The sequence below is a fragment of the Eublepharis macularius genome, chromosome 10 (genome assembly GCF_028583425.1).
Source record: "Eublepharis macularius isolate TG4126 chromosome 10, MPM_Emac_v1.0, whole genome shotgun sequence".
NCBI lineage: Eukaryota > Metazoa > Chordata > Lepidosauria > Squamata > Eublepharidae > Eublepharis > Eublepharis macularius.
This window is the reverse complement of record NC_072799.1, coordinates 15,652,585-15,795,531: the sequence shown is the minus strand read 5'-3', so window position 1 is coordinate 15,795,531 and position 142,947 is coordinate 15,652,585. Positions and strand designations below refer to the sequence as shown.

Below are 142,947 nucleotides of genomic sequence, written 5' to 3'. Positions count from 1 at the left end.
CCCGCCCCCAGGGCCCGAAGGAGCATAGGATGAGAACTATCCCAGGGACCAATCAGCGTGCGTGGCTGGCGTGGATGAGCCCCCCCTCCCCACACCCAATCATCTGCGACTGCACCCTATAAAACATCCGGCCAGCGGCACCCAAACCCCTCAGGTAAGTGAGCACTTGGCCGGAGGCTCTGTCCCTCTGTCCATGTGCTGCGTGGCGTTGCCTCTTTGAACACCGAACGGGGGTGAGGGCATTCATGGTGGCAGGCACGGAATGCACTCGGGGGACTTTGCGAAAAAGTGGGGAAACTTCCTGTAAAAGGGAAGGAGTGCAAATGTCTGGCTAACCCCCTTTTTACCCTGGCAGGAAGAACGACTCAACATCTAACTGGACTCATGCAAACTAGTTGCCTCCAACTAAGCACAAACAAATTAACCCTTCCGTGACAGAAGGGAATGACACTTGGCGAACTAACTGCAGCCTCTCCTGTTTTCTTGTAGGTATCCTAACTCTGGAGTTCCCGCCTGGCGATGAGTGACGGAGCGCTGACAGGTGAGGAGGAGGGGGGAGGAGGGGGGCCCATTCCACAGATTAATGCAAACTGCCCCTTCACCTGAACCCACCCGCTCACTTACCACTTCGGGTGAGGCCCAGCAGGGGTGGGGGGGCGATCATGGCCACCTCTCGCTGCCTCAGAGGCAGTCGCCCCAAAAACTGCTTGTGACCAGGTGTTTGTAATGACCAGCTCATTTCCTCCCATAAAGGTAAAGGCTTGCCAAGGTCGAGTGCATCCTCGCCAGACTGTTGTGCATCAGCTGGTCGCTGCTGCCCTCGACTATGTGCACCCTTCCAGGTGGCGGAGTGTGGGGCTTGCCACGCCAGTGGAATGAGGCAAAGCCCACATGTGTCTTTTTCTCCCACAGGCATGTCCAGGGCATGGCTGCTCTCCCAAGTTCTGCCCTCCCCAAACATCCATGACAGACGATTAGCTGCAGTCCAGGAAGCAGTTTCGCGCCGCGGCCTGCATCTCAGCCCTGCCCCTCTGAGCGGGAAGGAGGGCTGTGTGGAATGCTTTGGCTCCCTTGCTAGCCTAAAATCAAGCCCGCTTTTTCCAGTGCAATAAAACGAATTGTAAAACAACTACCTTCAGTGTCTGCGAGCCTGACTTTGTTCCCAGCCCCTCCCCCAACACTCCCGTCACATATCTCCACCTGCACATCATTACAAATGTATCTGACAGACCCCATTCTGCCTCCCCGCCTCCTCCTTCCCCTCACGGTAATGTCAGGCAGAAGGTTGGGGCAGGGCATGTCTGCGGGGAGGGGGGAGCCACCGAGGGCATTTAATCCCTGGTAGGACAAGCAGCTGGCATCTGATAAGCCAGGGAGAGGGTTGCCTGGGGGAGTGCTGCAAGGGAGCGGGAGATGGCAGGGGAAATGGTCTGCTCACTCGAATCCTAGCCCCATCAGTGAAGAAACTAGGGTAGTGGCAGGCGGATGCCATATCCCGGGCAGGAGGTCCCGCGCGCCCGGGGAGGGTCGCTCCCATTGCAGCCGCAGCCACAGCAACACAGTCCCATGAGCGGCCACCTCCTGGAGTGGGTTTGGCCCCTCGGGTGCCTGCGGCAGCCCCATTGGTCATTCCAACACCCTCCACCCTACGGCATCCCACCTCGCAGCCAATCCTGTGGGGCAGTTGCCAGGCTCCCGCGCCAACATGGCGTGGTTATTGGGGGGGAGGGGTGTGTCCGAGGCTGCGAGTGGCTCCACCCTGGCCCGGCGCCATTTCTTGCTTTCAGCATCTGGGGCCACTTGCGTTGCCCTACCGGGGCGTGGGAGCCACTCCTAGGCTGCCAGCCCCACCAATCCTGCAAGGGAGGCTGCAGGCCCCACCCACAGGGGCAGCGGAGGAGCACGCCATCCGCACAAAGTGGCCGAAACGCGGGAGCCCAAGGTCCCCCGGCTGGCAGCCACTGTGCGCCGCCCTGCCCAGGCCATGCAGGCTGGGTGGCCACCCAAGACCCCGGAAGGACTCCCCCCACTGGCAAGTTGAGCAAGCACCCCAGCTCAGGGCGGCATGCCTGGTGGGGCAGGTGTGTTAGGACGGTATGGAAGACATGCCAGAGCGGATCCTGGCCAGTCCTTGTGCATCCCCCCCTCTTGGAAGGGATGCGCTGTCAGCATGTGGCTGGTCATGTGCTCATGGTGCCAGACCACGGACGGCAGGATATGGCTGGCAGATATCTGAATTATTACAGGAAGACATGGGTCCATGGGCAGATGAACTTTATTCCCAGACCCGTGGCACACCATAGGGCCAGGCCCAAGGGTTGGCATGTGGCAAGGATGCACCTGAGTAGCACTCCTCCTACACGCCTCCCCTTTCTCACATCTGCTGGGGGGGGATGGTATAATAATAAAGACTGTTTTCTGTGCAATGGGTGTCTGTGGTCTTTGCCTTGGGATGGGGACACGGACCGCTATGTCTGCCTGTTGGTGGCAGCCTCAGGCTAACCCTCCCCTTCAGCGCCACTTGGTGGCTGTTCCCTGCTGCCAGGACCGTCTGCTGCCCTGGATTCCTCATGGCAGGGCGCCTGCCCGTCCCATGCCAACATCTCTGGACACAGCCACCATGGACTTGACACTGCATTGGGCAAACAGGGGAGAGGCTCCTCAGACCATGGCCACCCCTCTCCTTTCCAACTGTGAGCTCCGCTCAATGCACGAGCCGAGCCGAGGCAGTCTGCCGGCATGGGCGTGGTTTGCCTGCTGCTCTGGGGCCTGGCCGGGATCGTGTGCTGCCCATTGGCTGCGCCTTTCCTGGCCCCTCCCCCTGCCGCTTGTCAGGAACAGCACCCTTTGGCTGTGCCTGGTGGCGTCCGCACATTAGACCCGCCCACAACACTTTCTGGTTCTCCCAATTTGCATCTCTGTGCCGCTGCCAGCACCACTGCCACTGCACTTTGCTTGGCGCCGCCGCCACTCCGCCTGTGCAGCCATGCTGGCGTTGGGGCCAGCCATAGGATTGCGCAGTTAGAGAGATCTTGCCACTTTCTTGGGATCCATTTCTGAAAGGTTTTGAAAGTAGCAAGATCTGTCCAGAAAACCTCTCAGAGGAATGTCATGATATTCAACATAATAGCCAGGGTGCTTTGGTTGTACAGGGCTGGGTCCACTTTCTAGGACTCTTCTAAAGATTTTGCATGCTCAGGTGTCCCCAACACGGTGCCCATGAGCACAGTTGAGCCCAATGACATCTTTCCTTGTGCCTGCACCAAGTATTTTTAGAAAGTGGTTGGGGCCAGGTGGGGCTTTTGTCTAGCAAGGCTTCTGATTGGCCATTGGAGATTTGATACGCTGTGCAGATTTTAAAAAATATTACTTTGGTAGAAGCTGCTTCCACAGCAAAAGTCTTCACTGTGTGACTGAAGGTAAGCTGTAGCAGCATTTTATGTGGCTGGCTCCATCTTGCGCAGCAGCTATTTTGTGGTAACTATTTAGTTGTGTGCCCACCACACTTTGTTAGAATTCCAAATGTGCCCGCAGGCTCAGAAAAGTTGTGGAACCCTGCTTGAGCCAGATGTTGTCTTAGTGAGCTCAGACTCAACCATGTTGGGTAACTAGCCCCAGCCTCATATTCCTTTAACCTCATTTTTGCTCTGAGATTCTATAAAATATAGCAGACAATTCTGGATCTGGCAAAGGTAGTCTGCCACGTGCTAACGAAAAAGGGAGAGAGTGATGCCAACAAACTTTTTTGTACTGATAAGTCAAAGGTATATAGGTGGCTACACATAAGTTACCCCAACAGATCAAACAGGAACTGCCTGGAAGTGGTTTACGTTGAGTAAAATGTTGGAATATATGTTGCAAGGTCTGACATTCAGTCATTATGGGGTTACTGTATTTACTCACTGTGCTATTGTTTGTTTTGACCTGGAAGAGAACCTGGCACAGAGCCAATACCCTGGAAGCCTGGGGAAACTGAGATGTGTTTGTAAACTGTTATTGGTCAATAGGTCAGGTGATTTTCTTTCAGGGTCAAGAAGACCAAGGAAGAATCCCCATTGCTATTATCTCTTCTCTTTGTACTCGTGGTCAGCAAAATGTAGCTCATAGGATTTTTTATTTTGTAGCCATCCTGTGTACCTTTTTCCCTTTAGAAGTAAATGTTTTTTTAAAAGCAAACAGACGTTTGACTCTCTATTGAATCAAGATCTATTGCACCTCTGATTTTAAACTATTTTTAACCCTTTTCTCCCAACATAAAAAGCATGGTTGGAGCATAAGCCCCGACCATGTGCCCCACAGTCTCATTTCTAATAGCCCCCTGCTGCCGCCACAATGCAGTTTTAGCTCAAAATGCCCAGCATGCCTCTGACAGAGAGAGAGGACTTGGGGCTAGGGTTGCCAATGCCCCCCCCTTATCTCAGAAGAGGAGGATGGGCTGCTGCGAGGCAGGCAAGGGGAGTGCCTCTCATTGTAGTGGAAGGTTTGGAGAGCCTATTCTTAAAACAGGGAAGTACAAAGTCCTGGACTTAACTGTAGGGAAGCTGGAAGTACAATGTCCTGGACATAAGTCTCTGTCCTGCCCCCACACACTCTTATCCCAGGGCAAGCACAAAGCAGGAGCAAAGATCAAAGCAACCCCATCCCTCCAAGATATAACTAGGGATAGAAATGGTGTAATCCTGTGAAGACAAAAGAGAAGTGGAAGCACCTTTTTCGGTAACATGCCTTTTTCTTATTTTGATTAGCCTCTCATCTTCTCCTTTCTTCTCTCTGTGGAATCATATCACAATGCTATTTGAGTACCATGCCTTCAGATGAACACAATATTTAATGAACAGTTGCAGTGTGTTCTCCAACTGCAGTGAATTCAGCATAAAGTGCACTCTAACATCCTGTCCAACCTCAGTTTCTAACTGTGAGATTTCCTGCTGCTTGGGCAGTCAGAAAAAGGCTATTGCATTCCTTTCAAACATATTAAATATATACAAAAATTTGTATAAAGTTTGAGCTAAATATTTTTCTGCAGGAGAAGAAAAAAATCCTCACACCAGAGATACAGGATCGCCTGTAAGACAAAACAATTCAACATACCAAAATATTTCCAATTATTTCCATTTTTCATTGATTTCATTAACTTTGTCCATTCCATTACATGTATATAAACATGAATTTTGGTCAGATCTTAACATGCCATTCTTTTAATCTGGGGATTTCAGAAGATTCCAAGCATTTGACACAAGCCAGTCTTGTGGATACTAAGGGGCAGAACAGATTTCTTGTTTCATGAGAAACAAGTTTTTTAAATGTTAGAGGCCCAATTTTGGGATCCAAAGTAAGATTGGCTTTCAATTATTTGTTTACATTATCTGTATGCAGGGCTTTTTTTCTGGGGAAAGAGGTGGTGGAACTCAGTGGGTTGCCCTCGGAGAAAATGGTCATATGGCTGGTGGCCCCGCCCCCTGATCTCCAGACAGAGGGGAGTTTGGATTGCCCTCCGTGCCGCTCTGTGTCACTAAACTCCCCTCTGTCTGGAGATCAGGGGCAGGGCCACCAGCCATGTGACCATTTTCAAGAGGTTCCGGAACTCCGTTCCCCCGTGTTCCCCCTGAAAAAAAGCCCTGTCTGTATGTAGAGTTGATCAGACTTCTTTCACAACCACCAATAAATCAGAATTACTGTAAACCATGGCTCATCTTTGGGATAGATACAACTGAGTTAGCATTTGGTAGCATTTTGCTCTTAACATCATACATGTTTCCTAAATATTAATAAGTAGAGATGTACCTAAGTATTTTCACAGTTATAAAACATGAGTAGGTTTGTCCATTTTATTTTTTAAGAATAATTTGTTCTACAGAGTGTCTGGTGAGTATACCTCTAAACTAGGGATGCCAGACCCCTGGCGGTGGTGGGGAATCCTCTGCCTCCCCACACTCCACCCCCCAGTTACCTGGCCAGTGGGGAGGTGCACCTTCCCTGTGCGCTCTCCTGCGATGCTGCACACTCCTGTGTGCAGCAGCCTCCTGGATTGGGCCCGTTTTGGCCCAGATCAGGGCTGCTGCAGAGCGCAGGAGCACTTCTATGCTCCACAGCGGCCCAAAACGGGCCTGTTTAGGCCCAAATTTGGCTCATTTTGGGCCAATTTTTGCATGGATCAGGCCCGTTTGGGGCCACTGCAGAGCATGAGAGCACTCCCGCACAACACAGCAGCTCAAAATGGGACCGATCCACACCAAAACAGGTCCAAAACAAGCCCAATTTGGCCCAAAACATGCCCGTTTGGGGTCGCTGTGGAGCACAGGATCATTCCCCTGCTCCATAGCAGCCCCAATCCAAGCCCCTGCAGAGCATGGGCACACTCCCAGGAGCCATGTGATGCTGTCACTTCCTGGATGACGTCATCATGCACCCACCACCACAAGAGGTAAGTACAGTCCCCTGCAGGGAGGTTAAGAGAGACTGGCAACCCTACTCTAAACCAGTATGGTTTTGTTTTTCAAATTACATATAGTAGGCAGAACTCCTTAAAGGAAAACTTTTAAAGAAAGCTTGTAGGGGAAAGAGGCCAAATTGGGAGTAACTGGCTTAGCTCTCTGCCATGTCCTACATCCTCTTATCCTGGGGCAATGGCAAAAGTATTTGAACATACCTAGAGATGTAAATTGGGGCTGCAGAGAAAATAAAAGCAGAAGCAACTTACCTTCTTTTTGGGCTGATATTCTGTTTGCTTATTCTGATTGGCAGCTCATTTCTTCCTGCATGCAATCTGTGGGACAATATCACAGATAATGGTGTTCACACAATATGCCTTTATACAAACTTCCCACTCAAAAAGTACTTACAATGGATTGCCCAACTTGAATGAAGTCGACATAAAGAACTCTCTACTATCTTGTTTCAGCTTTTGTTTGAAGCAAAAAAAATCTCTCACTATTTGGGGAATCCAGACTAGACGGTTAGATTCCAAACATAACGGGACAAATGAAGTCTGTGAGTCTTACATATTTCACTTTAATTTCCTTTTACTTTAAATATCCTTTCCCACTCAGCACATGCTCAGCAGTAGAGCTTTACACAAAGGCTGTTTCCACACGGTTTACCTTGTTCTGGAAAACAGCGAAATCTCGCACAAAATTGCACGAGAAGACGCTGTTATTGCGCGAAATTGCGCCAGAAGACACTGTTACCGTGTGAGAAAACATGATACCAGTGTCTTCTTGTGAGATTTTGTGTGAAATTTCACTGTTTTCCAGAACAAGGTAAGCTGTGTGGAAATGGCTAAAGATGGAACCAGGTTTCATTTGGCCGTTTCATACTTGAAAGTATCTCAGGTTTCAGTTTGGGAAGGTTCTCGCTCTACTTGAGGACTGGGAGAACAGCTCCCAGTCAATGTTGACAGTAGCAGACCAGGTGGACCAGAGGTTTTTCTTATTACAAGGCATCTTTGTGTGAGTTGTGCTCTTTCTCCATCCTTTTGCAGGGGGAAGGAGGAGAAGTCTGTGGGTTGCCTTTGTGAGTCTCTAATCTGTGTCTTCCATAACAACTACATTAAAACAGGCCCTGCTGAGGTGCTGGGTAGAAATTAAAGCGCTTGGAAGTGGAAGCAATTCAAACTGCTTGCAGCGAGCCATGCGCCTTGAATCTGGCCGTAACACTTCTGCTTCCACCAGCGGCCTTGTGGCTGTATGAGGCTTCACATATGCTGCACTTTAATATTGGATCACAGAAGAAGTGGATTAGAAAATATTCAAAGCGAATTAGAAAAATGTTTGACTGATTTAGAAGATGAGAAATAAATCTTAGTTCAACATAATAAAGCTTAGATACAATACAGGAAATGCCTCTTTTACCTGTTTGATTGATTTGTATCAAATACACAGAAATCTTATATATGGAGGTTTCACTTTTAGAAAAGAATTACTGAGCATTTAAAAAACAGGCTGGAAGAGTTTTTCTCAATTTAATATCACACCTGGAATAAGCTTACAGGTGATTTAGGATGCAAAGCATTCATGAGAGAGATGATCATACATTTTGCAGCATATGAAAAAAGATTATGAAATGTAAATAAAGACAACTGGCTTAAGGCAATTAAGATGTTATAATCTAAACAAAGAAAATTTGAATGAAGATATCAGTTTAAAAATTATAAAATCAGTTGGAATTAATGAATACTCAAGAGGTGGATCCTTATATTTCAGCAAGCAGTATCTTTTTGAAAAAGATAATAAAGCTGATAGGATGTTGATGTTGAGTCACTATTTAGCTCAGAAAAAACATCAAATAATTCCCCCAGTATTTCCTGAGTCAGAGCAAAGGCTAAGTAAATATGACAAAGAAACAACTTTAGTAGTATGTGAATATTATCCAAAATCATACGAATCCAATAAACTTTGTCTGAGCAGTTTCTTTTGACCCTCCATGCATCTGACGAAAAGAACTGTGATTCTCGAAAGCTTATGCTACAACAAAATTGGTTAGTCTTAAAGGTGCTACTGGACTTTTTTTTACTTTGTCCTAACGAGATCCAAGATTTTATAAGGAAAATAAAATGATGGTTGTTGTGGGTTTTCCGGGCTGTATTGCCGTGGTCTTGGCATTGTAGTTCCTGACGTTTCGCCAGCAGCTATGGCTGGCGTTTCGCTGCTGGTGAAACGTCAGGAACTACAATGCCAAGACCACGGCGATACAGCCCGGAAAACCCACAACAACCATTGTTCTCCGGCCGTGAAAGCCTTCGACAATACATCGAAAATAAAATGTTATAAATCATCTGAAGAAGATAAAGAGAATATAATTACCATTCAATAAATACAGGAAATTATTAAAGATTTGAAAGAAAATAAATGTCCATGCCCAGAAGGTTTAAAAGCAGATAATTCAAATATTAGCAAAGCCTTTAACTGATACATTGAAAAGCTATTTATAAATTAGTATTCTACCTAACTCTTGTAATGATGCTACAATTATATATGTATATATAAACCAAAAAAAGAGAGTCTTGGGGCACCTTTCTTGCCATATCAAATTGTACTGATAGATCTAGCTGCTATTTTTAATATCTTTATATAATGCTTTTAATGTTTTATGATAATGTTTAATGAAATGTTTTAAATGTTTTTAATGCTGTTATCCTCCCTGAGCCTGCTTGCGGGGAGGGCGGAATATAAATATGATAAAATAAATAAATAAATAAATCAACAGCAATTGATCACCTTTATCCAGTTGTAGCCAGAGATCATCACATAAGGCAACTAGTGCCATTTCAATCCCATATCCAGGTCTGGAGCCACATGGAAACGGGACACTGGGTTTTGGGATAGGTAGGATCAAGATTAGAGGAACAGTTGAGAGCCCCGATAGCATACATAGGTCATAAATGGAGCAGGGTGAAACTAGTACCAAGACATGCATGCCAATTTCCGTAACCCTTCTCCAAAATTACAAAATGGAAAGAAATAAAAAATACCCCTGGCTGGCATTGCCGCTCTCGCATTCAGAGAGAGATGACCCAAACTTCTGAAGTCGAGGGACCTACTCTTCCACTGAGGTTCAGGAGAGGCAGAGCAAAAAGCTACCTCAATTCACAGTCCACAAGTATTTCAATATTTCACTAAAGGAGAAGTGCCCTAAGACTTTACCAATAACAAATTAAAACCCTGGAGGTGTAATTGATTTATAAAAACATTTCTGAAAAATGGATTTTTATATTGTTTGTCTGTGAAGAGTGCAAAGTGCCAAAGTGCTATGCGAGACTCATTTCCAGACCATTGAACATCTTTTAAGTATCAGTAAAGTTTGGGACCATTTATACAAACTAAAAGATTGAATTTCAGTTCCTCATTTGTTAACCCCAGATGTGCCCTCCGCCATTTTACCTGACCACAACTCTTCATACCTTGTGCAGCTGGAAGCATGGAGAGGCTCCATCTTGGATATCAAGCCTGAGAGTTATGATAGGATATGTACAGTCAAGAAGTGTGAGGAACTAGTGGATGAGGAAGAGTCCAGTAGCACCTATAAGACAAAACATTTGTGGTAGGGCAAGAGCTTTCGTGAGTCACAGTACCCGAAGAAATGAGCTGTGACTCATGAAAGCTCATATCCTACCACAAATTTTTGTTCGTCTCAGGGCTCATTTTGGCCAAGATTGGGGCTGAAGGCCCAGATCGGGTCGGTGCCGGCTGAGTGAAGCCGGCCCCACCCGACTCTGATGGGATCCGGGCTGTTTTGGCCCCGATCCGGGCTGAAACGGGTCCAAAATGGCCATTGTTGGCCATTTGGGGCCATTTCGGCCTGGGTTGGGGCTGAAATGGCCCGGATTGGGGCCGAAACAGCCCAGATTGGATCGGTGCTGGGTGAGGGAAGCCTTCCCCCACCCAGCACCAACCTGGTCCCGGCCGTTTCGGCCCCAATCCGGGGCGTTTTCGGCCATTTGGGGCCTGTTTCAGCCTGGATTGGCCCCCATCCTGGCCCCAAATGGGCACTTTTGGCCATTTGGGCCATTTTCTGCCGGGATTGGGGCCAGAACTGCAGGGATCTGGTCGGTGCCAGGGGGGACCCTCCCCTGCCCAGCACTGATCAGTCCAGGCTGTTTCGGCTGTGATCCATGTTGAAATGGGGCCAAAATTGCTATTTTTGGCCATTTGGAGCCCTTTTCGGCCGGGATCAGGACCAAAACTGCCATGATTGGGTCAGTGCCTGGTGGAGGACCCTCCCCTGCCCAGCACAGACCCAATCTGGGCTGTTTTGGGCCTGATCCAGGCTAAAACGAGCCCAAAATGGCTGTTTTGAGCCATTTTGGGCCTGTTTTGGCCTGGATTGGGGGCAAAACGGCCCTAATCGGGCCACTGCCAGGTGGGAGAACACTCCCCCATCTGGCAAGAGCCGAATCCTGGCCATTTTGGCCTGATCAAGGGGTGTGGCATATGCTAATGAGTTATGCTAATGAGTTCCTGCCCAATTATTTTTCTACATTAATCTTATCAGTGCTACTGGACTCTTGCTCTTTTCTACTGCTACAGACAGACTAACATGGCTATCCATCTTGATCTATCTCCAGTGCACCCAACTGTAAGGTATGGTATATCTTAGAAATGATCTTGAGTCTGACTAAGGAGTGAATGAAGAGAGTTTGTTTAGGAACTACAACTTTGATAGAAAGCAAAGAAACAGAATAGATACTACCTTGCTAAACTGGGAGAGTCTTCCAGGAAGAAGCAGGAAGTAGCGTAAGAATACCAATCTGGAGACCTGCAAGAAGAACGGAAGAGAGGAGGAAAGAAGGATCTTATTTTGCTATCTGTCAGATTTGCTGCCCCCTGCAGGTATTCTGTGTCTTCTGTCTTCTCTGCACACGAGACGTTGCATTTCCAACACGAGGAAGCTGACTGACTCCTATGGGAACTCTTGACACTCCTGTAACACAGCTTTTTTCTGTGACTTGCCAAATGTCCCACACACCCTGGCGGGGATTAACAACTAAATTTTGCAGGACAGTAACTAACCTCTTCAGACCATTTGAGAATCTCCCTTACAGGTGAGACATCTCTGGAGTGCTGGAGGGAGGGAGGCTTTCTGTGACTCTGCGGAAGATCTCATTTGGCAGATTCCCTTTGCAAACGCCAGCTTGGATTATAGGCGTCTTGTGTTGCTTGGGAAAATGAAAGTTGAAACACCCTTTCAAAGGAGCCTCTGGGCTGGAGGATCTCTGGGAGAGGGCCAGTTTGCAGGCATGGAGGGGACAACAGGGCATGGAAACATAGTGGCCATTTCCAGATGGTTTACCTGCACCCTGTACGTTGCACCACGTTGCGGGGAAAACGCGATATTTCGCGTTTTCCCCGCAACGTGGCGCGACGTACCGGGTGCAGGTAAGCCATCTGGAAATATAGGCCGTTTCCACACACGTTAAATAATCCACTTTCAATACGCTTTAGTGCACATTTGTAACTGATTTTCCATGTGTGGAACAAAAAATCCACTTCTAAAGGATAACTAAAGTGCATTGAAAGTGCATTATTCAATGTGTGTGGAAACGGCCAGTATATCGGAAGTGAAAATGTTAATGATGCTTTAATTGCCCTTGAAAAAGCCAGTGTGTGCAAAACAAACTCGGCCAACAGTTTGTCGGGCTGACTTGGAACTGTGAGCTTTTCATGGGAACCCATGAGATTTGAAGTTACAAGCCGCTGTGCTTTGTTAGAAGTCACTACACAACTGAGGAGAGTGAAGAGCCACGGGAGGAAAGACCTAATACCAACCTTGAAGATATAAACGGATTGCACTTTATACAGACTGAGCTTTGCCTGTATTTATTTATTGCTGGTTAATATTGTATTTTGGAAGTAATTGCTATTTATGGACTTGCATTTATTGTCATATGCAGTGAAGTGTAAAATAAGTATGAATGGATGTTGTTCTATTAACAATAAGCATTGAGCACTTTCTATAAATAGCACATTGTACACATGACAGGCTTAAAGAACCTAGTATGGGAACTTTGTTTTGTTAGCTGCTATAGCAAGACAAATATTTATGGACCTATCCAGAAGTAGGTGTGGTTCACACTTGTAGAAGAATTGAAGGGACAGAGGCCGGAGGTGGTAGAATGGAGTGCTCCACTTCATACTACAGATCTCAGCTTGCGAACAGAAAATGACCACAGCTGGAATGTGGTTCCAAATGTTATCTTCCACCTCTAGTCCAGTCCTCTTTCCTTGTAGGTGTTAAGGCTTCCAGCCCCTTTCCCTGAATTACTCTTCTGGAGAGAAGGAACAGCTATCAAAGTGGTTTTGAGTGAGTACCCACTGTACTGTTTGTGACAACTCTCTGCATTTCAGATTGCCCTGGGTTCACCACATGTGAATCCATTCCAGGATTTACAGTGGACTGGGAGGACTAGGAATAAGGCTGTTTTGAGGGCTAGGAAGAACCTAGACTCCCAAACACTGCACTGGCAATCCTAAGGGCCCATTCCTGAAAGTAACAGGATTGTTCCCTACATTGATTAAATCTGTGCTGTCTCTCTCTTCTCACACTGAAAAGCCTTTTGCTATTATGCCCTGCAATCCCAACAAGCCAATCTCATTACAGCACTTGTATAGCAAAATATATGCTCATGACGCAGTCAATCAGCGCAGGATCTATGTTTTATTCAATCAGTCACTCAGTCCAATTACTTAATGACTTCCATCAATCCTTACTTGCACTTGGTTTGCTGGTGACTGAATGCAGGGCTGGTCAGCAGCTCAGTTCCTTGGAGAATGTTTACTAGTTGGGTACCATTTCCAATTGTACCTTTTAATATGGTTTGGCCCACCTTTTCTGTGCTTCTGAACTTCTTTGTTTTAGGTGGTGGATTTCACAAAATAACTCCTTTTGCTGTGATTCTTTAAACTTGAATACTTAAACCTAAGTTCTTCTGTATTCTGTAGCATGAAACCAGAAATATCTCTGGAAAAACATGTGTGGAGGTGCTGGACAAAAATCCAAAAACGAACAATGTTAATATTATGCTCTGTTGCAAATATTTCTGTAGAGTGGGGAAATGTATTTTATCGTTTAGGCATCTCTTTATGGAATATACGTTTCCTTTGAAAAGGAATTGGGAGGGGCAGGGAAGGTCTTTTCCATCAAATCATTGCTGATTTATGGCAACCCCTGCTGGGACTTACAAGGCAAGAGAGTAACAGAGGTGGTTTGCCATTACCCGGATCTGCAACTTTGGTCTTCTTGGGCGGACAGGGCACAAGGAAGGCATAACTTGCAAAAATTAAAGTTGCCAAGGCTGCCAGTGTCAAGCAACCTAACAAAATGAATTGCTTACTAGAGAAGTCACATCTTGCCAGTTTTGTTGACAACAGTTCCTATAGATTTGATCTGAAATGACAATGACATAAAGGAAGTTGGCCAGATTGGTTATATATCCTCCCAAATCATTCTAATTATTTGTAGCACAGTGGTTAAGCGGTTGGGGTGCGAATCAACACTCCACTGGTTCGACTCCCACTACTGCCCTGAGCTCAGCAGGTGGCCTTGGGTGAGCCAATCCTCTCAGCCCCAGCTGTATTGTGGGGATAATAATAACACTGACTTTGTTCACCTGAGTGGGACACTAATCTGTGTAGAAGAGTGGTATATAAGTGCAGCTATGATGATTATTATTAATGAGATTCACAGCCCAAATTCTAGCCATATTTACTTTCAAGTAAGACCCACCTCACAAGAAGATAGATCAAGATGGGGGAGCCGTGTTAGTCTGTCTGTAGCAGTAGAAAAGAGCAAGAGTCCAGTAGCACCTATAAGACTAACAAAATTTGTGGTAGGGTATGAGCTTGCGTGAACCACAGCTCACTTCTATAGATACAGCTAGAACGTAAGTCCATCTGTCTTATATCTTGGAGAGTGGAGTGATTACAGAAGCTGAATGATAATAGCCAGTGAATGACAATGGCAGGCGTGATTGAGTAAGGTGGGGAATGCAGAGGAGTAGAGGGTGAAGAGAAATTAGCATTTGTAATGAGACAAGAAGCCTATGTCTCGATTCAGACCAGGTGGATGCATTGGCTTGAACTTTGTTATTAGTTGCAATTAGAATCATAAAATCATACAGTTGGAAGGTACATCTAGGGTCATCTAGTCCAACCCCCTGCACAATCAGGAAACTCAGTTACCTCCCTCCCCCGCCCACGCACACCCAGTGACCCTTTCTGCATGCCAAGAAGATGGCAAAACATTGTCAGGATCCCTCGCCAAACTGACCAAGGGAAAATTGCTGCCTGACCTCGAGGTTGTGATTGGCCTTACCCTGGGCATGTAATTCAGCAGTCTCTCTTTCTAGAGCGGGACCACAAGTGACGCCTGACACAGGTTGGACACTAGTCAGCTTCCCTCAAGTTCTGATGGGAAATGTAGGCATCCTGGTCTCGCAGCTTCGCTCTCTGTCTGCTGTCCAATGGACTTTTCAACTGTCACTTGTCCAACATTCCACCAAGCTGCCTACATTTCCCATCAAAACTTGAGGGAAGCTGGCAAGTGTCCAACCTGTGTCAGGCGTCACTTGTGGTCCCGCTCCTAGTCTCCCTTTGAAATTCCTCTGCAGGATAACTGCTACTTTTAGGTCAGCAACTGAATGTTCTGGAAGGTTAAAATGTCCCCCCGCTGGTTTTTGAATGTTTTTGTTTCTGATGTCAGACTTATGTCCATTCATTCTTTGTTGAAGGGACAAGCCAGTTTGTCCAACGTAGAGTGTGGAGGGGTTTCGATGACACAAAAAGCTGCCTTAAACTGAATCAGACTATCAAGGTCAGCATTGTCTACTCTGACCAGCAGCTGCTCTTTAGACTCTCAGCCTGTTTTTCACACCACCTCCTACCTGATGCTTTCACGCAGAGATGCTGAGACTCGAATGTGGGACCTTCTGCATGCAAACCAGAGGCTTTCCCACAGAATCACGCCAATGGAATTTATTCCCAAATAAGTACTCACAGAATTACAGCTTCATTGGTTAACATTCTGGCCAGCTAGCTCTTAATGCTTTTGCTCTAAAACCCTGCTCCCCACACCAAAAAAAAAACATTTTTACAGCCTTTATTGAATCATCTCTTAAATTGTAATCTAATACACGTTAACCTCTCATACAAAATTCATGTCCTACCAGGAGAGATTAAGGTTTATGAGACGAGTAAGCAAGGGATCAAACCTTAAACAGATTTATTGTATCTCATCAACAGATCTTATTTGATCACGTCAGCAGCCAGAGTGCAACTTTGGGGGAAGGGCAGGAAGCTGTTCAAAATCCCTCAGCTTAAGCGAGGAAATGCATGCTGTGATTTAGATGATTTCTGCCTCCGATGAGAGGTAGCTAGGAACATGATGGGAATTTTCGTTTTTCAAAAATGAAAGCTGAGGTTCTTAAGAAACGTATGTTGTACCAGCAGGCAGCCTAAGATCCCAGAAATGGGATGCTGAGCGCCAATTCTTTCAAAGCAGTCCTAAGCAGAGCTGCCCCATTCTTATTCCACCGAAGTCAACGAGCTTAAACGAGTGTAATTCCCTTTAGGACTGCGCTGAGTTTCTTCATCAGCAAACAGAGCAAGGCTGTAGTAACATTAACCTTTGTCCGTGACAATTTTATGTTGTAATAACTGGGTGAAAACAAAGTTTTCTGGTTTCACATTCCGCTTCTTTCTGCATAAATGTAAAACAAACAAACCCTCTTCCTCTGTTTGTCCTCCGCCACATCCATTTTTCAGAAGGGGGTTGGGGAGTGACAGGGAAGAGAAAAGCAACCATGGGTGAAGGTTGACTTTGTCACTTGGTGGAGCGTTAGGAAGCTTCTTGCTGCTTTGTGGCTCAAAAGCAGGGGTCATTTCGTAGAAAAAGAGCTGGAGGAACTCATTAGCATAACTCATTAGCTTATGCCACCCCTCTTGCCATCACCAGAAGTGTGTCATTAGCATGACTGATTTGCATATGCCACACCCCCTGACATCACCTGTTCTGGCTGTTTTGGACCCAATCCTGGCCATTCAGGGCCGAAATTGGGCCCAAAATGGCAAAAAGGGGCTGAAAATGGCTGAAAAGGGGGCCAAAATGGTCAGGATCGGGCTGCTGCTGAGTGGGAGAGTGATCCATCACCCGTCAGAGGCCCGATCCAGGCCGTTTTGACCTCAATCCAGGCCAAAATGGGCCCAAAATGGCCGAGAGTCAGGTGGGTGAGGCCACCTGTCATGTGACCTCTTTGGGGAACTGCTGGAACTGCGTTCCTGTGCGTTCCCCCTTGAAATAAGCCCTGCTCAAAAGCAAAACCCCCCTTTCCACCCAAACCCCTAGGGATGTGCAGAGGTGATGCCAGTATCCACACCTACTAATCTGGCCCCTACCAGTGAAAGAGGGGAATGAAGTTTGGGGTAGGGCTTGGATGTAAAGTACAGGGAAAGAAATGTTAGATAAGCATCTACCCTCTTGGTTTCCAGTTTGATGTAGGAAATACTCTGGCTGATCTGCCTCCTGGGCATGGCCTACTCTGCTCCCTGCAGCAAAAGAAGATAAGACAAAATCCTCCCCAAAGTGGCACAATATGGTAGATGGTGCTGTCCATGATTGGTGGTACAGTGAGCAATTGATGCTACGCTTACATAAGCACCCTGCTCTCTCTCCTAGAAATCACCTGCCTTATCACTTCACTTTTGTTGAGTAGCAAACCACGTTCTAAGACACAGATCCATCAGTACCATAGTCAGCATCCGTCAAGGATACCTTAGATGTTTTGTTGTTGGTACTAAATCTCATTTAAAGAATTTATGATTATCATCTTCTAGCAAATAGTGTCAGGTGGAGAGGTCTGCGGCAGAAGAGCAAGATTCGAGTCTGGTAGCACCTTAAAGACCAACTAGATTTCTAGAATCAATGGTCCCTTCTGCAGAAACAAGTTGGAATGCAGATATCTTCCTACTTGTATCTGACAAAGTTAGCTTGACTCTCAAAAGCTTATACTCTAAAAATCCTGTTGGTCTTTAAGGTGCTACCAGACTTGATTCTTGCTCTTATTCTAGCAGATATGTTCTTTAAACCTTTAATTCCATTTCTGCATGGAAAAACACACAGGGCTTGCTAAACAGATGGAAGGCATTTTGAGTTGTGCTGTGAGGAGGAAGTATCTCACTGATTTCTAGAGATTCTCTCTAAGCTGCAGCCCCTATAACAATTACAGAAGATCCCATGACCCCCAGAAGCAGCTTTGTATTGTTGTTATTGTTGTTGTTATTAATTCATTTATAGTCCACCTTTCTTGCCGAGATCCAAGGCAGATTACACAGGGCAAATGAGATACGATATAACCAACTGCTAGGACGTTAATTAACTGAGCAAGTACCATAATGAACAACAGATTCAATAGGGTACAGTAGCAGGAAATTTGAAAACAAGCATAAAGTTGAGCACAGAGATTAAATCTTCTGAAACAATGCATAACTAATTTACATGGCATGTAAATTGCGCAACAGGATTGTCGCTATGTTTTATTAACTGAAATTGTTTTTAATTACTCTCTTATCTTGTTTTATATTTTGATGTGATTTGCTCTGAGTAGAATACAAGTATAATAAATAAATAAATGAATAAATGAATATGTTAAGGAATGTGGAAACTCCATAGTGGTGCTTATCTGCATTAGCAAACAGTACCCAGTAGTGTAGCATATAGCCCCTATCCCTACAAAAGCATTGCTCTAAGCTATTTCTTATACACTGGACTAGGGTTTCCAGGTCCTGTTACAATTCCGGTGGGCGAGGGGAGCCAGCATTGCCCTTTCTAGACATTTCGTGCTCCCAGCATGGTGCAATAACATTATTTCCAGGAGTGATGGCATTGTGCTGTGCTGGAAGTGTGTCCACTGCAGTGGCCAGAAAGTTTTTTGCTCCCATTCCCTGGGTCTCCCCCACTCCTTGCTGGCCAGGCAAGTGGAGGAGGGGGGCAGAGGCTGGGAGTGAGGTTCCCCTGCCCCCACTGGGGGACTGGCAGCCTTACTGATTCCACCTCTCTTAAAGGGCCAGGACATCTTTTTTTCTCCAGGCACCTGCCAATCTTAACCTGAGACAAAGAATGTATGTGCCCTATGCTAAATGTTGTGAGGCAGTTGTGTCACATAAAATCAGGACAAAGATTTCTTTGAGTCTACAGGTACGTTCTACTGGTGGGAAGACTTCAAGCATATGTATGAAAAGATACTCATTCAGCTGTAGCATATCACGATTTGAATTAAGAAGTTTCATTGCCTATCAGTGTGTTGACTGCATTCTGCATGAGATTAGTAGTCTGTTTACAAATAGGACTAATGGAATTTCTTGCCATCCCTGTGAATTACTAGTCCATCATCGTCGTCGTCGTCATCAGCAGCAGCATCCCAGCTTTCTTACTGAGAATCAATGTGGATTACACAGTGCGAGTGAAAATACAATATAATCGACAGCTAGGACATTCGCTGAGCAAAGTAAAATAATGAACAACAGAACATTCAGTGAAAGAGATACAGTAGGGTACGAGCACAGAGATGAAGTCTATCTGAAAGAAAGCAGAACTAATTTCCATGGCATGTTTCGCAGCATGGAAACTTCCTCTAGTAGGTGCATATCTACATCAGCAGACAGTACCCAATAGTGTAGTTTTTTGGCCCTCTCCCTGCTGAGGCATCTCTCCAAGCTATTTCTTATGACACAGTCCTATAATCTGGGCTTCAGGCTTATGCAGGCAATTTTCCTCTTTTTAATGGAGTCATGGCAGCTAAGTCACTAAAACGGATTGCCTGGTCTTCATCGCCGGTACTGCCTGTATTTTACTTCCAGGTGCTTTCCCCTCAGTCACCAAAATGGAATCGTTTCTTTCTATGTACCACAATACAACACCATATGTATATAATGCATGCATATACTTCTTCAGTATGGTTTCTTTAAGGACATCTTCAGAATAATAAATTCCAGGGGTCATTTCATAGAAAAAGAGCGGTAGGAACTCATTAGCATAACTCATCAGCATATGCCATGCCCCTCGCCCTTGCCAGAAGTGTGTCATTAGCATAACTGATTTGCGTATGCCACACCCCCTGACCTCACCTATCCTGGCTGTTTTGGACCCAATCCTGGCCATTCAGGGACAAAATTGGGCCCAAAATGGCAAAAAGAGGCTGAAAATGGCTGAAAAGGGGCCCCAAATGGTCAGGATCGGGCTGCTGCTGAGCGGTAGAGTGATCCACCATCCATCAGAGGCCCGATCCGGGTGGGTTCAGTCCCAATCCAGACCAAAATGGGCCCAAAATGGCCAAAAATCAGGTGGGCGGGGGCACCTGACATGTGACCTCTTTGGAGAACTCCCGGAACTGAGCTTCTGCGTGTTCCCCCTCAAAATGAGCCCTGATAAATTCTATTATGAACATTGCATGACTGAGTTATTCTTTTGTGGAATTTGAATCAAACCTTGAATCCTTAGTTACTGCTCACCCAATGTTAGTTTTGGCCTAGATGTGTGGGGTTCATTTCCTTTCCAAGCAATATTTAAGTAGACCGAAGAGGTCACCAAAAGTTCGCTTTCTCAGTCAGGAAGCTGGCCATTCCAAAGAATTGCCTGATAACCATGTGCTCTAAATAAATTGGCTTCATTATTGGGTCTGTTGGCTCATAGTTTGCTATTTTACAAGGCACTTATCCAGTGAGCAAAGGGATATATATCCGGGGGTCTCAGAAAGATTAAAAAAGGATGTTCGGAATGATATTGCTCACTTTAACCCTGTGACTCATCATGAGAAACCATACTTGAGCCTGGAACAGGAGGAGTATGAGATTCCAGTTACGGGATGCTGAATGAATTGCATTCGCAACTTGCGATTCAGGTTTTCATGTAAATTGTGTGTCATCATTTTTAATTTTTAGTTGGCTACGGGCTCAAAGGTAGAAGTGTCCTGGGCCTCTCTGGACCTCTGAGGGGTCCTGGCATTGAAGATTGTTCAGAAGCTTCTACTGAGGGGAGAGCAATATCCACGGATATCATTCCAACCTCTAGATACCCCTCCCCCCAGGAAGGACCTTGAAGGGTGCGGGTTTTTAACATTGGGTCAGGATTCCCCAAACCCAACTTGGGTTCCACTCAGGGCCAAGCTACACATGACGAATGACACTTGAACGGCAAGTGTATTTCTCCCTGTTCACTTGCCCTCCACTCAATCCACTTGCCCTTCAAGTGTCATTCGTCATGTGTAGCTTGGCCCTCAGCCACACAGCAGCTGCAGGTAGGGCTGCCAGGTGCCCTGGTGGGGGCAGAGGATCACCCACTCCCACCCTCCACCACCACCCCACCATTCACCTGGCTGGTGAAGGTGGGGGAGGCGGAGGAACAGGCTTCCTGGGTGTGCTCCCAGGCTTTGTAGTGGGCTGATTTGGGCCCCCAAATAAAGGAAAGACGCAAACAATACTATACAGAAGAGATGGAAGGATGACGGATTCCTTCAAAGATGAATGTTATGACCAAGAACCAGAAATCAGAGAAAGTAAAGTGAAAGCAGCCCTCAAAGCAATTGAGAGAAACAACAAACATGCTGAGAAAGTTAAGTGCTGGGGGTCCCCCCCCACCCCCAACTGGGAGAGTAAAGGGGCCTGGCGACCCTAACTGCAGGGAATGGCTTTTAAAAATAAATGAGAGCTCAAACAGGCTTGGAACACTGCTGTGGGGGGAGGAAGGGCTCCTGCCTCCCCCCCCCAAAGCCATTTTCCTATGCCAAAATAACACTGAGGGAGTTTTATTACTCCATTTTCACTGCTACATGAGGAATATTCTGTGTATGTAGAGCAGCAAAAATGGAGAAATAACTTCCCCTCATCCAGCACTATTTCGACATGGGAAAATACTTCGGACAGGAGGCAGGAGCCTTTCCTCTCCCCACGGTAACATTCTGAGGCCAAATGGGTTCTTTTTATATTTTAAATAGCCATTACCCGCAGCTACTATGTGGCTGTGGGAAACCTGACTTGCGTCCTGGGAACTAAAACCCACACATCTAATTAGGCCCGAAGAGGTCAGATGAAGACTCTGGGCAATTTTACACACATAAACACAGCCACAGTTTGAGCTCACTTTTTTAATTTTAAAAAATGGTAGATGTTTTGTTTTAAAACGTTTTATAGCATTATATGCAGCCTAAGGTGACAATACTGGCAGAAAGACCGAGTGTGCTATTTACAATTAAAAACAAAAGTTTGACTTCTTCAGTGTAATGACAATGTGCTGACAGCGCTTAGCATTTTGTATAGCACTTTGAACCTGGGATATGCCTTTTTAAAATTAATGCTCCAAGTTTTAGCCGCCACTTCCCCAAATCTGTTGCTTGAGGCAAATTTTCCAACTTTTGATTCCCCTCACCTATGATCAGGGGTCATTTCATAGAAAAAGAGCTGCAGGGACTCATTAGCATAACTCATTAGCATATGCCACACCCTCTTGCCCTCACTGAAAGTGTGTCAGCATAACTAATTTGCATATGCCACACCCCCTGACCTCACCTATCCTGGCTGTTTTGGACCCAATCCTGGCCATTCAGGGCCAAAATTGGGCCCAAAATGGCAAAAAGAGGCTGAAAATGGCTGAAAAGGGGTCCAAAATGGTCGGAATTGGGCTGCTGCTGAGTGGGAGAGTGATCCACCACCCGTAAGAGGCCCGATCCTGCCCATTTTGGGACCAATCCTGGCTGTTTTAGGCCCAATCCTGGCCATTTTGGGCCCAATCCAGGCCAAAATGGGCCCAAAATGGCCCAAAATCAGGTGGGCGGGGCCACTTCACATGTGACCTCTTTGGAGAACTACCGTAACTGCGTTCCTGCGCGTTCCCCTTCAAAATGAGCCCTGCCTATGATTATCAGCACATCTTGTTTAGGTGTACGATCAATTTCTTTTTGGACACTTGCGTAAAAGTGTCCTCACCATCTGTAGTCGGGGCACAAACTTGAATGATGGTTATGTTAATAGGCCTTTCATGAAGTCTGATTAATATTGATCAGTCAGACTTTGCATTATAGCTCTTGACTGCTTGTGCTATGTGTCGCATACTATTTCTCTGAGTTTGTCATTTCCACAGTACAACAATTTGTCGTTTTCTGACTGAAAATGTTCTGAGTTGGTCCATATTAGTTCACCCAGGCTTGCAATGTTTAAATGTTCCATTTCTTGTTTTACTATTTCTAGTTTATCTGGCTTCATACTTCTCATGTTCCATGTTCCTGTTATGTGTGTTGCAAAGCTTTGGATGCTCCTTTTGCATCTATTCACATCAGCAACTGGATGTCCTTTCGGCTTTAATCTGGTCCCATTATTAAGAACAGCACCATCCGTACTTGTCCTCTGCTCTTCCCCAGTAGCCAACTGAGTGCCATCCAACCTGGAGGTCCTGTCTTCCAGCACTATGGTCGCATACACACATCTTAAACATTGTGTAAAATCACGCAAAACTCATGGAACGAGCCGTCTTCATGGTGTGATTTCTGACGTCATCGTGCCATGAAAACAGAATCGTGATGGAGTGATGTCAGAAATCACGCCATGAAGACGGCTCGTTCCGTGAGTTTTGTGTGATTTTCTGCGATGTTTAAGACGGCCTATATCTTATTTCATTTTGGATTGTCTCATCATAGGGTTTCAAGGTAAGAGATTAGCAGAAGTGGTTTACCATTGCCTTCTTCTGCTTTGCAGTACTAACCAGGGTTAGTTGAAGTGACACTGCCGTTGTCTGTGAAAGGTCCTCCAACAGTGTCACCTTCCACTACTGCTGCTGCCTTCAAGAATTTTTTCACTCCCATCATCATTGGAACAGTCAGTTCTGTTCATGTGACCATTGATTCCTGAAGGGAGTGAATGCATCTTAGGGCCAAGCTACACATGACGAATGACACTTGAACGGCAAGTGGATTGAGTGGAGGGCAAGTGAACAGGGAGAAATACACTTGCCGTTCAAGTGTCATTCGTCATGTGTAGCTTGGCCCTGAGTCTGGTGTCTCAGCTTTGACCATTTGGCCTTGAGTGACTCTTCCAGAAGTTTAGACTCTTGACCAATCCCGCACTCCTGACGGTATTGCTCTTGGCTTCACTGACACACTCAAGCCCCTTCACCATGTTAAGGTGTATATCCAAGAGGGGGGCTTTTAACAAAGGGAAGCACTTTTTTATATTACATATCTAACTTGCAAGCCCTTCCTCTCACTCCAGATACAAAAGATTGGCTAAGGTTCAACAGTGGTGGTGAACAGTATCCCTTTATAGTCAGAGGTACTCTGGTAATTCAAAAAGTTACAGTTATACATATTCAATATGAACACGTGTATCTTATTCTATGTATGTGTTTGGTGGACTGGCACAGAGGGCATGTAATAGTCATGTCATGTGGCTCTTTTGGTTGATGGTAATTGCAATTGTGGTTCTCTGTGAGCCATGGAGTGAGTAATGCTACATTAAAGCTTGGAGCTCTAACACTGAGACATAAAATGAAAACCAGATCTCAGCACTCAAACTACAATTCCCAGTGTTGTATCTATGAAAATGTAGGCACAGTTTCAGAAAGATGATTAAAACAACAGCCTCTCCATTCACAAAATATCTGTAGGTATTCTGGAAAAGGAGAAAGTTTTTGATTTCTTTTTGTTTCTAGGTTGCGAGGTTAGATTCTGGCAATCGTTGCTGGCATGGAATTCCGTAAGTATAGGGGATCTGTCCCCTCGGACCAATGGAACTTTTGAAACGCCATGTCTTTAAGCCAGGTTTCCCTAACAGATCAATAAATGTGGGTTGTACTCTCTATGCACAAAATACAGATGAAAATTTTTGTTAGACCCACAGATTTTATTGGTTCTCGCTCAGGTCAATTCACATACATCTCATCACCTTGCATAAGACAAATTTGCCTCTTCCCATTCTATACAGCCCAATAGTTAAGGGCTGCTTCCACATGAGGTTTTGCTCTGGCTTGGCACTCAGTCTGGAGTGAGGATTTTTGAAGCATCTGTATGACATGGTCCCTAAATCATCCACTTTCTGAGTTTTCTCTTGCTTTGCCACTACCTTTCCCAAACCTGATTTGATATCTTTTTGGAAGAACTGGCATCAGAGTATGTTTGCTATGCTATGTGGACAGGAAATTGTATTTTTGAAGGTTTCACCCACATCAGTTCTCTTTTCTTTGTCTCAGTCTTCTGTGGCTGCCATTTTCCCCCCAAGCCACCTGACAGGCTTTTTTTTTTGCTTAAAAAATTATTTGCTAAATTACTATAGCATTATAACAATGGCCATTTTCACACTGCTTACTGGCCATGGATCATTGCGCCGAGCTCCCAGAACAACAGTGTCTTCCTGGAGCGATTTCGCACGAGAACTACCGTTCTCACGCGAAATCGCACCAGGAAGATGCTGTCGTTCCGGGAGCTTGGCACAATGTTCCGTGGTCAGTAAGCAGTGTGAAAATGGCCAATGTATTATCATGATCTACTTGTCTCTCTGAATCCCTAGAGCCAGTTTGGTGTAGTGGTTAAGAGTGTGGGACTCTAATCTGGGGGGCCGAGTTTGATTCCCCACTCCTCCACTTGAAGCCACCTGGGTGACCTTGGGTCAGTCACAGCTCTCTCAGAGCTCTCTCAGCCTCACCCACCTCACAGGGTGTTTTGTTGTAGGGATAATGACATACTTTGTAAACCGCTCTGAGTGGGCATTAAGTTGTCCTGAAGGGCAGTATATAAATTGAATGTTGTTGTTGTTGTTATTTTGAAAGATAAGGCCTTTTATGTTGTGAAGGTGCAAGTGGAAATTCCCCAATTTTCATCTTATATCTCAGCAACTGAAAGACTGCAAATTTTAAAAAAGAAAAAGCATTCTAGTGGCATGATGGATTGTAGGGGTGGGGTGGGGAGCTGATAGGGAAAAGTATGTTCCAAACTCCCCGTGTGTATGCTCCGGAGCCAGTGCGAATGTCTTTTGTGTTCTCAGCAGTGATGATGCCAATGAAGAATCCTCTCTATGAGGATGAAGCCAATATCAACTTCCCAAGCCAGTGCTCTTGCATGCAAAGGGGAAGCAGGAGGTAAGTTGAGATGCTATTCTTTACATCACTGCTGAAATGCCCTCTCTCTTAGAGCCAAGCTACAAGTGATGAATGACACTTGAATGGCAAGTGAACAGACTCACGTGTATTCCTCCCTGTTCACTTGCCATTCACTTGCTCTCAGTGGAGCGCAAGTGAATGGCAAGTGAACAGGGAGGAAGACATGTGAGTCTGTTCACTTGCCAGGCAAGTGTCATTCATCACTTGTAGCTTGGCTCTAAGGGCTAAGCTACAAGTAAAGAATGACACTTGAACGGCAAGTGTATTTCTCCCTGTTCACTTGCCCTCCACTCAATCCACTTGCTGTTCAAGTGTCATTCATTGCTTGTAGCTTGGCCCTGAGTGTCAAGGGAGTGCAGAGCTTACTATCTTTTGTTTTATTTATTTATTTAAAACATTTCTAGACCACCTTTCTACCCAACTCAGGGACCCCAGTGTGGTGAACACTAAAACATTTCAAACTTTAGAGTGTTTGAACACACACACATACACACAATGTATATATGTGTGTATATGTATACATATACATATTTGGAGGTGGAAAGTGCCCTCAGGTCATAGCTGACTTATGGCAACCCCTCATGGGGTTTTCATGGCAACAGACCAACAGAGGTGGTTTGCCATTGCCTGCATTAAACCCAGCATAGTTTTATCTATGGTTTTACATGAAAATGATCAGATTTTTGCAGAAGATAACCTATTAAAAATGCCAATTCAGTTAGTATGTCAGTTTTGATTGGAAGAAATCTCATGAGGACATATGGGGAGAATTTTACCATTGCTATGGCAATCTTAATTCATTTTAATTCATTTAATTCATTTTAATTCATTTTAATTCATTTTAAACATAGAGTTCATTAGGAAATGTTAGCAAATTAATTCTTATCGCTTTTCTGTGTTCCGTCTTTGTAGGATTTATATTAATAATCCTATAACATAATTGTCTTAGCGGGTTTCAGATGACTCAAACTTATCCTGGAGTGTCTGCATGGGTGCACCAGGATAAAAAGTGAGCCCCGGAACACTGCCTCCGGAGGGCGCCACTGGCAGCGGACGGTCAAGCGAGTCTGCCTGGCCTTCTGCCACTGGGCTACGTAGCCCAGCTGGAGGAGGAGGGTGGCGCAGGAAGAGCGATGCACCTGCAAGCCCTGGCAGAGCTGGGACGGGGGTGAAGCGTCCACCGTCCTGTGAGCCCTGCCGGAGCTGGGCCACACCGCTCTTGGTGCAGCTGGGACGAGGGTGCAGGAGCAAAGCGCCTGCCGCCTTGTGAGCCCTGCCGGAGCTGGGCCATGCCACTACTGTCGCCACAGCTCTGCCAAGAGCGGCGTGCCACAGCTCCAGCGGGGCTCACAAGGCTGCAGGTGCATTCCCGCTGCGTCTCAGCCCTCCCCAAACCCCCCTTGCCCTTCCACTTGCCAGTCCTTCCCAGATCCCTCTTGCATCTCAGCCCTCCCCAGACCCCCCTTGCCCCTCTACCTGCCAGCCCTCCTCAGACCCCTCCTGCATCTTAGCCCTCTCCAGACCCACCTTGCCCCTCCACCTGCCAGCCTTCCCCAGACCCCTCCTGCCTCTCAGCCCTTCCCAGACACCCCTGCCTGCCCTCTAGCCCTTCCCAGACCCCCTGCCTGCCTGCCAGCCCTTCCCAGACACTCCTGCTTGCCTGCCAACCCTTCTCAGACCCTCTGTCTGCCTGTCAGCCCTTCTCAGACCCCCCGCACCTGCCCTCCCCAGCCCCAGCTTTCTAGAGCCCATTGTATTTATTTGCACAACGGGCTTTGTTTCTAGTCATATATATTTTGATATCTTGCTTCTTTTAAAAGATTAGAGTATATTTCAATAAAAATAAACTCTAGAAGGACTCTACATGTCTTGACGGAAAAAAGTTTTGCAAGAAGAGCCTTATAAATAATTTTGTACTGATAAGCATCACTGGTTAGAAAGCAAGTTCTGTTTTGCAGATCTTAGCTAAGTGCTGAAAGCTGTCCAAGAGTAAAGACAAACCTTTAGTCTGAGTTGGTGGAAGCCTTATTAAGACATGGATAAAAGTCTGTTACAGAGGGACCAAGCCAAATAAAGTTTCTTTTACCCAAGCTTTTAACTAAAAGGTGTTTTAACTTTTGTGATTGTTTTACTATCTTCTTCTAGCCTAAGGACTGTTTTTAGGTTGATCATTGGTGGTTTTATGCAGTTCTTTTGCTCCTGGCTTGTTATTAAATAGTTTGCTTTTACTAGCGATGATTTATGTTTTTATTTTTATGATTTTATGGTATAGTTTTTCCTTATGAACTGTCTAAAGGAGGTCTATATGGATAGGTGATATATAAGAGGTTAAGCGGTTGGGTTGCAAGTCAGCATTCTGCTGGTTTGAATCCCATGACTGCCATGAGCTCAGTAGACGGCCTTGGGTGAGCCATTCCTCTTAGAGTCGCTCTACATGAGACATCTGACATGTGAATAATAACATAATAACAACATTCAATTTATATACCGCCCTTCAGGACAACTTAATGCTCATTCAGAGCAGTTTATAAAGTGTGTTATTATTATCCTCACGACAATCCCCCTGTGAGCTGGGTGGGGCAGAGAGAGCTGTGACTGACCTAAGGTCACCCAGCTGGCTTCAAGCGGAGGAGTGAAGAACGCGTGCCGGCCGGGAGATGCAATGTTAACTGGGAAGGATAGTTTAAAAAGACAGAGCTGCCAGCAGAGCAAAGGCTTTGCTGTACACTGAAGCAGTGTGAAGGGGCTGTGAGATGCCAGAAGGGAAACTTCAGCCCATTATAACCTCTCCAGGTCTAAGCCCAGCTCTGGAAGGAAGCTCCAGCCCATTTCCATTCCTTGCTACTTGCAATACCCCACAGACTGAAGAGATGAAATTGACAGAGCTTCAGGAACGTGAAGATGAAATTAACAAACCCTCTGAGGGGTGATCTCTGCTGGCTCTGTCTTTTGTGTCTTCTTACACTTGACGAACACATGCCAAGGCATCTCATGTAAAGAGACTCTCAATCTCAGCTCCCCAGCTGTATGATGGAGACAATAACAATACTGACTTTGTTCAACACTCTGAGTGGCCGCTCATCTGCCCAGAAGGGTGGTATATAAGCGCAGTTATTATTATTACAAATTCTTAAATAAATATATTATTTATTTATTCAGTACATTTTTATCCCACCCTTCCTCCCGCAAGTTTAGGGCTGTGTACACAGTTCTCCCCTCATCCACTGTATCCTTACAACAGCCCTGTGAAGTAGTTGGTCAACCAGCTGTTGACTAAACTGCATGTGGTCTTGAACTTTTGTCTCGCTGGCAAGGACTGTTTCCCGTGATCAAGTGTGACTACGAAACAGAAACGTAACCAGAATTCTGTCAGGACACCATCAGGGATACTACTGATTCATGCATGGATTTTTCCATTCGACACTCTGGACTCTGAAAAGGTTTAACATTCGGCTTAGACCATCAGCATATAAATTGTAGCTCCAGCAAATTGTAAGGAGCACATTACATATTTCTTGTCTTGAAAGCTTCAGTTCCCAGTGGGGAGCCGTGTATTTATTTATATAATTTCTGCTTGTAAGCGCCAGTTCTCTGTAAGGAGCTACATACACAGCATACAGATTGTGAAGGTCTTAACAAACTGTTGTTGAATTATTTGAAGTTTGGTTAAAAACACTTCATAGTTTGTTATACGGGGACGTTGTCTTTGTCTGTGAAGTAGGTTAGGCTGACTGAAGGAACGATCCAAGATCACCGAGTAAATTTCATGAGAGTGTCGGTTTGAACCCAGACCCAGTCCAACATTCTGTCCACAGATTGCTGGACTGCTGGCAGAGGCATATGTGGCCTCTTTTTGTTCAAGTTTTGCTCTAATCAGTTGAAATCTGAACTATAATCTCTGGGAATAGTTTGGAGGTACATGAGGCAATGCATTTATTCTTCTATATTCATACCTTGCTTTTCTCCCCCAAGGGGGTCCAAAGTGGCGTATAGCATCAGTCTCCTATCTTCCATTTTGTCCTAGGGTTGCCAGCTTCTAGGTGGTAGCTTGAGATCTCCCGGAATTACAATTGATCTCCAGGCAACAGAGACCAGTTCCCCAGGAGAAAATCTGAAAAGCGAAGGTAAACACCCACAGGATGCAAAAAATCAATTCATGTGTATTTGTAAGATACTTCAATCAATTAGTTCCAAAGTGCAATGTGCTTATAACAATTCATACAAAAGGTATCTTATACAAATTTTCTACATGACAGTTTCACACAAGAAACTACTGGTACATAATTACAGTTAAATACGGTATCATTCCCAACTCTGCAGTCTATACATCAGTTCCGGGAAAATAACAGTAGCCCCCATATATGGGGCCGTTGCTTTCTTAATTTAGTTTCTTTCCAATCCGGTGGAGGTATGGTAATCACGAGGGAAACACTGGCGGGGTCCCACTCTCCCCTGGAGCAACGAGGAAAATCGTGCTCCCAAACAATGCTCAATCTGAGGCCGGCTGCAAGCAGATTTCGCGCCTGCTTCTTCAGGCGATGTAGAAAATGTAGAAAATTTGTATAAGATACCTTTTGTATGAATTGTTATAAGCACATTGCACTTTGGAACTAATTGATTGAAGTATCTTACAAATACACATGAATTGATTTTTTGCATCCTGTGGGTGTTTACCTTCGCTTTTCAGATTGCTGATTACAGGTGCAGCCAGTTTTCTCCATCACCTCCAGGAGAAAATGGCTGCTCTAAAGCATGAACTCGATGGCATTACACCACGACGAGGCTCCTCCCATCCCCAAATCCCGCCCTCTCCAGGCTCCACCCACAAAATCTCCAGGAATTTCGCAACCTGGATCTGGCAACCTTATCTTGTTATCACAATAACAACTCTGTGAGACAGGTTAGGCTGACTGGCCCAAGGAAGTTTATTCAGCAAGCTTCCGTGGGCACAGTGGTCTTGAAAGCTGGTATTTGGACATTCTAACCATTCTACGATGCTGGCTTTCTATTTAAGTGCTTTAAATACATACATGTGCAAAGAATAATAACATAATCAGAATAATCAAACCGCTTGTATTGCTTTGAAATTGGCAGGGCTTCTGCGTCTTACCTGCTTGTCAGTTTACAGAGGTCTACAAAGGACACACTTCTGGAGTTCCATGCTACAATAAAAAACTGCCTGTATAGTCGCCACAGTCAACTTCCTCACACTTGCTGAAGAGATTGTGAAACACTGCTAAGAAACAGACACACAAGTTACACAGGCAGCCAAGTCCAAATGGAGGCAGAAAAATAGCTGGCCATTGTTCACAGAATGTTGGGTTATGATTTCCCCCTTCTAGACTTCAGAGAAGAGGAAAATCCCTGGAGATACAAACAGAAAAAGCAAAGAAAAAAAAGAACACTTTGTGAAATCGGGGGGGGGGGGCTCATGATTGCACAAGAAAATGCTGGTTTTACTTAAACATGGTCTTAAGTGAGCAAATGACCCTCACTCTCTGGTTTAGCTTTTAGCTAAACATGTTTCCTTCATAAGTACTAACGGCTAGCAGATGCTTGCTCAGTGGCATATGATAACCAGCAGCTGAATAGAGAATTACAGCTGATACAGAATTTGGGTTGCCAATCAGTTTCCCCAGAATTACAACTGATCTCTAGCCTACAGAGATAAAATGGCATATTCAGAGGGAGGACTCTAAGGCATCACATCTCCACTCAGTTCCCCCCTCCCCAAAGTTCATTCTCCCCAGGCACCATCTCCAAACCTTCAGGAATTTTCCAGGCTGGAGTTGGCAACCCTATACAGAATACAGCCACCCAAAAGTGTGGGGCTTCTTACTTCTTTTATCCCCCACTTTTTTCTCCAGTGGGGACCCAAAGTGGCTTGCTTCATCATTCTCCCTTCCTCCATTTTATCCTTACAACAACCCTGTGAGGTAGGGTAGGCTGAAGATATGTGACTGGCCCAAGGTCACCCAGCAAGTAGGATCTGAATTTGTATCTCCCAGATCCTAGCTGATATTCTAACCACACTACAACACTCTTGTGTTGAGACCAATAAATTGCCTGTGTGGCTAAAGAGAAGCCATTCAGGTATTTTTGAAGCATGGCCAGCAGAGGAGATAGAAATCCTAAGATTTTGCTATTGATTTGGAACTTTTCTTTGTTATGGAGAGAAGGTGGCATGGCATAGCCCGATCTCGACAGATCTCAGAAGTCAGTACTTGTACAGCTGACCAGCAAGGAAGCTTCTACAGAGGAAGGCAATGGCAAACCATTTCTGCCTCTCACTTGCCTTGAAAGTCCCTTTTGGGGGCTTGTAGTAAGTCAGTTGTAACTTGATGGCACGTATGCACGCACATTTGTTATGGAGAGGCCTGCTCCTGCATTAAAAGTAACATCTTCTGTCTAGATACTTGCCTTCTGCCCATCCTCAGATCGTCTGTTGGCAATTGAACATATATCACACAAACACCATAAGCTTCACATACCCTTTCCTCACAAGGAAACTAATATCATGGAAAGCTGCTCCTTGAACTGCCTACCCCCTCAGGGAAATGGGAAGCTTTGAAAAATGTCTGTGACATCTCTCAACAAAGTTATCACTGGACTTGAAGCTATTTGTACAATTAAACGACCTTTGGAAAGGCTGAGGCAAAATTTTAAAGGTCGAACCAGTGGCCTTCATGTGCGCCATTAGGAAGCCTTGAAACATAAACTGAAGTTCAGAATTGCAGACCTTGGGCAATTCCCTCTTCAAGCAAGTGAACAAACAGCAAAATCTTTAACATACTAGTCTAAAGAAGGAACAGACTGCTGCTCAAAAACATGGCAAGATAAAAAAAAACGATTGGTCTCTGGATTAGAATAGCTGATCAGTGTTTAACCATAAAGAGCGGGGAGACAGTTTTGCAGTATACTGAGTCATTCTGGGATTGCCAGCCTCCAGGTGGGGGCTGGAGATCCCTGGGAATAACAACTGATTCCCAGACTACAAATATCAGCTCCCTGGAGAAAATGGCCACTTTGGAGGGTGGACTTCAAAAGGTGGAGGGAGAGTATCATACCCCGCTGAGTTCCCTCTGCTCCTCAAACCCCACATTGCACCCTCCAACCTTCAGGAATTTCCCAACCTAAAACTTTCAACCGTAAGTTGCACTGTTGATCTCGTAGAATCTTGCCAAAGTCTTTTTCATCTCTGCTACTTTAAACTAGACCTACCAGGTATTGCATCCCAGGCCTTCTGCATGCAAAGGATGTGTTCAGCTATGGGCCTTTCCAGGTCTGCATGCAAACCATGTCCTTTCTTATTAAGCTGTGCAGTCTACAAAGATTTCTGCTTAGATATACAGAAGATGTGTTCAGGTTGGGGGGAGTGGAACATGATAGAAAATGTGCAACAAACCTGACAAAACATTAGTAGTTGGTGGACATTTTTCTTTACAATTTGCAAAATATTTTTAAACCTGAAAACAGACACACATATGGCTGGGGGTGAACAATTCTGCACATAACGTGTGGATTCGTTTCAAAGAGGATGAAGAAATGTTTAGTCACTAAAGGTGGCTTTTGTATTAGCTGGCAATGTTGTGAAGTTGTTACAGCAGAGGATAGAAATCTGCTAGATCTTCTGGTGACAGATGCTGCTTCTCCCCTGCGCCCCCCCCCCCCAGCACCACATACTTTCTCTACGAATTTTGTGGACTTGTTTTTCTGGGAAGGAGCTTGGCCTGAGAGCCAATCTGAACAGAGCCGAAACAAAGCGTAAGTATTAACACAACTCATTAAACATTGCAACTATTACATAGTAGGACCTTACATGGTGGTGGTGGTGGTGAGTGCCTTCAAGTCATAGCTGACTTCTGGCGACCCCTAGTGGGGTTTTCATAGCAAGTGAAGAACAGAGGTGGTTTGCCATTGCCTGCCTCTGCAACCCTGGTCTTCGTTGGCGGTCTCCCATCTAATTACTAACCAAGGCCGCCCCTGCTTAGCTTCTGAGATCTGACAAGATCAGGCTCACCTGGGCTATCCAAGTCAGGGCATGACCTTACATACAACAGATATTACAAACTATACACAATAGTATAGGCCACAGTCCCTAACCCTTTACCCAAGTATCTTTCAGAACTGTTTTGTTACAACACACCCTGTTACCTATGTCGAAAAGCCCTCCTGAATAATTCAGTTTTCCACAGTTTGCTGAGAGCCAGGGCTGTGGGAACGTTTCTAATCTCATCAGGCAGGTCATTCCATAAAATGGGGGCCACAACAGGGAATGCATGTTATTATTGGACCTGGGTTATGCATGTCTTTTAGACATACCCTTGTTTTGACATTTCCTTGACTGTAAAGGATTTATTGGGTGTGTAGTGTTGCCAAAAGGCCTGGAGGAAAAAAATGTCATGTCTCTTTAAAAGATCCTTAATGAGGCATTATTTACCAGGAGGTATTCATTTGCCTCTATTCCTTGAAATGCTTCACCTGCTGATTTCCATATACTAAGCTTCAATTTAAGAGGGAAACGTTCCATGAGTTATTCTTCTCACCACTGTGTTTGCCACTGACTTATGACCTTTTCACTAGTCATTTAACTTCTTAGCGGTTCAGAATATTCAGATACTTAATATGTCAGAGCATCTCAGCCAATGACGAAGCACCATTTCCCCAGACTTCTGTGACGTCACAATAACCCAACCAATCATTATACATGTCTGAAGACTGCAGCTTCCACTGACCGTAGGTATTTTTCTTTGAGTTCCTCTGACCTTTGGAGACAAACTGGCAAAACCACTATTTATCAGCAAATCGACATGTTATGTACTTCAATAGGACCTCTCATTCATCTTTCTTTAACACCAGTAACTGGTGTTGTATGACAGCAGTAACTGAAGACTTATAATTGCCTCAAGTATTTCTGTGCAGAAACTGTGTCCCCCTCCGTTTTGTTGCTTATTACATACTCAACTAAAGAAAACGGTGTCATCTTGAAGAGGAACACATTTCCTCACTTCAGCTACTTGCCATAATGCAAAAAAGCCTGAAAGTGGAAATCCCCCAAATAATTCAGCTAATTCAGCTGAAATAACTGGTATTAGTGAAAGCTGAAAGCCACTATACTTTCCCTAGCTTAAGAAAAATACCTCAGAGAGACGTTTAGTAACACAACAGCTGGGTTCAATTGAAATACCAGGGTCAGGTCTTGTGGTTTGAGTCCCATGACTAGCTCCCTCAGGCATGCACACACATGAAGTCCAAAAGAGCTTAGGCTCAGGACCCAAAAGTGGGTCATCTCACAGATGAGGTACAGGCCAGGAAGGGGGATGAAGAATAGGGTGTGTTGGGAAAGGAAGACCGATGGCAAATTTGGGTTTGCATGGTGGGCAAAAGGGCCACAAAATACACCCTGTTGCCAGAGTTGCTTATAGCAACCACAGCTCCCCCCCCCCCCCGGCAAAGATTCCTTCTACAATCTCTTCATACCACTTGAAGTCAAGCCAAACTTCATATAATAGCCAATTACAGGATTTGTCCAGCTTCATGCGGCCCTGGGATGACCTGGACTCCTGGCCTTTGTCTCCCTAGCTTAGGGCTGCCCAAGGCTGGCAACCACCAGGAGACTAATGTAGGGGGAGATCATTGGCAACGCAGTGACATCACTTCCTGTACAACCTAGAAGTGACTTCGTGTTGCTGGCAAAGCTCTAGCATTCACGCCAAACTAATTTTCTCCTGCCAGCAAGTAGTGGCTGGCATAGTAGGTGAAGATCAGACTAAGTGTAAGTTTCCCTCCCTTAGCCTGTATCCCACCCTGACAACCTTGGCTGTTTTCTCAGTAATGCTATACATTTACAAACATGAAATAAAATAGAAATCTGTATCCTGTTAACCCATGTAAATAAATAAATAAACAAATAAAATATAAAATACCTGCTTTTTATGTTGGGAACAGGGAAAGCATAACTTTATTTTGAAAGAGGGTCCCCAAAGGTGGTTTGCCATTTCCTACATCTGTGTAGCAACCCTTGACTTCCTTGGTGGTCTCCTATCCAAGTACTAACCAGGGCCAACCCTGCTTACCTTATGAGTTCTGACGAGATTGAGCCAGTTAATAATACACGTAAAAAATTCAAAAAGCCCCACCTAGCCTCACCCACTTTCTTACAACACTTGGTGGGCACCATAAATGGTGTTGGCAGTTCCTGTGGTGCCCCATGGGCACCATGTTGGGGACCTCTGGCTCAGATGGTCCAAGACCAGTGCTAAGTCACTGCAATGTCATACACACCAAGGATTCATGGGTTGTGGAAGTTTCTTGAAGCAGCATTCTATGGAAGCTTTGCTAGAGGTGGGGATTCTATGGAACCGCAGCTGGAGGTCCAAGTAAAAGTTTGGACCACCATCTTTCAAGGATATTCTAGCTTTGATCAGAAGGTTATACTGGATAGCCTTTAAGGATCCTTTCAAGTCAGTGATGCTGTATGCATTTGATATATAGAAGAGATGGGAGATAAAGTACCGGAGTAAAGTCTGTGAAAACCAGTCCAGAGCTAAATTTCATTTATGCAGATGTGCGGATTGCGCCATTCTGAAGACTTGACACCAGTAACTCACATGCAGTAGTGAAACACCACTAATAAAATAGCATTTAAAAAATGAAAGTTCACAGTAAAATACCCAACAGCAAGATAAACAAAATACTTCTTAAATGCTTCCAGAATACTAATCTCAGGAAGTTGCCATGGACGATAAATTTAGATTTATTTATTTATTTACAGACCTCCTGTCTCGCTGACATGTCTCGCATGTTACACAGCATAAATCCATGTAATCAACAGCTGGAACATTCAATAAACAACACAACAGCATGTGTGTAGACATGGGCATGAAACGGAAAAAGCCCGAAATGAGAGTTTCATGTTTTGTCGTGATCCACAAATTGCAAATCATGGAACTTTACAAAGTTGACACATTTGCCAAAACAATTCGTTAGTTTCGTGATTCGTCAGAACCCGAGCCATTTCAATGGCCCCCTTCGTTCCCAGGGATGCCAAACCCACAGGGAGACTTCAGCAGGCTCTCCTCCACCCACCCTCCCAGTTTGCAATACGTTGATCTGGAAGGGTGGGAAGGGAAATGTTGCCAGAGTACATGACTGAAACGGGGACTGGGAGATGCTGGATCAGAGGAGGACGAAGGGCCAGCCGTGGTGGAGCTGGGCCGGGAAGACAGAGTGAGGGGTGGGGTGGAGGAAAAAAGACACCCTCGCCCAAAGACCTTCTCACAGCAAGGCTAAGGGCTGGAAATAAGAGGCTTCTTTCAGTCTCTTTAAAGCAGCAGCAGCCAAAAGCACAATCCTAAATCCTTCCACACACTCTCCCTCTCCAATCCCAGCAAAACGCTGACATAGATCAGAACAGGAGGTGTGTGGATGGCTGACAGACCTGCCTAACAGGGTTTGGGGGTGTAAGATTGGTATGCCCATGGCTACAGAAGGCTCACGTCCTTGGTTGCCTAGGGGATTGACCCCCAATTCCTGGCTGTATAGGGCAGAACGTAAGCTCTCCAGATGGCTAGGAGAGCTGCCAATCAGGGGTAACTGGGCTATAATTGGGGTTTCCAATGGCAACAAAAGGTCTGGGCCATTGTTGCCTAGGGAATTGGACTAGGTGACCCTAGAGATCCCTTCCAACCCTATGATTCTATGACTGTTATCTATGACAACTAAAGAGTCTCTGAATCTGATGCTGGGGGGGGGGACATAAAGCAGAGGAGGGCTGTTGCATTTATGGCTTACAAGAAACATCCGTGGGAAGATGGACCCTTGATCTAATCCAACCCACACTCCTTATGGTCTTAACTATGCAACTTCTGCTAAGAATACTACTCTTAGTGCCCTATCTGAATCACACTGGTTGATCTTGGATGGTTCAGAGAACCCTCTAAGTTTCAAAGATCTGTATGGTCATTCATTATTATAGAAGTGGTTGAGATGCGAATTAACACTCTGCTAGTTCAAATTCCATTGCTGCCTTGAGCTCTGGAGATAGCCTTGGGTGAGTCACTTCTCTCAGCCCCAGCTCTATTGTGTGGATAATAATGACATTAACTTTGTTCACCGCTCCGAGTGGGGCACTAATCTGCCTAGAAGAGCCATATATAAGCACTATTCAAGATGCGTTGACCTGTTAGTCTGTCTGTAGCAATAGAAAAGAGCAAGAGTCCAGCAGCACCTATAAGATTAACGAAATTTGTAGCAGGGTACGAGCTTTATTGAGTCACAGCTCACTTCTTCAGATACCCAAAAGAGTCCAGTAGCATGTATAAGACCAATAAAATTTGTGGTAGGGTATGAGCTTTTGTGAGCCACTTCTTCAGATACCCGCAAGAGTCCATTAGCACCTATAAGTCTAACAACATTTGTGGCAGGGTATGAGCTTTATTGAGTCACAGCTCACTTCTTCAGATACCCAAAAGAGTCCAGTAGCATGTATAAGACCAATAACATTTGTGGTAGGGTATGAGCTTTTGTGAGCCACTTCTTCAGATACCCGCAAGAGTCCATTAGCACCTATAAGTCTAACAACATTTGTGGCAGGGTATGAGCTTTATTGAGTCACAGCTCACTTCTTCAGATACCCAAAAGAGTCCAGTAGCATGTATAAGACCAATAACATTTGTGGTAGGGTATGAGCTTTCGTAAGTCACAGCTCACTTCTTCAGATATCCAGATACCTGCAAGAGTCCATTAACACCTATAAGTCTAACAAAACTTGCGGTAGGGTATGAGCTTTCGTGAGTCACAGCTCACCTCTTCAGATCTGAAGAGGTGAGCTGAGAGGTGAGCTGTGACTCACGAATGCTCATACCCTACCACAAATGTTGTCAGTCTTATACGTGCTACTGGACTCTTGTTCTTTTCTATAAGCACACTATTGTTGTTGTTGTTATTATTATCCTCAAATCTCCAGGAATTTCCCAACCTGGAGCTGCCCATCCTATCCAATCCTAACCAGGGCCAAACCTGCGCCCCGCGATGAAGAAGCCCCCTTTCGCCCCAGAATTGGCAAGGGCCCTGCGACGCCCACTTGCACGTGCCCAACCCCCAGATCGCAGCCCGGCCCCAGATCAGCGCCGGGAGCGCCGGGCACACTCCTAACCAGCGACACGCCCAAAGACAAAAGCGGGGGCGAGAACAATGCCGCTTCCTTCTCGCGCGGGGCAGGAAAGCCGGCGCGCTGCCCGAATGGCTGGCAAGGGACCGGGCCGGCTTCCAGCACAGCCCTCCTCGCCTTCCTCCTCCTCCCCTTCTGGCTCTGCCTAGCCAAGGAGGCTCGCTCGCTCAGCCGCCCGCCCCACCCCTTCCTATCAGGATCCAGCCCTTCTCGGGTGGGTCCGTCCCTCTCCCCCCTGCCTCTCCGCGCGGAAGGCAGCCGCGGCAGCTCTTTGTCTGCGGCCCCCGGGAGAGCTGCGAGCCGCCGTGCGCAAACCCCACCTCTTCCTCCGGGCAACAGCCTCCTGCCGCCAGGTCCTCCTGCCGCCGCCTCCTGCAGGTGCAACCCAGCCGGGGATCGGCGGGCCGGATCCCCCCACCCGCGCCGCGACAGTCGGTAGGTGGCCGCCCGAGGCGTCGCTGGGCTCCCCACGCCGCATTTCCCCTTTGCCACGAACGCCCGCGCAGGCGGAGGCAAACTGGGAAGCGCAACCGCTGCCTTTTGGGGGGGGGGGATTTGACTGGTGGTGGGGGGGCAAAGCGCCCTTCTTCAGATGCAAATGGAAAGCTTATCCCCCCTCCCCAGTCGTTGCTGGGATTGCTGGTTTTAGGAGGGTTGCATGTTGGTCTGCAGCAGCAGAGCAAGATTCTGGTCCTTAAATAGCACCTTAAAGCCCAACAGGATTTCCCAGGGTATGAGCTTCCGAGAGGCAAAGCTGCCTGCTTCAGATGCCAATGAAAGCAATAGCAGGATTTCAGCCCAGGGGCACCTTCGAGACCAGCAAGATTCCCAGGGTGGGAGCTTTCGAGAGGCAAAGCTCCCTTCTTCGGCTACCTTTAGCAGTGCAGGTATGTAGGCTTTTATCCAGCCAGGTGGGATGGGGTGTTTTACACCTTTACTATAAATACCAGCATTGACTCTTGAAAGCTCATGGTTGCTCTTTAAGGTGCTGCCGGGCTGGAACCTGGCTCTCCCGCTGTTTGTGCGCTGCCTGCTGCTTCTCCCCAGGTCCTTCCTCCCATTTTCTAATTTCTTGCCTTTGCCTTGATTGATGTATTCCTTTGCAAGCGCACATACATGTACACACACCCCAGAGGCGGCCTTATCTCGTTTGCTCAGGACTTGGAAAACCCCTGCCATCCTTCCTGCTTTATTGGCTGTTATTAAAACTCAGCAAACACCTCCCCCCCCCCTTTAAAGCAATGCAATGATTTGCAATCCACAGTCGAGAGCATGTGGACGGACGCCCATCCCCTCCCCGCATGGATCTCTCCACCACACTGCAGCAGTGTGGCTTAAGACAGCATCCGTCAGCCATGTGCCCTATTTTTGGTTTTTACCCGTTTGGGGGATGCTCTCTTGCCAAGATTTGAAAGCCTTGCCCATGACAGTGTGGCCAAATGTTCTCTAAGGGACACCCCCGCCCCGATTTTTGTGCCTTTATTTCAGCTCCCAGAGCAGAAGACGTGTTCCTTGTAGGAGCATCCATTCAGAAACACAGATGTTTCTGCAGTGTTCCTAATTTTACATCTGGCATCCCTAGGTGATGGTTATTTTAAAGAATCCTCTGTAATAATGCTATTTTTTCCTCATCGTTATTGAGGGGGAGGAGACGTGGGCTATGTGACAGAGACGAAGCCATGTGGTCTGTATTGTTTCACTGGCAAAATTCCCTTCGTGATAACAACCCGGTGGGATGTGTGTGTGTTACTTGTGTTGCAAGGAGGCAGGGAGCACACCCACACAGGCCTCCTGCCAATAAGAGAGGGACAGAATTTCCTCTTACTGCATCCCCAAGTGCCGTCCCCCCCCCATAGGAGAGGAGGAGCAGCCATTCCCTAGTAAACTTCCTGCCGAGTGGCCCCCACAGTTAAGAATCAAGAATATTCTCATGTATGTAGGATAGCTCCAGGTCTATAGGGCAGCATCTTTCAGCCCCCCAGCATTTTTCATCCCCCCAATCCACAGAATCATGTGCACGTCCTCTTAGACATCAAGAGAGGCCATGGCCACATGCATCTTTTCAGTCTTCTAGCCATAACAAAAATAGAACACATGAAAACAAAATGAGGCATCAAAAACAATGAGACAAGCTGCAGAACTTATCAAATGCCAAAAACTGTCTAAATTTGAGGCTTCTTTTGAGCTCGAGGACCTGACCAGATGGTCCTTCTCTTCCCCCCCCCCCTTCTGATTGGCTCTGCTCATGTGTAAAAATGTTAAGAAAGGGAACATAATATTTATTTGAAATTGCTATATTAAAAATCATAAAAGCAAATGATCCACCGTCTCCATCACACGGTGATTCTTATTTTGCCCCACCCCAGGCAGCACTGAGAATTTTTGTATGCCCTGTCCCTTCCAGATTAAGGGAACATCATGCGCGCGCACACTTTCCTCAACATCCTAGAGATCGCCTGCTATCCTGGTGTCAAAATGTGATAGATTGTTGGGGGAAGTGGTTTATACTGAAAGATGCTCTTTGCTTATATGAAGTGCCTGCCTTTTGCTTTCTGTTTATATTTTGAGTGAGTTGCCAAACTGCAGCATTTAACAGAGGAAAGAATCCTTCTTTTCCGTGCCCTTCAATTGCTCCCTGAATGTAACAGCTTTTTAAATATACATACAAGCACATCAAACCAACATTGTGCCGTGTATTGATTGCCGTCTTCTTGGAAAAGAGGTTTTTGCTTCTCTGTGCAACCTGTATAAGACTTATGTAACTCTTGGGTGCAGTTTTATATCCTGGTGGGGAGAGTAGAATAGTGGAAAGTCATTGTGAAAAGTCATTCCAGGAGGATTTGTCCTCTGGCTAAAGATATTATTCCAGGCTTCATTACCTGTTATAAAATGCAAGGTTTAAAATCCGCATTTTGTTTAGAGGTATAACCTAAGTTTCTAAACGTTCCTTGCTGTAAAAGATTGCCACTTAATTTATTTAGCATGTTTTGTCCTATCTGAAGTGGTGCTGTCAAGTCATAGCTGACATGGCGACCCCTGGTGGGGTTTTCATGGCAAGAGAAGAACAGAGGTGGTTTGTCATTGCCTGCCTCTGCAACCCTGATCTTCATTGGAGGTTTCCCATCCAATTAATAACCAACCGTGCTTAGCTTCCAAGATCTGACAAGATTGGGCTTGCTTGGGCTATCCAAGTCGGGTCACATTATATCATTAAACAATATGAAAATACGTCTTTGTTCCAAAGATTCATGAACTAAATAATGGGTGGTTCTCACGTATTTATCAGTATGGCTATAATAGCTAGTAATGACTTGTATATGTGAATAGGGCATTGTAGAGAACTTTGATTAGCCCTGCAAACACAATGCGTTCCATCAGTTCACACACTGAATTGCCAGTCACTGGGGGCTGGTTCACACTTGCTGGCAGATTGTGGGATTTCTCAGTACTTGGTGCCTAGCTGCTGAATGTATGAACTTGCTTACCATGGCTTTCGGACTCTAAGGGCGAAGCTACAAGTGACGAATGACACTTGAACGGCAAGTGTATTTCTCCCTGTTCACTTGCGCTCCACTCAGTCCACTTGCCGTTCAAGCGTCATTCGTCACTTGTAGCTTGGCCCTAAGTCAGGACAGGAAGCAAACATGGTTGCAACTCTCTCACAATGGGTTGTAAGGCTGGCAAGAAGGTGATGGAAGCAGGGCACTAGGAGGCTCAATGGCAAATTTGGGTTTTGTGCTGCATGATGTCCAAAATGAGCATGAAATACAGCCTGTTGTTCATTAATGCTATATATTTATAAATACTAAAAATGAAATCTGTTCTTTGTTAACTGATATGGGAGATTCTTGTGTTTTTTGTTGGGGAGGGGAAAAGTAGCGTGTGGTTACATCATGAAAAGTACAGAAAGTTTAGAAGTGGATCCCATTGCAAGAACTAAGTCAATTGAAAAAGCATGGTGTGCATATTAAATATGACAGTTGTGGTGGTGGTGGTGTATCTGTGATAACCCTTTTACATGTGCAAGTCATCATTGGACGCTGCATTCATCAAACTTTACAGCAGCTTTTAATATACAGCAATCAGTTGTACAAAAATTGTTATATATCTATATGTACAGTGCTTTTTTCTGGGAAAAGACATGGTGGAACTCTCAAGAGGGAAAATAGGGAGAAACACACGGAATAAAAGTGTTGCTGCTTTTAAATGCCCCATTTTTTTTCAGCTGAGGGGGAGGAGGAGGGGGTCCCTTCTCCCTTTCCCCTCTGCTGAAAAAGCTGCCGGCATTTTAAAACAGCTTTTTTCAGCTGACAGAAGGGTCCCTCCCCCCTCCCCTCAGATGGAATAAGCAAGTGGGCCTTTGAAATCAGTGTTGCTGCTTTCAAGGCCTGCAGCTTTTGTTCAGCTGATGGGGGATCCCCCTCCTATCAGCTGAAAAGCAGCAGGCTTTGAAAGCAACACTTTTCTTGTCACTTTGTCTGAAGCTAAAAAGTTGGACGCCTTGGGCTGTGCATGGGAGGAAATATGATCAGGGGGTGGGGCCACTGGACATGTGATTACTTTCAAGAGGTGCTGGAACTCCTTTCCACTGTGTTCCTGCTGAAAAAAAGCCCTGTGGATTGGCCCCAAAGCATAAAAAAGCCAAACGATGTATGAATCATCTTTGTTTGATGAGCCAAAAGATAACTCTTTCCTCTCTTGCAAACAGTCCATCCCTACCAATCCCAAATTATGTCTGCCCTTCTTTTACATCGTATAAAACTGGCCATCCGTCCATCTGTCCCTGTCCATTCCAGATTTCTCGTTTCTACCATTCCTCGGTTCTTGCCATGTTTTGAGAGCACCGTAATTATTTGATATGCCATAATGTCAAAAGTGGCCCATATCGGGGAACTATTGGCTTGGTAGTCCAAGGTATGGTTGAATGATAGAGTCAGTGCTTTAATGGCAATAAGTTGGCACATTTTCACTGGTTTATCATACATTTGGATAAAAAGTTTCCTGTAGGTATGCTGTTGCCCTAATCTGGATAGCCCAGGCAAGCCCGATGTCATCAGATCTGGGAAACTAAGCAGGGTTGGCCTTGGATAGTAATTGGATGGGAGACCTCCAATCAAATCCAGGGTTGCAGAGGTAGGCAATGGTAAGCCATCTCTGTTAGTCTCTTGCCATGAAAATCACATCAGGGGTTGTCAAAAATCAGCTATGACTTGATGGCTTTCTCCACAACCAAGTATGCTCATACTGGATAGTTCTACATCATGTAATATGTCACGTCAATCAGCTAATGTTTTGATTCAGCATTCTGTATCAGATTTCTACTTGTTTTCAAATGTATTCAATCCTTACCCTATTGTATTGTTTACTGATTGTCCCAGCAGTTGATTGTATTGTTCTACACTGTGTAATCCCCCTTGAGTCTCAGTAAGAAAGGCGGACTATAAATAACATTAATAAATAAAAATGCAAATGTCACAGGACAGTCATTCCCTCTTCCCTTCCGCCTCTCCTGTTATCACGTTCTAGTTAGCATCCTTTTTTCCCCTTAGGATTCTTTCGTACAGACTCTTTACTTTAAACACACTGTGCCTTCTGAAGGCAAACAGATTTTTTTTAAGGTTTCACACACCATAAGGATAAAGCATAACAACAATAACAAAATTGGGTTTTCGAAAACCCAAACTGGATTTTGGAAAGCCCAGATTATGGCTTTGCTGACTGCAGGAGGACGGCTTTTTATCCTCAAGGTGTGTGAAACTTTTAAGAAAATCTGTTTGCTTTCAGAAACCAAAGTTGATTAAAGAGCCCATATGAAAAGGACCTTAGAAGTAAATCCCACAAAATTCCAGGCAAGGGTACACAGCCTCGGGATCATGTAGCAGGAGAACAAGGTAGTTCAGGGGTCCTCAAGCATATTGAACCTGTTGGCACTTCAGAATTTTGAGACCCCTTGGGGGGCACTGCAGCAAAATGGCTGCCATTGGGGCATGGCTGGAGCATGGTTGGGACCAATCACAAAATGTTGATAGCTTCCAAGGCAAGCATCCTCCTCCAGAAGAGGCAGTGGTTTCCAAATGAATGCTCCCTACAGGCCCAAAGAACTCTGAGGTTCTTGGGCCTCTTTTGAAGCACCTCCTACTCCCATGCAGTGAAGAAAGCTGGGATTGGCTCTTTGGTGTGGGGGGAAAGGAGCAGGGTGCCAGGAAACACATCACAAACACTGTGTGGAGGATCATGCTGCTAGTGGTAACTTTCCCCTTTTGTTGACTATTAAAGTTACATAAGAGTACTGGAAAATAATAATAACAACAACGACAACAACAACAACATTTGATTTATATACCGCCCTTCAAGACAACCTAACACCCACTTAGAGCGGTTTACAAAGTATGTTATTATTGTCCCCACAACAAACACCCTGTGAGGTGGGTGGGGCTGAGAGAGCTCCAAGAAGCTGTAACTAACTCACGGTCACCCAGCTGGGAAATGGAAGGATTTATTTGACTACTTAGGCTAAAATTAAGATTATTTAAGGTAACTTGATATAAACATAAGAAGATAAAACACCGGGAAATGATTAACTAAAATAGTTCATATTAAAGTATGTATGTATAAGTAACCAAGGAGAGGGAAGGAGAGCTATTACATAATTAAGTTTTGTTATCATATATTCTGATTGTTTCTTTCTATTAATTTAATCTAATTTTAAATATAGTGCTTGTAAAAGTTTTTATGCAGTTTTTATTGCTATATCTTTTCTTTTTAAATAAAATTTCTGTATAAAATTAAAAGAGAATGTTTAGTTGATTAATCATTTGTCATTTGCTCAGTTACATTTTAATAAATGCGCATATCACCAAAAACTCAGTATCAGTGTGTGAAACAGCCATTGGGAATGGCATGGTGCCTTTTCTTATAGTTCAGGTGCAGGTATTCGTATGCATGTGCATTAGAGACAAGTTGTATCCTACCTTACTTGGAGATTTAGTTGCTAGAAACCTGGGGGGTGGGGGAAACCCGGAACAACCTCAACTGTAGCAATTCACATGAACAAAACTGGAAGAATCGGGTGACCTCCAAGGCAAAATTAGGGACAATAGCTAATTGGCAAATAGGTACCAATATCCAGGGCTTTGGGGGGGGGAGGTGGTGGAACTCCGTGGGTTGCCAGCATAGGGGGCAACTCTTGGCAGGAGGTAGTGCCCCCGGTACCACATGCACATGCGCAAAGTGCACGCACGCTCCCAGGACTGCACAATGATGTCACTTTGGGTCAGCTGGACCAAGGGGGGAGTTTTTAAAGTTTAAATTGCCCTCGGTAAAAATGGTCACATGGCTGGTGGCCCCGTCCCCTGATCTCCAGACAGAGGGGAGTTTAGATTGCCCTCCGCACAGCTTCGGCGCGGAGGGCAATCTGAACTCCCCTCTCTCTCTGGAGATCAGGGGGCAGGGCCATCAGCCATGTGACCATTTTCAAGAGGTGCCGGAACTCCATTCCACTGCGTTACAGCTGAAAATAAGCCTTGCCAATATCCCTAATAAATTGTCAGTTGAAGAGAATGAAGATGAATTTCAGATCCTTTTTATACGGTGCTTCATAATGAAGGCAAGAATAAGCTGTTGCAAGAATGGGGAATTTAAAAAAAAAGACAACATTTCCAGCAGCTCACTTGCCGTCTACTGAAAGCAAAATGGGAATTTAGTTTTGAAAGGTAGGGAAGAGCTGGAGAAAACTTCTGCTTGTTTGATTTTATTTGCAGTATTCTTGCCCCACCTTTCTGCTTCAAAGAAAGGCCCAAAGTGCCTTAATGTTGGCATCACACTACAATGCCCTAGTTATCACCTCTAGCACATGGTGTTGTGATAGCACATAGCATCGAGCAACGGAGGTGGTTTTGCTGCGTACCTCTTCAGGACTGCTGTTCTAGTTTTTCCTGAGATTGCTCGATCAAAGGAGAGGACTTCTCAACGCTGCATAGCTCTCCGGCTGCTCATTCTGTGTGTTCTGTGTTCTAAATTCCTCAGTCTGAATTGTATAGCTCAACTCCTCACACCGAGTTTGTTATATTGATTTATACCCAGGGCCGTCGCGCCCAAGGAGGCCAGGTAGGCGGTGGCCTCGGGCGTGAGGGAACTGGAGGGGCGCCAGAGGGGGTGTCAGGGGCTGAGGCGCGCGCAGCGAAGCTGGCATGACTGGGCTGCAGCTACTGCTGTAGTCAGCCAGCCCCGTGCTGCTGCTGCCACCACCGCCGCATGCTCCAGCCAGGCGCAGCCTCCGTGCGCCACCCCAGCAGCGGCTTGCGGCTTCTGTGCCCAGCTGGGGCGCATGGCAGCAGCAGCAGCATGGGGCTGGCTGGCTGCAGCTACTGCTGCAGCCAGCCATGCCAGCTCTGCTGTGCGCTCCTCCACCCTCACACGCCCCAGCCGGGCGCAGAAGCTGCGAACAGCTGCTGGGGCGGCGTGCGGAGCACGGAGAAGCTTCTGCACGCTGCCCCATCCATCTTGCGCTGCGTGATGACGTGACGTCATCATGCAGTCAGAGGTGTGCGCGTGCACAGTGTGCACGCTTGTGGCTGCGGGCGCCAGAAAGTCTGGCGCCGGCCCCATTTATACCCCACTTTTCTTCCCAACGGGGACCAAAACCTGCTTACGGCACTGTTCCCCATTTTAGCCTGTCAATAACAACTAGGGTTGCCATCTACACGCCCCCAGCAGGCATTTAAACCAAATTAAATAAATAATAAATTTGCCCACTTATCCACTCACTTGCCCGTTGATGCTGCTCGTTGTGGCAGGAGAAAGTCAGGGGCAGGGGAGGGGATTGTGTCCAAACCCAGCAGCAACAGATAACGCTCTAGTTATCCCTCCATATCTCTGCGGTCTTTGCCATAGAGATTTGAGGGATTCGTAGAGCGTTGCCCAGACATGATGTCACCTCCAGGTTCTGCCACAGCGCCCCCTCTGTTTTCTCTTGCCATGACAATCAGCAGCACTGGAAACCCAAGCCTTTGAGATAAGTTAAGGCTGAGAGAGTGAGAGAGAAAATGACTAGGTCAAGGCCATCCAGCTTTTGTGGCAGAATAGGGATAGAACCTGAGTCTCTCAGATCCTAGCCCAACACTCGAACCACTACACCGTACTGACTTTTGCAGAAAGTGCTCTGCCAGATCGACAGATGAACCCTTTAGAAGACATGCACAATTCTGGTAAATCTAAAATGGGTAGGTGGGTAGCTGACATCTAAGGTTTGGTACAGTCACCACCCTCACAGTTTAAAGTGTGGCAATGTTTAGTATTCAGTGAACGCTTGGAAGTGGGATCCAAATGAAGCCAAGGATACATTGGATGAGTAATAGGCACAGGGGCTGAAGGCTGTATCTCTCTCTTTTGGGATTTTTTAAAGCATCAACAAGTTTGAACGCATGCTGTGTAGTTTTGTTGGGGCATATCTCAGATACTGTAACTAACACCCTGTCCTCTCAACCAGGCTGGCAGTAGAGTGTTGACCCTTCGAAAAAGAACATATATGCTGCAGTGCTTGGATGCTTCAAGGTGAGTTTAGTCCTTCCCTTTGAACTTCCTCTTACTAATTAGGGTAACTTAAACACAAACTTGGCTCTCTGCAAAGTCTCCCAAGTGATTGCTTGGTGCTGGTGGCACAGCACGGATGGTGCAGATGTATCTCAATTCTGGCCATCAGGAGCACCGGAGGCATTACTTTGGGGACCTGTGCCGCCCCCAGGCCAGGTCACTGAAGAGAATTGGCTTGGATCTCTTCTGTGGCAGCACAGAAGAAGTGAACAGGTGGGGCCATAAGAGGGGGGCCATGGCTCACCAATAGAGCACCTGCTTGGCATGCAGAAGGTCCCAGGTTTGATCCCCGTCATCTCCAATTGAAAGAATCAGGTAGCAAGGGATGTGAAAGACCACCGCCTGAGACAACTGAGAGTTGTTGCCAGTCTGAGTAGACAGTACTGACCTTGATGGACCAATAAGTCTGATTCAGTATAAGGCAGCTTCATGTGTAGGGGCACCTTCCCTGGGGCCTGAAGATTTGGGAGCTCTTTCAATGAGATTGATCTAGATGGCATATTGAGTTAGAGAATTTCAGTGTAGGAAGCTGTTGGGAACAGGCGGAGACTCTGAGAGGCTGTGCTCCACTCTCATCCTGGAAGGTGTTTTCTCTGAGTGGCCAAACCCACGGCCCACAATAGCTCACTAGGCTACCTCCTTGACAGGGACCCAGTCTAAGCCCAAGAGGCCACACGCATGCTGTTTTGAGATCTTCATGAAACCCCCAGGAGAGCTCGCCTGGAGATTTGGAGTACGCCGTCATCAGTGTTTGAATGATGCTCAGTTCTGTTTCTCACTTCCCTCCAGTTCCAGGGAGACACTGGGTGTGCTAAAACAATGTCTGGAAATCGTGAAAGGCTGGATGAGAAACAATAAACTGAAACTGAATTCAGATAAAGCAGAACTGAAACTGAATTCAAATAAAGCAGAAGGGTTGTGGATTGGGTGTGAAACCAGTTTGGAAACAGGAATACAGCCAATTCTGAATGGGGTTGTATTCCCACAAAAACTGCAAGTTTGCAGTCTGGGAGCATTCCTAGGTTTGTCTGTGTTTATGAATATGCAAGTGGAAGAAGTGGCGGGGAGTGCTTTCTACCAGATTAAGTTGGTTCTCCAACTGTAACTGCTCTTGTGAAAACTGATCTGGCCCAGTAACACACACCTGGATACATCTAGGTTTGACTACTGTAAGGTGTTCTGTGTGGTGCTGCCTCTGAAGGTGGGCGAAACTTCACCTGGTTCAAGATGCAGCAGGCAAAATGTCAACTGGGGCCGGCAGTAATGAGCTTCTTAACCCAACCTGCTTAGACCATCTCTCCTGGCTTCCGCTGTGTTTCCAAGCTCAATTTGGACTTCCGTTTTTAACTTCAGATAGGGTCTAGGGCTCAAAACACACGAGACAAAATACCTAGATTCAACTCGTGTTCTCTTACCTAAAGGTTTGCTGGGAAGTGTAGGCGTCCTTGCAGCTTAAAGTTTAACATTTACAGTGCAGGCATCCTTGCAGCTTAAAGTTTAGCATTTACAGTGCAGCTGTCCTTGCAGCTTAAAGTTTAGCTCTTACAGTGCAGGCATCCTTGCAGCTTAAAGTTTAGCATTTACAGAGCAGCGAGGAGGGAAGTGCAGGCGTGGGGCGCCTTTCCTCCCACTCTCAAGGTACATCACGGCATTTTCCCTTCCCCTCACCCGGCCTGGCCCTGCAGAGTGACGCCTGGCTGCACTGGGAGACTTTAAGCTGCAAGGACCCCCGCACATCCCTCTCTGCTGCTCTGTAAATGCTAAACTTTAAGCTGCAAGGACGCCTACACTTCCTGACAAACCTTTAGGTAAGAGAACACGAGTTGAATCTAGGTATTTCATCTCGTGTGTTTCGACTGTCAGTTACCTGAAAAACTGAGGTTACCTGAGGATGCTCTTTTATTAGGACATGCATTGTCACTGAAGCATATTTGGTGAGGACCAATGTGAAAGTAGCAGCCCCTAAACTGTGGAACCCCCTTCCCATGAGATTCATTAGGTCACCTCACTATGGGTCTTCAAACAGTTTTTAAAGACTCATCTGCTCTTAGAGGCCTTGAATAGGATTTTACATCATATTTAATCTCCGTGCTGTAAGGGTTTTATGATTTTATGGATTATGTAGTGTTTTAAGAGTCCTTGACAAAGTCATTCTAATGTATATATTTCCTATTCTGTTTGGCAGAATGGGGAATTAATCGTCTTAGCATTCTCATTGTCTTTTCAAGGCCGATTTAAAAGGGACGGACTTGATAAACCTAATTATAATCTGAAGTGACCTATATTTTTGCATGGGCACAAAATCTGGCATTGAAAACAGGGCTTTTAAAATAGTCGGTATCCTGAGCGAGCTTTCATTTCGAACAGAAATTTACACATATTTGTTTATTTGTTTGGGGGCTGTTGCCCCTTACCTGGGTGCAGTTTTAAAAACCACACTGTGAAAGATGAAGCCTCACTTCTTCTCAAGCAAACATAACAAAAATGTATTGTGTAAAGACATACATGGGTTAGAACACTTGTTTGGTATAACATTTTCTAGTTGGATTGCAGGAAGGCTGTAGGGCAGGGATCCTCAACTTTTTTTAGCCTGGAATTCTGTCACAGTGTGATGGCCAGAGACACAAAATGGCTGCAGCAAAATGGTTACCACAAGAGGTGGAGCTTGTCACGTAAGGGATCCCTCAGTTTACCTTCAATCACACAGTGAACATCCTTGTGCTGTGGTGATGTCATTCCTGGAGCGACAGGAAGGAAAGGCCGCCGCGGGGGACTGATCTGATGAACACTTGATGAAAATCAAATCAACCCCCCCTCCCCCGTGGGGGCCTTCCTTCCCTTCCTTGTCATGCCATGCGCTCCGGAGCACCTGGGCCCATTCTCCATGCTTTCCCCCTTGCCAGCCTGGTGAATGGTAATGTCAAAAAGACAAGGCAATTTCCCGGTACAGACAAGGTATAAGAGAAGTGGACAACCACCCAGGGAAATTAAAAAAAATATTTCTATACATTAAGGCAAAAAGCTCAAAAGTTTATACAATAGGTGTGCTCAACAATTGTCATAAATATCGTGCATTCATATATACAGAACATTCATAGGTACATTAATACAAAATTCAACAGTCAAAGTCAAACAAGGGACTGCATGCCCTATTCCAAATCCTTTAAGGAACAGGGAAGGTACTCCAGGTTCAAAGAGAGAGGAAGGCAAGTATAATACAATGAAAGTAATTGTAACGGTTCTTATTCCTTTCTTGTAGGTGTCTTCCAAGATGTTACACTGAGGATGCAATACGGAGCTAGCCCTATGGCTCGGGCCAGCTGAACAGCAGATTTCGTCATAAAGATTTCCTCAGGGGCTTTACAGGATCTGCTGACTCTGTGCTTTCATTTCTTGGAACCCAGAGAATGACGCGGATACCTTCAATGATTGAAGGTATCTGCATCATGATTGAAGGTATCTGCGTCATTCTCTGGGTTCCAAGAAATGAAAGCACTGAGTCAGCAGATCCTGTAAAGCCCCTGAGGAAGTCTTTATGACGAAATCTGCCGTTCAGCCAGCCCGAGCCATAGGGCTAGCTCCGTGTTGCATCCTCAGTGTAACACCTTGGAAGACATCTACAAGAAAGGAATAAGAACTGTTACAATTACTTTCATTGTATTATGCTTGCCTTCTTCTCTCTTTGAACCTGGAGTACCTTCCATGTTCCTTAAAGGATTTGGAATAGGGCATGCAGTCCCTTGTTTGACTTTGACTGATGAATTTTGTATTAATGTACCTATGAATGTTTGGTATATATGAATGCACGATATTTATGACAATTGTTGAGCACACCTATTGTATAACCTTTGAGCCTTTTGCCTTAATGTATAGAAATATTTTTTTTTAAATTTCCCTGGGTGGTTGTCCACTTCTCTTATACCTGGCTTGGTGAATGGTGGCAGGGGGTGGAGGGTGGGAGCAGGGGATCCCGCACTCACACTGGGGGACTGGTAACCATAGGAAATAGTGGGGGAGAGAAAAATGAGATGCCCACTGCAAGTCCTTTTGGGTGCTCTTCTCGTTATATGTAATTCTCAACAATGGCCTCAGAGTGTAGAACAACAAACCTGCACAATGTGGCCATATATAGATAGGGGACATTTTTTCTAAAAACCTGACAGAGGCCCCAAGTTTCCATAAAAATATGAAATGTAAAAAAGAAAATACATTTTGGGGTTAAAATCCCCTAAATTATAGAAGCAGTGTCTGCTTCTTTTAGAAGAAAAAATGCCACTGAGATCTTGTGAGACTATGTTGTGAGATCTCTGTGGCCATCTAGGGGGGTTGCTAGGCAATGTCCAAACAACATTACCAAGGATTTCAAGTCTCAGTTAGTGTCAGCAAAGGGGATGGGAGTAGAGAAGGGGGACTAAAAATGATAAAAGAGATGAGGAAAGTAGGTAAAGCAGGAGGGAGAGAAAATGAAGTAAAGGGTAAAGTTGAAGATGGGGGTGGGCAATAGAAAAGGTGGATAAATGAATGACTGAGTGAGGAGAGGCAAAGGTTGCCAGGGGGAGAAACAAAATGGTTGGTAGGTAGAAAAGGAAATGGGAGGGGCTACAGGCAGTCCAAAAGTAAGACAAAGAGGAGAAAGAAAGCGAGATATGAGGAGATGGGGAAATGAGACCCCCGTTGTGGGTCTCCCACTTACATTCCACAACTGCAACATGTACTTGAATCTGTTGGGCACGTATTAGGAGTTTAAAAAATAGCTTCCAGACCATATCTTCAGGACTGGTTGATTTCTTGCTGGCTGAGCCACTTATTTCTGCAATACCATGTTTTTAAAAATATAGATTGGGAAGATTGTCTGTTGTCATAGGTATGTGGTATGTAGCTGGTCTAGTCGAGAAGAGTACATAAGGGTGGACGTCCCACACAAGTCCTATTTGTAAAATTAGAATAACAAAGTAGGGATCTGTGAGGAACTGTGGTGTCTGAATGATAAATTATTTGGAATTCTTCCCTGCCCCCCCTCCCCGATTCTATGAGCTGTCAAGGGCTTGAGCAGGACTGTCCCCCCCTCCCCTCCCATTTCCCTTTAACTGACACTATACCGTTGACAACAGTACGTCTCCTAGTGCGTGCTCCTCATCAAGCTATTGGAGGGATGTAGTATTTTCTTTTGGTTAATGTACAGTTATTTTTTTTTTCATACTACAAGAGTTCCCTGTGTTGGAACCTGTGCGTGGTCTGTGGGTTGGGTTGCCATTCTCCTGGTGGGGGCGGGGGATGTCCTGCTCCCACCTTCTGCCCCCCGCCACCACTCATCTGGTCAGTGGGCGGAAAGGTGGGGGAACAGGTCTCCAGGGTGCGCTCCCGGGGCAGTGCAACAACATCACTCCTGGGAGTGACGTCATCGTGCCGCACCGGGAGCACACCCGTGCTTCACATGGGGCCAGATTGGGCCCCAAATGGGCCAATTCCTTGAAGTGACATCATCACACAGGCCTGAGAACGTGCACACACAAAAGAAAAAAAAATAAGGTGAGTACTGGTTCCCCCGCTCTCCTGCCAGTAGGGTCAGGGGACCTGGCAACCTTATCTGTGGGTGGCCTGATTTTCCTGTTTAGAATAAGCCCCACTCCACATTTTACTATCAGATATAATAATAATGCTAGCCTTCAGAACCAGAGCCTTTGAGGGCAATCCTAAGTGGGTCTACTCAGCATGCTACTCAGGACTGTTCAATGGGGTTACTCCTAGGAAAGCATTCTTAGGATTGTGCCGCTAATTGAGCTGGCACAAAGGTGCTTTCCATCAATGGATTTCCCCCCATGGATTCTGCAATGGTATGCCCTCACATGACTGTACTATATCAGCAGTTACATAATTTAAGTTGTTCCAGCCCTTCCTCTCTCTGCTCCAATTTCTCCAATGTACAACAATAGTCCTGTAGAGCAAAATACAAACCAGCTGGGCCATAATTTAGGGTGCCAGTTGGGAATAATGTTTTCCAGACTGGACTTGGGACCCTCCAATATTCTGGCATGTTTGGGGCTGGTCTGGTGTGCTGTTGACCCCTCCCTGTATGAGAAACCCAGGAGCATGTGGAGACTGGCTTTGAAGTGTCTCCCAAATGTGCCAGTTCTCTGTGCTCTGAAGTGGGCTACTGCATTCATTCTGGGTCTCATAATCTGTTTCAGAGCATTGCTGGAATGAATTCTGTCCCCTGTGGGGTCTGTTAAATGTTCCTGAGCAGAACCTATCTATTCAGTTTATCCCTACCAAAGGCAGAACATCTGGCTGCGTGCTGGCCCTTTCCTGGCCCGTCCGTTCTTGCCTCATGTATTTTCTGTTTGCACAAGCACTTGTTTATCAAACAGAATATTGTGGCCTCTTGGTTTACAGAGCAGAATAAAGCTTAACGCTTGGTCTGGATTAATGCTTGCAAAGTGAGCTCTGCCGCCCGTCCTTCCTAATCCATGTAATCCTAACATAATAGCTGTCTGTTAGGTTGCCCTGATTCCCTGAAAGTTTATCTGACATGAATAGGGTTGCCAAGTCCAAGTTGGGAAATTCCTGGAGATGTTGGGGGTGGAGCCTGGAGAGGGCGGGGTTTGGGGAGGGGTCTCAGAATGGTATAATGCCATACAGTCCACCCTCCAAAGCAGCCATTTTCTCCAGGGGAACTTGTCTCTGTCACCTGGAGATCAGTTGTAATTCCGGGAGATCTCCAGCCACCACCTGGAGGCTGGCAACCCTAGACATGAAGCATTTGCTAATTCAAGCAAGGCGGTCCTATGAGCAAGAGTAGAACCAAAAATACATGCCACATACCTGTCGTTCCTGTGTGTGTTCTCCGCAGCAATGAGTGGCGCCTCAGAACATTAATATTGTTTGGCTGCTAGTCTCATTGGCCATTTCCTCATGTCCTTAAAGGGACGGTCCATTCACCGAATGCAGCCAGCTTTTCCACTTCACTCCAGACGTCTGTTTTCAAAACAGTCGCTGGCTGTTTGGCTTCCATTTTTTCGGCTTCTTTTCTGGAACCGCAGTTTCCTATCTCTTTAAGGACATGTGGAAACGGCCACTGCTTCTTTTCAGAGCTGCAGTATAAAGCACATAATGGTTCTTGGCATGCTTTGTGCAAAAATAATAATCCAGAGCAGTTTCTGAGACAAAGGCTGGTAGAAAGAGAGCATTGCCCTTGGCCTGTGTCATACAGAAGATAGTTTCTCTATACTTCGGTTGATGCGATATGGTCCCAGTTTATACATTCAGAACAGTTGAGAGGTAAGGCATATCCTGGTGGCTGCAATGGAGAGGTCATGGTTTTGAATGGTGCCCCCCAAACAAAACAAATCTCATTGCTAACAGAAAGATACTAAGTAAGAGAGAAGGCGCACACCAGGGCCGTTTCCGCACGGCTTACCTCAACCCGGAACGCTGCGCAACATGCCGAAAAAAACTCGGAAGATCGCATTTTCTTGTGCGAGTTTTGCGCGATGTTGCACAACATCTCACAAAACGCGCACGAGAAAGCGCGATCTTCCACGTTTTCTTCGGCATGTTGCGCAGCGTTCCGGGTTGAGGTAAGCCGTGTGGAAACGGTCCAGCTTTCTAAGTGCAGAGAGCATTATAATGTACAATTCACATCTGCATTCTCAAATGCATCCCCCTGATCACAATGGCTACCTCCACAAATTGTTGAATATTGCGCTGTTATTTCAGTAGAGCTGAGCGCACAATCCAGTTGTGACTGACTGCTGCAGTGCGGTAATAGCATAATATCCAATGATGCCTGGATACGCCCAATGGGTTGGATCCAGCAGAATAGTTCACAGAAACCCTTAGCACAAGTGGATCTTTCCCCACCTTCCTCAAGCACTCTGCCATTTGTCCCCAAATTCGGTTGACCAGGAGTCCCCAACGTGGTGCCCGTCGGTGCCATGGTGCCTGCCAACACCTTCCCTGGGGCCTGCCAAGTGCTCTTAGACGGTGGACAGGGCTTGTGATTGGAGATCTGATTGGCTGTACAGATTTTTTAAAAGTTGCTTCAGCAACAGCTACCACCACAGCACAAGGGTCTACTCTGTGTGACTGAAGATAAGCAGTATGTATGCAAGAAAATATTTTTAAACAACAGGCTTATTTTAAAAGGCATCCCATTAAACAGATCTGTCTGAAATGTTGAAGAGTTGTTATTAGAAATATGCATGATCTCAGCTGCTGACATTTTGTGGTTGGTTCTGTTTCCTGTGGTGGCCATTTTATGGTAGGCTCCACCTCCTCTGGCAGCCATTTTGTTATTATGGCCACCACTCTGTATCAGAATTCCAATGGTGCCTGCAGGCTCAAAAAGGCTGGGGACCCCTACCACTGACGATGGCTTTGTGAACCAAATGTGTCCCAGCGGCAAGGGGAAAATCAAGTAAAAACACTTTTCTCCTTTCTCTGTTGATATAAGAGAAAAGAGAAAGAAGCAACTTTACCCAGTTTCCATTTGTCACTGCTGCATCCCATCCTATTGTGTATATTTGCTTATCTCCCACTCCTCAGAGAGAAGCTGTGGACTGCTTAGGGAAAGAACTTGCCCCCTGGATTTGACCCAATATGTTGCTATACTCCAGTGCCTGTCCATGGCAGCAGAAGTCTACCTTGACGATCCAGGTCAGGGCAGATAGCCTTTACCTGGCTGGAATCTGAAGCAGAAAGGGGAAGGAGTTGACGTGAGTTGGACCCAGACCTCCTCCAGTATCTGATGGTCTGAGATGACTCAAAGTCAGGCTGGAAAGATAAGCCACCTGGAAGAGGCACTATCTAAACTCGTTCTGACTTGACCAGCTTTCCCCTTCCCCCTGTTACCTTGACATCTTGCAACCCATAACTCCCATTGGAACAGAGATCCAAAGACAGGAAATATCTGATTTCCTGAGAACACCCCTTCAGGAGGCAGCAGTGGAGTTGCCTGGTCTTCCCTGGCAGGGAGTTGGGGGGACTTACCAGATCAGGAGGTCTTGCCCGTGACATCATTACGTTGCAAGCGATGCACTGATGTCACTTCCAGGTGCATGAGGAATGATACCAGCATGTCAGGATACTGCCAAACACACGCACCCCTCCCCGGTTTTCTGCCATATTCCCCCCGCTGGCCAGCTGAACGGCAGCAAGATACGCCTGTCCCATCCCCTGATTCCGTCTCTTCCCCTGAACCTTATCATCTCTGGAGAATTCTTCCTCCAACTACTGTTCCAAGGTCCACAGGGGCAGAAGTCCTTGCTGCCCCGCCAAAGCGAGTTCACCCCAGCAGAATGGAATGAGGCCCCTTAATTCCTTCGTTTATTTTATTTTAGTTGTATTTATATCCTGATTTTCAGACCCTTGTCTCCCCCAAACGGCTCACATCAGTAAGGAGAGGCAGGCCCTGCCAGCAGGATTAAAGAATAAAAAGACAAGTCACACAAGGAAAGGTGAGTGGAAAGAGAAGGGAGAGGGAGAATGGTTTGATGATGTCCGAAGAGAGTTAGAATTTCTGTCTTAACTTGGGCTAGTTTGATCATGCCATACTAGTATTCTTGCCTGGGTGGAACATGATGTAGCTTTGCAGTGGCTGAGCCAAAATGTCCTTTCCCCTTGCATCTGCACTTTTAACTCACTTACGTGAATTAACTCACTCGTTTAAATTGGGCTGCTCCCTATGCAAAGCCGCACCATGTACTGAATCAATACACCTTGACAATAGCCACCCATACTTTGGCACACTAAGGTTTGGCTGGGTCCACTGTACAATAGAAGGTGCGTGATTGCAACACCCAGGGCATGAGTTCTTTGTTCGGGCCAGCCTCATATTTAAATAACCCCCGAGGGAAAGACACACACAGAAGTGTTCTTTCTGGCATGGAGTGGGAAGAGCAGAGCGCTTTTGGCTCTTCTTCACCCTCTGGATAGTTGCCATTTCTTTCTGGAAGGGAGCAACCTTCTTGTGGCCCTAGGCCAGTGACAAAGGCTTCCTTCCTCTCGCTCCTACAGTCCCAAGTAGGGTTGCCAAACTCAAGGCGGGGCCTGGAGTTGTCCCCAAATTACAGCTTATCTCCGGAGGTCAGATCCCCTGGAACAGATGGAACCTTCATGTCCCTTCCAAGTTCCTTCTCTTCCCCAAACTCTGCCACCCGAAGAACTACCCTCAAAGCTCCAGGAATTTCCCAAGCTGGAACTGGCAAGCCTAGATTCATAGCAGCAGTTTATTCTTAGCAGCTTTCTCCAAGGATGTCTCAAACAGATACCTCCTAGCAGGACTACTCATAGTGCAATCCTATGCACAGTTTCTCGCGTTGACTTCAGCGGACTTCGACTGAACCAACTTTGCACAGGATTGCATTGTAAATCCCTAGTTTGGCTCCGGACTAGTGCTGGAGCTGGCCTGCTGGTCTTTCAGGCCTCTTTTCCTTCCACCCAGCCCCACAGTGACTTCTTACTGCCCACTAGTTACCTGCGAGCCTCCCCAAACCTTGCCCATCCACCCCCGTGGCTTTTGACCACATGCACGAAGAAGCAGTTTGGTTGTTCACCTTGTGGCTGCAAGGCCTTCCAGTTCTGGCACTGCTAATAGCCATAGGGAAGGCAAAAGGCAAGGCAGCTTGGATTGCCTTCTTCAGTTCCTGCCCATTTCCAGTTGCCGTTCCCTTCAGCTCATCTCTTCCTGCCTTCACTCTCCATGTTTTTGCTTCACTTGCCGGAAAATGTGAGGCTCCTTGAAATCCTGTATCCAGAAAGGATGAAGCAATATGCCAGTGTAGTGCAGTGTTTAGGGTGTCGGTCTAGAATGTGGGAATCTTGGGTTTGAATCTCTGTTCTGCCATGAAAGCTTAGTAGGTTGGGCCACTCACCCACTCTCAGCCTAACCTACCTCATAGGGTTGTTGTGAGGATAAAATGGAGGAGAGGAAACAATGTAAGCTGCTTTGGGTCCCCATTGGAGAGAAAGGGTGGATAGAAATGAAGCCAAAATAAGATAAAGGAGGGATATGATCATGGGATTGTGCCCTGGCTCTTGACTGTGTAGACAAGGAGAATTGCCTTTTATTGAAGCAGTTTGTCTTTTTATATTTGGGTAGGCAGTAGGGGGAACAAAGCATATTGTTCCACATCCTTTCTATTCATTAGGGTCCCCTGAGATTAATTTGAAATGCGATAGGAAAAGCAGTGAATTCTTTGGTCTGGATTCCAAGTGGTGATGAGTGCCCTCTAGTGCTCCTTGGCTGCAAGCACAACAACCCTGCTACTAAATGCACATTTTACAGCCCAATCCGAATAATTTTATGTAGAAGTAGGTCTCATTGACTTCACTGGTGTGTTTAGGATTGTCGTTTTATGGTGGGTTTATCATGCAGCTTTTTCTGCTCAAAATGCTCATCCAGAGTTTTGTTGCTGAGGCCCAGATTCCAATTCCACTTTGCACATTTCAGAAGGAGCAAGATAGATGGTGAAAAGCGTGCCATTTATGGGCCATCTCTGCACCACTGTTCGGTGCTCTTAAACGGTTGCTATTTACCTGACAAGGTCCAGATTTTCACATTTACTTCCTGATAAATTGCTGCCCATATTTTGTATCTGTTTGTTCAATTGTTTACTATATTCTATACCGCTTTCCCTCACTGCTCAGTGTGGGTTACAATAAAACAAGTAAAAGCTGACATAGTAAAAGCATTAGTGCAATTAAACTGCATTAGGACCATTCAGGATAAAACTCAACACTACCGCCTAAACTGGATGAGAGAAGCAGCAGCCCTTATTTCAACTTGCAGCCCCTTCCATAAAGACAGGTCCTCTATAAAAAACATTCTTGCCCTTACCTTTATAGATCTCAGCTCTTTAAGGAGGGGAAAAGAGAGCAAACTTTGTTGCGGGGATCTTAATCCGTCCCAGCTATATCATTTAGATATTTCTATTCGGCTTTTCTCCCTGACGGAGATCCAAAGTCATTCTTGGATCCTAATTTGTTCATTCTTCCCTCCTCCAATTCATCCCCACAGCAACAACCCTGTGAGGTAGCTTAAGCTGACTGGCCCAAGCAAGCGTTCATGGCAGAGTGGAGATTCCAACCTGTATCTTCCACATCCTGAGAGATTTCTGACTCTTCGCCAAGTCTTTTGAAACTGCATTCCCCTGCATTTTTGGCAGGGGAGAGACGATGGGAGAGAGCTTTTTTGGATGACGGGAGAGAGCTTTTTCTGAAAAGTTAGCTACCACATAATCTCAGTGAATTGTGAATTAGGCCTTAAAAGACCTTATTTTCTCCTTGGCCTATAGGAGGCAGCAGGTCAAAACCAGCACACTGTATTTCATTGTCAGGGGCAATTCCTCCCATCGCTGAGGCCTACTATTTGGGAGCAAAAAGCCCTTGTGACTCCCGTGTTCCTTCTTCCCACACTCTGCAAGACCCCCGATATTCTGGCTGGAGGACATGGTGGAAGAGCCAAGGGAATCCATTAGCAGATTCTCCCCCTCAGATTAAACCTCCCAGCACAGAAAAGAGTGCTGAGTTACCATTTTGGGTTACCATTTTGAGACTTCCCAACAGTAAGGCACTTTGTGATCTCCTGACCTAAATACACACAGATGGCAGAGAGCGCTGGAAAAAGGAGAATGGCCAAGACGCCACACTACAAAGCAGCCACGGAGGTGCCAAAGGACTGCGTGGAACCGTCACCACCTCCAACAAGCAGACGGCTGGGTCCTTGGCTGACATGTGAGTCTGCTTCACACAACAGGGGCTCTGGTCCTAATGTGATATCCCCCTATCCAGGGGTCATTTTGTACAAAAAGAGCTGGAGGAACTCATTAGCATAACTCATTAGCATATGTCACACCCCTTGCCACTGCCGGAAATGTCATTAGCATAACTGATTTGCATATGCCACACCCCCTGACATCACCTATCCTGGCTGCTTTGGACCCAATCCTGGCCATTCAGGGCCGAAATTGGGCCCAAAATGGCAAAAAGGGGCTGAAAATGGCCGAAAAGGGGCCCAAAATGGTCAGGATCGGGCCGCTGCTGAACAGGAGAGTGATCCACCACCTGTCAGAGGCCTGATCCAGGCCGTTTCGGCCCCAATCCAGAATGAAACGGGCCTAAAATGGCCGAGTCAGGTGGGCGTGGCCACCTGACATGTGACCTCTTTGGGGAACTGCCGGAACTGCGTTCTTGCGTGTTCCCCCTTGAAATGAGCCCTGCCTCTATCCTAAGTTCCTGCCCTCCCCATAACTGTATCCAGGCGTAGGAGCTGCTTTTCCATGGCTTCATCTCATTGTGATCTTGTAATGTTTAACAGCAAAGCACCACATAGTTGGTACCAGTTATGTGCATGCCCCATGCAGTTGTCACTTAGTCAGGACCAGATGCAGAAGGGAGTCCTGGGCACCTGGCCCCACCTTTGTGGCTCCTTCCAGTCTTCAAACGTTACAACCATGCTGTGTGATGAAGCCACGGACAAGTGTCTCCAGGGCCACTGTTCTTATACACAAAGTGCCCCTTTGAATTCTTGTACTGGATGGAAAGCAAGATTTGGGCCCAGTAGCACCTTAAAGATTTCCAGGGTATGAGATTTCGAGAGTCAAATTGTGTTGGGGGGGGGACCTCAGTGGATTATAATGGCATAGAATCCACCCTGCAAAGCAGCCATTTTCTCCAGGGGAACTGATCTCTGTCATCTGAAGATCAGCTGCAATTTTGGGAGATCTCCACCCTCCACCCTAGAACCCTACTTGTAGAGATGTCCATTAGTCACACAAATTAAGCTTTTGTGTTTATGAAGCACGCGAGTCACAATTGCAGCATATGTGTGATGAATTAAACTTGTTAAGCTTTAGGCGTGAGCTAAAGATACCCTGTTTCCCCAAATGCTGATTGATTTTTAAGGCTTTCATTTTCCATTGAACTATAGCAGCTTTTTTCCTTCTCCTGCCCTTAGGGAGCTGGTGATATTTTTCTCTGCTCTCCTCATTGGCTGTCTTTATGTTACGAAACTCTGTCTTGTTATAGATGGTTGTCATGGCTGTTAATTGTATTTGGTCATTGTATGGGTATGGTACGGCTGGTTTTTGGTGTGTTTCTCCTCTGAGTTTTTGCATTGCACAATCTCCTTTTGATTTATGCAGTCCCCTGATCTTTTGGTGTTGCTTTTTAAAATTTTCTATCGGAAAGCCACCTGGCCAAGCACGTAGGATATAAATATCTTAAATAAATGGGGAGGCAAGGTGTTTTTGCTCTGCAAATGGACAGCTGTCAGGTACCTACTTTACACGTGGAAAGTTTGGTCCAAGGGATCTGTAAAAGATCTTAGAGAGCAGGTACTGGGAGAGACCTTTCTCTGACCTAGCGCCTGGAGTGGGCAATATGCTACCAGTAAGAATACTGAATTAGGTGGGCTAATTGTCTGTAAGGTAGTTTCATATGTTCACATCATAAAAATGATCTTTAATGGCTGACTGAACTGGCGTTTAGTACAGTAGTGGTAAAGTACAGAATTTACAAGAGATGACTTTCCTGAAGTCCTGAATACCTGCTTGTGTGAACTCCTTGCATAATTTTCCAGGTTTTTTTTTTCAATCACTTCAGACAGATGTCCCTATAGGACCCTGGGAAGAAAATCTGTGCTAATATGTCCTGTTATGACAGTAATTCTATACAGACTAATTTAACCAGGCTGACTCTCAGGGACTTTTTCAAACGAACCGGTCGATTAGCATTTCTGGCACAGAGCATGGGGAGATTGGAAGGAAGGAGGAGGGAGAGAAAGTGGTACATACCCCAAAGCAGGAGAATTGGGAGAGAAAAGGCACCCCCTGAATTAAAATCCAGTCTACATAGAGATTTCTTACGAGGATCCTAGAAGCAGAGAGAGATTGACTTTCTATCTGCTAGCCTGTTTCTGGGTACCCAAGGGTTAGCTTCATCTCACTTATTTAACATCAGGCATACTGATGGGTGATGAAGCCCCTCAGATTCTATGCTCATCAGAAAAATATGCCAGCTTACAGAAACAAATGAGAATATAAAACACAGGACGAGGTATTTTGCATGTCTTCTTCTCCTCCTTTTTGCAGTGTGTTGATGTTTTCTGGCATAGAGTTGTGACTTGGGGGGACAGAAGGAAATCTATGATGAGTAAGGAGAAGAACACAATGGTGGGAAGGAAATGTAGCTGCGAAGAATGCAGTTTGTGCAAATCTGGCTGACGTACAGGCCGTCTGCTTTCTGTCCAGATTTTAAATGGTTGTGCTTTACACGAAAATTTGCTTTGGGTGACAAATGTAGGTTTGAGACAAAATCTGAGCAACCTTAACCCAAGGCAGTCAAAGCTGTCACTGGATTTTAGGGGCTGGGGGAATAAATGTGGAAGTGCACTCGGGGTCTCCTGAAAGCCCTAGACCCTACCCCTTATTTTAAGGATGGGTAGCATAGGACTAATTGGCCAGTCACCTACTTGCTTGGGTATGGCAGAAGTTGGTCCAGTTAAATAGGCACTTTCCTCTCCTTTTTCCTTTTGGGTAATATTCTGGGTAATATTTGGGTTATGTTCTGTACAGAGCACATAACCAGCTAGACACTATACAGAAATTGAATTACAAAAATGATCCTTGCCAAAAATGATGCTTGCCAAACCAAAAAGAAAATTGAAAAGATGGTCAAGGCTTCTGTGTTGCCATCACGGGGAGTTCTGTCGTTGCAGAAATGAGGTGGCTCCTTTCCCCCAACCCAAAAAAGCATCAGCGTTAGGGATGACTGACGGAGCCATATTTCCTCGGTGCTATTTCCAACATAGAAAAAAAGCATTTCCCAAGCAGGAAGCAGGACAGAATGGATGGGCAGATACATTAATAACAGTCGGGCTCAAGGAAAACAAACTGGGCTGGAAACATTCCACATCCTTGACCACCAGGTCCAGTTTCTTAAGAGGCACCATCACATTTTTAGGACTGGACAGTTTCCCCTCAGGCTGACTAAATGCTTCTGTCTTGGATAAGATTCATGTCCAATAGCACCTTAAAGATCAACTAGATTTCCAGCTTATGAACTTTCAAGAGTCAAAGCTCTCTTCGAAAGCTCATATCCTGGAAATCTGGTTGGTTTTTAAGGTGCTACTAGATCTGAATCTTGCTCTTCTGCTGCAGACTGTCACGGCTACCCATCAGAAACTGTCTTGGGTATCTGCTTAAAATTCCTCGATAACTAGGCACCTGTGATTTTCCCCAGTCCAAGATGGTTGAATTTTTGTAGCGGATGGAACATCAGTTTGGATGGGGAAACTGGATCCCAAGGCGATAATTTCACTGGAAGACCTTGGACTAGTTACTGTCCTTCATTCTCCTTCATGCCCCGGAGTTATCACAAAGGTAAAATCGGATTTACATTGCCCAGAGATTCTTGGAAGAAGTGTGGGACAGATAGTTAACTTGCAAACCTAGTGAAGAAGAATGCTGACACCTTCAACGTATAGAAAACACTGTTTATGTGACCCCCTCGCCTTTGTGGGGAGGGGGAATAAGAAAAGGCAGTAGTCCTCTGTTTGTAGAACCTTTGTTAGCCGCCTTCCCCCCCGTCAGGTTTGTTTTACTCCTGTTCTTTTTCTTTCTGTCAGGCATGGATGGGAAGAAATGCAGCGTATGGATGTTCTTACCTCTTGTACTGACAGTGTTTACCTCAGCAGGACTATGGATTGTGTAAGTGTTGTGATATCTTTTTTTTTTTTAATGGCTCCTGGAAGGGAGAATTCTTCAACACAGTATGTGTCAAGGTCAGAGAGCTCATTACAAAGGGAACATGATTCTGGCTGGAAAATCCCTCTTCACGTATTCTGCCCTTTTCCTGGAGATACATATTTTGTCTCTTGTAAATACCCATTTGCAGGAAAGATGTATTGGTGGAGGGATGTGAGTGGTTCCACATCTTAAACACAATGAAAATGCTTCTTCAACAGAATCCAGATTTTGTGCCAGGGAAATCAGAATTCTTCATGCTCTATACACTAGCTCTAGTTTGGTGTAGTGGTTAAGAACATGGGACTCTAATCTGGAGAACTGGGTTTGATTCCCCACTCCTCCACTGGAAGCCAGCTGGGTGACCTTGGGTCAGTCACAGCTTCTAGAAGCTCTCTCAGCCCCACCCACTTCACAGGATGATTGTTGTTATGGGGATAATAATAACATCCTTTGTATGCTGCTCTGAGTGGGTGTTAAGTCATCCTGAAGGGTGGTATATAAATCAAATGTTATTATTACTATTGGGAATTTTATTTTAATAATCCTTGAGCTTTTGAGATTCAAGTATATTTCAAGTATATTTTCACATCCATAGGAAACGTGCTGTGAAAGGAGGTAGGGAAGGGAGAGATGAAGCTGAGATTTATTAGTTCACCTTTCTCACCGAGGCTCAAGGTTGATTACCCGCAGTGTAAATCAGTAAAATCAGTTTCAAAGGTATTTCAATAAGCAATATAATAGGACCAATTTGCAAAGAAAGCCAGCAGAAATCCAATACAGAGTTGAAGAAATGCTGGAACAAAGCATAAGCAATTCTAAGACAACATATTAAACAACATAGAAACTACTCCTAGGATCATACTTACTGCAAAAGACAATACATAGCAGTAACATCTATAGTCGCTATCATTTTACTGACACTTCTCTCCAAGACCAGTTCCTTACAGTGCAGCCCTTCTAATGAATAAACTATGTAAGTGGAAAGTGTAAATCTTGTCGAAAGCCAAGAGAATGGAAGCTTTCCTGACCTCTTCAGGTAGGCCATTCCATAAGAAGGGGGCCACCACTGAGAATGCCCGTGTACAGGCAGCTGTTGATTTTGCCTATCTGCTAGGAGGCATCTGCAGAAGGCTCTATTCAGTTCCACAAAACTTCTTAGGAAGCTGATTATTGCTGTTGCAGAGTCAAAGAATGCAGACAGCTCTAGATAAGAACTTGTAAAGGAAGGTTTATAATTTTTTTCTTATGGTGCCATGACATTGTTCTTTGGGAAGATAGATAGAGCACATATTCTGCATGCAGAAGGTCCCATGTTCAACCCCTGGCTTGTCCATTTAAAACAAAACAAAACAGATAGTTGGTTTTGGAAAAGACTGTTCTGTGCCTGAGGGCCAAGCTACACGTGACGAATGACACTTGAACGGCAAGTGGATTGAGTGGAGCGCAAGTGGAGGGCAAGTGAACAGGGAGGAATACACTTGCCATTCAAGTGTCATTCGTCACGTGTAGTTTGGCCCTCAGAGCATAGAAAATATTGGCGTATGTCAACCAGTGGTTTAACTTATTCTAAGGCAGGTTGATTTGTTTCTGGCTGTGTAAAAATGGAACTTGTACAAGGTGGAGGCTCGTGCTTAACATTCTGCGGACTGCACTCAGAGTTAAATGTTGTTAACTTTGACAGGCTCACAGCTTGTGAGTTCATAAGGTCATATCATATCATAAGGTCTCATATTGGTGGTGGAAAGTGCTGTTAAATTATAGCTGACTTATGGCGACCCCTGCTGGGGTTTTCAAGGCAAGAGACTAACGGAGGTGGTTTGCCATTGCCTGCCTCTGCAACACTGATCTTCCCTGGAGGTCTCCCATTCAATTACTAACCAAGGCTGGCCCATCAGGGCCTGTCATTAGGTAATTTCTGGCCCAGTCTTTGCTGCGCTGCAGTGCTGCCATTGCAGATGGCCAGTGAGTGCACTGCAGCTTTCAGCTCGGGGAATCAGGTGACCTAAGGCCCCAAAGAGGTCCTGGCTTGGCTTATTCATTTGGAACAATGTCGCTCAAATGCAGGTTGATTCCCGCCTTGCTGAACTACACCTTTGCTGAACTATCCGCCTGCCTCCAGGCCACCAGCTCTGCCATCCCCTTCCTGCTCCATGAACAAATAGACAAAATTAAAGAAAAAGATGATGCTATTAAAAAATACCTTACCTTCTCCTTTTGTCTTTTGGCAGATATTTTATAGCTGTAGAGGACAACAAAATTTTCCCGCTAAATGTGAAAGAAAGGTAATATACCTTAAAAGCTGTTTTTTAATGACCAAGCCCTCATTATTCAATAGTTTGAATACTTTGCAGCATCACATTTATCAGGTTGTGTGTGGTACTTGGGAAACATGTTGAGATCCTTATTGGACCGAGACTCTGATGAAATGTAATTCACTTACCTCAAGCTTAAAGCAGCCCTCCCAGGACGTTTGTCTGAGCTCAGGTCATGTGTGTGGTTGTTTGTGGTTCAGACCAAACTGTAACAAGAGTGCGAGTCAGTAAAGGAACTTCACCAGGTATCTTGAGTGATTCCGCACACCTTGGATAAACGCACTTTCAATCCTCTTTATAGATCATTTGGAACGGATTTTTGTGTGTGTGGAACAAAAAATCCACCTCAAACGATTGATAAAGTGCCTTGAAAGTACATTATCCAATGTGTGCAGAATCAGCCCTTATAAGAGCCAAAACACACGTTAAGAAATACCTAGGTTCAGCACGTGTTCTCTTACCTCAAGGTTTGCCGGGATCTGTAGGCGTCCTGGAAGCTTAAAGATCTGTAGGCGTCCTGGAAGCTTAAAGTCCTGGAAGCTTAAAGGATCTGTAGGCGTCCTGGAAGCTTAAAGGCGTCCTGGAAGCTTAAAGCTTAAAATACAGGCGCCTGTATTTCCCTTCCCCTTTTTGCTGCTCTGTAAATGCTAAACTTTAAGCTTCCAGGACGCCTACAGATCCCAGCAAACCTTGAGGTAAGAGAACACGTGCTGAACCTAGGTATTTCTTAACGTGTGTTTTGGCTCTTAGTCATTATTTTGTGATAACCTGCTTGATACTTGCAATCTTGCTACGAGCATTGAGCCGTGAAGCACACTGCAAGTGAAAAATGGGCTAGAAACTAATTTACATTGGACCATGTGCTCTACAACATCGTGTAACGAACTCTGCCATTTTTGTTTTCAATTTCATTTAGGAAACCAGGTCCCCTGAAGCCGCCTTATATAAGGTAATGAGGTCATTTATCTGGTCTTTGTTTCTACAAGGCCTGTTCCTTATCAATGGACTTTTATTGATTTATTTATCTTTGTTGCAGGCTTAGTAGAGTTTCAATGATACGCCTTGTATTTTTGAAGCATTGCAGGTGATGCCCCCCCTGCAAGCTGTGTGTTTAGCCAAGTCATGAACATGGCAGCATTTCTAGGTAGGAGGTGCATGAAGAATGCCTGGTTTCATTTTTCCCCTCTTTTCTAATTCTCATCCCAGAATAGTCAGACTCAACCCAGTAAGGTCCTGTAGAGTCAGCGAGGTGTAGATACTGTAGCATAGTTCTCACAAAGGAGTTAAACCTTAGTTTGAGCAGCTCAACTTCAGACCACAAAAAAAAAACCACCTTGCTCATAGAAGTCTAGCTTGTAAGGGGAAAAAAGATTCTAACTTAGCCTTCTCCCTGATCCACCAGAAATAGTGAAAGAATTATTAGCTATTTATACACTGGTGGTGGTGCAGAGTACTGTCAAGTCATAGCTATGGTGACCCCTGCTGGGATTTTCAAGGCAAGAGACTAACAGAAGACCCCAGCCTTTGTAGGAGGTCTCCCATCCAACTACTAACAAAGGCTAACCCTGCTTAGCTTCTGAGATCTGGCGAGATCGGGCTTGCCTGGACTATCCAGGTCAGGGTTTTTTTATATATTAAAGAATTTATTTTGTATAGAGAACTGTTACTCATATGAGTCTGAAGTGATACAGCCCAAACACAGGTCTACTGCTTTGATGAGAGCTAAGCGTACGAAGTGATTACTATGGGGAACTTGTAAAATACGTGCATGTTGAAGCATTCATGCTTCCCTTTCTTCAGTCTTTTAAAATCACTTCACCGTAGCCCCAGATCTTTATTTGCATGACACTTTTACCAATTTGGAATGCTTTAAAACCCTGCATGAGTGTGAACACCCCGAGATCTGGTTGCACATGTAAAAATTGTGGTCATGTGCCATTTATATGTAACACACTTTACAGTCCTTTTCTTGGACCCAGGTCGTGATTCCCATGTTTATGGGTAGGAACTGAGATACTCTTGCCATATAGCAACTTTGTCCATACTTACTCCCCTGGTGGCCTGTGGCGAGTAAAAAGGGCTTCAGGATGAGCTGGCTTCGGTTTTGCGTCCACAAATATAGTGTGTATGTGTACACACACACACATACACAAATACTATTAAAATACCCATGCAGAGGGGTACATAATTACATCATGTATATGTTTAAGTAGAAGCCTATAGCTCATTAATGTGCTTTAGATGCATAACCTATATGTACTCAGGATCTCTTAACAGTTAAAATAATTATTAATCTGTATTTCATTCCTCTGCTTTAGCTTATTAGCTGAAAGCAGGCAGTGGAATTTTTAGCAAGGGAACAGCAGAGAAAAGGCTGTTCAATCTTCCAGCCATGTTTTCTCTTCCTCCAGTTGCTTTCTAATTTTTGCCGGGTGGAAGGGGGGGCAAGGGGAATCCTTTCCTATGCAGGGCGAACAGCCACTGTAGGGAATGATTTTGAAGATAAAAATGGCTAACAGGGAAAGGAAATAGGCAATATCTTTACATCAGGGGGTGAATGTAGAGTGAGTTACTGTGGACAGTACTGTTCATGTAGGTCAAAATTTCCTCTTTTACGCTAATATGAAAGCTATCAACAAGGGTCCCCTTGTTTAGACAAGCTGAAATTATCTCAAAGAGCATACAGAGAGAAATGGTAGGCTTACTGGACGCTAACAGAGGATGTTGCTTCAGGCTGGCCTAGAAATAATCTTCATCGATCCCAACATAGCAGAGGCTAGATGGCCATATGACAGCAATGCTGATTCTGTGAGCCTGGGCAGGTTGTGAGGGGGAGGGCAGAAGGGGTTGCATTAGTGCTTGGTTTTCGTGGCCCTTCTGACATGCCCAGGGTGGTGCCAATTGCCACCTTGGGGTCGGGTGGTGGTTTTCCACAGGCTGGTTTGGCTAGGGATCCTAGAGGTGTGCAGGGGGTTGGACTAGATGACCCTAGAGATCCCTTCCAACCCTATGATTCTAGAGTGAGGACCAATGGGAGTAACTTCCAACACACCCTGTAGGCAGAGGGGCTGTAACTAGTCCAGTGGATCATCCAAAAGCAACGTAATTGGAAGCGAGTGCCAGCAATTTGTCTACTAAGTTCCTGCAGGCATTTGCTTGGCAGCAGACAGTACTGGGTGCTTTACTAAGTCCAGCTTGTGGGCCTGGGTTTGGATTTATAACTGCTGTTAGATTTGGTGCTCTAACAGTCTGTGGCTTTCTTTTTCTCCCTTAGCCCTCGTGGTGGCTGTCCTTCGCTTTATTCAGCTGAAGCCAAAGGTCCTGAACCCCTGGCTCAATGTGAGCGGCCTGGTGGCGTTATGCTTGGCCTCCTTCGGAATGACCCTCCTTGGCAACTTCCAGGTACTCTTCCCTGTCTCCTTTCCCACTTATGATCCTCCTGGGCCCATCTGTATATAAGATTTTTGTCCATTCCTGTTGCATATAACACCAGTCTTGCGCCAGCTGCACTGGCTCCCAGTGGAACTCAAGGTTTTGGTCTTAACCTTCAAAACCCTTAGCAAACTGGGACCAGCATATCTGTGGGTCTGAGCTATGGCCCATTATCTGGCATGTACAATATTTCTAAATGTTAACCACTATTCCGTCTTAAAGTGGCCTGCATGGACATTGTAAGCATACACAGGGATTTATTTTCAGCTGGAACGCGGGGGAACAGAGTTCCGGCACCTCTTGAAAATGGTCACATGGCTGGTGACCCCGCCTCCTGATCTCCAGACAGAGGGGAGTTTAGAATGCCCTCCACGCTGCACAGAGGGCAATCTAAACTCCCCTCTGTCTGGAGATCTGGGGGCGGGGCCACCGGCCATGTGACCATTTTCACCAAGGGTGATTGAAACCCACAGATATGCTTGTCCCACTTGTTTCAGCTGACACAAAGTGACGTCATTGTGCGGTCCTGAGTTCCACCACTCCCCTTTGGGGAGACCATTCCATATGAGGTCTGTTTGGGTGAGGGCTAGATTTTTTACCTCCTTGGCTCCTAAAGCAAGAACTGTACAGTGCTCTCAAAGTTCTGGGAGGTTCTTGGGAATCCATGAGAATCAGACGAACAGTGTACTTCCCTTTCCCTTCTAGCCCTTCCTGGGACAGGTGTGGCAGCACTGCTAGGAAATAGCATCTGATCTTGATCTGGTTTTCCATAATGTCATTAAGACTACCATGGAGTAAAATGGACACCAGGCGTGTACTTTTGCATGCATTGATGCAGCTGTGGCTCTCAAGGCTTGTTCTCCCCCTGGTCCTGAGTTTTGGTTGCCCCCCTCCCCTTCGCCTGCAGTAGACAGCACGATTCCAGCTGTGCTGCTCAGTACATGATGGATGATGCAGATGTTGAAAGGGGCTGATGTGATGCAGGGGTGAGGGGGGGGATTGGACAAAAGGAGCCGTGTCTGCTGCTTTCTTGCCATGCTGGAAAAGTTAAGGAGAGCCTGTCCCACTTTCAGTTGGAAATGGTTACTCCTCTGTGCTTATGAGATTTTGGACAGATCCATGCTACTGGACCAATGATGTAATCCTAAGCAGAGTTACACCCATGTCGGTTGAAAGGGCTTAGAAGGGTAGGATTACTTTGCAATGGCACCATTTCCTCATTTTAAATGACTCTCGTGCCTCATGTGGCCACATGAGGGCCACTTCTGCAAGCCTGGATGTTTCTTGACAGCAGCCTTGGGTCAGGCCGGCTTCTTTACACAATCCAGCGCTATTTGCTTTATTCTTGTGAGCGAGTGGAGAGTTGGTCTTCTAAGCTATAGTGTGTTGGATCTTGGGCTGCCGGCAGAAAAAGAAGTTGCTGTTTGGAGACCGCTGCCCAGGTAGGGGGCATTTCCTGCATCCAATCCTCTTCATGGATAGCTGCGTGGAAGTTTTGACTAAGCTACTAAATCAAGTAGGGAAATGGGTAGGGTAATAGCAACTGGGTTTAATATCAGAAATCATGTAGAGACATATCTTGCAACACAGTTGAGAAAAAGCTGCTCTGTGCCTTCTTGATAGGTTGCCAGATGGCATTACAGGCATTGACGGCATTTCTCTCACTCTAAGCTCATGGGATAAAAATGTAACAAGCCACATCAGTCAGTTCTTTGGCCTCCTTTCACCTCCAACCATCCCAGTCTACATTAAACACCTCATAGTTCCTCGTTACTGCAGAGCATTTATGCTCGCATACGTGAATGCTGCCCCCCTCTATATAGTATCTATATAGAAGATACTATAATTTATCTTACTTGGATAGACTCTGCCAATGGGTTTTGAAAAAGGTTGACTCCCTATCCCATACGATATTGGAATGTCCTCATTATAAATTTTATCATGAATTATGGTTTGCCCCTGTTTTAACGAAATTATCTTCCGCTGTATCAAAAGATAATATAGTCCCCTATTTGTTGATGGAAAGAGACCCAAGGACTGTGACGTTGGCTGTGACCAAGTATCTCTCTACTATATTTTCCTTAAAGAAAGATTCCTTATCCACTGCTCAAGATCAATGGATCAAAGGAGTTTGAAAGAAAAAGAAAGGAAAGGATATGTACAAGCCACACAAGGAAAGACTAAAAACAGACATGGTAGATTACTTACCCCCACCAAGATCTCTGTGTTTCTCTGTCAGCCTAATTCTCAAATAACTTCTGTGAATTTTAGAATTTAGTATTAGAATTCAGCATTCTGAGAAGAGCAGGTTTCCATTTTTTTAAAGCAAGTTGCTAGCCCTTAAGACTTCAAAATGGTTTGAAATGCACAAGTAACATTGATTGTATTTTTACTGTTCCATGACGTGTTGATTTCACATCTCATGTTTGGCCTCTCTGGTTTTCCCTGGAATAAAATAAAATTCTCGCCGATCATTCTTGAGTGCTATTAACGGGTAAAAAGGTAAAGGTAGTCCCCTGTGCAAACACCTAGTCATTACTGACCCATGGAGGGACGTCACATCACAACGTTTTCTTTGCAGACTCTTTACGGGGTGGTTTTCCATTGCCTTCCCCAGTCATCTACACTTTACCCCCAGGAAACTGGGTCCCATTTTACTGACCTCAGAAGGATGGAAGGCTGAGTCAACCTTTTTATTAACAGGTATTAACAGGTCTTTATGGCTAGAAGTTGCAACAAAACAGCTGTGTTAAGCCCCCAAGAATAGAGGACACCTCTTTTCACTCTGTGGGGCTAGATCCTGACTAGCTTAGCTTCCCATCTGTATTGGTAATCTGTCATGGTCAGGTAACATATTCTGCTCAGGTTGTCTCTAATTCCTGAACTTCAGAAAGCTCTCAAAGAGTGGAGGGTCAAGTGAATGTTTTCCTCTATACCTTCTGAAACTGGCATATGCTGGAAACATAACTCTGGCTGATATGAATTCTTGGGTCTGACACTGTAAGACATTTCTGTATCAGGAAGCTGGACATTTTTCATTGTCTCTTATAACAGCAGCAGCAGCAACATTCAATTTACATACCACCCTTCAGGACAACTTAACGCCCACTCAGAGCGGTTTACAAAGTGTGTTATTATTATCCTCACGACAATCACCCTGTGAGGTCTGTGGGGCTGAGAGAGCTCTGAGAGAGCTGTGACTGACCCAAGGTCACCCAGCTGGCTTCAAGCGGAGGAGTGGGGAAATCAAACCCAGTTTGAGTCCTGCTGCTCTTAACCACTACTTCAAACTGGCTCTTATACTAAACTGGCTGATTTACAGCTCACTGCCCCTTCATTGTTCACAGGCAGAATAATAGGTCTGGGAGAGGCATGAAGATCATCTAGTCTAACCTCCTTCACAGAGGCAGGCTACTTCATATCAGTGGTTGTCCCATGCCAATGTGATGGCAGGAAGGGAGAACCCAGAGAAGCATGCTCAGAGACTTGTGTGCAGCTAAGAGCCAAGCTACAAGAGACAAATTACATGAGGACATGCACATGAAGGGAGTCGCAGTGTTAGGTGGGAAGCTGAGTTTTAAAAGAGATCAGAAGGCTTTGTCAATTTCCCCTCTCTACAGAGGCAGGGATGGATATTTGTCAGGGATGGATAAATATTGGTCAGGGATGCTTTAGGCTCATCCTGCATTGGGCAGGGGGTTGGACTAGAAGGTCTGTATGGCCCCTTCCAACTCTGTGATTTTGTGAGATCCCTGCTCAGAGGGTTTGTTAATTTCCTCTTTGCCTCCAGAAGGCTCTGTCAGTTTCACCTCCCCTTCTAGGAGGCAAAGAGGAAATAAACAAACCCTCTGAGCAGCCATCTCCCTGCCTCTGTAGAGAAAGGAAATTGTCAAAGCTGATCTCTTTTAAAACTCAGCTTCCCGGCTAGCTCTGTGACTCCCTTCATGTGCATGTTCTCATGTAATTCATCTCTTGTTGCTTGGCTCCCAGTCTTTGGATGTCTTTTCTTGCGATAGTATTCTTTACCACCACCACCACCCCCCAACACACACAAATTCCTTTCTTATAAACCGCTTTTGAAATCCTCCCATTTTTCAAAGGCTCTTTGCCCTGCACCCTGCTGGCACTGGCTCTTTTGAGCAACGTAAGAACCATCAAGCAACTACTTGCTCAGTTTTCTGGGTGTTGTTCGTGGTGCCTGAATTAAACTTAAGAAGCCGCATTCGTGTGGGTCCAAGCCTGACTTCCCCTTGTGCCAAAAAGCAGAGCCTAGATGAGGCGAACGTCAGAGGCCTGCTGCCTTCAGGCAGGTGAAGGGATTACACAGCATGTGACGGATAGAGATACCTTCATAATAAGGGATCAGAAATTCTGCGGATTTACAAGAGAAGAGCATGTCTGTGCAGAGGCACACACGGTTTTATCAGCACCCGCTCTGCTGCTCTCTGTGCCCAAAGACCTGGATTTAGGAATGAAAGTGTTATGTAAACTTATTCTACTTCATATGTTATGGCAGAGGTGCCGTTGGCAGCCTTTAGATATTAGACTTTGACCTGGCAAGCCCAATTTTGTTGCATCTTGGAATCTATTGGCCTTGGTTAGTAATTAGATGGAAGACCTCTAAAGAAGACCAGAGTTGTATACCGAGGCAGGCAATGGCAAACCACTTCTGTTAGTCTCCTGCCTTCAAAGCCCCAGCAGGGGTCGCCCATAAGTCAACTATGACTTGATGGCACTTTCCACCACAGACCCGCCACGTAATTATATCCAGACTTTGCAACCTGTGACTGGTGTCCCACCAGGCTTGGAGTACAGGAGAGGATGAAGCTGGTCAGAAGAGAAGGCGGGGCCTTGTGCCCCTCACAGTAATCTCCATATACACTAAAGTCTGTTCCACACAGCAGCGCTTTTCTGCGGTTCCTCCATTGTTGCTGCAGCTACTTAGTGCAGAGGCAGCGAAGCTTACACATCACAGGTCCTCCTGCATTTTCTGTGGCCCAGTTCCTGCAGCAGCTATGCCCTCCTCACGCCACGAGAGGGTTTTTTCAAGGTTTTTTAAAATCAGTCATTGAAATTTCAATATATTATTATATCTCTATGTTAATTGCCCTTTTTTATAAACTTCCAAAAAGCATCCCCCCCCCACCGTGAGACAGGGAGGGGAATGGCTGCCATGGAAACTGGAGCATAGAAAACAAGACTGATGTGTCTGCGGCCAGAAAAATAGGGATTTTCTTTCCCACCCTGGCTTTGCTGCATCCTTTCCCAAAACATCACAGCAAATCAGGTTTGGGGAAATCACAGGAAGGACAGGGGGGAAACTGGAAGGTGCACATAAGCACCCTGAGACTGTGGGGAAGTGTGGGGAGGAACATTTCCCATTCACATCCAATCCAGGGCAAACGACGTCATGACATCTTTTCACACATTACAAAGAAGATAGGTTGGGCCTGGGTCCCCATGCGTTCTCAAACACAGCAGAGTTTCATATGAGTTGCGGGTTTTCCTCCATTCCTGCTCATCTAGTGTCCGATTAAGCTTAGGACCGTGGCACATGTGTGGAAGGGGTTTCAGTCTTCCCCTCTGCACCATTTCCCCTTCCTGAATAGTCCGGCGGGTAGTATTGGAGAAATCCACAGGTGCTCCAAGAACATGTGGATTTTTCCAATTAGCACTTCTCTGGGACGCTTGCAAGTTGGGGAAAAGACATGGGTGAGAAAGCGGAAGATTTTTTTAATCCCATGCACCATGGTTCTGATCCGATTCACAGGAATTGAGGAAAACCTTCAGATTGCACATGACTGTGTTACATTTCACACGGGGGGGGGGACCCCAGACCCAGCCTGTGTTTTCCATAATTAAGCTGCAACCAGAACTACCAGACCCTCTGCAGTTTCCACCGTGTTTATTAGGAAAGCTGTTAATAAACCAGAATCATCATGAAATTCTGGCAACTGATTTCTCCAGTGGTCATATGAAGAGGTCACGAAGTTCTCTTTCTCTTTTTTTTGTGTGCAGCTTTCCAATGATGAAGAAATACATAATGTTGGCACATCCCTGACCTTTGGGTTTGGCACCCTGGCCTGCTGGATTCAGTCTGCGCTAACGCTCAAAACAAACTTGAAGAATGAAGGAAGAAAAGCGGGAATCCCACGGGTCATCTTGTCCGCAGCAATAACTCTCTGTGTAGTCCTTTGTATCCTTTGAATTCTATACATTTCCCCCAAATTTGAACTATCAGTTTCAAGGGTGGACTTTAAAAAGATTTGGATATTGGAGTTTCCTTTAAAAAGCCCAAACATTTTATATGAAACTTATGCAAGACTGAATGCAGCTGTCTGTGTGGTGCAGCAAACATCTGTCCCTGGAACAGAAAATTCTCTGCCATACGCACTTTAGAAACTTAATATTTAATCTGAAACGATGGCTTTCTGTTGGTGAAAAAGAGAACCCCCCCCTTTTGATCCTAAACATGGCTACGGTGGGGACTGTGGGCCCTTCATGGACAAAGAGACGTGTGGGACTGGGGGTGTAGGAAGGAGGGGAACTGAGCTGGATTGACAAAGCTGAGTGGATTTCCAGTTTTGGAATTCTTTGAGTTCGGTGTTAACAGAATCATTTAAAACATTCTTAAGCACTGCCAGAGGCTGATGCAAAGTAGTTACCGCCTCTACGGCAGGTCATATATATAGGGCTAGCAGGGGGGGGGGGTTCAGCAGGAATGCGGTGGAACGGAGTTCCGGAACCTCTTGAAAATGGTCACATGGAAAATGGCCGGTGGCCCCGCCCCCTGATCTCCAGACAGAGGGGAGTTGAGATTGCCCTCCCCCGATTGCCCTCCTACAGGCTTTGATTTTCCCCAGCATTATTGTCTTTTCCCGTGAGTCTTCTCGTGATGTGACCAAAGTACTATGGCTTCAGTGTCATCATTTTAAGAGCTGCCTGTAATTTCTCACAATGCTGTGTATGGCAGGACCTGCTGCCATTGTGTTATCTGTAAGCTCATGCTCCCATGTGTGTCTTCCTTGACCCCCTTCCTCCTTCAGATTTCATCCTGATGGGACAGAAGTTCCACATCCATGCATCACGGATACAGTGGGGCATGGTGATGTGCTTCCTCTGCTACTTTGGCACCTTCGCAGTGGAGTTCAGGCACTACCGGTTTGAGATCATTTGCTCAGAGTACCAGGAGAACTTCCTCAGCTTTTCTGAAAGCCTGTCCGAAGCATCCGAGTACCAAACGGATCAGGTGTGACCCAGCCTCTCCTTCCCTTTCCTCACGGCACTGGGCGCGTGCTGTCACATGACTCGACTCACAGCTCCATTTCCAACTTCTTTTGGTTTTAAAACACCTTTCCCCCCATGTCTGTAGTCACTGGCAAGTTTTTTTTTTCTGGCAGAGTTTCTAAGCCTTTGAGGGTTGCCTACCATGCTGAAATTTAGCAAGGGAAACTTTTGTGGGTTTTGCTGACCAGGTGTGGCAGGAAGTGGTTCACCTGCTACATTCTCTCCCGCCCCCCGCCCCCCGCCCCCCAACTAGACAACTCTTAAAAGCCACAGCAATTCTGCCCAGAAAGAAGAAAAGAGACAGGCCGATTTCAGAGGCATAGCTGCCTTTTAGCACATCTGAGCCTCACAATCTAGGGGTGTTGGTGGTGTTGGGGGGTTGCTCTTCCTGCTTTACTAAGGTGCCTAGGACCAGTGAGAGCCACCTTCCGGATTGGCCTTTGGCACCTGCTTTCCCAAAAGATCCTTCCCAAGCGCTTGTTTGAACACCCAATGCCTTTAGAAGCTTTAGAGGTGGACAGCAACAAGTTTCTCTTTTACCCTGTTGCCACACTGTACCTGTTGAATTCCTTCCTCTTCAAGGCATAGAACCTCCATCCCTGTTGGGCAGCTCAAGAAATATGGACCACGGTCCTGAAAGGAACGGTCTTCCCCCCCATCTGAACAGGGATTTCCCTGACTTGGGAACAAACACCACTGCTGTAAAAAGTCAACATTTCATTACTGTTAGAGATGGCTGACACATCATTTGTACATTGCAAAGTATACATTTATTTAGCGCTTCCGTCACACTGCCTGCTATTTCTAAGACTGTCTTTTTCGACCAGCCAATGGGAATCACTGAGTGGCATCAGTATCTTGAGTATGAGCCCATGGGATACAGACTGGTAGTGACTGGAGATGTCTGCCTACCTGCTTAGGTGGATGATCCACTGACCGCTCGAGCATCTGATGTGCTTCCATTGGCTTCAGTAGAGCTAAACATCAGCAGGTGGCTTGAGTGGAAGGAACAATAATCTCAGAGCCAAGCTACAAGTGACACATGACACAGGTTGGACACTTGTCAGCTTCCCTCACGTTTTGATGGGAAATGTAGGCATCCTGGTCTTGCAGCTTGGCTCTCCGACTGCTGTCCAATGGACGTTTCAACTGTCACTTGTCCAACATTCCGCCAAGCTGCCTACATTTCCCGCCAAAACTTGAGGGAAGCTGACAAGTGTCCAACCTGTGTCATTCGTCACTTGTAGCTTGGCTCTCAGTCCCAGCTCACGTGCATCCTTAAAAGGCACAGGTCCATGGTTTTGCAACAGCCATGCCAAATGTTCTTACCTGTTTTTGGTCAAAAGGTGACTTCGACCCTATTCATGTGTGTGTGTGTAAACGTGTTCTTAAACAGTGAGAGCTGCTCTTAAACAATCCTGAAGATCAAATTTTGGACAGGCCACTAGGATGGGATACTAGTACCAGAAGACTTCTGTAACCTACTAGTGATCCTCCACCTTGCACTTAAGGTTACCTTTTTTTCTGGTCTTGATCCTTTTAACAGCAGCTTTTCATGCAGAAATTAAGCAATTGGCACTCTCACAAGACTATTCCCGGGAAAGCTTTACCTGCTAAACTTCTGTGTTTCACGCTGTTGTAAACGACAAAAAGAGCAGGGTTTTTTTTTTTAAAAAGTGGTCATTCCCTTCAGATTTCCATTTCCTTTTTTCCCCAAATTTTTATTTATGGAACTTTTTTCTAAAATAACCATAACAGCAGCTATTAAAAAAAAGACATGATGTGAACATACCACGGATCAAATATATAACAACTGGCCAACAGACTTTAGTATAAAGATTTAAGGGATTTCCATTTCCTAATGCTTAAGGTGGTTCTTTTTCTGTTAATAATTGCATGACAAGGTAGGTGGAACCACTGGATTTCTGCCTGGTTACATTCATGTTAAACACAGTTATGCCCCTTCATAATAATTTCTGCCTTGCAAGGAAGGAAGAATTGCCTCCCCTGCTTCTGGCCCGCTGCAGGCCTTTTAGCAAGTAGCTGTGGGCTAGGGCTACCAGCATTTCAACTCGCCCTTGATCCACATAATAATCTCTATTATACTAAGGTCTTCAGATCAAACAGCTGTTAAATGCACACTGTATGGTGGTTAAATGTCCCCAGGGTGAGGTGGGGGCTGACCTGCTCTTGTGTCTTTAGCTATAGCTTGATGTTGAGAAATCAGCTGGGAACTCTCTTCACAGCACTGGAGAGGAATATTGTTCCCTGTTAGCATCAACACATCAAGCTGCTATTAGCAGTGACTATGAGTGGAACTACAAGTGACAAAAGGCACAGGTTGGACACTTGTCAGCTTCCCTCAAGTTTTGATGGGAAATGTAGGCAGCTTGGCGGAATGTTGGACAAGTGACAGTTGAAAAGTCCATTGGACAGCAGTCGGAGAGCGAAGCTGCGAGACCAGGACGCCTACATTTCCCATCAAAACTTGAGGGAAGCTGACAAGTGTCCAACCTGTGCCTTTTGTCACTTGTAGTTCCACTCTACAGTTGCCCATTGAGAAGCTGGCAACCATCATTTGGGGACTGGCCAAAAAGGCCAGGATCCTTTCTTGCAGTCAACTACAACATATAGACGCATTGGCTTCTCTCTTAATCCATCTGTGAGAACAGGTAGATAACTACAGGTGAAGATGAGTCTATGCTAGATTGTTTTTCTGTCACCAGTAAGTGGAGCTCTAGAGAACAATTTCAGATTTAACAATACAAACAAGAGACTTGTCAAAATGGACACTATTTGGCCATGTTTACTACGGGTCAAAGTCTGCCTTTGTGTATGAAATATTTGGTGTTGGAAAAACTGGCTAGAAATGTGTATGGTAGGTACATGGACTTTCTCTTGAGAGAATGGGGGCCCAAAGTGGACCCAATACCAGTGTCTTTTATGCATGGTTATGGAAAGCTTGGAAGAAAACACGCCGAAAATGAAAATACACACACGTAGCTAAAATAATAGATTTCTGTTCAACTCTTTTATTGTAAATAGTCCACTGTGATATTTTTTTAAGATAAATGTTTACATTGTATCATTTTTATATTTAAGTTTACTAGACAAAAAAAAAATCAGTTTGTGAAAGGGTCCTCCAACCCCAATATGCAACCCGAGCCAAAATTCAAGCTTTTTGGTGATATAGTGTACATTTCTTATAAGTATTTCTTATGGCACATTTATGTACAACTGAGCAGTGAATGATAACTGTACACTGAAACATGACCACTAAATAAATTTCTTTTATGGAGAATGCAGGTCTTACTTGTACCCGTGGATCACAGGGGTGAATGTAGTGGACACACGTGGACTTGTGACGTCCTCAGGAGAGAAGATGGTGGGGTTTATTTCTGTGTATCGCATATCCCATCCCAAAGGCTTCTGCCTAACAAGAGCCAGGATAGGTGTTCATGACGTAGCTGAAGCTAAACTGGCCTATGTCCACCCAGAGTCTAAACAGGAGACCTCTTGGAGCCTCACTTGCTGTCCTGAGTTTCACCAGAAAGAGGGCAAGAAATATAAAAATAATATTTCATATCAAATGCACTGGAATTTCTTCACCCGTACCTATCTAAAGACCCTGGGCCTCAAAAGCCAACAAGTTCTTAAAAAGCTGTTAAATGATGGTTGGGCTTTGGAGAACCCACAGCAGGGAGACAGTTTCCTAACTGAAGCACAACTGGTCCATCTAGTGGTATCAGGGACTCAGGCAAAGAAAGGAGTTCCCCAACAACTGTAGTCCTTGAGCTGGAAGGGTTTGAAGCTGAGCAAGACTTCCATGCAAAGCAAGTATTCTACAATCCCACCTCCCAGTCTTTAAAGGAAGAGCTGGGCCTCCTTAATCAGATGGTATGAATATGCCACGAATATATAAACATAGATTGCTAGATGAGAGGCATAGGACTGACTTCCAGTATTCCAGTTTGCTATTCAGAATGAAAGGTTAAGGAGTAGAATCAATGCAACCCTGACAGCTGTACATTTTATGTATATGTGCGTGCACGCATGTGAAATATACAGTAGCCTCCCCCGATACTATGCATTTACATCTAAGTACTTGCTCATACTCTAAAAAGTCAGCATGCATAGGATTAAAACCTTCATGCACCCAAAATGCTAGGATGACCCATAATTGGATATTGGGAAATTACCAGAATTGAGGAAGGCTGAGGGCAAATTATTAATGAAACGGTGGAGCAAATTCTTTCCAGGATATTGCATCTGTTATAATTCTGTTATAACAAGAGGACTGGCATAGCTCAATCATACAACGTATCTGCATGTATAAACTTATAATTTCAGTTAGCAAGGTTGGGCAAGAGGCTGGAGCAGATACACCAACATATAGTTATGTCCGCTACTACTAGTGAAGACTGAAGAACCTGGAGAACTGGGGCTTAGAGGAAATGGCCTACATGTATAGTCCTTGATTTGCTCAAAGCCAGAAAATTTCATACAGCTATGGTTTTGCTGAGGGGTTTTTTTTCCGCCGGACAAAAGATCCAAGAGCTCAAAAGTATTTTTAAGAACAGATTTACCAATATAGAATTCTCAGAAGACTCCGCAATTAATCCAATCACAAAGAATTCTCCTCTTTAAGCTTAGAACAGTTGCCTTATTGGACAAGCTTTGTTCTAAAGATCTTTGAGACTTTTAAAAAGTTTTTAAGTTCACTCGTTTCACGTCAAGACTGGCTGATGTAATACCCCATTTGAAATGTTTAAGGCTCGAGTGCTGTTGAAAATAGTCATGGCAGACTCTTTTGAAACCCTTCTTCCTGGTCTTTTGGTGCTACACCTCTGAAGATGCCAGCCACAGCTGCTGGCGAAACGTCAGGAACTACAATGCCAAGACCACGGCAATACAGCCCGGAAAACCCACAACAACCATCCTTCTTCCTTAACATGGTATTACCCTACAACTATCCACTCATTGGTTATACAGTACTGACAAATTTAGAGCACACAAAGCTGCAGCTTGTGACTTAACTTACTAGGTTAGGGTTGCTAACAGCCCTGGAGAAAAGTGTCCTGTCCCTTTAATGAAAGCTTACTATGTACAAATGGACAGCTGAAGTTTTTCATGGTATGGAGGTAAGCATCAGCTGGTATATAACATCCCATTATGCTTCTATTGAAAGGACAGGATATTTCTTCTCCAGGCAGCAGAAAAGCCTAACTAGAGTACAATCCCGACATTAAAAATGAGATGCTGTACTGCTTAACTGATTTGAAGAACCAAGTTGCCCTGCTTTAGAAGAACGGTGCCTAGCCCAAGGCATTATTGTTGTACACAAATACAACAACACTGATTCAATGCAAAGCTGCTTCATGTGTAAAAAAGCCGGTATTCCTTTGTTTGATCTGTTTTGAAAGGTTACTGTTGATAAAATACTGGTATTTTATTAGCTACTTGTCAAACAATGAAACAGTTACTTTTTATTTATCACAAAATGCAGGACAGGAAAGACCAAAACACCTTTTACCATTAGTTGATCTGCGACACAGGAGAATTTTCCTTGGCCACTCCAAAAGGAAACGATATTGCTAAGATAAATACACTTGTGAACTCATAGTCAATCTTTTTTCCCTTTGGCATTCAAAGATTCTGGAGTAAAGGTATGTCCTTATTGGTTAAGAGGCTAGGATGCAGCCACCTTCCCATGCGAAAGGGTGGGAACAGCCTCACTATTGCTAATGGCATGTCTACACTGCCTCCTTAAGACTACACAACAGGTGTCTGCACTTTATTTGACACCAACACTATCTACCCTTACTTTCTTTCCTCCTTTCAAACGTGGACAGCTAGCCAGAGGTTGCAAGATTTTCAAACAGCTGATCCAACAGACAGGATTCATTTTTAACCCATTCAGCAAAAAGAAAAGGAAACAACAAGAAGATTTTAAGATACATTAATTTGCAGGAATGACTTTCAAAGCTACAGAAATGGGATAGTCGCATTCTGGGCCGCAATCCGCCAAGAGATTCTCTTATACGAGTCTCATTGAAATGAATGGTCACATCAACGGGCTTGTGCAGAACTTCCCAGCGGATTGCTCCTCTACGTGCAATTCAGAGTTTAGAGTGCTGACAACCCAGGGGCTTCGTGGGTGCTACTTTGAAATGCAACACCAGCCGACGCGCCAGTCACACCAGCCTGTTTCTTGGCATTCAGCGATCCAACATACTCTTTCAAAAGCACCAACAAAACTACCATAAATTATACAAGGACCATTTCATCAGGTGACGGCTGCACGGTTGTTTGCTTGGATGCCCTGTGCAATTGTGTGTCTTAAGTGGACGACGGCAGGAACAGTTCGTTGAAAGATGTTATAAGTCTGTAATAAGATTTCTCATCATCCGTCAGGCCCGCGTTGCCTGGTCGAATTACAATGGCTACATGAACATTGACTTCCTCTGCAGCATCAGCCTCTGGGCAAGAGGGGGCGGAAAAAAGCACAGCTGGTCAATAATTTATTTACAATATTTATATCCCACCTTTCTGCCCAGTCTGGGTGAGCCTGATGAAAACTGCAACTTCATTGCTCCAGGGTTGTCCTCTGTACCACCAGGGCTCATTTCGAGGGGGAACGCACAGGAACGCAGTTCCAGCAGTTCCCCGAAGAGGTCATATGTCAGGTGGCCCCGCCCACCTGACTCTCGGCCATTTTGGGCCCGTTTCAGCCTGGATTGGGGCCGAAACAGCCTGGATCGGGCCTCTGACGGGTGGTGGATCACTGTCCCACTCAGCAGCGGCCCGATCATGACCATTTGGGACCCCTTTTCGGCCATTTTCAGCCCCTTTTTTCCATTTGGGGCCCAATTTCGGCCCTGAATGGCCGGGATTGGGTCCAAAACAGCCAGAATAGGTGATGTCAGGGGGTGTGGCATATGCAAATCAGTTATGCTAATGACCCATTTCTGGTGATGTCAAGGGGTGTGGCATATGCTAATGAGTTATGCTAATGAGTTCCTCCAGCTCTTTTTCTACAAAATGACCCCTGTGTACCACACACATGATGCCAAATGTGGCCAGCCATTTTAGATTGGTTACATTTCTTTGGGGCCATTCTACACACGCAGTTCAATCACAAGGGTTCCTAGGACTGTACCAATTCAGACTGCAGATGGCGGGGGGGGGGGGAATTCAATAACCCTCTCAGAAATCGCCCCACATTACAAATCATTGTTTTCTTTTTTTATATCATTTACGGTAACCAATCTACTGAAGATCTGGCACTATGACAATCCTTATTTAATCACCTTTATAAAAGAATCTATTTTTATATATTATCTTTACCAATATCCTGAGTATCATCAATATAGAAATAGAGCCTTATATCAAGTATAATATTACAAAGATTTTTCAATAATAATGTCAAGCCTTTGGATAATGCTTAAGAAAAAAATTTACTCATTTATTGAACTATTCTTTTATAGGTAGCAAACACTGGAAAGAAAACTAATAATATCATTGTAGGCTAACTATCTTTAACATCTGTAATAGAAGACTTATGTGATATCATCGTACAATATCTATATTATATTTGTAACTTTATTAAGCATAATTTAAATTTAAAAAATTATTTAAAAAAATAAATAAAACTCAGAAAAAAAATCGCCCCACATGTTTAGCAAAAACATTCTAACTTAAGACTTCTCCCTGAAGTTCTAGATGGCTGCAGTCAGGGAATTATTTTTAATAGCGGGGGAGAATTAAGTATGAAATTCAACACCTTGCAGTTTCATCATGTCTAGCAGAAGCAAAGAACAGTGCATAAAACCATGAAAATTGCCAACTAAGCCATGCAAAAATAAGAGAGAGTCAATTTTCATAGACATTAACTTCGTTTACACAGTGTATGCTGGTGGAAAGTGCCCTCAAGTCATAGCTGACTTATGGCAACCCCTTCTGGGGTTTTCAAGGCAAAAGATTGTTATGGTTAGGAAAGGGAGAAAACTGGCTCTCTTTGCTGGGAACAACCTTAGACCAAGGATTCCCTGGAAAGCACACAAGTAGTTGCTTGCCACCATTCAGGTTTCTCCTGAGAACATCTAGACTGACCCACTGGGAAGCAGCCATTCCAGTTCAGTCCTAGTAAAATAACAGAGGAACAGGGTGGAAACCCTGAAAAATACCTTATAGCTAACTATATCGTGCCCGAGCAGTCTGTCATGTAGGGAAGAGAATCATAGAAATATCCCAGAGAAACGTATTGCACCAAAGAAGCCAAAAATGCCTCTATAGAAAGAAGGTTTATTATAAGGAAAAAAAGAGGGAGAAAGGGTGGGTGGATTCAAAAGGGGAGGAAGGAGGACAAAATCCAAAATCCAGAGAACACTATCACATGGCACACAGTCTATCAAATAAAACAATAATGTTGAGCTACGAGTCAAAACAGATAAGACGCTTGACGCGTAGAGGACACTCGTCAGTTTCCTGCAAGTTTCCATGGCAAACGTAGTGAGAAAGAACCTCTGTGCCAGGGAGAAGAGGGAGAATCCCCCCCCCTCTCCTTGACAGAGGTTCTTTCTCTCGGTGTCTCATCCAGTCTGCTCGAGGGGAGCAAGGGGAGTGCACTGGCAGTAGCGAGAGAGAGCTGCTGGCGAGATCGGCTCCCTGCCCCTCTCACTGCCACCAGTGCGCTTTGCTCCCAAGTGCAAGGGAGGAAGGGGAGCACGCTTCCTTTCGCTGCTGCCAGCGCGCTCCCCTTGCTCCCCTAAATGCACTCAGGAACTGAGCGTGCTGGCAGCGGTGAGAGGGAGCTAAGCAAACCAGATGAGACGCCTAGACAAAGAACCTCTAGGGGGATTCTCTCTCTTCTCCCTGACAGAAGTTCTTTCTCACTACATTTCCCATGGAAACTTGCAGGAAACTGACAAGTGTCCTCCAGAATCAGGCATCTCGTGTGTTTTTGACTCTAACTCAGCTAAACACATTTTACCTAGGTTGTAGAAGGTTCCTCAGAGCATATACAGAGTTCCTTGTAGTCCCAAGATAGGGGAGGAGTCCTTAACCCTGGGCCCACTGGTCTTGGGGTCTCCAGATGTTCCACAGTGGGGACAAAGAAAAGTCTAGAGCGCCCAGTTATTTATGGGCAATGGAGTCTGACCTAAGCCAGCCTCCTCCATGAGATTGATTAGCAAATCTAACCAATCGCAAGCAAAGCTCCATCTCTGATGTCAGAGACTATTTCCACCAATCAGAGTTATTACAGGATGGTCCCACCATTTTAATGGCTCTGCACTAACATGACAAAAAGGGAATCCGGCCCAAACCGGTTGCCATTTGTCAAAAAAGGATTAAGTCTCATCTGGAGTGTAAAGCGTTATTCTCATGTAAGCCCTCTAGCTGGCCCTCTTCAGCCATATGGAATCTTAGGGTTCTAGCACAGAGACTAACAGAGGTGGTTTACCATTGCCTGCCTCTGCAACCCTGGTCTTTGTTGGAGGTCTCCCATCCAATTATTAACCAAGGCTGACCTTGCTGAGATCTAACAAGAGGCTATCGAGGTCAGTATACACAGTGTATACATGTTGGGAAATTCAGCTTTTCTTAATGCAGAACCCAAATTAGCTTGGTGATGATATATATATTTTTAAGCAATACAGGGTATACTGAACTCTGATCACAGCAAATAAGCGGTATTTATATGAGTGACTCTGTTCCCAACTTTGACCCACACTGCATTTGGATCCAACTGTCTCCGCTTGGTGTTAAACACCCTGGATGGGTTTGTCCTCCCATCTCTTGCTCAGAAAGAGAGGGAAACATTATTGAATGGGCTGGAGCTGGAAAACTTAAGTACCGTAGTCAGCCGGACACAGGGAGCACACGTACAGGTTCCCGCCAGCTCTCCTCCATCGAGGGGCAGTCTTTTTTGACACCATTTTCTTTGCAGTTCACCTCGGTATGTCTTGTGCAAAAAGGACAATAGGGAGAGGAGTAGTCCTCCTACCTCGAGTGACATCCGTCAGGAACAGGATGTTGTTTGTGGAACACCCAATGCTCGTGGCGATCCGCTGGTAACTCTCGCTGTCAACTTTGGAGCCAATTGTGGTATCGAAGTGGCCATCGAAGAGCTGTAAGTTTGCATAAGAAAGAAGAAAAGGGAGCAAAGTTGGCATTTAGGAAGCAGCCAAATTCTAAACATGAAGAATGCAGCGGACAACAGCAGGAGCCCACCAAAGCAACATTCTAGCCCAGTTCACAAGCTACAGTGAATGAATGCACAATCTACGCTCGCATGATGCTTCTTTCTATCTGTGTTGAGCAACTCTCAAAGTTACATTCAAGGCAAGTATAGCTGAATGTGTGATTTAAGCCTCGTATATATCCAGGTCCTGCTCCCTCGTTTCATTTGTAAAGTGAACAGGCATTGGCTCTTATGAACAGGTGTATGCATATACATACAGGCTGCACATGCATTCATTCCGAAGTGATTTGTATTGGTTGCCACTTTGGGATTCGGGTTATCCCAAATTGTTTTTCCCCGCTTCGGGTAAACCTGAAGTGGGAAACCTGAATTTTTTCAGGTGCACACCCCTAGTTGTAACTGTCCATTCTCTGCCCAGAACTTAAAGCAGAGTGGACATGCATGGAGGGGAGGGGGAAATTACAAGCCTTCTTCCTCAGTGCCACAGCCTCAGATCGGATTGGGGAGCCAGATCAACAGATCAGGTCACAGACTCACCTCAACATTCCACCTGCTTTAGCCCAGAAAAAATGTAAACCACTCTAAGCACTTCAGAGAAGTGAAGGCACGATCAATAAAAATGCAACCAGGCTTTGCAAACTAGGCAATCTACACCTACTGATAAGGCACGTGCCTCCAACAACATCTACGCCTTGGCCTGGCTGAATTCACACTCCAGAACCTTGCTTTGAGAATGCAACTCCCCTTTTCCCCTCCCTGAGAGGTAACCACCACTGCCATTCTGGAGCAAGAGAGAGAGTGGCAGGAAAGCAAGCAGTCCACATTCTACCTACCTCTAAAATATCACCTTCAGTCGAGTTTCCAAACAAGAGCTTTTGTGCCTCCACACTCCCAGAGGAATAAATATAAATCTTCAGTCCTCTTTCTCTCCACTTCCTAACAGCTGGCACCACATCCTCAAAGAACCTGCGATGAACAGTGACAAGTCAGCAGAAAACAGAATCTCTCAAACCGACGGAAAACCCATTTTGATTATAGCTCTGTCAGAATGTGCCTAGATTCATGCTCGCCACAAAGTTCTGCAATGAGCACTATGTCCGATGTCTGTGAATGCCAGCTCCAAAATAAGAACGTATTGGGAGGGCTGTGTGAGGCATTTTCAGGAAGGAAGCAACGGAGGAGTGTGTTTAACCTTTGCCCTGTCTGCCATGTCCCTTCACAACCATGTTCCCTCTCACCCGGGCTGTTTTGTTTCTGTTTTTCTGTCAGCTGGGTGCCAAAACAAGAAATAAGCCCACCAGGGTCCAAATTGCAGAGGGAAAGTGGGGGCAGGAAATATTAAGTATCTCCTTTGTGTTCCACTTCTGCCTTGAAAATGCTTCCACTGTACCCATAATTCAAGCAAATACACTGCGAAAGTAACATGCAAATTCACAAGAAAGAGCAAGAGGGAGAAATATGTATGGGCCTTCAGGATTATATGCAGGATTTCAACTAATAGCTACTCACTCTCCCTTCACACGGCCATTTTCATATGCTGCCCTCCACATGTGACCCTGGAGCTGTTTCAAGGCTGTGGTCTTTCTGTCGGAAGACATCTGCCAGTGAACATTGTCCACGACAGCCTGGATGACGCGCTCGATCTCTTCTTCCCCATCCCTGGTTTCCAGTGGGATAGTCACAACCCCCTCCATGTGAGAATCCTCTTCAGCCTTTGAAATTGGGCAGGGAGAGAAAAGAAAGTAACACAACGCCAGCCACAATTAGGGAACCTTTTGCAAAATGCCGACATCTTACTCTATGCAATGCAAAAAAAAAAAAATAAATAAAAATCCAGGGACAGAAAAAGTTGATGCCTTTTTTTATACCATGATTATTCTGGGCATGATTAGAATACTGAGATAAATGTCATAAATCAAGGAGAACAAGGTAAAATTAACATTCTCTAGACCCCTGAGCCAATGCAAAACTTATCTATTACATTCTTATCCTGGCTTTCGTCCAAATAATAATAATAATAACCAGGGCTTTTTTTTCAGATGGAATGCAGTGGAACGGAGTTCTGGCACCTCTTGAAAATGGTCGCATGGCTGGTGGCCCCGCCCCCTGATCTCCAGACAGAGGGGAGTTTAGATTGCCTGGAGATCAGGGGGAAGGGCCACCAGCCATGTGACTATTTTCGCCAAGGGCAATTTAAACTTTTAAAAAATCCCCCCTTGTTCCAGCTGACCCAAAGTGACGTCACTGGTCCAGGGAATGTGCGCACACTTTGCGCGCACACATGTGGTACCAGGGGCACCATGTCCTGCAAAGAGTTGCCCCTGGTACTGGCAAGCCACTGAGTTCTACCACCTCTTTTCCCAGAAAAAAGCCCTGATAATAACACTTGATGTACATAATAATAACAACACTTGATTTATATACTCCCTTCAGGACAACTTAACATCCACGCAGAGCAGTTTACAAAGTATGTTATTATTATTCCCACAACAAAACACCCTGTGAGGTGGGTGGGGCTGAGAGAGCTCTGAGAAAGCTATGACTGACCCAAGGTCACCCAGCTGGCTTCAAGCGGAGGAATGGGGAATCAATCCTGGTTCTCCAGATTAGAGTCCTGCGCTCTTAACCACTACACCAAACTGGCAATGTATGTAGACGTTCTCCTAAATGTTTTATGTTCACAACAAACCTGTAAAGTAAGCTAGGCAGTGGATGGTTCAGGGATTTCTACCCAGATTGCCTCAGTCTCCAGTCAGATACTACCTACCTGACCTTTAGTGCTGGCACGGGGAAGTCTTTTGATATTGCGCACCGCTGCTTTTTTCCTGTTCCCCAAAGCATTCCTGATTATACTTAGAATTCCCAGGTCCCCTTAGCCTCCTGGTGGGAGTGGGGAACCCAGCACTCACCTGTGGGACATCCTCACATTCATGCAAAGCGTGTGCGCACTCCCGGCACAGTGTGATGACATCACTTCCGGGAGTGATGTCATTGCACGGGCCCCAGGAGTGCTCCCAGGCTTCGTGCTGGGCTGATTTGGGCTCCAAATGGCCTGTGCGATGATGTCATTCCCCGAAGTGATGTCATTGCACCATGCTGGAAGCATGTCTGAGGTGGCCTGTCAGTGGCGGAGGGAGAAGGCTGGGAGCAGGGGATTCCCCGCCCCCACCGGAGGACCGGCAACCCTAATTATACTGGACTAGGAAATGGGATTTCCTGATCTACATGGAGCTCCACAGATGAAAGAATCCTAAAATTGCTCTTAACCAGGCTATGCTGGCTCTGGAATCTGAAACCACTTTTAAACTGTTTCTCTACCACATCTTTGCCAGCCAATGAATTTGGAATTGCCATTCCAGGAGAGCAAGATTCGAGTCTAGCAGCACCTTAAAGACCAAGTGGATTTCTATTGAAAGGTCATACTCTGGAAATCCAATTGGGTCTTTAAGGTGCTACTACAGACCGACTCTGCTACCCACCTAAAATAACATTTCATGAGAATATCCAAATCAGAGAGTCCTCCGCACCTTCAGAAACTCCTAGGGGATGGAAACAGGGGGTGACAGCTGCCTCAAATACCAATTTTTGAGGCAGCAATGCCAGAGGAAACCTGATTCATATGAATATGCCCATTTCCTGGTTAAAAAGAAGGGCACTCACTCACCATGGCCAGAATGTTTATTGGGTAGGAATAGTCCTGCTCAGCTTTTCTATGGACCCAGGTATGTTCTTAGATGTTCAGCACATTCATACTCGCATGCACATACACACACCACTCAGTAAAGCCAACTCAGTGGATCGGCTCCCTTAGCTATCTGATGGAGCTGGGGGGAGCTGGCAAATTCTGAACTGGGCATTTCTAATTCCAAGACACTGTAACTGATCCTGCCATCTACCCTTTAACTGTCAGGCCTTGAAAGCTTCACTCAGAGTAGTAACATGCATTTTGGACTGTTGCTATACAAGACTAAATGAAGTAAAGAACTGAAGGAGGCTGGCTCAGAAACGCAAGCTCCAGTTCAACTGAGAGCCAGTGTGGTGTAGTGGTTAAGAGCAGCACGACTATGACGCTAATCTGGCGATCTGAGTTTGATTCCCACTCCTCCGCTTGAAGCCAGCTGGCCATGGGTCAGTCACAGCTCTCTCAGAGCTCTCTCAGCCCCACCCACCTCACAGTCTGATTGCTGTGAGGTAATAACAACACACTTTGTAAACTGCTCTGAATGGGTGTTACGTTGTCCTGAAAGGTGGCATATAAATCAAATGTTATTATTATTGTTATTATTATTCTTATAAGTGAGACAGATTTCAACCCCTTTCCAGGCGATCCATACTCTGTTCTTCAAACAGAAGGCCTCTCCCACTTCAAGGCATTATTGCTGTTGAATATTTATGTCACACATTATTGTTGTTGTTGTTGTTTTGTTTGTTTACGTATATCATTTATAGTTCGCCTTTCTCACTGAGACTCAAGGCGGATTACAGTATGAGGTTAATACAATCAGTATCAAGTATATTTCAATACAATACCATAAGGTAAACGGATACAAGTTTAAAAGACATAGCATTAGCTATTTCCAAGACTTTAACTTCCAAGCCTTTTGTAAAGCACACAGCACCACAACAGAATACTCAAGATTTGAAAACAGCCCCAGTGGTAGATAAGAATTGTCCCATGTGGCTCAGGTAGGAAAATAAACTGGGCAATTTCCTTCCTGGTTTTTCAAAGTACGGCAACTGATTTGAGATAGTAAAAAATGTTGAAATAAACTCTAGGCCTAGCAACCAAACTATAAGTGACTGTAAGAGATTGGATTGCCTTGACTTCGATAGCCCAGGCAAGCCCAATCTCATCAGATCTTGGAAACTAAGCAGGGTTGGCCTTAGTTAGTAATTAAATAGGAGACCTCCCCAAAAGACCAGAGTTGTTTTGCAGAGGCAGGCAATGGCAAAACCACCTCTGTTAGTCCCTTGCCTCTAAAACCCCCACAGGGGTTGCCATAAATCAGCTATGAGATTGGAAGAAAAGTGGATCAGAGCCACAGCACAGAGAGGGGATTTAAAATTTCACCTTGCTTCCCCCCCATCTCAGTCATATCCTTCTTCCCCCAGAGCTATTCCCCCACAGGGGGGAAAAACCCACACAATTAACTCTCCCCAGCCTCAATCTGAATCCTTCCATCTTATGGCTACTTTTAGTACTTAAAAATAAAAAACATATACAGCTATTCCTAATCTATCGTAGATTAGGAATCTTGTGTAAATAAAAATGTTTTATTTAAAAAAAGGATAGGGAGAGAGGAAAAGATTTCAAGGACCCAACCTGTTTTCTCAGAAGTCCAACGTCCTGTTGACATTCTTCATCTTCCCAATGTGCTCGTAAATAATCTTTAATGTTGTCTTTGATGTAAGGAAATAAGATGTCCTAGGAAGACACAAAATACACATCGCATATTAAGAGTGTATACTTGTCTATATACCCAGAGATGGTGCTCACATCATAATCTGAAAACAAGAATTCAGGGGGATATTTTGCAGTCTTAAACAACAGTTAAAGAGTCAAAACAGCACCTTCAGAAATGCCACCTGGAAAGCACTTGGGTTTTGGAATCCAGGTGAGGGAGAACTGCATGTTTGGTCAAGAACTCTGCCTGTAGAGAAGTGGCATGCCAAGATTAAATGTTTTAGGTTAGTCTACAGGCAAGCAGCCTTTTTGGTCTGAGAACCTGCCCCAAACCCTCAATGTCTACCTATGAAGATGTTGGTGTGCCAGCAAACAAAAGGAGGGGGAGTGAGAGGGAAGAGCTCAGCCAGACGCACTAGGAGCATGCCATGCTCCAATAGAATTAATAACAAAGCATCCCCACATTGGCGAATATTGCACTTTTGAAATCATCTACTTCCCAGATCTTTCCATTCCCACCAAGCAATGTGCAACTGTGATCTCGAATCTACTTCCCCACAGTTTACTAAAGGTAATTCTCCATAATTTTTTTTCCAAAATTGAGGTGATCCGCATTATTGCATAATGGCACCAAGAATACAACCTAATGGTAAAAATAGAAATGGTGCCAATTCACAATGGCAGAATAGCTTCAAGTTCAACTTTTGTTAAAATGGCAAAAGGCGTATCTGCGGGACCGCCTCTCCCCATATGAACCCCAGAGGGCTCTTCGTTCTAGTGATAAAACATCTGCTAAGGGTCCCTGTCCCCAGGGAAGCCCACCTGGCATCAACCTGGGCCACAGCCTTCTCAGTCCTGCCTCAGCCTGGTGGAACGCTCTGTATAACGAGACCAAGGCCCAGCAGGATTTGTTATCCTTCCTCCAGGCCCGCAAGATGGAGCTGTTCCGCCAGGCATATGGGCAGTGCTAGGCGGAGCCCCCTGGCTGGTAGATTGCAGAATATGCCCTCCCTACTAGCAGTACCTTCATCTAGCAAACAGTCCCCAGTATGATGCTCTAGAGATGGGTGAAGGTCAGTCAGTTGGTTGCTGTGCCATTATGATTATGTATTTTTAACTGCGGAACTTTGACTATTTATGGTTTTAACTGGTATTAATTATTTAATGTGTTTTAATTGTATATGGCTGTAATCCGCCCTGAGCCTGCTGGTGTGGGGAGGGCGGAATATAAATCGAATAAATAAATAAATAAAATTTAGAAGTTGATAACCAGGATCTTGCTTTCCTACATGCACCAAAACAGATATCGCCCTGAGAACATGCTGAGATAGCTACATAAAGACCCTTCACACCTTATACTGTGCCTATATATGCCACACAAAAGGTTTTTTTAAAATCACAACAAATAAGCTCTTAGGGGGAAAAAAGGATCGTACAAAAAAAAAAGGAATGGGAGAACAGCAGATATGGCATTCCCATTATAACTTACATGGGAAATGATTGTCATTGCACAACATTTCACAGAATGCGAATCCAATCCTAGCGTTGCAGGTGGGTAGCCATGTTGGTTCTGCAGCAGAAGTGCGAGGTTCGGATCCAGTAGCACCTTAAAGACCAACAAGATTTCCAATTGTCTGAGCTTTCGTGAGTCAAAGCTCTCTCTCTCTTGAAAGCGAATACCCTGGAAATCTAGTTGGTCTCTAAGATGCTACTGAACCCAAATCTAACCCTAGTGTTGTTCACTAGTGGCACAGTATGTCACCTGAAATCCAATTTTTCATGCAAAAACACGCAACAGATCTGTTTCTTCTATCCCCCCCCTCCCCTTACCCATCCCTCAGTTTTCAGTGATTTCTGGTACCACCAATACAATAATATTGGCAAAGGCAAACTTTCCAGCAGTAATTTTCCAGTGATCTTTCCATTATATAAACCACTGAATGCAGAATTGGCAAACAAGGTGCTGCAGAGGATCAGAAACGGTGCTAGTTTAAAGCATATCTATAGCAGGCACCGTTACATTAAACACAAGAAAAAAAGGCTTGTCACAACTGGCACTTGAACTCACAGTCCAGGAAGAACACACTCACTGAATGAGACCTCCAGGCCATCTAGCCGAAGAAGAAGGTTGGCTGCCCTTGCTTTAAAGTCAACTCAAATTAATTCTCACAAGAAATTCCCAGAAAGGATCCACTCGCTGTTGGATATTCCTCTATGATAACGCTTTGCATTGGGTGACAGGAAAATACAGGAAGTGAAAGATCACACAATAGGATGATATCCAACAATGTGCGGATCTTCTCCCAGTCTTCATAGATTTAGAAAGGCAATTTTCAAACAGTTTGATTCAACAGAATAAGTACCTCTACATTCAAGAAGCTTTCAGAGACCACCTGCTTCTCATCAAACTCATAACAACGAGCCTTTTCGCAAAAGCATATCCAGGTTTGTTAAAGAAACCGAATTCAACAACTGATACTGGCGCAATCCCAAATGTGTTCCTGTTTCCACATTTAATTTTCAAGTACATTTAAAACATCTTAGGCATGCACCTTTTTAAAAAAGGTATTGTGCAAACAGGCTTTTTTCTAAGGATTTCCCACGTAATATCCTACTCTTTCTTCCAGTTGCTTCAGCACCACCGTTTCTGAATTCAAGTGCCCTTCTTATACATTTAAGCTGATGTAAAATTCAAGAGAAAGCGTTTGCCGTTAGTCACCGGGTAAATATTTAATAACACTGACAGCCACTAGCTGTCAACCTTCCTTATGGAAAGAACACAACATCTGCCTGTAAATGGGCCACTGTTTTGATTTCTGACTCTTGCTCACTTCATTTGGACCCCTGTGTAGTTACAACAGCGGCCTTAGAAAAAGCTTTACGGTCTGAACTGTTTAGCCTCGCAGTAACAGTGCAGGAAAGATCACAGCCCATTTTACAAGTGTGGAATGGAGGCTGGGAGAAAGCTTGAGACCAAAGTAACGCGGAATACCATAGTTTGGATTATCTTGATCCCCAAAGAGATATCTTTATGTTTAACAATCTTTTTTAGTTCCTTCACAACTCCTCTTCAAGTCTCCATCTTCTTATTTCTTGGTTGCGGTCTCCATTTTGGTTGATGACTGAGCCAAGGAATAGAAAATCTGGAACAATTTCAGTTTCCTAATTGTCAACTTTAAAAATGTGTAATCAGAAAGGTCAACTCTAGGTTTAATTTATAGTAAGGAATGCGATTCTTATAGTGCTTTCTTCTAGGTGTTCAGTGCTTCACATATATTTCAGGAGCAGATCATGCGGGGGAGGGCAGAATGCGCTACATCAGCGCTTAGTTCTTGTGGCCCTTCTTACATGCCCAGGGTAATGCCGATCGCCACCTTGGGGTCAGGTAGCAATTTTCTACAGGCCAGTTTGGCTAAGGATCCTGGAGACGTTTTGTCATCTTCAGGGCATGGAGTGGTGGGGGGTGGGGGGAGGTCATTGTGAATTTCCTGCATTGTGCAGGAGGTTGGACTAGATGACCCTAGAGATCCCTTCCAACCCTATGACTCTATGATGCAGGGGTTCCCGATGCTTGCTGTATCTGTGAACACTTTTGGAACTTTGAAAACTGTGGTGGGTACCTCAACAAAACAGCTGTCACAGAGGTTGGGACAAATCATAACATGGCTACTGTGCGTCCAATTGGAAGTTCCACAACATCTGGAAGTTCCACGCCAAACAACCTCTTATGATGGACCTTCTGTTTCCAAACCGGCCCTCCCTGCACACATAAAGTTGATGTCCTCTGAGGTCTTCTAAAGTACCTCCTGCTCTAACGTAATAGCAGAAAGCCAGGATTGGCTTTCTGCTTTGGAGAAGAAGCAAGGGGGTGCCAGGAAATGCATCAGTAAGCATCAAACATCTCTCTGGGGATCACTGACATGCATTGTCTCAGTAATGTTTACTACAGCTCTGTAAGATAGGTCAATATTATTATCCTCGTATTATAGATGCAGCTGAGAGAGACATTCTATGAATGGTTGAGCTGATTCCAGCTCATTGCTCATGCTCTTAACTCTTGAAGTGCAATCGCTCTCATTTAAGAAGACGAGTGTGTGAACCAGTGGCTTGATGTAGCTTTACAGTGTGTTGCAACTGCCCTTGAAAATAATATTAACTAGGATTACTAATTATTAATTAACTAGGATTACCAATTACTAAAAAGGAGCCCCGTGGCACAGAGTGGTAAGCTGCAGTACTGCAGCCCAAGTTCTGCTCATAACCTGAGTTCAATCCTGGCAGAGGCCGGGTTCAGACAGCTGGATCAAGGTTGACTCAACCTTCCATCCTTCCAACGTTGGTAAAATGAGTACCCAGTTTCCTGGGAGTAAAGTGTAAATGACTGAGGAAAGCAACGGCAAACCACCCCGTAACAGGAGTCTGCCAAGAAAATGTCATGATGCAACATCCCCCCCATGGGTCAGTAATGACTTGGTGCTTTTATCTACCAACTACTACGTTCTTTGCAACCTTTTGTATGGGGTACAGCATATATACATTGCCAAACGACCCATTTAAATGGGGCATGCACAGAAAGGCTGAATACTGGATCTGAAATTTTATTGTGGGTTTTCCTTGAAAAGATGTTTCAGAGCCACAAGTTTTAACTGAGGAATTAGCTCTATTTTTTTTTAATTAAGAGGTTATCTCATCAGGCTGACTTAGGAGGAAAGATCATTTCAGCCACCCATTTTTAACAGGCCGGGGTCAACAATACAAAATAAAGACTTCCAAACGTTCCTCTGGACATACCAACGCCCATCCCTTTGTGTGCAAAGACAAAGTATAACATGCATATGCCACAATAAAATGGGAATCCTGAGGCACAAAACGTGACCTGGTTTTCCAGATACCTGATGTGACAGGCCTGCATATAAAATCCTGAATGAACTCGCTCAATTTTTATAGCAGGAAGGCAGGCAGAAAGTGTAACAGCCCCAAATTATTGTTACAGTTATCAAGTGTGTGTTTACTTTAACAGCAGTTCAGACCTCTATTAAGAAAAACAGTACATTAAAAGCTACGTAGAGCAATAGTCAAGGGGCCCAATCGCAACTCACTTTCAAAGGGAAAAATTACCCTTTCAATTAGTACATTTTCCCCTGCCCATTCTTCAAGAAGCTCAGGGGGTATACTTGTTTCTATACACCTCTCTTTTGTCCTTGCGACAACCCTATGAGGTAGGTTAGGCTGAGAGAGAAAAGGTGGTCCAAAGTCACCCAGCAAACTTCAGGGCAGAGAAGGGATTTGAACCTGAGGCTCTCAGATCCTAGTCCGATGCTCTAAGCACTACACCAGCTCCCAAATTTCAAAGCAGGAGGAAACATTTCGGCATCACTTCACCATACTCTATTGTTACCTGTTTTAACTGCTAATTGTATTGTATTGCTGCTCTGTGAACGTCCTAGCTATTGATTACATTGTATTCACTTGCAGTATGTAATCCACCTTGGATCATAGCAAGAAAGGCGGAATAATAATAAATAATAATAATAATATCATCTGCCACAGCCAAACTCCAGTTCTGCCCTGCAGCGGGCAGGAGAGGATAGCAGGCAAAAGAACCAGGGCTGGAGAAACTGCAGCTACACCGTACGTTTTAAAGGGAAATACAAAATTGCTCCCCAGCCACATTGAATGCAAATTAGGCAGTTCGGATATTGTGTCCTGCTCTTTCTCTGAGAAAATCTACCACGGGGCTATCTCCATTTTATCCTTTAACAAACCAGCGCAGGGTGCCAGACCTGGACAGCAACTTGCCCCAAGCCAACCTAGGAGGTTTTACAGCTAGGCGGGAATTTGAACCAGGGCCAGGTTTTCATGGACAGCGAGTTCCCAGAGCCTCCCTCCCCTCCCCCCTCCCTCTCTCTCTCTCACTCACACACACCCACACACACACACACCCCTGCTTGTATAACAACAACATTCAATGTATATACCATCCTTCAGGACAACTTAATGTCCACTTACAGTGGTTTACAAAGTGTGTTGTTATTATCCTCACGACAATCACCCTCTGAGGTGGGTGGAGTTGTGAAAGCTCCGAGAAGCTGTGACTGACCCAAAGTCACCCAGCTGGCTTCAAGCGGAGTGGGGAATCAAACCTGGTTCTCCAGATTAGAGTCTGGCCGCTCTTAACCACCACACCAAACTGGCTTCCCGGGCTGTTCGCCCCAAATGTCCTTCCTGGGCTACTTGCAAGCACTCCCACTGTCCACACTCACAGCTGCCTGCAGCCCTTTCCCTGGAAGCCTGGACAGGGTGTGTAGCAGAGCACATGGGTGGTGGAGCACTGACAAGTGAGTGCGCAAGGGGTGCTGGCAATAGCGGGCCAGCTAGAAGCCCTGGGCCCTGGCAGCTGTCCCACATCAGGGTATGCTAACGCCGGCCCTGATTTGAACTCATGCCTCCTTGGTCCTATAGTCTCTTGGGTCTAGGCAATCTTTATGGCCCCAAGTGCCAAAGAAGCAACACTTACCTGCAAAGAAACCTGTGTGTGTGCTAACAAACACCTGGCCAGGCCAGGGACACAATAAGCAGGCTGTAAGCAGGACTGCGGGCTGAGCAAAAAGGGCTGCTGCTCCACAGCTCAGAACACACGCCAGGGGTTGCTTACCCCACACTGTCTCCAACCCCTTTAAGCTCACCCACTAAAAGCAACATATCCATTGCAAAGGCTTCTAGAGTTCACAGTCTGCATTGATGCTCAGACCATAAACCTGACTAAAATTCTACAGGATTTACAAAAAATTATATTTAACATAGTAGAGCGCCGTAAAGGACAGCAGCCTCCAACGTTTCATTGCTAGCATAGCAATGGCAATACAGCCAGTGTGGTGCTGTGTTTTATTGTTAGACCAGGATCTGGTAGACCGAGGTTTGAATCTCCGTTCTGCCATGGATGCTGCGGGGTGACCTTAGGCCTGATAGTCTTTCGGCCCAGCCTGCCTCACAGGGTTGCTGTTGCGAGAATAACACACAGGAGGGGAGAAAAATGGGATATAAGCATTGGGAATGAAAATGAAATCCCACCCTCAAGTCATAGTTGACTTATGGCAACCCTTGGTGAGGTTTTCATGGCAAGAGACTAACAGGTGGTTTGCCATTGCCTGCCTCTACAACCCTGGTCTTCATTGGAGGTCTCCCATCCAATTTCAAACCAAGGCCGACCCTGCTTAGCTTCTGAGATCTGATGACATCAGGCTCTCCTGGGCTATGCATCTAAATAAACTAGTATAAATTGCAACCTTTGGGACTACACCTGAGCATATACTTTGCAGACTACAGTATATCAGCAATTCACTGAAATTTAATCTTAATAGCTTTGCTATGACAAGATTATAGCACATCTGTTTGTGGCTGGGTACCATAACAGATCACTGGTAACTTATTCATTCAGTGCCAACTGCTCATGCGGTTGATACAGTATATTTTCTACAAACCTGTAGAGATACAGAAAGAAACGAGTGGTGGACCAGTAGCCTTGCAGTGGGCATCATTTCCCCACCACCACTACCACTTCCTCTTTCCTTCCTTGGCCCTGTTGATATATATTGGTATCAAGAAATCAACGCATAGGGACAAAGCGACTTCCAAAACATTCAACTCAGCATTCTCCAAAGATAAAACAATATAAAGCAGTAATTTTTTTCAAAAGTAGCATTCCATAATTTCACACTGTAAAATAAAACAGACTGCACTATTGCAGTGAATGGAAGAGACAGTGTTTATAGTGTTAAAAAGACAGAAAAAACTCTGTTGAAACTACCTAAAGAAGGGCTCTGCCTGATACAAATTCTGCCTGTGTTCCCACCCATAGAAGTGGATCCTATTGAAGATCCCGCCAGTAATAATTCACGTCATCAATACCAAACATGCTGTCTTTATACAGCACGAGTTTGTCAGGATGCTGATGCTACACGCAGTGCGGTTTCAGAAAAGATCCCAATTGTCTGCAAAAATTAAACACAAAACTCAGCCATGTCCAGTAGCATCTTAAAGAATAAGACTGCTGGTTTAAGTCTTTGCAAACTTGTATTTATGTATCCTATTACATTGTTCATTGAAATGTTTTTGAAGTTGACTGTACCAACTCATGCTGTATAATGCACTCGAGTCTCAGAAAGGCAGACTATAAATGACATTATTATTATATTAATATTAATAACAAGAACAACAATAATAATACCTAAGCACCTCTTATTTCTGCATCAGCAGTCCCGCGCTGGACTCCAGGCATCCAATGAAGCCAGATCTCACTCAGACAGCTGGTGCTCAAATTTATTTTCACACCCATCACGTCCAAGCTTCCCTAAACTAAAACCCCACTGCGTCAGCTCTGCTTGGAAGAGAAAAGGGGGGTGACTCAGCCCAATTCTACGCACAGATGTTGCCCCAGAAGGAAAGAAACCTTTCCCAGTTCAGCAGGGGGCTCCTACGCCCCGATCCAAAAGACCCACACAGCTAAAATACGGCTTCTGCTGTGTTGGGCTGGGCTGCTGTGTTGGTCTGCGGCAGAAGAGCAAAATTCTGGCCCTGCAGCGCCTTAAAGACCAAGGAGATTTTGAGAGCCAGAGCTCCCATCATCAGATCGGAGGCACAGCTTTGACTCTGGAAAGCTCATATCCTGGAAATCTTGCTGGTCTCTAAGGTGCCACTGGACTCATATCCTGCTATTGCCCTCATTGGCCCCTGAAGAAGGGAGATCTGTGCCCTGGAAATCTAGTTGGTCTGTATGATGCGACCGGACCCGAATCTTGCACAGCTAAAAGAGACTTCCTCCCCGCGCCCCTCCACGCCCCCGCCCCCGAGAGCTCACCTTGACGAAGGCAATGGGAGTGGTGGTGCCTTCGATGTCCAGGAGGATCACGCGGACTTCCGCGGGCACCGCAAAGCCCACCATGGCCACCGCGGGACCCAAGGCCGGCGCGCGCACAAAGACTCGGGCCAATCGGGCACGCGCGCACCCCGCGGCTCGCCCAACGCCGTCTCGAGGCTCCCCGGGGACGAGGCGGGCGAATCACCGAGCGCGCCACCCGCCGTCGGAAGGCGTGGAGGAAAGCCAGCCACGTGGGGGGAAGAGAGCCGGCCGCTGCATCCGGATAACCTCCGGCCTCATTGGCGGGTGGGAAAGGGAGGAGGGGAGGGGATGGAGACTGGGAAGGGGCGGGGGGCCGGGAAGGTTTCCCCGCTCCCTTTCCAAACGATGGAAGCGCTTGACGCGTCTCCAGCGCGCAGCCCGGTCTCAGTTCGTGCGTGCTGGGAAGCAAAGCTTTTACCGATTTTGCAATGGGGTTTGCTCGCGAGTCAGCCCGTGGACGGGTGCAGCTTTCGACAGCTCGCCTCCCACCGTGGTTTACATACAGCCCTCTTGCACGAGGATGCAAAAGACAAGCTAGGCCTGGTTGCCAGCTCGGGTAGTTCCTGGAGGTTTGAGGGGTGGAGCCTGGAGAAGGGGTCGGTGGCTCAACTGGGTACAATGGCATAGAGAACTCCCCTCCAAAGCAGCCATTTTGTGCAGGAGGGCTTATCGCTGTAGTTTGGAGATCAGCGGTGTGGTTCCGGGAGATCTCCAGGCCTCACCTGGAGGGTGGTAACCCTATGCATGGGGTGCAAAATTACCGGAAGGCTGCAGAGCTGAGTTTCGTGTGTACTGTAAAGCCTTAGTTCCTTTTATAAAACTTAAAACCAAGCTTGTCTCCTGCGCGCATTACGCGGGCTCCGTAGTTTTAGTTTTTGTAAGCGAAAGTAGCTGGGTGCTGTGGGGTTAAAAGCGCCTCTTTGCAGCGCTGGGCTCTTTCCATATGCAGCACAAACGACTGCGCGGTGTGCAATGAAACCTTGAACGGCCATTTTCCTACACTACAGTGGGCTCGAGTGATGGGAGAATCGATGCACCCGTCTGCAGTAATTGCACGTCCTTTCCCTGGAGCGATTCGCTGAAAGCTCAATCCCTGGAAATCCAGTTGGCCTTTTTAAGGTGCTACTGGATCCAAAAATTGGCAGTGCGGCGGATATATGCGAAAGAAATCACCCCCTGCTTATTAATTCGATCTGGTAGATCAAAAATGGGACAAAAATAATAACTGAAATAACTCTTTTAAGGCGTGAAATAGGGGAATTTTGCCTCGCCAGGGGTTCATTAAAGTCACAAGAAGGGCCTTGCTGGATCACACCCAACTCCATCCTATTTCCAACAACAGTCAGAACAAGAAACAAAACCCATGTAATACCTTTCACGGGCCAACCAAAATGGCACAAAACAGCATGCAAGCTTTTGAGCTCATTAGAGCTCTTCGTCAGACCAGATGTTGCAAACATTTTAAAATGGAGGGGGAAAGCAGATTTTTCCCGATTTTAAGGCCACCTCATGCCAGTCTTTGGTGTTAGAAGCAACAGTCCTACTTTGTTCCCCCCAGGTATGATATTCAAAGGCATACTATACCTGGAAGTAAAGGCTCTCTTTAACTAGCGCCCGTTAGCATAGAAGAGTGCCACACTAAACGAGGATCTCTAATTATTGAGCCATTCCTTCCAAATACGGGGTGCCCCTTAGAAGAAGATCAAGAAATTCTTTCCATTGTGACAAGCAGCAATTGGTAAAGAACAATGGTGCAAAGGAAAGGTGATACCAGCAGTGGCCTAAGGAATTGTGGTTTTGAACACATGGGGACATGTACCCGAAATGGAATGGCTTCATTCCTATAATTGCAAAGGGGTAGTGTTCGTCCATTGTAGCATGCTGAAGACTAACAATGTTTATTGCACTATGAACTGTCATGAATCACAGCCAGTTTGTCAGATTGATATGTGATAGGAAATTGTGCTGGAAGATGTTATGGAGAAAGTACGGGGTGGAGTGTCAAAGCTAGGTGTGAATTATGCATGGGTGGAGAAAGTGGTTAAAGAGAGCTTTTTCTCCCTCTCCCATAATACTAGAACTTGGGAGGCATGCAATGAAATTGTTGGCAGATTCCAGAGACAAAAGAGGTACTTTTCAACAAGTAATTAAACTATAAATTTAATAATAATAATTAAACCAATGGGGATGTTTTTGTTTTTTAAAAAGGTGATGATACTCATATATATGATAGGGTTGCCAACTTTGAGTTGGGAAATTCTTGGAGATTTAGGGGTGCAGGAGGAGGTCAGAGCTAAGGGAAAGGAGGGAACTCACCAGGGTATAATGCCATAGACTCCACCCTCCAAAGCAGCCATGTTCTCCAGGTGAACTGATCTCTGCAGCCTGGAGACCAGTTGTAATTCCAAGAGACCTCCAGGCGCCACCTGGAGGTTGGCAATCGTAACTAGCTTGCTGATACTGCTTTGCTAGCAAGCTGCTTGTCAGCCTTATTTTCCAGGGTAGGGAAATGCCAGGAAGGAGCCCTGGCGTCTGTTTGCAAGGACTGCCTCATTAGAGGAAGCACTCGTTGTTGCCTGCAATAGGAAAAGGGGTTCCTGGGTGCTACAGAGGATGTTTTTCTCACAATGACTGATTAAAGAGATTCTGCATGAGAAGGGGGTTGGAGGGGAGTGTTTTCATACAGTTTTCAGCACCTTTTCCTAAAATACCGCAGTAAGGCAGGTTGAATGCCCAAGAGGTAGCCGAAGTAACAAAAACTGCCTTGGGCCACTTCATATGACTACTGATGTTAAGAAAGACGCTTTCCTCAGCTCGAGTTCAACTCTCTTATTATTTCAAGGTTGCAAATTTATGCACTTACTTTTGAGTAAGCCCCATTTCAAAGTAAAGGCATAGGATTGCATTTCATACACACTGATCATTGCAACTATAACATTCATTTTCCAGACATTACTAAGGACTAAGCCTCTTAGCGGTCAATGGGACTTCCCCAAGGTGAACAGGAATACAAAATTTCCTTACACTGAAATTAAAAAATAAGTAGAGTCCAGCAGTGGTATTCAGAAGTTTCCTATCTATGTATATGGATAGTTTCAGCGGGTAGCTGTGCTGATCTATAGCAAAATTTAGATTCAGCAGAGCCTTTAGTCTTTAAGGTGTTATTGGACCTAGGCCTTGCTTTATGTATATGGAGGCTCCTTTGGTGGACGATGAATTTGTCCAGCCCCTTTTTCAAGCTATCTGGTCCTCTCTAGCAGTAAATTCCATATTAATTCATAGTTTAGCGGGGGGGGTGTCTTCCCCAAATACTGAGGGGGAAATCAGTTCTAGCCAAGTGTTAGGCGGGTGGGCGTGTTGGTCTGCAGTGGGCAGCAGGATTTATCTAAAGAAGCTTTGACTCGCCCAAGCTTATAGCCTGAAAACATCGGTCTCTAAAGAGCCACTGGACTCCAATCTTACAGTCTTGCAAGCCAAGTCTTGCAGCAAATTAAAGCAGCTTCGGGGTTAACTTCATTAGGCAAGTAGTCCCATTGAACCCAGCGAGCTTTCCTTCTGAGGTGGGTAAACGTGTCGAAGAGCGCCGCGGGGAACGCCTGCTTTGTCCCCCTCCCTCCGTCTCCGCGCAGGCGCCATTGCCCTCCCTCCTGGGCCTCCTGATTGGCGGGCAAGGCCTTTTGCCACGCCTCTCTGCTATGCCATTCAGCGCCCCTTCCGCGCCTGCGCTATCGGGCCGCTCCCATTGGCGGAGAAGGCCCGTATATAAAAGCCCCTCGCGCTCTTTCCCGGATCTTTTCTCACAGCCGCCATTTTATCGCTCGCTTTGTGTCGTCTCCTCGCTTCCCCCCCTCCGCCTCTTCCCTCTCTCTTTTTGTTTTGTTCTTCTTCCTTTGGGCCGCGCGCTCCGCTATGGAGGACAACACCGACTACGGCAGTAGCAATAACAACAACGCCGGCTCCGGCGGCGGCCAGGAAGACTTCGCCGAGGGCTCCAAGATCAACGCTAGCAAGAACCAGCAGGACGACGGGTAGGAAAGGGGGGGAGGGGTGCCCATTCTGGCGCCATTTTGGCCTATGAGAGAAGGAAGGGGGCGGGGCTTGGCTTTTTTAAGCAGCCTCCACGTGACCCGGCTGTTCCTTTCCGAGGTCCTTTCCCCCCTGCCTCGAATCCCTTTGTGCCTCTCTCGTCTCTCCTCTCCCATCCTCGTCCGCGCGCCTTGGCCTGAACTTCGGATTGGGCGGGCCGGGAGAGTGACATGACGCAACCGACAGCCTATAGAAAGCTGAGGGGCGGGGTTGCGCCGGGAGATGGCCTGACGTGCCCGAGCGAGGGGAAAAAAGTGGAGCCGTGCGCACAGAATGGGCGGGGCGAGGAGAATGCAAAGGGGAGGGGCAAGAGAGCGACGTCACAATGCCTCGACGCGGGGTGCAAAGCGATGCATTCAGCGGAGGGCTTTGCTTGCTCCAGGAGCGCCACAGATGGACAGATAGCCGTGGGAGGCTGGAGGCATTGCCGTATAGGCAATCGCGGGCCTCATGGTTGCTGGGATTTCTTGGCAGGCATCGCCATGTATGCCCCCGATTTTTTTTTGCCTTGGAGCTCTGGCTACTGAGATTTCTAGCATTTTAAATACCTGCCTGGCAGAAGGGCTTTTGGTAGCTTAGCTTGCCTTGTGGGGAGAGGAGGAAATACGTGCGAAAGGTGCCAGTTCCTTTTTGCAACAGGCGAACTCGCTTAGTTTTCCTGTTTTCCTGTGGCGTCGTCAATGCTTATTTGTGACCCAAATAACAAAATCAATAGGGCAGCAGGATTTGAGTCCAGTGGCACCTTACAGCCCAACAAGATTTTCTAAGGGTGTAAACTTTGGCGACTCAAAGGTCCCTTCTTCAGATGCAGCATCTACAGATACTGTGTCTGGAGAGGGGATCTCTGACGGTCAGAAGCTTTTACCCTTCAGAAATCTCGTTGGTCTCTTAAGGTGTCTCTGGGCTCTACTCCAGATCAACATAGCCATGCACCTGAATGATCTTTGGGGGTACCATGTAGACTGACAAATGTTTCTCAGAGTATGCTTTTGTGAGCAGAAGCCTCGACGCGGGGTGCAAATGTATCATGAAAGTTTTTGCCATAATAAACATGTAAGAAGACAACTGTTAACTTGCTACACCATGGCTATCCTCTGGATTCTGTGTTTCCTGTAAACTAAACTATCAGTAATTGCTGACAGTGGTGCTGGGTTTCTCTCCTGAGAAATAAGTGGCTGAGTATATATCCTGCATACATCTACATTTTAAGTGAAGTTTCTTGTAGATAGCAGCTCAGTGGAACTTATTTATCGAGGGCTTGTGCTGCTGAACTCTTTTTGATTTTGCTACTGCAGACTAACAGGGCAAACTCCTTTGAATCTTTACACAAGCAAACTGATCCCCACACCAAAAGGAGCTGTCTGCATCTCCATATCAAAGGAGTTGTTTACACCCCCCCCCCTCTATATTTGGCCAGTTTCCTTCTGCTCTCCATGCATCTGACGAAGAGAACGTGATTCACGAAAGCTTATGCTACAATAAAATTGGTTAGTCTTAAAGGTGCTACTGGAGTCTTTTTGATTTTATTTAGGCCTGTAACCTTCTATAAGTTCTGCAGCAGTTTCTCCCACATAGGCACACAGTCTAAGAACATCATTTCTGAATTGTTGATTTCTTTGCCTCACTTGAGGCAGAGGGAAGGATCTGTATAGTATTGTACAAGTAAAGTTTGCTCTTTGCTTATTTTGCTTTTAGAGACCTAAATAAGGTAGGTCAGTGACTGAGCTATGAGCTTTTGAAGCTTTAGTTTAAAATTTTCCTTTGTCATTAACAGCCTTGTCTCTAGTAACGCTGATCTTAGAGTGGTTATGATTTCTATGAAGATGTCTGAATATTCAATTATAATATAAGTTCTTGTTCTTATTATGCCCTGGCTGAAATTTGCAAAGTAGCTTACAGTCCTTGATAGTGCCTTTAAAAAGCTTTTGGAATTGGTAGCTATATTTCCATTTCACAGGTAGGAAATGAGTCCAAGAGAGTGCTATGGAATTGCACTTTATTCTGGGGTAGGTAATGTAAAGTTTCACAACTTTTTGCAAGGTGCTATATTATGGAAAGTCTGTATTTTCTTGAGCTAGTGTAGTAGTAGTTAGAGTTAGCTGAACGAGACCAGGGTTTAAATCCCCATTCAGTTGCAGTGTGTACTGGGTCACTTTGGGTCATTCACTATTTTCCCTGCAAAACACATTTCTCAGGCTGTTGATTGTGGGTGGTATACAGCTTTGAACATGCTCTAGGAAGGATAGGATAAAAGAAAGTTGCACTGGGGGCATCTCTGCCAGAAATCAGTTGCTTATGTATGCTTTTGAAAGCGAAGTAGAGTACTGCTTGCCTATGAGTGTGTCTTGAAACTGAAAGTCAGATTTGAGTAGACAAAAGTTTGCCACTTAAAAACCCCTACAGAGTATAAAACAAATAGTTAGGAAAGAACTTAAGAAAGAATTTAATGAACTTTAGTAATGATGTGTGGTGCTTTATTTCTTGTGATGTTTTCTCGATCCACACACATCCTGCTGATGTTACTGAAAATGATAAAAATAGGACTAGAGACCTATATTGTAAGAGACCAGACCATAGCAGCATCAGCTTTCATATTCCTTAAAACTGAACTTCTCCCTCTGTATGTAAACCTTAATGTCCATCCGTGGAATGATCTGCTGTTCCCTCAGTGAGGTTCTGGATATTTTGAATTGCTAGTTGTAACTCAAGTATAAATATGTTGTATGTTATTTTCCTCAATTATGTGGAAGGCAACATAAGCAGAAACAATCCAGATAAGCCGTATATGGTAATATTTTCTGTTTTATACTGTGTTGATCACCTTTCCACACAAATAGAGATGACTCTAAATAGGCAATGACTATCAACAGAAAGTTCAGCTAGTAAAAGCATTTATTCAGTAAAAATATATAAACATGCAACCACACAACACAGTGGATGTTGTGGGTAGGTTCAGATGGGAGAAGGTGGTCGTTAAGGTATGCCAGCCCCAAGCTGTATGAGGGTTTAAAGATACCATTACCTTAAACTGGGAATCAGTGTAGATGGGTAGCACTGGAGTAATAGGTAAATTAAGCTTTGCGAAATAATTATTGAAATATATCTGTGTTCTTCCATTGCAGGAAAATGTTTATTGGAGGTCTGAGCTGGGATACAAGCAAGAAGGACTTGACAGAATACTTGTCTCGCTTTGGAGAAGTGGTGGACTGTACAATTAAAACAGATCCTGTCACAGGGAGGTCAAGAGGCTTTGGGTTTGTGCTTTTCAAAGATGCTGCCAGTGTTGAGAAGGTATGTAATCACACCATATGTAGTCATAAGGAACATATCTGCATATTCCTGCAGACTTTTCTTTCCCTGAAGGTAATCTTCATATATGTACTTTTAGGTATTGGAACTGAAAGAACATAAGCTAGATGGCAAGTTAATAGATCCCAAAAGAGCAAAAGCCCTGAAGGGGAAAGAGCCACCTAAAAAAGTGTTCGTTGGTGGACTGAGTCCTGATACATCTGAGGAGCAAATTAAAGAATATTTTGGTGGCTTTGGAGAGGTATGGTTCAATGGCATAATATGAATATCTCTAGCATTAATGTTGGAGCCTACAGTTGAGGGGCATTGTGTACAGTAGTGATTAGTAAAAAATGTTGCTGACATACAGGGGACCCTATAGTCATAGTGGGAAGCTAGGGTCGAAGGGGCAACAATAATTCAACTTTTTACTTGTATTCATGGTCTTTATATATAATGTTCAAGTATTAAATCTGCAGTTTTTGTAGAAAGAGGTATTTTCTAGAACAGGTACCACATGGGTGCTTGAAGTGGAATCCCTGACAAGGAAAATGAGTGGTAGAAGGACTAGTGAGGAAAGGAATGTCACAAATGAGACATTAGGAAAGCAGAGCAGAAAAGATGAGGCAAGTCATATAGTGGAAAGCTTTAAGGGACAGATGGGATGTTTTATGTTGCCTCAGCATATAATAGTTTAATGTGTATTTCAGATTGAAAATATTGAGCTTCCCATGGACACAAAGACAAATGAAAGAAGGGGTTTTTGTTTCATCACGTACACAGATGAAGAGCCAGTAAAGAAATTGTTGGAAAGCAGATACCATCAAATTGGTTCTGGCAAGGTACTGCTGTCAGTTTTAAGAACTTGTTTGGCAGTTCTGCTAAAGGAATGGCTGTCAAGAATAAGGCCTTTTCACGCTACTAAAGTCAAGCAATTTTTGTTCCTTTAGTGTGAGATCAAAGTAGCACAGCCCAAAGACGTGTATAGACAGCAGCAGCAGCAACAGAAGGGAGGCAGAGGTACTTCATCTGGTGGGCGTGGTGGTTCCAGAGGACGTGGCAGGGGTAAGTGTGGTTTAAGTCTTGAATTGGGTGATGAAAATGCACAGACAGAAACTAATAGGAAGTGTGCTGTGTTCCTAACCAATTATGGGTGTGCATGCAGGGAAGGAATGGTGCATCATTCTCTGTTCTTGTTTTGACAAAGGGACAGATCATATAATCTAGCCTTCTAGTGCCAAGCTAGAGCCCAAATTAGGAATAAAAACACTCTTCCTTGTGGTTTCCTTGTGTGGTATATGCTTAGAGCAGCTCTAAAACAGTAATGGGGATAGAATTCATATTGGTTATCTCTTCATTTTAGGTCAAGGCCAGAACTGGAACCAAGGCTATAATAACTATTATGATCAAGGATATGGAAGCTACAACAGCCCTTACAGCGATCAGAGCTATAGCAGCTATGGCGGATATGATTATTCTGGGTATAATTATCCAAGTTACGGCTATGGACAGGGATATGCTGACTACAGTGGTAAGGACATTTTCTCCCTTTTGCAATAAAGAGAGTGTCTCTGTGCCATAGGATTGTTTCTTTCCCTGGAGCTTTGGGAACTTTAGTGAAGCAGAGGAATGTGTATTTACTGCAATTATCAGTGGATACAATTTGTGCTTTTTATGCTGTGTTGTGGATATTAAACTTAAAGAAGTGCTATAAAAGTTGGGCATAGAGGAATGTGTGCATGTGCTTAAAGATAAAGGGTGGATAAATGCCTTTGCAATAATTCTTGTCAGTGTTTTGTAGTACCAAATTGGTCTTGAGATTTAATTTTTTCTTTTAAAACCAACAGGACAGCAAAGCACATACGGAAAGGCATCCCGAGGTGGCGGTAATCACCAAAACAACTACCAGCCATACTAAAGGAGCACTTGAGAAGAAACAGGTGTGTAGTGAGTGAAAGCGTCACTTTCTGTACCTCTAATCTAATTTAAAGATCAATAGACAAACAAGTAAAAACCGCTTTCTTGGATAGCTGACTCTCTTTTTAACAAAAATTAAAACGTGTGTTTAAAAGATGTCTTTTAAAACTTCTTTGCCTTAAGTGTCTATAGATCTTTAACTCTGTAAAAGGTGGTTCGTCGTCCTTAGTACTTCAGAGAAACATAAGAGTTTTTCTGCTTACAATGTGTACCAGGTGGTGTAGAGGAATAATTAAACTTTGTAGAAGTGTTAACCAACAGGTAAAGTACTGAAATGGGTACAACTTAAGCAAAACAAGATTGTTGTCTTCTAACTCTGACATTATACCTTGTTTGTACCCGCCAGCGGGAACTTCATTGCAGGCCGTGTGTCACCCTGACCACGTCTATCTCTGGGGGTCGCACGTTGCAGGCAGAGCGCAAGGCATACACCAGAAAACGCTGTCCTGTGGTATGGTCTCTTCCAACTTCATGTACCAGCGTAAAGATTAAAGTGGAAAACTTCAGACTTTGGCTTCTTTTTTAAAAAAAAAATCTTCTTTGAAGATTTAAGTGTCTTAACTTAAAATGGTTTTTTACAGGAGTTAAAGTGCATAAATGCCTTTACAGCTTAATCAATTTTGGTCTTCTGTTTAGTGTTGTATATCAATTGTGGAACCTCATTTTAAGTGTTCGTTCTTTAAGATTTAATGCTTGCTTTTTTCTTTTTATAGCTTAGTGAAATCTACAAACCAAAACGAACTTTTAAATCTGGGAACATTAAAGATCATATGCAAGCAACAAGCTGTATTTGAATCACCTGGTTAACAATTTTCCTTGGTGTATTGCCACTTTTTCTTTCCCACTAGCAGTTGAAGCCATGAAAGGCTCTTCTTCAGCTTGGTTTTTAGTTAAACCAAGAATTTCTCTTTTGAGTCTCAACGGTTCTGTGACATGCTCCATCATTGAGCTGAATTGGTACATCGGGGCATGTAAAGCCTAATTGGGTCATCCGAAATATTTCATGTCAACAGATTATGCATATGATCTTTAACAGTGAAGCAAGGAATAAATAAAGGACTTAAAGCAGTTCATGAAAATGGACCTTTTAAAACGCTTGTAAATGTTTCACACGTCTCATAATGATTTTGTCTTGGTTTCGTAGGTGGAAATTCTACAACAAAGCCATCTTGCAGAACATCAGGACTTGACTTGGAGGGTGGTCTTCGTGACACGAGATTATTTTGTAAAAGACTTTTAGTGTATGGCACAACAGTGTCCAACTGTACATAGTGGCTGACTAGTTTCCTTTAGCGTTTTTACTTTGTCCTTTGTCATCCGTGTTATGATGCAAATGTGGTTTTGTGTTTATACAATTTTTATTTGTATAAATTTCATGTTGACCGATTCCCAAATAAAATGCTTCTGTGATTGCTGCCTTCTGAATTCAGACAATGTTGCAGCATAGTTACAGCGGTAAGAATTGGCCTGTTTTGCCAGAACAAGGTGCACCAAGTCACATTCGATGCCTACAGCTTGCAAAGCACGTGGCGATGTTCTGTATGTACAGCATTGGCTAGTTTTCAAACAGCCGTGTGTCTCGCACTGCAGCATGATCAGTAAGTGCCATGACTTGTAATGGCAACATCACAATGTGGTAAAGGAATCACATTTGTTCAGGACAGAAGCAAGCAAACGTCCTTTGGTACGTGTGTGGGTCCCTTGAGTGGTTGTGAAAGGGATTGCTGTAATGGGGGCTGTGACTGGGCATTTTTAATAAACTGGATAAAAATTGGGTCTTGTGTAATAAACTTATCAGTTGAACAATGTCTTGGGGCTCTTTATACTAATATGCATTGTGGCTCAAGCATCTTTAAGATGCCACTGAGCGCTTCATAATTTTGATTAAAAAAATGAATTTCTCTCGATTTTAGTTTGGGCTTCATTAACATAAGTTATCTGTTGCCTCTTGGCATGGCTGTGAAGATGCCCAAAACACTACAGTTCTGTAGACTACCTGAAGACATGCTGTTGCATAGAAGATGCTAATGCAGACACTAGACTAAAGACCATACTTTGCTATTAGAAACCCCACAGTCTCTGTTAGACCATTGCCGCCATCTTAAACACCGCTAAGCCCTTTTAATCCCATTGACGGCATTGGGAATAGAGCAAATATTACCATTAACTCCTCTCATCAGCAAAACCAGTATTGGGGGGGGTGAGGTTTGAGATTTTAGCCTTTTGGAAATTTGGATACATGGAGTGGTGGTAGGCAGGCACATTAAATCCTTCTGTCTGCCAGCTAGAATATTGTCATTTGGCCATAGAAGATGTAGACTCTTGCAAGTTTGCAGTAGTTTGCTTCTTGGCCTCACAACTAATTTTGCCCAACATTAAGTGGACGTTTTGCATGTTGGGCACCATCATGTCATAAATTTGACTTCAAGTAACTCTAGAATACACAGGCAACAAGAATAAACCTTGCCAATATAAATGTTTGGTCCATTCATGCTTATTTATGGCCAGTGCTGTCTATGAACCCAGTTGTATTTGAATTGCAGTCTTTTTGATAAATGGTGGGCAAGTAGAACATTGCCAGTGGGTGTTTCTAGGAAGCCCAGTTCTGAAGTGAAAGTAGGTACTTTTACACAAGTGTCCTCTACAATTATATTCTGTCACTACTTGACCTTGTATTTAATGTTTAGGAATTAAGAACAAATCATGAAGATACATAGAAAGTACAAACACTGCCTAGCTGGGTATAAGTAAAGCCCAAAATAGTTGCAGTACCCCCATTTTTAATATAGTCTCAAATTATATCTGAGTATCTCTTAACATTCCTTGGATCTAATGACCTCTAAAAATACTTATTTCAGAGAAAGGAAATATATTTAGAAAATATTCTGTTCCGAAACTAACTTTTTATATAACAATTGGGAAGTTATTTTTACCAAGAAGTACTTATTCAATGCATTCTCTAAAGTGGGGGTACCTGTGAAATTTTGAGAGTGGGTCACATGCCACCCCAAAATTGCTGCCAGATCAGCTGGTTTGAGAAATAAATAGCAACAACTAAATTGTATCTTTAATTACAGTAGAGTCCAAGATTATATATATAAATGCTGTCACACAGCAGTCCTGCAGAGCCTTACAATTTTATGGTATCTCAATAAATGAGGGGGGAAAGTTTGCCACTGGTGTGAGCAGGGAGGACAAGTCATTACATGAACACAGGCTCGCAGAAACATCACTCTGATTAACTCCGCTTATCGGCCTCCAAAACCGCATGGTTTCCTTCCCAACACCCTCAGGCCACTATTAGAAAAGTTCAAGAATGAATAGGTGCTGTTCTAACCTGTCTGTAAGATGGGACTTGTTACAAATACTGATAGGCAGTGAGCTATCACAGTGGAGCATAGCAGGGGAGCTGGTCCAGTAAATGTGCGTGTCAGTTCTTGAAGGACTTTATTGCACTTTACATTAAACTTGGAAACTGAACAGGCAGCCAGTGAAGCGCTATCAAAACAGGTGCGATATATTCTCTGCAGTTTCCTCCAATAAGTCTACATGCTGATGCATCTTTCATCGTCGGAAGTTTCCAAATAGTAATCGAGGGCGTTACCCTACATGTCAGCTACAGTCCAGCCTTGAGGTTATTGTGTGGACCACTGGGGCCAAACTCCTTGAGGCAGGAGCTATGCTAGATGGAAGAAGCCATTTTTAGCACCCAAGTTAATCTTCACTCATAGTGCTGGATCTGCTGTAACTGCCAGACTGATAAATGAGACCGAGTTTAGCACCATTAAATATGGGGAGAGAAGTGCCCTCCACAACAGCCTTACCGACGAGCATCCTTTTCATCTTGTCAGGATCCACCTTCAGTTTGCTCACCCTCAAGCCACTTGACCATGACTTCCAACAGATTTCCTACTGTATTTAAAAAGAGTCGTAGCAGCCTGTTTTACTTTGGAGCAAATCTTTTACATCATGGCCCTTAAGTTTTTATTCATACATGGAAGTGATTTTAGAGGGTAGAACAAACTGCATTTTAGGCTGTAGATAAAGGATACCTTTTTTGGAATGCTACACTGGGCAATATTTTTTCTCTCAACAGGCAAAATGTGGGCCCAGAGGTTATAAAAATTATATGGTGATAGAGCTGCATTGTTTGTTTAAAGAAGGGGTGTGTGCATAATACCAACACTCAAAATAAAAGGGTGGCCCTAAAGGGGCATCAGTATAGGACAAGAGATGTTATGATCAACAGCAAGACATTTCCCTCCCTGCTATTGTGCCATAATACCAAACGTCTCTTGGTTAGCCTGAAAAAATATATACACTTGTTATTAAATCATACTAATTGAATCATACAATATGTCCCCCGCACCACACACCCCATCTAATGCCATTCCATTACATCTGGTTTGATTTCCTTTATACATCTTTGGCAACTGCTGTTTGTTATATCTGTATGCTTGAACTGGTGTCTGTGCTGGTTTCATGTTTGTGGTTATCTGATGCAGCATATTTTTCCTATCTTGGAAAGAAATGTCCAGTCTGAGCTATTCTGTAATGGATTTCACTGTGCTAGACTGTTACAGCAAAAAACAATAGACAAGAGTCTTGAGGCACTTTAAAGACAGATTTATTGATGATACAAAGTTTTATTGATTATAGTCCACAGAATTTGATACTCCAATAAATCTGTCTTTTATTGGCGCAGCTTTCCTGTTTGCCATTGTAACAAATGCAGTTTCATATAAAGGCATTTCATAGAATCATAGAGTTGGAAGGGGCCATACAGACCATCTAGTCCAACCCCCTGCCCAGTGCAGGATCAGCCTAAAGCATCTCTGACAAATATTCATCCAGCCTCTTCTTGAAAACTGTCAGTGAAGGGGAGTTCACCACCTCCCTAGACAGCTGATTCCACTTTTGAACTCTGACCATGAAAAAGTTCTTCCTAATATCCAGCCGGTACCTTTGTGCATGTAATTTAAGCCCATTGCTTTGGGTCCTACCCTCTGCTGCCAACTGGAACAGCTCCTTGTACAATTTCTAGCATTGTACAAACAGAATTCAAACAAATAGGCATGTTTCATTTTGAATAGGACACGGATTAGGAGCTAGGATGGCTGTGATGTTTGGGCAGCGTTTTAAACAAATAATAATTGAAGCCAGCATCATCCAATCTTGTTGAATATGGGAGCAAGCCAAAGCAGGTTTACTCGAAAATAAGTCACATGTTGTTCAGTGGGGACTACTCCCAGGAAAGTGTCTTTAGGATTGCAGACTACTGAAATCAATGGGTTTAAGACTACCTTACCTGTACACTGGATGGAGCCTATGGAATTTTTAGTTCATAATCTACTTCTCATCTCATCAACCCACTAACCTAGAATTTACACTATTCTCTGCCCTCAACACTCGTTACAATACTTCATTGACAATTACTCTGATAGTTAACTAACTAGCCCTCAAGTATGAAGAAAGCAAAACAGTTGGGGTCATAATGAGGGTTCTACCTACTCAGGGGATTTCCCAGCTAGGCAGAAAAATATGACGTTGCAAATTAATGAAAAATTTAAAAAATAATTCTGATGAAGACTAAATGTTTCGGAAAGGATGGAATGTTGAACCTAAGCCTCAGTTAAAGGGGGAAGATGGGGAGATGTCAACTCAACCTCTTGAGAGTTTTCTGATACTTGGAGGGGAAATCAAGCCCCTCCCATAATTTCTTTTGGATCCCGTTTGTGAGACAGAAAACATTATGCTAACTTGTTATATATGAGCTGAAGTTAAAGAAAAGAAACATCTTAGATATTTTTTGTCAAAGTTGAGTTTTTTTAAAAAAGCAAAGCAATCCTTGGACTCCTCCAAAGATCAGATCTTACCAATGTCAATTTTAAATATTTGATTTTAGTTATGGTGTATGTGCTCTTGTAGTATACACAGAGGAAATGACTGCACTACAGCACAGTTCTCTGTTGTTAATCTCACCCATTTATATCATTATACTACCATGTACATTGTTTTGGAGGATAAGAATACTGTCTGTATGTGCATGCAGGCATGTGTCCCATCCCAGAGTAACAGTTTAGGCTCGAAAGTGTGTAACTGGATCAAAAATACCCAGTAAGCTTCCACAATAGAGTGATGATTTGGACCCGGGTATCCTACACCCTACTCTGAAACTCTAACCACTGGTCTACACTGGCTTGGTGGGGGGAGCTGCTGTTGAATAGTAGCAAGCTGTGAGGCCTAGGTGAGTCATGCAAGTCTTGTGTTAACAAGTTACCCACTGATTGCTTCTAGGCCTAGCTCCGAGTCCTTCCTCAAAGGACAAAACAGCTCTAGAAAGGGCTCTGCCTCCTCCTCCTGGAATGCTGACTAAACTGTTATGGTTGCCATGCAACAGCAGTATGGGCATCCGGTTAAAGCTCCAGGTGCTACTTTTGTCATTTTAGGGTTTTTGTAACCCTCCAATTTTGCCTATTTCATATTGGGATCCCATTCACCCTCTGCCCCTCATCATCACTCATCTGGCTAGCTGGGAAGAAAGGCAGCAGAATGGAGTCCCAGCCTGATGCAAAGCGCATGTGCACCCCCATGATAACATCTTTTCCTGGAAGTGGCCATTATGGAGGGTGTGTGTGTGCACACAGGAGCATGCCAGGAAAGAACAGATAAGCACCAGGTTTCCCCACCCCACCCCCTGGCTCGGAGAGTAAAGGACCTGGCAACCCTAATTTCATAAGTTTTTCTGCAAACCTTAGGCATTTTTTCAGGTGTGTGGGAGGGTCTGTCTTGTCCATTCATGGCTCCAATCTTCTGAATTAAGTATCTTCTAATCAGGGCCACTTAAAATCAGACCGACAGAGAGAATGCCATGGTCATGCAATGGTTGGAATTCACATTTGAAGACGGCCTGATAACCCTAGGCCAGCCACACAAGATCTGCCTAGCCTACCTCACAGGGTTGTTGTGGGGATAAAATCTGAGGGGACAAGAACGATGCGAGCACTGAAGTGTTGAGTCCCCATTGCGGGGAGGAAGGCAGGGGATGGTTGGACAGGTAGGTAAGTAGATACATAGATATTAAAGGCACAGCGCTTTGCAGTGTCACCACCACTCCTGTGTCCCCAACAGAAGCCGCATATAATTCCCAGCCTCTTGCTTCCCAGTTACGCTTTCTATGGCTGCTGGAGCCGCTCTGCGCCGCCACTTTCCCCCTCATCTCTTCTTCGGAAGCGCCTCTCTAACCGCGCAAGCGCGTCAGCAGCAACCCTGTCACACCGAGATCGATTTCTGCCCTGCCAAAACAAACAATTGAGCAGAGGTAAGGAAAGAGTAGTCCAACGCAACTTCCGGAACGGAACGTCGCCATTGGCCAGGAGGACGGCTTCCCCGCCCCCCTTTAGGGGGCGGAGATTGGAGGGAGGCGTTCGAAGATTCTCTATGGCGCTTTCGCAACTCCCTCCCCCCCTCTCTATGGCGCGGAGCACGGGCGCCGGCCACGTGACCCCTCGCGCGCCGCCGCATTTCTTCCGGCGGCCATTTTAGGTTGGGATCACCGAGGCGGCGCCATTAAAGTGCGAGGAAGGAGGGAAACCAGCCCCGCCGAGCTCCCGCGCGCCTTGGGCTCAGCGCGGCCGGACCCCTCGCCCCGGGCGCCTCTCGTCCCGTCCCGTCCCTTCCCCCGCGTCCACAAGGGCGGCCATGTCGGAGCAGCAGTTCGCCGGCGACGCGGAAGCGGCGGAGGCTTCGGAGCAGGCGGAGCAGCTGGAGGGAGACGCGGGCACTGGCGAAGAAGGCGGCGGGGGAGGCGGCAACGAGGCCGAAGGGGGAGGCGGAGGCGGTGGCGCAGAGTCGGAGGGAGCCAAGATCGACGCCAGCAAAAACGAGGAGGACGAAGGGTGAGAGAGCGGCTGGCCACGGCCGGTCCCCGGGAGGGTCTACTCGGGAGGCGGCCGCCTGAGACGCGCGAGCTGCGAAGGCCTCGGGGGTGGGGGCTGGGCTAAGAATATTTGCTGGTTTATTTCCGTCACAGCATTGCCTATGCCCTGTTCCAGCAATTCTTCAGCTCTGTATTGGATTTGCTGGTTTTTAAGTCTTTGCACATTTGCATGTTAATATCCTTTACTTGTTTTATTGAAATGTTTCTGGTGTCGACTGTCCTCACTCACACTGTGTCATCCGCCTTGAGCCTCAGCGAGAAAGGTGGACTATAAATAACGTAAATAAATGAATAAATAAATTACATGCGAAGGACTGGGGTGGGATGGGGATAATGATGATAATAACTACTGCACTTATATACCGTTTTTTGGAACAGATTAGCGCCCCACTTAGTGTTGTTATTACTCCCACAATAAAAGGGCAGCTTTACTTATGAGCCTTTACAGGCCTTTATAGGCATTGTATGTAGTCTGCCTTCCTTGATGAGTCTCAAGGAAGATTACCCAGGGGAGTTAGTACAGTCAGTTTCAAAGACATTTGAATGCACATGTAGTAGGTTATATACATGAGAATTTGTAAAGTTTTAAAACCAGCAGAAATCCAAAACAGCATTGAGGAAATGCTGAAACAGAGCATAAGCAATTCTGACATATGAAACCATGTGGAGACTTCTCTACTGGCATGTTAAACAATACAGAAACTATTTAGTAGGATTGTATTGAAAGCAACAGACGTACCTTTTTCTCTTCTTCAGGTTTTTTGATGTGGGGATTGTTGAGCCTGCTGCAACGGAAGACATAGGCTATGAGCTCCTTTTTATTTGCAGTTTGCCAGGGAAGCTGGCGGCAAAGGCTCTGGACTCCATTGCCTTAGACATGGGGTAGAAACTGCAACAGGTGTGAGAGTATGATAGTTTGGCTTTTTGAAGCTGCTCCATAAGATACTTGTATAGGTATGTGTTCAGTGGAGCTGTCAAGCAGCTTAAAACACAGAACTGAATATCACCTTTTTGCAGCAGCTGCAGTTCTTGTAAATGTCTTGAGAAAGAAATGCTTGCCAAAACAGCACGGCAGGATGTGCAGGCTTTTGCCAGAGAACTTGCATGCTGTTGTTTGGGTTATTCTTAATGTCTTTTCTTTGGATTTTACTATGTACCCACCCTATTATCTTAATTTTTTTCAATTAAAAAAGAATCTGTTCCAAGTTTTCAGATAGGTAGCTGTGTTGGTCTGCAGTAGAACAGCAGGATTGTTTGCCTCTAAGGTGCCACTGGACTCAAATCCTGCTGTGTTCCCCAGTATTTTTTGAGGCAAGGTCCCCCTTCATCAGGTATAAGTAGAAAGGAAGCTTGACTCTCAGAAGCTTTGGAGATCTTGTTGGTCCCATTGGACTTAAGTCTTGCTCTTGTATTGCAGACCAACACAGCTACCCACCCAAAACTCTGTTCCACAGGAGCAAGTCACTAATGCTTCCATCTCCTGGTGAGTGCAATAAAAGATTGGCGTCCATTTTGTTTCTGTTCTTGGCAGGATGGCTCAAATGCTCATGTTTTCCTTTAATCCGATTGTTCCTCTGGGGAGTTTAGGGTGATGTACTTGGGACTTCATTTTATTTTCATAACAGCCCTGTGTGGTAAGTTAAGCTGACCAAGAACGATTGGCCCAAGGAACACCAGCCAAGGTTGGTGGCATAGTCTCACTTGTCCTAATCTAGCACTCTTAACCGCTGTGCCATATTGGCTGTTTGGAATGCAAGGGAGAAACTTATGGACTGTCTGGGCACTGGTCTTTGAGGATAAATGAAAGGAAAATGTGCGTTGGATTATCATTTCTTTGTGGTAGGGGCCTGTTTCAAGTTTATATTGCTCCACAAAGTTTGGGGATGCCACAAAGAAGTAATAAATTTTTGCAGAGTGTTTGTAGGAGAGATTGTTTTTGTATTTTTGCAGTAATAAAGTGACAGGTTAAGGCTGGCTTCTTGAAAAGGCGCTATGTAGTCTTCGCCTTTTTAATAAACACCTGAAATATACCTCTTAGCTTTCTTAGGTTTGGGGATTGGGTTTGAATTCCTTTTGGACAAATTGCCCAAACTTTATAAGTGTAGCTACTGATTCTTGGCTCTGTGTAGGGATTTTCAATTCCTGAATGCTTTGTGTTGATACTATAGAGTAGCAAGTTCTTCCATATAACTGTACAGCAGGCAGGGAAATTAAAGTATCCCATAGTTCTTCAGGATTGAGTATTCTTGATATTTTGATCCAAAGACCAGGTTGCTGTGGCCCCCGATGTTTTCAGAACCTCAGAAAGCTTATTTATCATTGTACATCAGAATATTTTGGTTTTTGACATAAAAATGTGTGAAGGTTTTTGTAATTGTTAGCTTTATTCCATTTGGTGTTGGTAGGATAAATAATTTCTTAGCCATCTGCTTTCTGTACTGGCTCCAATATTCATTATTGCTATAAAAAGGTCAATTTAATTGAAGTTATGAGAATTTGGGAAGGTTATATTAGGGTTAGAGGCTTGTTGAGATAACAATCAAGGCTACTCTCATATTTGTATACTCAACACTTTTTGTTGTAGTTTCAATAAAATCTTGAGAAACTATGATAGTTCAGGATTAGGTTTTATGATAACGATTAGATAATATGTTCAATAAAATACAAAACCCTGAAGACTGGAAAATGAGTCTGGTGCCTAAATTTTTGAGTTAACACCTCGAGCCGAAGGAAATTGGTCAGGGCCTTGTATGAGCAATATTTTCCAGTAAAAGTGAGCTTTACCTGTGGCCTGTTTCCAGCCCTTTTCCTGTGTGGTTCTAAAAAACTGTCTTGACATGCTTTATAATTGGTAGCGCTCATCTTTCAGCTTATTGCTCTCGTTATAAAATGTGCATTCCCCACCCCCACCTTGTGTACTGAAGTGTACAAGATAGCCAGCAGGGTAATCTAAGGACATGCCTGCAGTGCGTGTAATCCTGTTTGGTGTGGTGGCATGCGTGTGCTTGTATGGCTGTTCCTTTCAGTCCTCTTGCAGAGAGTTTACCTGTTGAATGCATTTTTTCTGGGCTTATGGGACTTTCTAAGAAGTTGAGGTTTGCACAAATTGAAACAAGCTTCTCTTTCACACCTTCTGGGCGCAAAAATACAATGTAGATGATTTAAGAGCGGTATGTCTAGAGCATGATTATAAACGGATTTCACTCATACTAAAAGATGTTTCATGAAAGCTTTTTCCGTACTCCCCAGATTTCCCATTTTTCCCTTGGAAAAAATTAAAAAGGCATTTTTGTTTTGTTTTTTCCTCTGGGCCTTCATACCTCTAATCAGCAAGCAGCTGCAGAGTTGCTTATCTGAAAGCTGCACCTTATAGCTGTCTCTCTGCCAGTAGCACCAGGAAATGAGTCAAATGCAGTTTCCAAAACTGGTGCCCAGTCTTTGGGCATGAAATTAACTTTGGCCTGAAGGAACCAACCACGAAGTTGCATGCTTACTGAACACAGTAGTAAATAGACAAAGTTACTGGCTTCCTCGAACTATTTTCATAAGCAGTTAACTGAAAATAAGCTGACTCAGACATAACGGTAACGTACCAGGAGGCTCTAAAGACAAAACTATGTTGGTATGTTACAGAACATGAGAAGAATATTCAAGTAGAAGTTAGTTCTAAGAAGTTCTAATTTTTGTGTATGACCTCCAAGGTAACAAAATGCAGTTTTTAAAAAAAATTCTAGATGGTGGTTGCATTTATGTATGGAGTGGAAGATAATGAGGTTGAAATGGGGTAGAAGCTAAGAGCCCATCCCCATATTCCATAAACCTTACCTTTTTGAAAAGGCAGTATTTCTAGTTCCATTGGAAATGAAGATAGTCCAGATGTAGAAGCACAAGTGTGTATTGCAAGTTCCTCGCCACGGTGGCTGCTCTTTGGTTTGTGTTCTTAGATCTCTTTTGTTCCACTTAACTGTTGTTTTCTAGGGGTTTCCTGGGCAGGTTATGCACACAGCAGTTTTCCGTGCCGCACCTAAATTCCGAAATATGTGTGCCCGTTGTTCAGGAACACTTTTATCCAGAGTTTGCCTGAACAACTTCAAGTTTGGACGTTAATGCAGGTCTTGCTTACGGCATGATATAGGCTGGAAAAGGCAGCACGGAACCCAGCCTTTCAATTTCCTGTTGCATCAAAAAGCATTTTGATCAGTGGAACTCAACTGGTCCTCATCTGTGTTTCAAACCTAAACTGGATTAGCACTGACAGCCTCTTGCAGAGAACTCTGGGGATTATGTAGTTCTTGGAAAGGTATTCAGGTTGTTTAAATCAGTAGGCATCCCTCTTCTACCCATAGAATTGTTGTTGCATAACACTGAAATCTGTTGGATCTTTTTCAGTATAGACATGGCTGTCTAATGCACCCAAGCATCTGCAGTGAGAAACACGGCTTGAGCTGCTAGGAAACTATTGAAATAATTTGGAGTTGTTCCACCTGGAGTGTCCAAAGCAACTTACTGCTATGGTGCTTGTAAATATCTGTTTATCTGGTTCTGTGGCAGTGAAGAATTAGCTGTAGGCATTCAGACAGGGAATCTTTTGATAGCCTGAGGAAGATCCCACACATCTTTCAGCTTACAGCGTGGCATAAATAACAAACATAGGCTAACTTTTTGTGGATGACTAGCAACTTTTTTCAACCTCTTTGCAAGGCTGATAAGATGCATGTGTTTGAATGTCATCTGTGTTTGAATGTTAAGAAGCTTAACAACATAACAAAATATGCTATTAGTTTTATTGTTAGCGTGACACCTTTTTCTGGCCAAATATATTTTATGCTATTATACGTGTTTTCTATTTAAGTCCTATTTTTTCTACATTTCACTAGATAATAAAATTTAAGATACATGTGCCAAGGTAGTATAGGGTGCATTGGGTGTATATTTGCAGTTTTGTTTGTAGAAAACGAAGACATTTATAACTGATAAATTCCATAAATATGTCAAATCTTTCAATTCTATGTGCTAAGTAAGTTATAAAGAATGCATTTCATCAATAAAATTAGTTTAGGTTTGATTGGACGGTAAGTACTGCATGCATTTCAGTCCGCCTCCCCCCATTTCTGTTTTTTCAAAAGCTCCCCTCCCTGTGTCTTCAAAATTTCTGAAAATTTTAAATCTCTGTTACTGAAAGTGGACTGCTTGCTGAAGATGGCAGGAATATGCCCTTTCTGAACTGTGTTTTAGCATTGAATGCTGGCCACTGGCAGTTTTTTTTTCTCTTCTTCATGGAGAGCTAAGAGTTATTTCTCCAAACTGTGCCTTATTTGGAAAGCTTATGAGAATCTGGCATAGTAGATAGCTTAGTTATTATGAATGCCACTATCTGGCATTGTTATGTAAGGAATGGCTGAACATGTCTCTGCCTGTTTGTTTGGAAGCTGCGGTTTAGTTGTGTGCTTGATTAGCAGAAGCCTACTATCATGGTGTGTGTGAGGCAGAAATGTACACAAATTCCGTTCAAGAAGACATTTGGTGTGGCACTTGATTGAATTTTATTCAGCAAGAGTTCAGTGACAAGCCAAGTAAACTGGTTTGTGCTTGTACTGATTTCTAGGAAACAAACTGAATCCAGGTTTGGTCACATCAGATAAACCACACACATAACATGGTCACTTCCACGTCTAGCTGGCTGTATTGCTTTAATCTTGCATTGAGATGCTTCCAATTGCAGGAAGCATGTTGGACTACTGTGATGGAAGTTAACAGGCGAGTATGGAGGAGAGAGGGGGGTTTAATTCTTGCCACAGCACTCTTAACTAATTAAAATTCCCAGTTGTTCCAGGACACTATTCAGTATGGGGAAAGGGATTTTTTTGAGAGAGCCTTTCTGTGTTCCCACACATGGTTAGGATTATAAGGTGGGAGGAGAATACTAATCAGCCATTCTAGGATATCTTAAATGGAATCTACTTTTGTCAGGCTCGGCCTCTTCCCCCTCCCTGAGTTTTGTGTACAAAAAAAAAAGTTATTTTTGTTACTTTGCTGTTTCTCTATTAAATTCCCATTAACTTGCTCTTTATATAGCAGCCTTACAATGAACAGGCATTTCTTGATCACAGTGTAAATAGTTTGTCTCTGCTGAATCCAGTTATTAAGCCATTCATTGTATGTCAGACATTGCGCTTAGTTTTATAGTCCACATTTAGTCACAAGACAGAGGTGTAGATTTGGACTTATTAAAAGTTTTCCTAACCCTGTAACTAAACTCAACCAGGCTTATTTCTGAAATAGGCATTTGGAATGAGGGTAGTGTAATGATATCTTACCGTAGTTTGTTGTTTAATAGTGGTAAATGTTGTTTTTTTTACGCTTAACTGCTTTAAAACTTCTTTGCAGGAAAATGTTCATTGGAGGCCTTAGCTGGGATACTACGAAGAAAGATCTGAAGGACTACTTCACCAAATTTGGTGAAGTTGTGGACTGTACCCTGAAGCTGGATCCTATTACGGGGCGGTCAAGGGGTTTTGGCTTTGTGCTGTTCAAGGAATCTGAGAGCGTGGACAAGGTATGTTTGTTTCTTATTCCTTGCTAATACTGAAACAGTGCTTTAAAAAATCTAGTCTTCTTGCATGTTTATGAAGATAGACTGTTAAGATGTCCTGTTTTTATGAGACTTTTTAAAAGAGGAACCTTTTTGTAGGTTATGGATCAGAAGGAGCACAAATTGAACGGCAAAGTGATTGATCCCAAAAGGGCTAAAGCGATGAAAACAAAAGAGCCAGTTAAAAAGATTTTTGTTGGGGGCTTATCTCCAGATACACCTGAAGAAAAAATAAGGGAATACTTTGGCGGTTTTGGTGAGGTAAGACATCAGCCTCTCTGTTACAGAGTAAATATACTGTGGCCTGAGCTTTAAGAAACTGTTCTCACAGTCATACTTCTCATATGCTAAGCAGGTGGCTATGGTTGTTGTGTTTTAAGTGTACCCTCATGTGTTCTATTAGCTTCTACCAGTAGTAGGCACACTAGAGCAGAAAGGACCTGAATAGTCCCACAGTATTACTTTACTCTCCACAACCCCCAGACACCACTCTAAAAGTGTACGGAGGTGGTGGTGGTGTACTATGAAAATCGGGATCTGGGACTTAATGATAGCATAAGCTGCTTTGGGTTGGTTCTTTATTTATAAAACAGTAAGTAATCAATCTCCCAAGTGTAGGGAAAGAATGAACAGATAAGCATATTTAGAAGAGTTCTGAAAATTGTTCTGGAGGACTCACCAAATTATGAAAAGCCTCAGCCTATCTAATATCAAGGTATTTTTGGCACTGGCAAATTCTAATTTGAAATTATTGGGAAAGGGATTTAACTGTTGTTGCTGTCTCTTTCAAAACACACATTTTTCAGTAAATTGTCTGTTGTGACCCCAAGACCTTTTTACTTTTGATTATCTTAGTAAATTCAGCATACACATCAGTTCAGAAGTTTTGGGTCAGCGCGCTGTACTTTTGAATCACATTGTCCAAACTGTTAATTAACTTCTTTCTACCTCTACCACGTGTTCTTTAACTAGTTAAGATGACCTGTCCACTTTTTACTACTTAGCCTTTTTTGAGGGACTTTCAAGAAAGCTTTTGACCAAGTTTCAGTATTAGATCCTAATTATAATAATAATAATAATAATAATAATAATAATAATAATAATAATAATAATAATAATAATAATAATAACATTCGATTTATATACCGCCCTTCAGGACAACTTAATGCCCACTCAGAGCGGTTTACAAAGTGTTATTATTACCCCACAACAATCATGTTCCTGCTGGTGAAAGGCAGTAACAGTTTTCACACTCTCCTACAACCCCTGCTGTCCCCCGACAACTTCAGGTGTCACCAGACTGTGATTGGAGATTACAGGCAGGAAAGCTGGCTTCGGTAAGCCCTACTTGAGCTAGAAGGGATTTAAGCCCAAATATGTAATGTCTGCCATATTACCCACTACTTGTATGCCTCTGAATGCTTCAAAACCTTCAAAAGGCTGTTGAAGAAAACTGTGGTTTAATAGTTCTATCTCTAATGTGTTCCACCTGTGTAACCTGGGGAAGAATATAGGCCAATGGCTCTGCAATTTTCCTGGATCCTTTGTGTGTTTTAAAAAAGGTATTATATAGGCTACTTTTAAGTTCCTAAACAGATATTCCCACTGCCAAGCACTCTTAATTTTTCCTTCTTGGCCTTGAGGTTTGTAGACGTAACATAAACACACCTAGATGTTCTGATTTTCTACATCTGCTTGGGACTCTTGTTGTGATACCTGTCTTAGTTTGACTATCCATGATCATAGGAACATATATTCTATCCTAAATCTGAGGGAATAAAACGGTCAGATCGCCATTGCTAACAGACGAGTTATACCAGACTAGATGCTTCTATGCTCCTGTTGGCTTTCCCCCATTGGTCAGTTGAAAAATCACTGTGACCTTTTTTATGCTAAGCTTGGTTTGGAATAATTAATTTCCAGAGCCTGTGGGTACGGCCAACTCAGTGAAATCAGTGGGATGTTTGCTATTGACTTCAGTGGGACGTGGATTGCATCGGCCTTTATTGTTTCAGTGTAACAGACTTCTAGTTAGATTGACCCAGACAAAATATTAAATTAAGTCTTAAGACTATAATGCCTTAAAGATAACTCTCTCTTACCAGGGAACATGACATCTGCTAAATAAGTTCTAACTTGAGGAAATTAAATTTTGTGTAACTTTCTAAGAACTGAAATTGTTTCTACTTGACTTCAGTCAGAAGCATGAATACAACGCTCTAGTCTGAATGTACCAGGCTGCGTGCTGTTTATATTATATGCATTTTTCTATTGACCAGGTGGAATCAATAGAGCTTCCCATGGACAACAAAACCAATAAACGGCGTGGATTTTGCTTCATTACTTTCAAAGAAGAGGAACCAGTGAAGAAGATTATGGAGAAAAAATACCACAACGTTGGTCTTAGCAAAGTATGTTTCAAGCTATGATTCCAGAGCGCCTTTTTTGAAGACAGAGCAAAACCCAGGGATAACAGAGATGGGAGTGCTGCAAAGCCAGTGAAGTGTGGACAGAGCACCAGTAAAGAGTAGCTTTTGGCCGTACATGCTAGGGATGAAATGGCACTTGTAAGTTTCACCAGTGCAGCTTTAGAAACATGTAAATCTCTTCCGCTTGTGTGGCCAATAAAGAATTCTGTAACTTTAAGCACTGAGTGTTACTCTTCTCAACAACACCCTTAATTGCTTCTAACTTTACACAAGTTATAGCCTTGAGCACCTACTTAATGGTCTTTAAAACGCCCTTCCTTTTGCACGTCAGAGCTCCTATGAGTTTTAAATGGCATTCTGGAACTTTGCCTTTCTTTAACTATTGCAGTTGCTTTTATCTGCCCTCCCCATACAGAAGATGTCTAGACTGTAGATGTTTAGCTGCTTTGCTAAATTGAAGCCAGTTTCTGGCTTGGAATCTAGTTTGAGCTTATCAACAAAAGTTTTTCTGGTAAATGAAAGCTGCTAAATATCAACCAATAGCCAAATTACCCCTTAAGTCAGTTTTATAGCTTAGTAGCATCAAACTTTGCTTTGTAACTCTTTAAGTATCTCCTGGTCTCATTTTTCTATTATAAATAATTTAAAACTTATGCCGCCCAAAGTCTTGCTCCTCATGATGTGCTGTCATTCCTCATTAATTTTGAAGTGTTAAATTACTCAGCCATAGAATAGGTGCTTGGTATTTTGCAAAAATGGCAAGCTACCTGTACTAAGTTACCTTTTCATTCTTTCAGTGTGAAATAAAAGTAGCCATGTCAAAAGAACAGTATCAACAGCAACAGCAGTGGGGAACTCGAGGGGGATTTACTGGAAGAGCTCGTGGCAGAGGTGGAGGTAAGCGTCTGGTCTAGTTACCTTATACCTGGTCTTTGTAATAGGCATTCTGATCATAAACACCAGCTGTCTAAAGGGGGGAAGCTCCACTAGCTTAAAATAGGACAGTTAGTGTTCTCTCCATTTAAGCATTCTTGAAGAGCTGTATGTGTTAAATGTTTACCAAGTTTTTCTATGAACTTGCGCACCCAACTTGTGATGTACAGCCCTAGCTTTTTTTCTTGATGAATATGTCAGTGAACCATCTTAAAAGATGGCAGCCCTCTTAAGATCTTGGGAATTCAGTGGGTCTTGATCTGTTTGGCAGAATGGTTACACAGTTGATTAAAATGTGCTATATTATGTGGCATGGCCTATCTTTTTAAATTTCTTTTATACCCCCCTTTTCTCCTCTATGGGGACCCAGTTATCCTCACAACAACCCTGTGAGGTAGGCATGTGACCAAGGTCACCCACTAAGTTTCCATGGCAGAGAAGGGGTTTAAACCTGGATTTCCCAGATCCTATCCTGACAAACCACTGCACTACACCATGAGCCCCTAATCCACGTCTGGTGTATTTATGGCTTACTGATTTCTCCAGTTAAATGTGTTTAATAGTGTGCCCTTGAGTTTATTGGTTTCAAGCGGTTTTTGTAAAAGTCATGACTCCTAATTCTGTTGCAGGCCCCAGTCAAAGCTGGAACCAGGGATACAATAACTATTGGAATCAGGGCTATGGCAACTACGGATACAACAGTCAAGGGTATGGTGGCTACGGAGGCTATGACTACACCGGCTACAACAACTATTACGGATATGGGGATTATAGCAGTAAGTACAGAACTGTTACTATGCTACAACACCTCAGTGGTCTTGTTACCAGAAACAATGTGTTTGGGTGATGCTTGTCTGTCTTACCACAGACTAGGCAGCTGTTTTTTTTTTATGGTCGAAGGGCATAGTTGATGAACAGCACCTTAACTGAAATTGGTGTTAATGAGAGAAATGTGTCTAAAACTTGAAAGTCTGGCTGGTCGTGAGTGGAGTGTTACAGTTATGTATGAGATGATCTTTGAGTTCTCAGCCACTTAAATGCTCAGAGAACAATTCTTTAACCTGCTGTCTGTCTGTTTTCATGTTGAGGGACTTAGATACAGAGCGTTAATGGCATTACTAGTCCTGAGAAGATTGAATAGCATGCAGCTGGCAACCTGGCTCCTACCAGTTGACCTCAGGTTGGTCGTTAAAAGAAGGTGCTCTGCTATTCCAGATTTATTAGTCAAGCCTAGGGTGGTGTTGAAGAGCTTATTTGAGTATCCTGACTTGCTGTCTTTTTATAAAATGCTCTTAAAGCTCAGTGGCTTGAGACTTAACAGCTCTCTTCTGTATTTAGATCAGCAGAGTGGTTATGGGAAGGTATCTCGGCGAGGTGGTCATCAAAATAGCTACAAACCGTACTAAATTATTCCATTTTGCAGCCTATCCCAGACAGGTATGTCCTGCATTTGTAAGCTGCATTACAGCTTGATGATTGCTAGCAGTGTCTTTCAAATATATCGTATAAGATATCGTAATGATTGATGTTTTAAAATTTCACAGCACCCAGATGTGCTTACCGTAATGTAACGTAATGACTTTGAAGATAAGTAACACAGGTGCTCTTAAGCTTTTTGCCTTTTGCCCTATAAATTAACAAGTCAGTAAAGTTAACAGGTAAAGTACTGCTAATGGGTACAAATTAAGGAATTGCAGCGAAACAGTATTGCCTACTAACTCTGACATTATACCTTGTTTGTACCCGCCAGCGGGAACTTCCTTGCAGGCCCTGTGTCGCGCTGACTTCCCGATTCTCACAGGCCCGCTCAATGCGGACAGGGTACGAGATGCTCACGCTCTCGAATGCTGCCGTTTGGTATGGTCTCTTCCAACATCCTGTATCAGCATTATAATAAAATGGATACTTCAAGCTTTGCCTTCACTTATTTCTTTGCTTTAAAAAAAACCCAACCTATTTGTAATGTAATTTTAATGCGTTTTTTACAGGCCCAGTAATGGTTAAATACGTCAGCTTACTGAATAATTTTAACTGTTTGTTCTTCTAAGGATACAGCTTGTCTCTGGATTTTCCAGTCTTAATTTTATATTTTATTAATCTATTTTAATGCTTGCTTTTCCCATTTTTATAGACGTTGTAGCAGTAATTGCAAGATGTTCTTGAGCTGAAGTCCTGTTGTGTCAACTTCTCTAACTTTTGAATATATACTACTATAGTAGATATTTTAACCCTTTCTCCTTGTTGCATTTCTCTTAATGGGCACGTAGCATTGTTTAGCTGGCCAGTATAAGTCGTCTTACAGAAGTGGTTGGGCCCAGAATAGCCACTTGCCACATTACTGCTTGGTGGTGGTTAAGCTTTAAGGGTTTGGGCAGAATCTTTATGGCATTGGTGAATAAACAAGTATTTCTTGAGTAACTTCACACTTGTGGAAAAATCCTTTTTCAAACAGTGGTGCACATGTGGATTTCCAGCTCATGGACTCTCCTGTTCAGCTTTAATATAAAAGACATACTTGATTAATGTTGATACAATATTTTACATAGTGGGTCATAGGGGTTTCTAAACACTTTCTGTAAATTTGACTACAATTCATGGGATCTCACGAGATTGACCTCTCTTTCTTTTTCTCTAGGTGGACAAGCAGTATTCTCATTTGAAGATTGATTTTTGAGGTGGCTCAGGCTGCCTGCTAATAGCAGTTCATACTAAAAAATTTTGTATCAAGTCCCCGAATTGGAAGTAAGATGTTGGTCCCTCTGAAGTTTGCGTTACAACAGAATTGCTTTCACTGTCTTTATTTTTTTTAATTGCTATGCTTAAGAATCGATTTACGCCCCTTGCCCATTTTGTTCCCCAGTATTGTAGAGCACGTCTTGTGTTTAAAAGCCCAGTGTGACAGTGTCATGATGTAGTAGTGTCTTACTGGTTTTTTAATAAATCTTTTTGTATAAACGTGTACTGGCCTTCTTTATCTCCAGAACGGAGATGCTCTTGGTAGTACTGAAACTTTAGCAAAAATTGCTGTTGGGGCTTTAAAAAGCGAGGTTTCTGCAGCTGTAAAAACTAGAGGTGAGCAACCCATTCAGGACACTGTCAAAGGGCCTTTTTTGCAGAGCTTCCAGATTTTTCCTTTCAGATTCTAGTGACAGAGAAAAATATTAAATATGTGGAATTTTGGCCTGTGATTAAAGCTGAGAAGCACTATAGGCCCTTTCCCATACCCATACTTTTAAAAGACATAGTTTGCACAGATCTGTGACTCAGCCATGAAAGCTAGAAACTTGATCTCTGCATAAAAGGCTTTCAGTTTACGAGGCTAAAAAAAAGTTGCCCTATTACATCATAGATGTGGTAGTTAGTAATTCTACCTCAGCAAAATACATTACTTAGTTTATATTTGATGTCAAGCCATGCAACTGATTTAGCATTACATGCTTCCAGGTGTGGTAAACCAAATCTGAGTAAGTGTCCTTAAACACATTTGTTTTGAAATGATACTATCTACTGGCAGGGTTCCCTGACCTGGATAGCCCGGGCATGCCAGATCTCAGAAGTAGGGTTGGACTTGGTTAGTAATTGGATGAGAGACCTCCAAAGAGTTGCAGAGGCCGGCAGTGGCAAACCACCTCTGTTAGTCTCTTGCTTAGAAAACCTCAGCAGGCGTTGCCATAAGTCAGCTATGATTTGATGGCACTTTCCATCACCACCACTGGCAGGACACAGTAAAGCTTTGTTTTCCTTTCCTCCGCATCCTTGAGATCTAGAAATTTAACAAAAGCTCAGCTTCATATAATTGAGGCATTTTTGATAGTCTGCAGCAATACATTCTAATTGAGTTGCTGATAATGAGCAATGTAACACAAGTACAGATGGCTGAAGCTTCGATATTTACATTATTTGATAAGATTTACAGAATAATACATGAATATTTTCTGTGTGAAATACTAATTTATAATCCAAGTGAGCAAGGCTAGATTTGCTCCATTAATGCTAACTGCTTTATATGGTAATTGGGTAAATTTGTTCAGTATTATACTTTCAACAATTTAAGATTGGGCTCCTGGTAGTCCTCTGTGAAGCAAGTGCTGCATCCTAGCAGTTTAAACAAGGGATTGCATAAACTAGTTGTATACATACAACCCATCTCAAGAAAAGGCATTCCTATGGCTGTGTCTATGGTCATTTTACCGAGTTTCACTTTCAGAACAAAGATGGTGGGGAGAAGATCCTTGAACTCTCTGTCAAGATGGTTACGGGTTACGGGTGTGTCTGTATCATGGCCCAGCTAATCTTTCAGTAGCAATCAGCCCAAGGCTTTCCCAGCACCTCTTACCAAATCCCTTATTAGAGATACTGGGGATTTGATACCTTTTAGGCCACCTTGTGGGTATATTCCTGGTTGTAGCTTTCAGCTTGAGCACAAGAATGGAGATTTACAATTTCAGAAGCATGCAGTTAAGATACTAAGCCCTGGAGTAGTTACGATCATGTAGAAGTTTATCGTATTGTTACTCGGGTAACGAGAACATTGAATTCCAGTGAAGTATTAGCAAGAATATTATGCTGCCAGGGGCAGAAATCCCTGCATCAACAGAAACTTCTTTAGCTGCATCCTGTTGTCAGTATTTGCAGAATGCAGACTTGAAACTTACCAGGATCTAAAATAGAAAAATTAGGGCTAAATATACCACAGCACTCCCCTTTTAAAAACTTCTGGGGAAAGAGCAGAAGTTCCAGTTCATTTTATGTACTTAGGTTGGGCATAAGGTTTAGCAGGTTCTGAACGCTGCTTGGAGTTTTGCTTTAGAAGTAATAGCTCTATAAATCTAATTATAGCCTATTCTGAAGGGATGTCCCTGTTAGTCTGCCACAGCCAAAACTGGAGCCCTGGGCCATCTTAGACTACATTTACTGCATTTACATAACGCTTTCATGAATCACTTACTCGATGCATTTGACAAAGTACTACATTCATTTGGCAGTGGTTTATGCCCAAAGCTGCAACAGTGGGAGGATGGGAATTGTTACAAAGAGGCCAGAAATCCCAACTTCAGCAATGTACTAAGGGCCTTGTGGGTACCCTTTTGTAGTAACCACCCCTTTCTGATATTTGTAGCTTTGGGTTATATATCTCTTCCAACGATGCAGTGCTTCACACATCTGCTGAAGTGAGCTGTGAGCTAATAGAAGCTTAAGCTGCTATAAATCTGTTTTGTCTTTAAGGGGCTAAGCACTGACCTGAATTTGAGTAATTGTGAGAACTGGCTCACTTTTTGAAGGCAAGCAGTACCAGAACTAATACATACTACAGAGCTAAAACATTAACATTGTTTATTGTAGAAAAATAAGGCTAGGCATAAATATTAGTACTTTAGAACATTAAAGACTTCTTTTTACAGAATGTGTGTTGCTTGTCATTAATAACAAAAAGTACCTTATGATGGAATAACACCTGTGGCAAGAAGAATAATAAAAACTACAATAGCAAGGACAACTACTGCGATAATTATGATTAGTTTAGTGTTTTTCCACCACATCTTCCTTGAAACCTTTGCAGTAGTTTTTTGGAAACCATGAGCCTGAAAACAAATGGGAGAATACAGGTTAGCAACTGACCACATCAGGTAAGATGGGAGAATTGTGGTTGTTGCTGCATAGGTGGCCACCCTCCCTAAAATGGGTTGCTAGCTAGCTCTCTGTCACAAATACCACTTCCTCCACAGCTCTCTTGTTTCTAGGTTGGAAAGTGAGGCCAGCTAAGTTCTTGATATGTGTGGGGGAGGCCCCATGTTGCTGATCCCTAAAACGAGGGGGGGGTCAGCCTGAAGCCTTTCTGTTAATGAATATTCCACATACAATGAATGAGACTCTAGAATTACCGCTGTTTCAAGATCGCCACTTCGATTAGCCAGTTCACTCAGTCTTTCTTCTCTGTCCAAAACTTTTTCAATGTTTTGTGTCATGACATTTTTCACGTCATCCACTTGAACTTGAAGAGTAGAGATGACCACGTCACCATGTTTCTTATACTCCATCTGTTTAAGAGATCTTGTATTTAATACACTGTACTATACTTAATACACTGCTAGCCACAGCTTAGAGCAATTCACCTAAGATGCCACTTGATATTTTTAGAAAAACAGCTTGTATTTGGATTGCCAGAATCTTTTGAAACTTGAATGATTTTTTTAAAACGACTTTTTAAAGTATTTTAAATGCCCTGCTTAAATCATTCATGCCACTTAGTATTACTAATACAGCTTGTTTAGAGTGTTTTAATATACCCCGCTCTCCTGAAACGGTTCAAAGCAGGTAGCACCAATAAATATGTTAGCCAAATAATTTGTTTGATTGTTAAGTGCATAAAAAGTCAAGACGCAACAATGTTAGAATTTCAGACTAGGATTTGAGAGACCCAGATTCAAATCTCCACTTTACCAGGGAAGCTGACCTACCTTGATTTACAGGGTTGTTGTGAGAATAAAATGGAGAAGAGGAGAATGGTGTAAGCCACTTTGTGTCTCCATTGAGGAGAAAAGTGGAATATAAATGAACTAAATAAAACCATTAAAGCAGAAATTGTGTGGAAGGGAAGGATTGAAATTCCTAAGCTCCAGCATCGAGTTTTAGCCCAACTCAATCCACACATGACTTACTGTAGACCTATTTAGTAGTTCAAAAGTGTGATTCGATAATTATAAATCAAAGTATCAAACTGCTACTATATCATTTACTTCATCTGCAGTTTGAAATTATTTTGCAAACCTCCCCCACCCATGATGTCGAAAAGAATGGAAGAGCAACTTCAGTAATTTTGAATAAACAAACTACTGCTTCTTAGATCTGCAGCTCTAGTGCCCTGACTGCTGCATTAAAGTACTTTCCCCCTTAATTTTGAACAGATTATGTTCTAGACCAAATTTCATGCATCTGATGAAGTGGGTTGTAGCTAAAGAAGTACACACAAGTACATTTGTTAAACTTAAGGTGCCACAAGCTGCCTCCTTTTCTGAGCCACTAAAGCCAAAATAATTGCTCCAGTTATAGCTACCTTCCTCCGATTTGCTGTCAATTGTTACAGGTTTTGTAGCCTTCTCTCTGTCTCTTTAGACAGGTGTGTCACGAGACCGCATCTTAAGATCTACCTCAGTAGCTGCTGGTGTTGTGAAGGAGGGGAGGAACAAAGGAGACTCTCTTGGGGGAAGAGGATGCTGGGAGATACGCCTTTGCAAGGAGGACTGAAGTGTTTATAACCCAAGATGCATATTCTCCCTGTTGTTCCAACTGCTTAATATACACAGGTTGTGATTTCTCCAGTGTTTCTACAATGATAAATAGATGCAGCCAGATTCTATCTATCTGCTAGTCTGGAATAGAGGCCTTCTTGGCCGCAGCCCCTCAACTATAAAACAACTCCAGCAAAAACTTATCAATGCCTGAGTCTCAGCACTGAATGACTTCTGAAATACTGTTTTGGTTTTTGTAACTAACTTATAGGATGATATGAAAAAAAATTGTTTCCTTTTTTGAAAGTATGCTGTTCCCTTTGATCATTTGAAATGGGATGGACTGCAAGTTGAATACACAAAGTTTAGTCAGAACTTGGCTTTAAAATGCCATCTGTTGGTGATCCCCGGCCCCAAGGAGACCTGCCTGTCCGCAACCAGAGCCAGAGCTTTGTCAGTCCTGGCTCCAGCCTAGTGGAACTCTCTATTGAGACCAGGGCACGGCAGGATTTACTATAATTTTGCCAGGCCTGTAAGAGAGATGTACCACCAGGCATACAGTTGAGGATGGGCTTGGCCTCCGCTGGCAGATAAAATGGAGAAGGATGTAAGACCTGAAACCCTGCCCACTAGGGTGTCCACCACCCTGCTCTGTTAAGTAGCATTTACTGATTTGGTGATTGCTGCCATCTGATTATTATATCATTGTATATTGTATGTAGGGCTGCCTACATACTGGAGATCTGGAGAATGAAACCTGGAGAAAGTGGGGTTTGGGGAGCGAAAAGACCTTGACATGGCATAATTCCATACAGCCCACCCCCCAAAGTAGCCATTTTCTCCAAGTTAACTGATCTCTATAGCTTGGAGACCAGTTGTAATTCTGGGAGGTCTCCAGCCACTTCCTGGAGGCTGGCAACCCTAATGAGTGAATGTTTTTAAACTTTTTATGGTTTTATATTGTACAAAGTTATTTTTAAATGTGTTTTAATTGTTGCAATCTGCCCTGATCCCTTCATGGGGAGGGCGGAATAAAAATCCTAAATAAATAACTTTTTGCCAGTCACAGCTGCTGGCGAAACGTCAGGAACTACAATGCCAAGACCACGGCCATACAGCCCGAGCTCATGTTCTGAATTTATTCCCCCCCCCCATTATTTATAGTCCCATATTTTCTCTGAGACTCAAGGCAGATTACACAGTGTAAGTCAATATGATAATTGGCCAGGACATTCAATAAACAATGCAGCCGTATATAGACTGCAGAAATTTGAATACAGCAGAAATCCAGTACAGGGGTAAAACAATGCAGAAACAAATAATAAACAATTAAGCATGTATTAAACATCACAGAAGCTACCCATTAGTATAATTCACATTTCCTGACCCTTTACTAACGCCTCTCTGAATCAACAACAATAACAACAATATTTGATTTATATACTGCCCTTAACACTTAGTGGTTTACAAAGTATGTCATTATTATCATCACAACAATCACCCTGTGTGAGGTGGGTGGGGCTGAGAGAGCTCTGAGAAGGTGTCTAGGGTTGCCAGGTCCCCCTAGCCCCCTGGTGGGAGATATGGGACCCCACCTCCTACCTTGTACTTTTCCCAGTTGTGTGTGCAGGAAGTGATGACTTCACATGCTGCCCTGAGAGCGCACCTGTGCTACACAGTGGCCCGATTCGGCCCAATTCAGCTGGATCTGGGCTGAATTGGTCTGCTAATTTTGTTTGACATACTTTGTGAAAGGCCAGGCGAGTGGGAGCTCTCCTAACCTCATCAGGCAATAGACGGCTGCGACTACAGTGAATGCACATGTACAGGCAGTTGTTGATTTTGCCCATTTGTACGGTGCCACCTGCAGAAGACCCTGTTCAGGGGAACCAAGCTGCCATGGTGGAGTATAGAGAGAGGCAGAGGCATTGACTAAGTCCTGCACTAGTATGAGCATGTTGAATTTTCATTATGGCCTTGACAGTGAAGAAAAGCATTCTTAGCTTCAAGGTATTGAGGTATGTGTACAAGCGGGGAATCTGCAAGGACCTTACTATTTCCTTTTTCCCTTTCCCGAAAGCTCTTATTACCTCTCCCCATTTCCTGCTTCCTGCCCTCCCACCAGCCAACCTAACTTAACATGTCTTTTCCTCTTTCCCTGCCCCTAGCAGCATCTCTCTGGAAAACACTGTGCGGTTCTGGCTGCCAGATCCAGTTGTGTGGTGCCAGCCACTTGGCCAGGCCCTGCTGCGCATCAGGTAACCCATACAGACTTGCGAGACCCCTTCCCTTTCTCTTCTATCCCACTCCCTGCGCTATTTTCTCTTTGCTTCCTCCTGGCAGCCCGCATATATTTATCTTCCCTTGCTTGCTTTTCTCTTTTCTGCCCACCAATCAACCTATCTTTTATGTGCCCTCCATTTTCAACCATGTTGTTTACTTCATTGATTCCCCACGTTTCTCCTCTCCTCCATTTTACAATCGCAACAACCCTATGATTAGGTTAGGCAAAGTGTGTATGACTAGCCCAAAGTCACCGAGTGAACTTTAATAATAATAATAACATTCGATTTATATACTGCCCTTCAGGACAACTTAATGCCCACTCAGAGCGGTTTACAAAGTATGTTGTTATTATGGTTGTTATGGGTTTTCCGGGCTGTATTGCCGTGGTCTTGGCATTGTAGTTCCTGACGTTTCGCCAGCAGCTGTGGCTGGCATCTTCAGAGGTGTAGCACCAAAAGACAGAGATCTCTCAGTGTCACAGTGTGGAAAAGATGTGGGTCATTTGTATCTACTCAGGAGGGGTGGGGTTGAGCTGAGTCATCCTGTGAGAGTTTCCCAGGGTGTGGAATGCTAATGGCGGGAGGCTTCACTGTATCCTGAGGAGGTTCTTTTGCATATGGATTGGTGCTTGATGTGCTAATCTTCTCTGCAGGGCTATTGTTGGGGATAGAATGTTTTGTTAGCCTGGTGTTTTTCAGAACTGGAACGTCAGGAACTACAATGCCAAGACCACGGCAATACAGCCCGGAAAACCCACAACAACCATCGTTCTCCGGCCGTGAAAGCCTTCGAGAATATGTTATTATCCCCACAGCAAAACATCCTGTGAGGTGGGTGGGACTGAGAGAGCACTGCCAGAGCTGTGACTGACCCAAGGTCACCCAGCTGGCTTCAAGTGGAAGAGTGGGGAATCAAACCAATGTCTCTAGGTTAGAGTCCCGCGCTCTTAACCACTACACCAAACTGGCTTTCACAAGAGAGTAGGGATTAAAATCTGGGTTTCTGATATTCTAATGTGAACCTCTGACCACTACAGCACACTTGCTTTCATGGCATGACTGCTGTTGAAGATAGCAAGCAGCCAGGCTTGCTGAGTAAGTCATGCGAGTCAAGCAGTATCAAGTCATCTGATGATTGCCAGTGGCCTAGCCCCAATGAATCCTCTCAATAAATTCCAGATTGTTCTGCAAACCAGGGGCTTTTTCAGGTTTGTAGAAATATCTGTCTTGACTGTTTATAGCTCCAGTCTCTGGATTTAAGTATCCAAAGATTTGGGTATATTGACAATTAGATATATAGATAATTTTTTATGTGTGTTGCTACTTTTAAATCCACCTTGAGTCTACTTGAGAAAGACAATCTATAAATTTAAAAAAACAAAAACAAATATATGAGCTCACGATGTTGAAGTTCGGTAAAAGTTTAGAGACTATGGTTTATACTTCTGGGTGTAGCTCATACTGCCTGTTGCTGTAAGTGACTACCAAGTAATTCTTGCATCATTTAATATGGCATGTTAATACTTATGCTTTGCTCCAGTTCTGTTTCTCAAATTCATGCTTGGCTCCAAATTTCTACCATATAAATACTGTTGCATTGTTTATTGAATGTTTCATTCCTGTTAATTCTATTGACTTACTCTGTGTAATCCACTTGAGTTCTAATGAGAAAGATAGACTATAAATATTAAGTGGTTAGACTGCAAATCAGCACTCTGTTGGTTCGAATCCCACGACCTCCATGAGCTCAGTAGGTGGCCTTGAGCAAGCCACCTCTCAGTAAGTAAGCCTTGAGTAAGCCCCCCAGCCCCGCAACTGTATTGTGGGGTTAATAACAATACTGACTTTGTTCACTGCTCTGAGTGGGGCACTCATCTGTCTAAAAAAGCAATATATAAGCACAGTTCTTATTAGATAAATTAGTTAATTGTATAACAGTGGCTTCAATATTGCATACTAGTTTTGCATCATTACTATTTGGCCACCAGGTGTCTCTCGCCATAAAAAACTGACAACTGTGTGAATTTGCATTTCTCTGGCGAGAAAGTTATCTAGATTGCAGCAGTTGGATTTGGATTAAAATGAAAGAAAATAAGGTCAAGAGTTCCATTTCATATGAGCAGGCCATTGGTTGTATCTAAATTAGGGAGGATCCATCTTAACTATTATCAAGACTGTCAGGAAAAGGGAAGCAGTACGAATTAAATTATCTCTGAAACCGAGATCCAAGCAGCTTTTTCACTCTTCCTCACCCAGTTCTCCTTCTTATTACCACCTGCATCCCACACATCACTTTAGTTCATGCTAGTCCAATGATACTCAGACTTTTTGTGGATCAAAGGGGACCCCTCCTTTTTTCTCCAGGAGAAAAGATGGTTGTATCGAGCCCTTCATATCATCACTGCCTCCCATTCTAGTGCACAGCCGTTCTCTGTGTATGTGTATGTATAAATGTATTAAAATATTCATATTTTGCCTCTCGCAAAAAGGGCCCAGGATCAAGAAGCATTGATAAACATCTTCCTCCAAACTTGTGGCAAAATAATGTTGATTTTAGAATGATCTCAAATGCTGCACTTGGCTTTTCCATAAGGATTTATCACGCATGCTTGTTTTGTTTTTCATTTTGCATTCATATCATTGTTCCTTTTAAATCTTGGGAATTCTCTAAGGGGTGCAATAAAGCAAGTCACTTAAGTACAATGGAATCTGATTTCTTAATCCCCATTAAAATTCAATCTAGTTGCATCAACTGTGTGAGATTGGATCATCCCTTTATAAGCATCTGGTTCTTATGTGATTCCTATCTAGAGCCAGTTACTGATATATGAAGTGCTAGCAGTATAACATAGTAAAAGTTTAAATTTAGCTACTGAAGATGTAAGCTTTTGTAAAACTTCAATCACATTTGTAGTAGTCCTCTATTCTTTTGAGGGGGGGAATTACAAAACAAAAAACAGTGTATCCACAAAGTACAAGAAATTCAACATATCTTAATATTCCAGATACAACAGAAAAGTGAAAATAATTTATTTTATATTAGCACTGTTGAAAAAGATTTTTTGTATTTGTTTAGTCTATTTGTATGCCATCTTTTTGCCTCAGAAGCTAGCAGGGTTTTAAAATTAGCATTGCCAATATAATCTGAAACTAGTATATTAATAAATTCAGTGATTGTTTTACTAATCTCAGACTGGCTTATATTGAGAAAAAAAATGTTTTACCTAAAGCAGCTTTAGAAGATCCCGAAGTAGAGTAAATGCACTTAAAATGTTGATTCCTCTGTTCTTTGAAAGATAACTGTTTAATCAAATGGCGTAGAGGGAAACAACTATTCAACCTCCTAGTTAATGTTTTACTACAGTGACTGGTCTTACAGGATAAGCTATATAAATATTAAACTCAAAAAGATTCTGCCACAGCAATTTTATTTACACAGCCTGATTTACATGGTTATTAAATTTGTAGTCATCTTATCCCAAATATCACAGATTGATCTGCCTATGAGTTTCCCTCGA

General features: G+C 44.3%; 4 protein-coding genes and 1 long non-coding RNA gene across 13 annotated transcripts; 3 read left to right on the top strand and 2 right to left on the bottom strand.

Moving 5' to 3' along the window:
• The first annotated feature begins 39,062 nt into the window (after positions 1-39,062).
• On the top strand, positions 39,063-79,226 carry TMEM150C (transmembrane protein 150C). Of its 3 annotated transcripts, XM_054990296.1 has the most exons (10): positions 39,063-39,232; positions 48,285-48,349; positions 57,751-57,843; positions 65,013-65,094; positions 67,362-67,415; positions 68,362-68,394; positions 68,522-68,589; positions 70,720-70,847; positions 76,896-77,073; positions 77,924-79,226. In XM_054990296.1, the coding sequence occupies exons 2-10, from the start codon at positions 48,340-48,342 to the stop codon at positions 78,130-78,132; spliced, it is 855 nt and encodes a 284-aa protein (XP_054846271.1). In that variant the 5' UTR covers positions 39,063-39,232; positions 48,285-48,339; the 3' UTR covers positions 78,133-79,226. The 3 variants fall into 3 exon arrangements, with proteins under 3 accessions (XP_054846271.1, XP_054846272.1, XP_054846270.1); XM_054990297.1 differs by lacking the exon at positions 57,751-57,843; XM_054990295.1 differs by lacking the exons at positions 39,063-39,232; positions 48,285-48,349 and adding an exon at positions 60,991-61,120 and having other exon boundaries at positions 57,794-57,843.
• A 1,950-nt stretch (positions 79,227-81,176) lies between these two features.
• Positions 81,177-102,846, bottom strand: ENOPH1 (enolase-phosphatase 1). The gene is made up of 6 exons (XM_054990537.1): positions 102,630-102,846; positions 93,692-93,793; positions 89,878-90,080; positions 89,202-89,334; positions 88,171-88,294; positions 81,177-84,643 (listed from the first exon to the last, which is right to left on the bottom strand). The coding sequence occupies exons 1-6, from the start codon at positions 102,711-102,713 to the stop codon at positions 84,504-84,506; spliced, it is 786 nt and encodes a 261-aa protein (XP_054846512.1). The 5' UTR covers positions 102,714-102,846; the 3' UTR covers positions 81,177-84,503.
• Positions 102,847-106,466: 3,620 nt separating this feature from the next.
• HNRNPDL (heterogeneous nuclear ribonucleoprotein D like) lies at positions 106,467-113,929 on the top strand. 5 transcript variants are annotated; one of them, XR_008597769.1, is made up of 9 exons: positions 106,467-106,699; positions 109,880-110,048; positions 110,146-110,307; positions 110,756-110,887; positions 110,996-111,110; positions 111,409-111,576; positions 111,893-111,985; positions 112,369-112,473; positions 113,167-113,929. XR_008597769.1 is itself a non-coding variant. In XM_054990535.1 (8 exons), the coding sequence occupies exons 1-7, from the start codon at positions 106,581-106,583 to the stop codon at positions 111,961-111,963; spliced, it is 936 nt and encodes a 311-aa protein (XP_054846510.1). In that variant the 5' UTR covers positions 106,467-106,580; the 3' UTR covers positions 111,964-111,985; positions 113,167-113,929. The 5 variants fall into 5 exon arrangements, 3 of the variants coding, with proteins under 3 accessions (XP_054846510.1, XP_054846511.1, XP_054846509.1); XR_008597768.1 differs by having other exon boundaries at positions 111,893-112,473; XM_054990535.1 differs by lacking the exon at positions 112,369-112,473.
• Positions 113,930-119,539: 5,610 nt separating this feature from the next.
• Positions 119,540-132,870, top strand: HNRNPD (heterogeneous nuclear ribonucleoprotein D). 3 transcript variants are annotated; one of them, XR_008597728.1, is made up of 10 exons: positions 119,540-119,920; positions 121,379-121,444; positions 126,349-126,517; positions 126,653-126,814; positions 128,833-128,964; positions 129,780-129,879; positions 130,545-130,691; positions 131,254-131,352; positions 131,666-131,772; positions 132,551-132,870. XR_008597728.1 is itself a non-coding variant. In XM_054989764.1 (9 exons), exons 1-8 carry the CDS (start codon positions 119,724-119,726, stop codon positions 131,319-131,321), a joined length of 1,041 nt encoding a protein of 346 aa, XP_054845739.1. In that variant the 5' UTR covers positions 119,540-119,723; the 3' UTR covers positions 131,322-131,352; positions 132,551-132,870. The 3 variants fall into 3 exon arrangements, 2 of the variants coding, with proteins under 2 accessions (XP_054845739.1, XP_054845740.1); XM_054989764.1 differs by lacking the exon at positions 131,666-131,772; XM_054989765.1 differs by lacking the exons at positions 121,379-121,444; positions 131,666-131,772.
• A 2,407-nt stretch (positions 132,871-135,277) lies between these two features.
• LOC129337117 (uncharacterized) lies at positions 135,278-142,730 on the bottom strand. Its single transcript, XR_008597777.1, has 3 exons — positions 142,654-142,730; positions 135,798-135,953; positions 135,278-135,497 (listed from the first exon to the last, which is right to left on the bottom strand). It is a non-coding gene; the product is annotated as an uncharacterized LOC129337117 (long non-coding RNA).
• Positions 142,731-142,947: the final 217 nt, after the last annotated feature.

What these genes read in the sequence shown, in the direction of transcription:
- HNRNPDL (XM_054990535.1), top strand. Translation starts at nt 106,581, where the DNA reads ATGGAGGACAACACCGACTACGGCAGTAGCAATAACAACAACGCCGGC. An exon ending in ATCAAATTGGTTCTGGCAAG is followed by an intron (nt 110,888 to 110,995) that starts GTACTGCTGTCA and finishes TTGTTCCTTTAG; the next exon opens with TGTGAGATCAAAGTAGCACA. An exon ending in GGGATATGCTGACTACAGTG is followed by an intron (nt 111,577 to 111,892) that starts GTAAGGACATTT and finishes TAAAACCAACAG; the next exon opens with GACAGCAAAGCACATACGGA.
- ENOPH1 (XM_054990537.1), bottom strand. Translation starts at nt 102,713, where the DNA reads ATGGTGGGCTTTGCGGTGCCCGCGGAAGTCCGCGTGATCCTCCTGGAC. An exon ending in CTCCCATTGCCTTCGTCAAG is followed by an intron (nt 93,794 to 102,629) that starts GTGAGCTCTCGG and finishes GTGTCTTCCTAG; the next exon opens with GACATCTTATTTCCTTACAT. An exon ending in CTGAAGGTGATATTTTAGAG is followed by an intron (nt 88,295 to 89,201) that starts GTAGGTAGAATG and finishes GCAAACTTACAG; the next exon opens with CTCTTCGATGGCCACTTCGA.
- HNRNPD (XM_054989764.1), top strand. Translation starts at nt 119,724, where the DNA reads ATGTCGGAGCAGCAGTTCGCCGGCGACGCGGAAGCGGCGGAGGCTTCG. An exon ending in AAAAACGAGGAGGACGAAGG is followed by an intron (nt 119,921 to 121,378) that starts GTGAGAGAGCGG and finishes CTTGTATTGCAG; the next exon opens with ACCAACACAGCTACCCACCC. An exon ending in ACAACGTTGGTCTTAGCAAA is followed by an intron (nt 128,965 to 129,779) that starts GTATGTTTCAAG and finishes TCATTCTTTCAG; the next exon opens with TGTGAAATAAAAGTAGCCAT.
- TMEM150C (XM_054990295.1), top strand. Translation starts at nt 60,991, where the DNA reads ATGGCAGAGAGCGCTGGAAAAAGGAGAATGGCCAAGACGCCACACTAC. An exon ending in CCGCTAAATGTGAAAGAAAG is followed by an intron (nt 67,416 to 68,361) that starts GTAATATACCTT and finishes AATTTCATTTAG; the next exon opens with GAAACCAGGTCCCCTGAAGC. An exon ending in CTGAAGCCGCCTTATATAAG is followed by an intron (nt 68,395 to 68,521) that starts GTAATGAGGTCA and finishes GTATTTTTGAAG; the next exon opens with CATTGCAGGTGATGCCCCCC.